Source organism: Corythoichthys intestinalis, chromosome 9 (assembly GCF_030265065.1).
Source record: "Corythoichthys intestinalis isolate RoL2023-P3 chromosome 9, ASM3026506v1, whole genome shotgun sequence".
Lineage (NCBI taxonomy): Eukaryota > Metazoa > Chordata > Actinopteri > Syngnathiformes > Syngnathidae > Corythoichthys > Corythoichthys intestinalis.
Window position 1 is genome coordinate 9,911,351 of NC_080403.1, and position 118,123 is coordinate 10,029,473.

Sequence of the window (118,123 nt, forward strand, 5' to 3'; positions counted from 1 at the left end):
GTGTTAATTATGTGAGTCGAAAACAGACACCCCTGGCAGAGTTAAATGTACTAGCAGAGTTAATCAGCCACACCCAGTTTAAGTGCATGTGTCAGAGAACAAAGCAGGTGAAAAGCCTTGTGTGTGAAGTGAAACCACGACTGTAAGTAGTGTTGTCTATAAAAAGCTGGAGTGTGTTCGGTTGAAATAACACATAATAGTGAGCCTGACTTCGTTGCTTACTTAAGGGATGCAAAGTTCCTCTGTTACCTTTCACGAGTGCAACAGTAGAGTACAATTGCCAGTTAGGCACATGTCCTACACTAGGGTCCCCCACTCATCCAGAATTTTAACAACATCACAATGAATATTTAAAATTAACATTCACATTGTAAGAAAACAAATGATGGTTACACATTTTGCATGTAAAAGGTTTGAATCAGAATTGCCTAACTTGTTTAAGTAGTTTATTAAGTCTTACTTATATCATTTCGGCATTTTTTTTTCATTTAACTGCATAACTTAATAGTTACTTAAAGCAGTTGTGTAAGACCACTTGAAATAAGGTTCTTGCATAAATAGCATCTTTCATTTTGTTGAATTTAGAGCAGCTGCACGTATGTTACGGTTAATAAACTTTTGGAGCTGCGATTACCAACCATACTGGATTTTTGTCTTTCGTATCATCAATTTTTTTATCTTAACAAGAAGCAATATTTTCTCGTTGAGGCGTGTCTTCACCCGAAGATTCTTTTTGTAGAGACGTTCGTAAATAGAGGTACCACTGCAAATCCTATTTGTAACTGTACCCATAAGCGGATTTTCGGGGGCAGGCATGTAATTGACTTTCCTATACATGATATGATTTTAAAATTAAGAATTTTCCAGGAAAATATTGTCTATAAAAGTTGTAAAGAAATAAAACAAACAACAAAAATGAATTAAATGAACAAAAAAAAAGCTATTTTTACAATGGGTCAAAATTATTTTCCGACCAGATCATGTGAGTAGCACCTTAGACCGTCATTTGCTTTGCTTAGCCAAAACCATCCGAGGACCGAAGAGGCTAGATGGAGACATAATTCTTTTCAAACCTAAGCTTTCAAAAGCGACAACAACTGGGTTGAAAATGTGGACCATGAAACGCTAGAGACCACCAAAATGGTGAGCGGCGTTCCAGTTTGCCCCACTAAAGACGCTAATTGTACAACAGAACCACTATTGGTGTCTTGCCCATGGTGTTACCCCCATCCAAAATTGCGTCCCCTGGCCGCGGGAGCGCACCCAAACACACATTAGTTATTAATGATTTTGATTTAAACAATTAATTGAAGCCAGAAAAGAACCACAGTTATACAGTGTATCACAAAAGTGAGTACACCCCTCGCATTTCTGCAGATATTGAAGTATATCTTTCATGGGACAACACTGACAAAATGACACTTCTAGTAATTTAGACATGTCCTATGGTCTGATGAAACAGGCGGGCTTTCTTGTGTACCGTCTTCAGAAGAGGCTTCCTCCTGGGGTGACAGCCATGCACACCAATTTGATGTAGAGTGTGGCGTATGGTCTTAGCACTAACAGGCTGACCCCCCACTTCTTCAATCTCTGCAGCAATGCTGACAGCACTCCTGTAACGAGTCACATGACATTTTGGAGGGAAAATGACAAGTATTACTCAATTTGGACATTTAGGGATGTACGTAGTTTCTATGGGATGTACTCGCATTTGTTGCCAGGGGTTTAGATATTAATGGCTGTATTTTGAGTTATTTTGAGGGGAAAATAAACTAACTCTATTATATAAGCTGCACACAGACTACTTTTCATTGTGTCAAAGTATCATTTTGTCAGTGTTGTCCCATGAAAAGATATAGTTAAATATCTGCAGAAATGCGAGGGGTGTTCTCAGTTTTGTGATACACTGTATATTTTGGACATCGATGTTTATTAAACTGGAGAAACTTGGAGGACTTGAATTACAGTAATAACAGTTATAGGTCATCCTACGAGTAAAACAGTGAAACGCTGCCTTTTTTACATTCCGTACGTATGTTACGTTATACGACAGATAAAAAAAGTTTTTTTTTTTTTGTTTTTTTTTATGGATGTGCCATGTTTTAAAACCTTGTAGATAACTACATCACCAAAACACAGAAATCGAGCAACTCAGTACAGCGCAGCGGCTCCGCACAGGGGATACAATTTTTGACTGGGGACACTACATATGCACGACACCGGTGGGCGTACCATATTCAGTGGGTGACGATCTTGGCGAAAAGTATAGCCTAAGCCAGGGGTCCCCATCTGCCGGGCCGCGGACCGGTACCGGTCCGTGGCGCATTTGCTACCGGGCCGCACAGAAATAATAATTTAATAACGACTGCATTCTGGCTGACTGAATTAACCCTGTGCCCCTGCTTAACACACCAATATCCCTATCTACTCTAGATATAATACTACGGGATAGATTAGAATGTCGTCATAGAAATCCATTGATTGGACTGCTAGCAGTACATCTTGTTTATGTATATAATATATCTATGTGCGCTTTTCCTCAATAATAACATATTGCTAGGCCGCGGGCGCAGCACATTTGTTCCCGGAAGTAATTAGCCCCCACACGAGCGAAGATGACTGGAAAACAGACGTCTTTGGAGATATTTTTACGGCGACAAGGGCACCTGACGAGCCTACAACCTTGAAGACCCACGAACTGCGAAGGAGTGGATTCGTGACCCATTTGTGAATAAACCGAGTGATTCGAGCATGTCTGTGCAACAGGAAGATCAACTTGTAGAGATCGCAAATGACGGTGACCCTATTAAACGTACATTTGAGACAACAACTCTACAGAGGTTCTGGATTAAAGTCATTCTGGAATATCCTGACATCGCTACAAGAGCATTGAAAACCTTGCTACAATTTCCAACATCGTGTCTTTGTGAAGCGGGCTTCTTAATTAATGTTTAACGACAAGGCGAAGTCGTAATGGTGAGAGCGGTGTGAAGTTGTTGTGAGCAGCTTACATGGCAGGATGTATCTGGGGAAAACTTTTCTACAAGTCCTTTCATGATCAAACGTAAGTTAATATTCCTTTCTTTCAAGAAAGTTTGTAGTGTTTACTTTGGAATCGCTGCATTTGCGCATTTTGCGGCTATGTTTAATGTTACGCGGCTGCGCAGAACTGCATCGTTGCAATTTTTGATGGGTTGCAAAATTTGTCACAACACCGGTCCCTGAAAAAAAGACTGAAATAACACCGGTCCGTGGTGCCAAAAAGGTTGGGGACCCCTGGCCTAAGCAGCCTGATTTGGAATTCCTCTCAAGAATGCGGGGCAACAAAAAACAATCATTTTGAACTTATTGTTATAAATATTCTTGTATGTTAATTGTTTTCGCTGACACTGTGTCTCGGGGTCCTCAACATGTTGTGCCCCCCCTGCCCCAAAAGTCAAGCCCATGATTGTACCTGCAGTATTTATGAAGGGTTTAGCATTTGTTTTTGGGCTGTGGAACGAATTAACCGAACTATATTTTATTCTTTTGGGAAAATCCTGCTCGACATAAGACCATTTTGACATTTAACCCAGGTCCTGGTACGAATTAAATTCATATGTAGAGGTGCCACTGTACCTAGCAATGAGAAATGAAGTAGGAAAAGATGTATGAGCACCACGATGAGGGCAGCAGTGAAGCAAAAGCTGAGTAATATGAGTGGGCTCCATTCCTCATATAGTTACAAGCAGGCACAGCACGCTCCTCCTTCACCAGGATTAGCAGCCTCTATGCCTTAGTAGTAAGGAGAGATGCTATTAGCCATCTTTAAACGGCATGTTGGGGCGGAGCATCGTATGCTGCACAGCATGAGAGGAAGTGCTGATTGTGTGTCAGATAACACTCAGGGCGGTTACTCAAGACTATAATCGCTCGCTTCTTAGGCAAAATTGTGACATGCCATATGTAAAAATTATCGTTTCTAATTAAGACCAACAATGAGCGTGGGTAAGCATCCCCCGCCGACACGCGCACACACACATACCTCCCTCCCCTCCCCTCCCCTCCCTCCTCCCACCGTGCATGCAGCTGCCACTTGCGGTAGTGACGGGGATGATGCTGGCGTGCAGAGGAGGACCAATGACAGCGCAGGATGCTAAGGGAGGCTGCTCGGCTGAATGGAAGCGACGGGATCTCGTCCGTGTAGCAGCACAAACGAGGAATTAACATCGAAGGAGGTGAGTGTGTTTCTACACCTTCATCCAACGGCAGTGGCTTGTCTAGAAATCGCTCGCACGGCCCGTGAAGTGTCCATTTTCTGTATTATCTAGGGAGCATTTGCGAGCAGCTGAAAGAGAAGCAGTCCTCATACGGACCCGTCCGTTCATTTATGAGTAAATAGCGAACGCTTTTCATCTTTAAGCCGCGTTCAAACAATGCGACACTGAGGGTGTTTGACAACGCTCTCATTCGGCAACCCATCCCAGTGTTGCGTTCAGGGGTTCAACGCGCGCCACGCCGGGGCCATCAAACATGGAGGCCCCATGAGCTCTCAGTAGGTCCGTGCTCCATATGCTGCATCACATATAATTTCCTTGGTGCAACATTCACATTTTTAATCAGTCGCTGTTGGAATAATCAGTGTCTCATTTCATGGACGTATATTTCTAGTTCTGTCCCTTTAACACTGATTTTTAAAAAAATGTCTTTTCTGAATGGGATACATTTGAGGCTCAGTAGTAGAATGCATGATGAGGAGGCTGCATGTTGCACCACACTCCAAGGGATTGGTGCTCCCTCTCGTGTGAAATGACTCTTATCAACCCATATTGAAGGCTATATTTAGAAAAATGTCCTTCTTTGTCTGCCTGAGACTGAGGCTCTGACCTCAAAAGGAGCTGGCCATCATCTCCTTCCGACCGGTTGTCTCCCCTCCCTTCTCGGTGCTGTTTTCTTAGAACAAAATTGATATGGCAAAATGTGAGGATGGAGACCACCTTTATCGAAAAAGTCCCAGACACTCAGCTGTGAAATCTATATAGCATGTCATCTGCGTCCTCTCCGCACCAGTGCTCATCGAATTGGCTGATTCCTCCCGAGGCCCTCACTTGACTCACTGAGAGATGTCCTGATCTATCATTGAGTTATAATGTTTTGATTATACCTGAATATATGTGAAAAGGTAAACATGCATTGGAAAAAATGCCTGATGAAGCTGCCGGGACATATTATTCGGTACTCCAACACCATCTTTTGGAGCATGAGAGGCATGAAAAATAGCCTTTACAGCTATAATTATCATCTGATTTGATTGACACAATTTTTTTTACTGAGCCTTCCATTTTTATTGATTTATTGTTTTTGCAACATGAGATGCTAAATTCTTTTATGCATATTCATACGTAATAGTATGCTATTGCAAAATACAATCCCAAAGATATGCTAGCAAATCCATACATCTGAAGCATTCTTTTTAAATGCAGGTCTTGTATTTTTTTGTGTTGTGTTTGAAATATTTCAAATGGGGAAAAAAGTTTTCATGTTGTGAATTGAGTGAAAAAAATATTTTGTCAATTAAAAGCCAATACTTTAAATTAGGGGTATTCTAAATGAACATATAAAGAATTCAGTGGTTTGAAAATGTTTCTCATATTAAAAAAAAAAAAAAAAAAGCAAAAAAAAAACATCACCTTAAAATGATAATAATATCATATTCAAAGGGATCCAGGGATAGAAAGACTTATAAATTCTTAAAAGATAATCGTTATTATGATTTAAAATCATTTGACATTGATACCCCTCTTGATGTTTTCGTTTTTATACAATATGTAAAACTTTTACGAGGAGGTCGCCATTGTAGTTGATGTCGCAGGGCGGTTTTGTCACATGGTTACACTGCCGTGTTTCCAGAGTATGACTCTAGCGACATAAACATGTCATCTGTTCGACCCTTTCAATTGAACCCGAGAGGAACATCAATGAGCATGACAGCACTGTTGATATTTCACAAAGCAAGCAAAGCAAACGCAAAATGAACAGCAACGACGGGATGAGACAAGACAAGAGTATGACAAAACTGGTGTTCTGCCAAAATGTGCTACACCGGCAAGACGTCCTACAAGTCCTACAATTTGACACCCTAAGTAGCACCGTGCGCTTTCAGCTTGTTTTGTTCAGATGCATTCATACAGACAGAACATACTAAAGATGCCTTAAGAAAATACTTAAATGTAGCAATATCAAATAAGGGCGGTTTAAATATGCTACGTAACTAATGTGGTCAACAGATCAACAATCTGCTATAAAGCTACGACAAGAAAACACAATGCTTAAAAGTATGAGAAGGAAATACATGCAAAAAGTATTTTGAGGCAACAAAAAGGTAATAAGACTCAATAAAACACAAATAGTAAGTACTCGCCGCTTTTAACCGATGTGCACATGCAGTGTTGGACTTCCCACCGCGTAGGACGGAATTGCAGAACACCGGTAGTATTCGTCAAGTAAAAGTGGCAAACTATGTTATCACCCCGAGCGTCCATTGCGCACATAAAACATGGCGCCCTCCGTAGGTCAAAACATGTACTAATAAATATTATAGATTTTTAAATCAATGACGATATTTTATGTGTTTCTAATAACATATTTTAGTAAAAGAGAGCAATTGTGGGCTTAGTAGAGCCTACAAGTCTTTAAATCCGAGATTCCCTTTAAAAACATATTTGATCTACTGTAACATTATGCAAAATTTGAACATCCAGATTCAGCTTTAGTAAAACTGTATTTGAAATACTATTAATTCCAATTCATGACAACTCCAAGAAAATAATTTAGTTAAAAAAACAGGCAAATCCAAAATTTAATCTCTCTTCGACTGTTACATGCAGTTAATGCACTGTCATCGCATTCTACACTCACTTTCAAGCGTGAGATATTTTGTTATGTCTTGGTGTAAGTTTCTAACTGAAAAGTAGACTTTACATTAGAATTGTCAAGGAAAAAAAAAAATATATATATATATATGTATATATATATATATATGTATATATATATATGTATGTATATATATATACATACATACATATATATACATATATATATATTTACATATATATACACACACACACACACACACACACACACACACACACACACACACACACATATATATATATATATATATATATATATATATATATATATACGTACATACAGTAGATTAAAAAAAAGAAAAATTAATGTATACAGTATGGGATTCTGTCGTAAATACTGTGTAACGTGCATTAAATTGAAAACATACAGTATGGACACAAGATGACTAGCACAATAGAAGAGAGTGACAATCATGAAAATGTCCTACATTTTCTTTGAAGCTTTGATAATATCCCAGTGATTGAAGAAATGATTGAAAAAGTGATTGATTCTTTATGAATTTAGTTGCTTCTGCGCAACTGATTACTGATAAATCGTTTCAGCAAGCAAATGGTGCATAATGGAGCGCACTTCAAATATATTGTTCATCTTTGGCTAATTTACGATATAAAGATTAGCATATTACCGACGGGGGATTTTAGCTACTTCACTGGGCGCTATTATTCTTGTTAATAATGCAGTGGCACTAAAACAGGAATTTAAACATTCTGAGGGAAATGCTCACAAAGTACGGTGCAACAATGCTAATTCATTGATCAAATGTTTGTTCTTTTTCCAAGGACATTTGTTGAGCAGACAAGGAATTGACATTCACCAGTCATTTTAACAATTTATTTCAATGACAGTCAAAGACAACGCACATTATGAGCTGCGCTTTTCTGGCGAGACATTTGTAGTTCATTCAAGGAGGGGACCGTTTTGTCTTGACTGCCAATTTGTCTTCAGCTGTTGAAAGCTGACCAGTGAAGATAAGAGCAGCTTGTTGTGCAGGCTCAAGTAGGTTAAATTGGAATTTAATTTACCGGTACATCTCAGCGTGACTGAATTGAAAGCACTGAGGAATGATTACAAACTTTTTCGTTGAATACATTTGAAGTTGAATTTCAACTTTTAAAAGAGTGTCCTCACTGACCTCACCCGCTTAAAAAATACATCTCAAAGAATGCCCCAAACACCGCAGGCTTGTTGTTATCAGTCTTTCGAAAATCCAACAACGCAAGGACATGCATGAAGTATGAATTTATAAATTTTCATCTCCTTTCTTGTCACCTTTGGCAAACGACGTCCGGCGACCGAGGCGCTTAATCTCTGTTAGCCAAGACGTCATCACCATGGCAACTGGGCCTGAGCAGCAAGGCACCGGAGGGAAAGCACCAAAGCTTCGTCAGATGCTTGAGTCCATTTTTGTGTCGTGTTTCTTACAGATGGCCCAGTATTAATCACCACAATGCATGAAACATAGGCATGTCAGGGTTTTCTCATCACTTCGTGGTTTTGTGGTATGCACAATTGTAAATTACCTGCCATTTACAAACATATATATACAGTGGGGCAAATAAGTATTTAGTCAACCACTAATTGTGCAAGTTCTCCCACTTGAAAATATTAGAGAGGCTTGTAATTGTCAACATGGGTAAACCTCAACCATGAGGGACAGAATGTGGGGGAAAAAAAGAAAATTACATTGTTTGATTTTTAAAGAATTTATTTGCAAATCATGGTGGAAAATAAGTATTTGACCAATACCAAAAGTTCATCTCAATACTTTGTTATGTACCCTTTGTTGGCAATAACAGAGGCCAAAAGTTTTCTGTAACTCTTCACAAGCTTTTCACACACTGTTGCTGGTATTTTAGCTTATTCCTCCAGGCACATCTCCTCTAGAGCAGTGATGTTTTGGGGCTGTCGTTGGGCAACACGGACTTTCAACTCCGTCCTCACCCCATGGCGTCAAAATGATAACAAGAACAGTGAGCAAAAATCCCAGAACCACACGGGGGGGACCCAGTGAATGACCTACAGAGAGCTGGGACCACAGTAACAAAGGCTACTATCAGTAACACAATGCGCCGCCAGGGACTCAAATCCTGCACTGCCAGACGTGTCCCCTTGCTGAAGAAAGTACACGTTCAGGCCCGTCTGCGGTTCGCTAGAGAGCATTTGGATGATCCAGAAGAGGACTGGGAGAATGTGTTATGGTCAGATGAAACCAAAATAGAACTTTTTGGTAGAAACACAGGTTCTCATGTTTGGAGGAAAAAGAATACTGAATTGCACCATACCCACTGTGAAGCATAGGGGTGGAAACATCATGCTTTGGGGCTGTTTTTCTGCAAAGGGACCAGGACGACTGATCTGTGTAAAGGAAAGAATGAATGGGGCCATGTATCGAGAGAATTTGAGTGAAAATCTCCTTCTGTCAGCAAGGGCATTGAAGATGAGACGTGGCTGGGTCTTTCAGCATGAAAATGATCCCGAAGACACTGCCAGGGCAACAAAGGAGTGGCTTCGTAAAAAGCATTTCAAGGTCCTGGAGTGGCCTAGCCAGTCTCCAGATCTCAACCCCATAGAAAATCTGTGGAGGGAGTTGAAAGTCAGTGTTGCCCAACGACAGCCCCAAAACATCACTGCTTTAGAGGAGATCTGCATGGAGGACGGGGCCAAAATACTAGCAACTAGCAACAGTGTGTGAAAAGTTTGTGAAGAGTACAGAAAACGTTTGGCCTCCGTTATTGCCAACAAAGGGTACATAACAAAAGTATTGAGATGAACTTTTGGTATTGACCAAATACTTATTTTCCACCATGATTTGCAAATAAATTCTTTAAAAATCAAACAATTAGATTATCTGTTTTTTTTTCTCCACATTTTGTCTCTCATGGTTGAGGTTTACCCATGTTGACAATTACAGGCCTCTGTAATATTTTCCATTGGGAGAACTTGCACAATTAGTGGTTGACTAAATACTTATTTGCCCCACTGTATGTAAATATATATATATATATATATATATATATATATATATATATACTGTATACAGTGATAGATAGGTTTGGTCACATGAAGATAGATTAAATGCAAATAAATATCAACTCATCAGCCTTTTGCAAGATTGAAAAGAAAAAAACAATCGTATAGACTACAATAAAGTAAATCTTTTGATATTTCACAATTTGGCAATACGTGCATACAGTAGTTCACAGCAGCATACAAATTGACAACAAATATACATTTTTGCAAATATCTATACATATTTAGAATTAATACAGCATGCATATTTATAATCTCAGGGTAAAATAAAAAATAATGCACGGAGTGAACTCTGTGACCTTTCTAATTTTATGTCTACAATAGACATGTGCCGGTTACCAGTTTTAAGGTATACCGTGGAATGAAAAAAAAATCACGGTTTCAAAACCGCAAAAAAAATCATACCGTTCCTACGGTATTAGCTATTTTTTATGTCGTAAAAAAGCAGGGAGAAATCTCTTGCTTGCAGCTACAAGGCTCAACCCTCAGCCACAGGTTGTTGCTCAGTGTGAGTGAGTCAGCTGTGCTACACGATGACAGGAGGAGGTAAAACTCCTGATTTTTTTCTCGCCAGTGAAGAAAACAAAATCACTAGTAAGGGAATACAATAATTCAGCTACAGAAAAGTTATAGACGGCCGCGGCTTAGAGGAGGAGGGCTACTGGGGAGGCAATACCTCCAATATGATTTTGCATTTATATAAAATTAAAGCTTATTTAACACTGTCATGAACGTTTCCCACCAGCTACAAGCGTTCACTCTATGGTGTTTAGTGTGTCAAGCGGTGGTAAAACATGCAGTATTTTTTCTCTCTGGCAACTGTCTTGAGAAAGTGTGTGTATAATGTAAACATGAACTGAGTCATACACACGTAGTTTTTATGGAAAATAATTCAATTACTTTTGTTCTAATGGTAAGAATGTTGCGCTGTGGCTGTGGGTTTACATTCACCCAAAGGCCTGCATTTATTTTAATTTTATTTAGAATATTCAGTTTAGTTTAGTTATGTTTTTTTTATCTCTTTTAAATTAACATCATACTTATGTTCCAATTTGCTAATATGTTTTGAAAAATAAAAATCGTGTTCAATGAAAAAAGTTTTGGTTTTTTTTGTAACCCAGATATCACGAAGTAACACATTTTAGAGCTGTAATTGCAATTCCGTGGTACCGTGAAACCTTGATACTTTTGCTTAAGGTTATCATACTGTCAGAATCTCATCTCTCTACAATAAACAAAGAATAAATTGATACAGTCAGTAGCATTCTTAATGCAATATCGATTTAAGAACTCAACCCCACATTAATTTAGCAAACTATTAAACGCTGTAAAAAGTTTACAATGCTTGCAAGAACGAGTTGTTTCTTGTACAGTAGTGACACCTGCACAGTGATGAACTGTAGTTCTGCACAACTGCAAATAAGAGCCACAATTCAGAAAGATTAGTTTGTTAAATTCCAATCAGTGGCATCATTTTCTATGCATGGCATCTCAATAACAGCTTCATATATTGTTTATTTATGAAGTGTCATCTGTGTGTTCTGAAAAAGAAGGACTGCAACTCTGAAGAGAACTACTCGCCAGCAGTCTTATTATTTTAGCTGGCATTCATTAGTGAATTTTATTGCGCTACCTTATAGATATCGAATTACATTTATGCCTGGTGTTTGTGTTCGTTTGTGTCCCTACTACTAAAACAGCACGTTGTGTCAGTTTGTGTTTTGTGTCAATGTTTCCCTTTGTTTGAGCGCTTTTTTTTCATAATGCATGGATTTAAACAACAGTGTGCATTGAGAAGCTGACTAGCACGGCGTTTAACATCACAGTCACACGATCAATATATTTTGATTTGTAATTGAACTTGCATATCTGTGCTCTCTGAACAAGCACTCACCTGTAAACAGCGGGGTAGTTCAGCTTTGCAGATGACTTATTAAAAAAGGCAAAACAAACATAGGATGCATTTATTAATTGCTCAGTGTTTGTGATCCCAGCAGTCTGATGTGCGATAAAAGATATTACTGCATCTAGGGCTTCAGTTTGTCAATTAATTATCTGGTGTACTGACGCTTGTAAAGCTCTTCTCTCTGTATCAGCAGCTTTAAGTGGATTTTGATAAATGCTGGCCGTAGGGAAATCCAGCTTGATGCCAGTGAGATGCTTTGACGACAGTTACTAGCTACCTCGTTGTTTACACCTGGATAGTCTAATGAGATCAGTACAAGATTCAGCCAACACAAATATACTTTATGTTTATAATACTGTTTATTCACAGAGGCAATATTTTAATCGCAGCTATGGTGTGCCCATGTGTAGAACTGCATACAGTCACAATGACAGGCTATGTATGTTTAAAAAAAATTTAAAGCTGGGAAACAACAGAAATTTCAACCACGAGTAATGGCATAAAATCCTATTCATCACGTTTAATCACTTTGTAATAAGATATGCAAACTAATGGCTTAACTTTTAATTGGTAAGGTTACCTCACCAATCCTTAACTTACCCATTCTATAGCCTGGCTCTGTACTGTATATATCAAAGCTCTGACTCATGCCCTAAATCCTGATTTGCTATTTGTGCTGGCAGAAGCCAATATTACAGGAATGGATTAAAAATGTATTCTTTCTGCGTTGTGTTTTTGTCTATTTTGAGCCCATCTCACCATCTTCTTTGGCCCGGAGCAGTATCATCCTTGATAGTTGATACTAAACTAACCTAATTTAACTGTAAAAGATCATCCCTCTTTCTCGAAGTTGCCAAACCTTGGTTTATTGCTATAAAGGAGTCAGACAACATAAACTGACTTATGACAGAAGTGTTAAAACACAGGTGAGATGAGCTTTATTGACTGAGTGCGTTTCTTAATGCTAATTTGCCTGTTTTTTACATTGTGGACACTTCAAGCGAAGGGTGTTTGAAAAAATGATTCTGAGATGTATCATGATATTATGTCACACAATTCTCTCATTGATTCAAAATCTGTCTGTATCGATCCTTACACCTTTTTTTGGTGGAAATAAACAATTGAGTGGCTGCATTTCTACTCCCGTCCAGTAGTTGGCAGCGCACAGCAGCCTTGCCTTGCAGTCTGCTGAAGTAACAATAACATTAGACTAATCCGAGTAGAGTTTTGTGTACGTTGCCCTGTAGCTGTTGCTCGGATGAGTCTTTTTATAAGTCTGAAATTGGGGCTCATTTTTTGCCTGGAACTCCAACTCAGCACTGTTCCAGCGATAGTCTGGCGACGGTTCCGTGGATCAAATTCCCAGGGCGGAGCAAGCCACAGCAAACAGAAAGCGGAGTGGACTAATCAGCGACGGGCAGACGTGACGTTGGTAAAGTGACAAGAAACTCTAGTGCGAGGAAATAAACATACAACGAGAACGGAGAAGTTTATTCAACATGTCTAACGCGAGACAGACTGTTGGTTTTAGCGACTCGATATGTTTTTGGTCATCTATAACTGAATTAGCAGCGGATTGGAACATATTGTCGGCTCTCCCATTCGCCATCTATGTTGTGGAGACGACTTCCGACGCGCAAGAGTGAGGTTGCTCGTTAAGAACACGTCGCGCAAATAATCGAATCTGATTGCACGGTTACTTTCGTTCGGGCTCGAGAGGCCAATGAGGAGCTGGGTCCCAGACTGTTCTCCCGGTGTTTGAAAAATACAGGGAGAACAGCCTGGTCGTGCCAGGCAAGCTCATTTTGGCTTTGACTGCAAAAAGGGAAGCATGTAGTATTTAGAATCCTGCATTTAAACAGGTTTGGACTGAAGAAGGTTTGCACTAAAAAGGAGAAAATGTTATAATACAAGCCATATGTTGTTCGAACATAAAAACATTTTTACTTGAGTGCTGGATGAGGTTTCAGGGATAAATGTATATACTGTAAATGTACTAATGTCCATTTTGATTTGTGATTTACAAATATCGCAATAATTGCCTTCAAGGGTAGTATCGGAAAAGTCAGGAATTGTGACCTGTGAATCGTGATACAAATCATATCATTACACACCCCTACTTCAAGCTGTGTTTTTCGAATAACAAAATACACGTAACACGCACTGTATAATTCATAGTCAAGCCAAGCATGAGATATTGACACAGGGCAATTTGTTGTCATTCAACAATATTCAGTTTAATCTGATTGGAGTGCAAACAATTCACTTATTCACATCCACAAGAATGCCAATTCGAGTCAGGACTGATTCATGCACACCTCTACTGTATAGCGTATATGCTGCATATTAACAATATACAGTCCTTATAAAAACATTGTGTCTTTAATGACAATGTTCCTATTAAATGGATGTTGTGCACTTCTTCTGCCAAAAAGAAGTGATTATCTCATTTTCCTTGCAAAGCCAAAATAATTTATACAACTCTTGCATTGGATGGCAACACTCATGCATGCAACTATTACTGTAGCTGATTTAGTTCCCGATTCTTTGTGAAGGGATCACTTAAAAGGGAAATATGTTTAGAAGGACTCCCCTCTTAATTCTAATGCCTACTGGTGACATTATATTCACTTTGTTTTAAAACTGCCAAAGTCTTTTTTTCTATCAAGATTTTAAAAAGAAAATTGTTATAGACCCGACATAACCATGATGTTTTTGTTCCTCTTACAGGCACCTTCCAGTTGTCCGCTCCATGTGCGACATGCTCCATCTCCCAAGACATTAAATAAAGTCACCCATGTGTGGTTTAGCGAGCCTGTGCAGTATCATCGCAGTGCGCCCCCGTTAAGGACCCCTCTGGTGGCCACGCGGCCGACTCACGGGACATGTACGGCAGTGCCAGAGCTGTAGGTCACTTAGAGAGCAGCCCCGCACGCTCCCCGCGCCTGCCTCGGTCCCCCAGACTGGGCCATCGAAGGGCCAACAGCGGGGGCGGGAGCGGCGCGGGGGGCAAAACGCTCTCCATGGAGAACATCCAGTCTCTCAACGCTGCCTACGCCACTTCAGGGCCCATGTACCTGAGCGACCACGAGGCCGTGGGCTCCACAGCCACTTACCCGAAAGGCACCACGACTCTGGGTCGGGCCACCAGCCGGGCCATGTACGGGGGCCGCGTCACAGCCATGGGCAGTAGTCCCAACATCGCTTCAGTGGGACTGCCCCATGCTGACCTTCTGTCTTACAGTGACCTGGGCTCCATCTCCATGCTGCATGCCCACCACCACCACCATCAGGCGGTGCCCTCCGCCCTGTTGAGGCAGGCGGTGCGGAGCAGTGGAGGGGAACTGCTGGAGATGCAGGCCCAGTTCAGGGATATGCAGAGGGAGAATGAGATGCTGCGCAGGGAGCTGGACCTAAAAGACAGTAAGCTTGGCTCTTCCACCAATAGCATCAAGAGCTTTTGGAGCCCAGAGCTGAAGAAGGAGCGCATCATGAGGAAGGAAGAGGCCGCACGCACATCTATACTCAAAGAGCAGATGAGAGTCACTCATGAGGAGAACCAGGTGAGAACCATCTGTTCAGCTATCATCATTTACTTCAGGAAGGGTCCATGCTTGACCTTTCAGCATTTCTTCCTTGTATAAGACCTCTGCCATGTTTTTGCGACCTTTCTGGAAAGAGCAACTCCTATGGCCACTATTTTCTTAGATAGCACAGCTGCATAAAACATAGTGAGGATGTGTGTTTGAAGATATGGCTGGCGAACTGACACTAGAACTACCAAGGGTGGATCAGTTGATACAAATCCCTTGTGTATCCAGAGAAGAGCCATTTGACCCTAATCAGCATATCTTTTGTGAGCATTGAGGTCATTAGTCATTCCCATTAACACTCACAAAACCACAGGGCTGGATTGCTCCAAGTAGCATCTTGAGTGTTTGCAAGGCAGGGCTACCTTGGCTTTGTCAGACAGTGGACTGCTCAGGCAGGTAATTGGGTGGACGACCTTTTTAAATATTCCAAAAACTGCAGTTTGCCTACGTACAAGGGACGGTGTAATTAAAAACAAAAAAAAATTATGTGGTGACATACGACACTTGGTCCTTTTCCTGGGTGTTGGAGGTTGTTGCCGAAGCAATTTTTCCTTCTGCGCCTTCTTTGTGCCCACATGAGAGTGAGCCAATTCCTTTGGAAGACCCACCAAGAAATCCACCCGTCTCTCTTACCTTCTGGTGCATGCCTGATACAACACATATGCATTCAGTGCTGCCATGTCAGTCATATTGTAGAACACGGCGACTGGCCATCTCCATGTTCCTCCGTATTTGACAAAGCCAAGGGAGCCCTGGATTTGCAAATATTCAAGATGCTAATTGCAGCTATCCTGAGTGAACCCCCCCCTTCACACCTAGGCAGCGACTCCACAGGAGTGTATGGGGGTTGGTCTGCTTGATTGCTTGTTTGAGTGATCTATTGTTTGACAAAGCCAAATAGTCAGTTTGGTATCGGGGTCATTTGACGCCTTTCTGGTCTTTCTTTATAGCCCCCAAAACCTTGGACTTCCAGTTATTCAAATATTTAACCGAGTCGAAAAAATGTAGACGAACTAAACTAAACAGCACTAATCATACTGTATGTCTTCATCCAACGGTTACTTTAACACACATAGTAGTAACACACCCAGAACAACTAACAGGCACATTCCGTACTGCTTTGTGGGGATTTTCAAAACGGTAAAATGTGAGGGGCTTTATCTTTTTCTTGCCTTTAATTACACTGCATCCTCCAGTAGACCTTGATACTGCCCACCCCATTATTCCACAGCACAATGTTGTACTCCACTAAAGGCAGCAGCTCTAAATTCACACTTGCCTGTGTACGGTAGAAACCAAGATGTTCCCTTTCTCACAATGAATGCATTTCTACACTAGCCATTTTTCTTTTTTCCATCCATAATTTTTAAGACAGCTAAAGGTCCATCTTTGACTTTCTTAAGTGCGGGGGTGTAGACATGGCCCAGTTAAATCAACTTCTTGAGTGGGCACCTCGCTCAGACACACAAGACACAAAAAACTTCCCATTTTCTAATTCCTCTGATCATCTGTCCGCCTCCATTTAAAAGTCTTTGCAAAAAGTTGATCTTTTACAAAATGCACAACATACCCTGGGGCACAGATGTCTTTATTTGGTTATAGCCTCATATATACTTGATTCTAAAATAAGTCATTGCAGACTGAACATAATGTTGGTTCCAGTTTCCAGTTTGCCTTGAGTCATGCTCATTTTGTGGATTGTCATCTCATTATGCAAATTGCTAATAAAAAATGTAGCCAGAAGAAATGTTCTAGGTTGGCATTTTGCTTATTTGTGTGCGACAGTATTTCCGATCCTTTTTATGCCAGGCTGTGGCGTGCTTAAGCCTTTATTGTTCCTGTCGATTTTATTAACAGTCAAAGAAGCAGACACCACTCTTTCCCATTCTGTTTAAGCAGATTGTATGGATCTTATATATAAGTTTAACAAAAAAAGTTCGTTTCTTCTGGTTCTTTAACTTCCCTGGAGTTTAAAGAGAAAGACTAGAGCTTTCCGTCTTGCTCACACTTTGATGGTTCACCTGCTTCCGATACCTCAACAAGAGACAGAGGGGCATTCCTCTGTTTTTTTTCATTCTCCTGATAATATATGTACATCTACTATTGTTCAGCACTATTTAACGCTTAGTGTGGATCTTTTGGGATATGCATAACATATGTGCATATTTATATTATATACAGCAGAATATTAAAAAAAAAAACATATTAAACTTCCTGCTGCATGCAGATGAATTCTTGTACTCGGTGTTCTCGAACACTGCACTCAATTATGTTCACAGGCAAGCTGCATTAATTGGTCTTTTTTATCTTGATTTCGGAGCTTTTTAAATGTATGTGCTCAGCTAGGCCTTGTCTAGAAAACCACTATGTCATTAAACGATAATGATAATTGTGCAAAAACCTTAAAATGATATAGAGCATTGATTATGTTCACTGATTGAGTGATTTCCTTCTTAATGACAATGAAAATGTGTGGAAATGGTCTTCTGTCTTCCTATGGCCCTCAACAAAAATGATGGGGAAAACAGTATTGCTTTTATTTGATATATGTACAGTAATACAGTATTATTGGTAATGAAAGCAAATGTAGTAAAACATAGCATTTCCGCCTCACAATTCTGACGTTCTTTTAATTGCTTGCAAAAACATGCTTGTTAGGTTCATTGCAGAATCTTAATTGTACAAAGATTTGAATGTAATTGTGAATGTCTAGTGCATGTACAGTGGTATGAAAAAGTATCTGAACCTTTTTGATTTTCTCACATTTCTGCAGAAAATCAGCATCAAGAGTGATCTGATCTTTGTCAAAATCACACAGATGAAAAACAATGTCTGTTTTAACTAAAACAACCCAAACATTTATAGGTTTTCATATTTTAATGAAGCTAGTATGCAAACACTGACAGAAGGGGGAAAATTAAGTAAGTAAACCATCGCATTTAATATTTTGTGTCTGGCATGAATCGCTGTCTTTAGGTCATGCCACAGCATCTCAATGGGGTTCAAGTCTGGACTTTGACTTGGCCACTCCAAAATATGTATTTTGTTCTTCTGAAACCATTCTAAAGTTGATTTACTTCTGTGTTTTGGATCATTGTCTTGTTGCAGCATCCATCCTCTTTTTAGCTTTAACTGTCTGACAGAGGGCCTCAGTTTTTCCGACAAACATCCTGATAAACTTTTGAATTCAGTCTTCCATTAATGATTTCAAGTTGTCCAGGCCCCTAGGTAGCAAAACAGCACCAAATCATGATGCTGCCTCCACCATGCTTCATGGTTGGGATGAGGTGTTGATGTTGGTGAGCTGTTCCATTTTTCCTCCATACATGACATTGTGTGTTACTCCCAAACAATTCAACTTTGGTTTCATCAATCCACAATTTTTTTTGCCAAAACGTCTGTGGAGTGTCCAAGTGCCTTTTTGCGAACATTAACCGAGCAACAATGTTTTTTTTTTTTTCTAGACAGCACTGGCTTCCTCTGTGGAATCCTCCCATGAACAACATTCTTGGCCGTAGTTTTACACATAGTTGATGTGTGCTCATAGATATTTGACTGTGCCAGTGATTTTTATAAGTCTTTACCAGACACTCTAGGGTTCTTTTTTACCTCTATTCTGTGCTGTATTCTGTGCTGAACTCTTGGCGTCATCTTTGGTAGACGGCCACTCCTTGGGAAAGAAGCAACAGTGTCAACCTCTCTCCATGTGTAGACAACTTCTCTGACTGTCGATTGATGAACATCCAGACTTTTAGAGATGGTTTTGCATCCTTTCACAGCTTTATACAAATCAACAATCCTTGATCGAAGGTCTTCAGACAGCTCTTTTGACTGAGCCATGATGCACATTAGACAATGCTTCTCATCAAAACAATTCTTACCAGGTGTGTGTTTTATAGTGGGTAGGGCAGCTTTGCACCACTCATCAGTGATTGGGCACACAACTAACTTAAATTGTTTGGTAAAAAATTAGTTTCAATTGCACTTTAATTCCCCTTAGGCAGAGGGTTCACTTAATTATTTTTTTCCCCCTTCTGTTATTGTTTGCATGCTAGCTTCATTAAAATATGAAAACCTATAAATGTGGTGTTTCTAGTTAAAGCAGACACCGTTTTTTCACCTGTGTAATTTTGACAAAGATCAGATCACCTTTGATGGTGATTTTATGCAGAAATGTGGGAAATTTCAAAAGGTTCAGATACTTTTTCATACCACTGTATGTCTGCGTTTGGACCAGTCCAAGGTGTACCCTATGGAGGATTGGCAAATATATTTTGTTAGCATCAACCTGAACAAAACTCAGATCATGACACACATCCTCCCTTCTTCTCACAAATATTGGAAAAATGAATTCTTAGTTGTATAGAATGTAGCAGAAAAAAAACATTATTTTTCCAGTTTGCAGAATTATTTATATCAAAATGACTCCTTGGTAAAAGGTGATTAAAAACAAAAAAGCTGATTGTTGAAATAATATCACACGCTATAGTCCATGCTTTATAGTACCTCTCACAGCAGGTGCCTGAGTTTGAGCAAATAGTGCACATCATTCATCTGGTTAATAAGGTGAGGGAATAAGGGTCTGTGTTTACCACGTCCAAACAGGACGGTTGTGTGCGAGTTGTTTCAACAGCATACAAATGTTTGACTTCAGCACATTTTCCTGTGCTGCTGAAGCTGGAGACAATCTGCCGGCGGCAAATATGTGAGCAGAAGCCGGTTACGTCTGACTGTGTCACAACCAGCAGTGACGCTCACTCACCCAGCCCTCATCAACACAAGCCCCAAAATGGAGGCTGAGCTACATGCATTGCAGCACTGTGCATGTTCGTTGTGCGTGTCATGCTGCATGCACCCTCCCACCAACATAAACAATTAAAAGACTACATGTGTGAGGAGCAACACTGTGGCTAAAAAGAAGGCCTGTTCATTAATTCGGCCAGTCGAGCACTGATATTGTTGATATTATTATTATTTTTTTAAATTTAGGGGGGGAATTCATTTTTACAGCGCAAATTCAAATCGACCTGTTCATCTATTTTTAGTGATTCATCTAATTAGATATAGGTTAAAAAGTATTTGTAAATGAAAAAATAAAAAAATTGAAAGAAAGTATTCAAAATCTATTTTTTATGTACGTATGAACATATAGTTTGTTTACAATATATGTTACCCGCACAGCAAATGTACATTGATCCATTCATCAAAACTGGAATAATCAAAAAGAGCACAATCTCAGCATTCCAATGATATACCAATCTTTTTTCTAAGACGGCATCGGAATGAACGGAATTGACTGATATATTATATTAGTTGACTGGTGTATCTGTATTTGGAGTTTTTGGAATTGACGCATAAGAATTTATGAATATAGCCCTCATTGCAATTGAGGGTTATATCTGCCTTTGGGAATTGCTGTATATGGATGCCATTGGAATTCACAGATATACAGTAGCTGTCATTGGAATTGAGGGACATTTCCGTATTGGAGTTACTGTATATACAGTATGTGTCTTTGGAATTGGCGGATATATGCGTCTTTGGAATTGCCAACTATGGCTGTCAATGGAATTGATGGGTATTTTCATTATTGGAATTGACCAATACTCCAACCCTAAAACTTTCCCCCTGTCCCCCTTTACCCCCAATTTACCGTCCCCCTGTGGACGGTAAATTGATTGCAAGACCCTGGTTTCCTTTACATTTTTACATGTTTATAGCATTTGTCGACAGATCATTTCATTGCGACACAGAAATGAAAAAGACACCGCTATGCAGCACAAAGAAAAAAAAAAAAAAAAAAAAATTACCGTATTTTTCGGACTATAAGTCGCAGTTTTTTTTCATAGTTTGGCTGGGGGTGCGACTTATACTCAGGACTTATGTGTGAAATTATTAACACATTACGATATCATTTCACATGTTATTTTGGAGTGACACTGATGGTTTGGTAAACTTGTTAGCATGTTCTTTATGCTATAGTTATCTGAATAACTTTTAATAGCTATGGCCATGTTCAAGTTCTGCCTTTGGCAATGTGTGTTCAATTGTCTTATTGACTTTTTCATATTGAAATGCATGCTTTTAGTTTGTGGCGCTTTCACGCCCACGTGGGGGCGCACTCACACTTGTTTACACGAAGAAGAGCGCTCACACGCCAGAAGAAGACGGACAGCTACGCAGCTCTGAGTGAGTGGGCGAGTTAGCGAGCGAGAAACATGGCTGTGAACCTACGTTCATTGTTTATGCTTGTAAAATATCTCTACAGAGGCAACACCTACTGTATGTGTATCATCTTTTCTGTTGTTGTTGTTGTGTGTTTTCCACCCGCGATCGGACACTTAGAGCCAGTTGTGTGGTTGTTTGAATGATGTGCTAATGCTAGCGAACGCATGCTAACCATTTGTGTCATTGCTGTAATAGCACCTAATTATCATTTATTTACGTTGATGCAAACCTGTTTGGTATCGAGGACGAAATTGATTCAGCAAATTATACGGACGTCCAGCATCGCCATTTGGGAGTTTAGCTCGCTGTATAGCCAGGACCGAGCCGTAGCGTCCTGGTGAAGACAGTATATTCGCATTTCGTTGTTCGTGCATCATGTAACATCATACTGTACACTTATTCAGCATGTTGTTCTCTATTGTAATTTTATATTAAATTGCCTTTTAAGATGACATCTTTTCTTTGTGTTGGATTTTATCAAGTAAATTTCCCTCAAAAATGGGACTTGTACTCCGGTGCGACTTATATATTTTTTTTTTCTCTTCGTTGGGCATTTTATGGCTGGTGTGACTTATACTCAGGTGTGACTTATAGTCCGAAAAATATGGTAAGTCAAAATGTGATTGAAATTGTTTTTCCAACATTTGGGTGCACTCTTCTCACTGCTTCAGCCATTGTAAGACCATGACTGAGAACATGGTCTGCATATGTGCTTTTCCTATTCTTTCTTGCCTTTCTGATTTTTTTAACGATTTATTTGTGTGATACGGCTGCAAATAAGTATTTGAACACCAGAAAAAAAACAAATGTTAATATTTGGTACAGTCGCCTTTGTTTGCAATTATAGAGGTCAAACGTTTCCTGTAGTTTTTCACCAGGTTTTCACACACTGCAGGAGGAGTCTTGGCCCACCCATGAGTAAGGTTTCTGGGCTGTCGCTGAGAAACACTGAGTTTTAGCCCCCCTCCAAAGCTTTTCTATTGGGTTTAGGTCTGGACACCGGCTAGGCCATGCTAGAACCTTGTTATGCTTCTAACGGAGCCACTCCTTGGTTTTCATGGCTGTGTGCTTTGGGTCATTGTCATGTTGGAAGACCCGAGCATGACTCATATTCAATGCTCTGACTGAAGGAAGGCGGTTGTTCCCCAAAATCTCACAATACAGGGCCCCAGTCATCCTCTCTTTAAGACAGTGCACTCGTCATGTCCCATGTGCAGAAAAACGCCCCCAAAGCATGATTCTACCAAACCCATGCTTCACAGTAGGGATGGTGTTCTTGAGATAGTACTCATCATTCTGATTCTCATCATGACCAAAAAAGTTCTATTTTACTCTCATCTTACCACAAAAATTGCTCCCATGACTCCTCTGCATGATCCAAATGGTCATAGGCAAACTTAAGACGGGCCTTGACATGTGCTGGTTTAAGCTGGGGAACCTTCCGTGCCATGCATGATTTCAAACTATGACGTCTGGTGTATTACTAACAGTAACCTTGGAAACGGTCCCAGCTCTTTTCAGGTCATTGACCAAGTCCTGTTGTGTAGTTCTGGGCTGACTCCTCACCTTTCTTATGATCATTGAGACCCCACGAGGTGATATCTTACATGGGGCTCCACTCCGATTGAGATTGACCATCATGTTTAGCTTGTTCTATTTTCTAATGACTGCTCCAACAGTGGACCTTTTTTCACCAAGCTACTTGGCAATTTCTCTGTTGCCCTTTCCAGCCTTGTGAAGGTGAACAATTTTGTCTCTGGTGTCTTTGGACAGCTCTTTGGTCTTGGCCATATTACAAGTTTGAGTCTTACTGATTGTATGGGGTGGAAAGGTGTCTTTATGCAGCTATCGACCTCAAACAAGTGCATCTGATTCAGGATAATACATGGAGTAGAGGTCGACTTTTAATAGGCGGAGTAACAGGTCTTTCAGAGTCTGAATTCTAGCTGATAGGTGTTCAAATACTTATTTGCAGCTGTATCACACATATAAATTGTGAAAAAAAATCATGCATTGTGATTTCTGGATTTTTCTTTTTAGATTATCTCTCTCACAGTGGACATGCACCTACGATGAACATTTCAGACTCCTCCATGATTTCTAGGTTGCAGAACTTGCAAAATAGCAGGGTGTTCAAATACTTATTTTCTTCACTGTACATACATAAATACATACACTGTATATACATTCCGATGCTATATTTGAGCTATTTCAGAGAACCGGTGTTCGGCCATTCCTTACTACGCGGCGAAACGTCCTACACAATGCTCAGCGCGCTTGCGCATGCATCCACACGCATGCGCACATCGGTTAGAAGTGGCGAGTACTTACTATTTTTGTTTTTATTTAGTTATTTAGAACCTTTTCACTGTCTCAAAGATACTTTTTGCATGTATTACCCTCTCATACTTTTAACCATTGTGTTTTTTTTGTGTTAGCTGTAAAGCAGTTGACCACATTAGGCACGTAGCGTATTTAAACCGTCCTTATTTGATATAACTACATTTAAGTATTTTCTGCAGGCATTTTTTTAGTATGTTATTCATGTATGCATCTAAAAAAAAAAAAACAAGTTTACAGCGCACGGTAGTACTTTGGGTGTCAAATTCGACTAATGTAGGACGTTTCGCCGATGTAAAGATTTTGGCAGAACACCGGTTGATCAATGGTTGATGTAATAATTCTGTTTAGTAGATGAAGTCAAGATTTTACTATTTCAGAATATATTTAGAAAATAGTAATGCAAATGTTGAAAAATATGTTTGACATATTGTGACAACATGTTCAGCCAATTTGAATGTAAAGACTTGTGCAATGAACTAATGCCTACATGTTGCAGGTTCAGACTACTCAATAGAGACCCGTGATAATACATCTTGAGCAATGTGACATAAGCAACAGATGATGGAGAAAACATTAGAGAATTTTACTGACTCTCTGGATGAAGGCCATTTGAAACTTGTTCAAAGAAACCAGAGACTGCTTTTTTTGATGTGCACAAGTGACACAATGTTATGAAGATTGAACGAGTAGTTTTGAGAAAATCAGTTCTGGTCGGAGAAATGAACCAAAGCGACTGAGAAAAACTGTAATGTGAAGACTCATGCGAGGATCGTTTGTCTACACTGATATTCAGTATTACTGTATTACACAGACAAGAATAGGACCCTAGGAGACCATCCTGACATCTTGGGTCACGATTTGCTTACTCTCCACTTGTGGCTATATTTAATGACGTTTATTATCCCTGACAGTACAGTGGTATCTCGACATACGATCACTTCGACACACGCTCTTTTCGATATCCAACGTAAATTTTGACGATGCATTTATTTCTACATCTGACAACATGCTCGAAATACGACGATTTTTGACAGCGCCGCAGTTTCTTTGTTTTGCCGGAAGACGGACACACGGCTGATTTTCTTGTGAGAGAAATCAACACTAGATCCAAAAAGGTTAGTGCAGGTGGAGAAAAAAAGAAAAGGTGACGCTTACCATTGAAATGAAGAGTGAGTGATAGCAAAATATAAGCATGGTGTGTGCATCCATGAACTGGGTCGACTATAGGGTCGAAGAATGTCGATCTCGGCCGGCGGTCCTACTTCGCTCGCCAGTCTTTATATGTTAAGGTGACAATTCCTATTGTGGTAACATCGCCGAAGAAATCGCCAAATCAAAGCAGGAAGTAAAATAGAACCGCACTCTCTTGCTCAACGTCACATCAGCACCGCGGTGCGTTCAGGTACAGCAAAAAAATTTGAACCCGATTCGTTACATTATTACAAGTATTATTATTATTATTATTATATTATTATTAATCAAATTGTTATTCATAATTTATTTGTTTTGCTCTTTATAATTGCTATTCACAATAGTAACAGGAGTATTTATTAAGGATTTAGTTTAGGTTTTAGGGCTGTGGAACAAATTAATTGAATTATAATGTATTCTTATGAGAAAATCCTGCTCGACACACAACCATTTCGACTTACAAACAAGGTCCTGGAACGAATTAACTTCGTATGTAGAGGTACCACTGTACTTCAATTATTCATATTTCTTCACTGAATTAAGATTAATGTTCATCGTCATCAGAAGACTGGTTACGTTAGGTTTATGTTGTGATCAGATTTCACTATTTCAGCCAAGCATTCGTAAGATAAAGGGGTTGTTTTAATCTAAGATGCTTAGTATGTTAGTATGAATTTGGAACTTATAAGCAACCAATGTATTTTGTTTTTCATCACTCCGAAAGATTTTTTTCTTTTCTTTTTATTTTAACTATTTCTTATGAAACAGAATACAATATAGAATGTCACTGTAGTGTGAATTTAAAAGAAAAAAAGATGATGATAATAATGATGATGATTGATCACCCACATTGAACTTAACAATTATGGTCCCTCAAATTTCTCATTACTAAATATCAACATGGAAGAAGTTTTGTGACCAATGACTCAACTGTTTGGCTCAGCATGAGAAATGCACTCGCCTACACTAACTAACACGTTCACATGCACTCCTTCAATTGAGTTCAGTTTAGTGCCACCTGGGTAAACGACACAATGTTGTCGTGTTTGTTCAACAATTTTGGCTCAGAGGCGAGTTACACCAAGCTATGTGTTGCTAATTTTGCAGACACATTTGAAAAAGGTCATTTTTGCAATGGCGCCAGCAGAACCCTGACAAATTTTCTGCCCACCCTGCGTAGTATAGATTGTCGTAAGGTCAGTTACAGTGGGGCAAATAAGTATTTAGTCAACCACTAATTGTGCAAGTTCTCCCACTTGAAAATATAAGAGAGGCCTGTAATTGTCAACATGGTTAAACTTCAACCATGAGAGACAGAATGTGGAAAACAAAACCAGAAAATCACATTGTTTGATTTTTAAATAATTTATTTGCAAATCATGGTGGAAAATAAGTATTTGTAAGTAATTCCAAAAGTTCATCTCAATACTTTGTTATATACCCTTTGTTGGCAATAACTGGGGCCAAACGTTTTCTGTAACGCTTCACAAGCTTTTCACACGCTCTTGCTGGTATTTTGGCCCATTCCTCCATCCCTCTCCTCTAGAGCAGTGATGTTTTAGGACTGTCATTGGGCAACACAGACTTTCAACTCCCTCAGCAGATTTTCTATGGGATTGAGATCTGGAGACTGGCTAGGCCACTCCAGGACCTTGAAATGCTTCTTACGAAGCCACGCCTTTGTTGCCCTGGCTGTGTGTTTGGGATCATTGTCATGCTGAAAGACTCAGCCACATCTCATCTTCAATGCCCTTGCTGATGGAAGGAGATTTTCACTCAAAATCTCTCGAGACATCGCCCCATTCATGCTTTCCTTTACACAGATCAGTCGTCCTGGTCCCTTTGCAGAAAAACAGCCCCAAAGCATGATGTTTCCACCCCCATGCTTCACAGTGGGTATGGTGCAATTCAGTATTCTTTTTCCTCCAAACAAGAGAACCTGTGTTTCTAACAAAAAGTTCTATTTTGGTTTCATCTGACCATAACACATTCTCCCAGTCCTCTTCTGGATCATCCAAATGCTCTCTAGCGAACCACAGACAGGCCTGGACGTGTACTTTCTTCAGCAGGGGGACACGTCTGGCAGTGCAGGATTTGAGTCCCTGGCGGCACATTGTGTTACTGATAGTAGCCTTCGTTACTGTGGTCCCAGCTCTCTGTAGGTCATTCACTAGGTCTCCCCGTGTGGTTCTGGGATTTTTGCTCTCCGTTCTTGTTATCATTTCGACGCCACTGGGTGAGGAGGGAGTTGAAAGTCCATGTTGCCCAATGACAGCCCCAAAATATCACTGCTCTAGAGGAGATCTGCAATGAGGAATGGGCCAAAATACCAGCAACAGTGTGTGAAAAGCTTGTGAAGAGTTACAGAAAACGTTTGGCCTCCATTATTGTCAACAAAGTGTACTTAACAAAGTATTAAGATTAACTTTTGGTATAGACCAAATACTTATTTTCCACCATGAATTGCAAATAAATTCTTTAAAAATCAGACAATGTGATTTTCAGTTTTTGTTTTTTTTTCCACATTCTGTCTCTCGTGGTTGAGGTTTACCCATGTTGACAATTACAGGCCTCTAATATTTTCAAGTGGGAGAACTTGCACAATTAGTGGTTGACGAAATACTTATTTGCCCCACTGTATGTATTGCATCACAAATACGCACCATCATTGAGAATACCATATTACAGTAATACCGAACCTTTGCGGAACTCCCAAAAATAACCTTTGTTATAAGTCTGTCCACATTACGTAACAGACATTATTTAATTTTGGTGTGTTGTCCCCATCTGGCCACCCCAGTAAAAAAAAAAAAATATCTGGAATCGCTGCTGGGTTTGTGTGAACACATCGGACTCCATTCCCCACCAATCAGAGCGACTTCTGATATACCTTTTGAATGTGTCCCACTCATGTCTTGCATTGATGTTCAGAAATGTATGCATTGACCTGTGCATGTCCGAAGCATTGTCACTTTGCTATGTCTAATTCAATTGAGTACCCTCTGACATGTCAGTGGGACTTGAAGTGGGTTTACTTGATGAATGAGCTGGTGATAAACGCTGACAACTTAAATGCATCTATCTATTTCTATTCTGACTCCATATTAGCTGTGGTGGACAGTAAAATGAAGCTGAACCTACTATTCCTACTCCTACTACCACTACTAATAATGATAAAAATAATGATAATGATAATAATAATCGGTGGTTGAGTGGTTAGCACGTTCGCCCCACAGTTCTGTCCACAGTACTGTCCATAGAAAGCTGGGATAGGCTCCAGCATCATTGCAACCCTTCTGAGGATAGGCGCCACAGAAGATGAATGAATGAATACTAATAATAATATATGTAATGACAATCTATATCCACAATGATTCTGAGGGTTCGAAGCCTGCTTTTGACTTATGTTTTTTAAAGACATGTAGTACGTCTAAAACCCAAGCACATCGATGTAGCCTACAGTCTGTCTGCCTGTCAAATTTCGCAAAATCACCTTAAACTGCCACCAAAGTTTTCATGAGGATTGATCAGGCGTATCCTTTAGACCCGTGGTCTCCAAACCGGTTCTCAAGGGCCGCTCCAACTGATCCTGCACAGACATTCAACCAAATAGGTTTCTACTTAAAATGACTTAAACAAGTAGCATTTGACTGCAATAAACAGATTACATTTATAAGACACCTAATTGGTGAAATGGTCCCCTCATGTTCACTTAGAATGAGATCCTGATTCCTGCATCCATTGCGGCCCTTTGTGGAATATTTTGAAGACCCCTGCTTTAGACTGGCTGATGAGCAGCAAAGTTTCCTTCTGTTGGGAATATCTTCAAGGAAAAACTTTTGCTTCAATGTCTACTTATGCAAAGAACATTCTGACAAATTCATTGGCTGTAGAACTAGAGAACAGAACTGGCCGAAGAACGAGACAAACCCTTGGTGACACAACGTTAGCAGGGATCAATTCGCTCCCCACTTTCTACTATTCTGGGTGCCACCATGATTCCCGTTCACGTTGGAGCATAGTCTTCATAATGTATGACGGGACAAGGGGCGCAGGGCTAATTCATAGGGGGCCTATCTCCGTCAAAGCTGACCGATTGCTTAAATCCCTAAATTCTTTATAGATATGGATGTAACACAATCTCAATTGTTGGTTAAAAGCAAAAAAAAAAAAAAAAAAGGCAGTTAGCATTTATTTTACGAAAATATGTCGAATGTGCTACTAGTCTTTAAGCCACTGCGCCTCCTCATCACAAAGAGCTTTTTACTTTGACATTCTTGTGAATACATTTTTAAATCCCTGAATTCTTTATAGATATGGTCGTAAAGCAGTCTCGATTCTTGGTTAAAAGCAAAAATCTGGGCAGTTAGCATTTATTTTACGGAAATATGTCAAATGTGCTGCTAGTCTTTAGCCACTGTGGCGCCGCCTTATCACCACAGAGCTTTTTACATTGCAATTCTCATGAACACATGCTCAAATCCCTGAGCTCTTTATAGATATGGACATAAAACATCTTGGTTAAAAGCAAGAAAACAGGCAGTTAGCATTTATTTTACGTAAGTATGTCGAATGTGCTGCTTATCTTTAAGCCACTGTGGTGCCGCCTCATCACCACAAAGAGCTTTTTATGTTCACATTGTTGTGAATAAATGCTTAAATCCCTGAATTCTTTATAGATATGGACGTAAAACAGTCTCGATTGTTGGTTAAAAGCAAAAAAACGGGTAGTAAGCATTTATTTTACGTATATATCGCAAAGTATAACGCCAATGCTGTAGCGGCTAATTTCTCCCATTGATTTTTTTCTCGTTTCAAAATGCATGCTTGGTACGAGAAAAATAATAATTACCTTGAATCCTCAAACAAATCCTGACACAATCCTTCCTGTTTGTATGCGGCACAGCTTTCGTACTTATTCAACTTAAATCCGGCGTTGGGTCGCTGCATGTGTTTGAGAAGAACTAAGACCGACTGCGAATAACTAAAGCGGAGTGTTGGACGGCCCCCTACGAAAAGGTGTGCCGCAGTGTTTTGGGAATTTGTCGCATCAATACCATTATGAAGTCTATGGTTGGAGAATCCCATATATGGAGTGTTTGGGCAGGTGCATTTGTCACCTCATCACAAGACACACTGTGCTAATCTTTAAATTGTATGTTTATGTTTTGATTTAAAAAAAAAAAAAAAAAAAAAAAAAGAGAGAGACCCCTCTTACGATCAGCTTCAAGAAATTGTGAACATGCCGGTAGTGTAAAATAAATAAATGAATAAATAAATAAATCAGTCAATCAAACAACAGTGGCAATCTGGTATTGGAGAATTTTAAAACACTTCCTTCACGAACATTTCCGAAAGTGTTCCGGAAACAGCCGAATGGGGCGGAGACGTCACGACAAGTGATTGACAGTCGAGGCAGAGCCAGGTGCCATTGTTTTTTATTGACGAGAGAGTAGCGTTGGGGTTTGTTTGACCAAAACATCACAAAAATGGTTCAAAACTGCTGTGCTATGTGGTGTACAAATAGTTATTTATTGGAATATAGTATCCATGAGTTCCTGAACGCGAAAAAAAAAGCTGGACAAAAAAGCTGGACTACACAGACAATGGGTAAAGTTCGTCCGTGCAAAGAAGGCTAATTTTCTAGACACAGCCTCCGGCACGCTTTTCTGTGGTGCGCATTTTCCACCTGAAAGCTTCTCGAACTATGGACAAGTGAAATCGGATTTTGCTAAAAGATTGCTGCTCAAAGGAGATGCAGTGCCGACCATACACGCCCAGCCACCTAAATGTCCCGAGATATCAAGAAAGAGGACGATGACTGGTAAAGGAGGCTAAAGCTAAGCAAAGGAGGGGAGCAGCCAAGCTCGAAATGGCCAGAGTGAGTACTCTTTTCTAATAAAAAAATGTCATGCATTGGATACAGGACTGGACACATGTATAAATTATCGTTCGTAAAATATATAGAACAAATCCTCTGATCCCATTCATATTTGTGTCTGTTGGCAGAGCGAAAAGCTATAATAGCGCAATAAATGATAATTATTCTATGCATTCCTTTATTTTGCAGTCACGGTGTATCAGCTACACAAAAAGAAATGCAAAACAAATCATTGGTGTTTCCCACACGATCTGCTGCCGATGTTTCATCAGTGTCATTGCTCCCCTCAATGACCGTTTCATTACGCTGTATTGGCGTTTGTTTGGGCTCAAATTGGTAACCTAAAACACCGATTAAAGCTTCATAACTCTCCTCGTCACCATTAGATGAACATTCGTTACGTCCTTCTACGTCGGATTCGTCGCTGAAACTAGAAACGAAATTGTCTGCCATCATCGCCGCCATTCAGTATTAAAGCACTGAGCCTTTTTCTTGTTGAAGAAACGCCCCTCACTGTCAATTCTGAATTCTCTTTTATTGACAACGAGGGGTGTTTCTTCATGAGGGAACCTGGAATATGTGCAGGACGAACACAATGCATCAGCATAAACAGCTCAAAACACCCCTAATTCTCCCCTCACTAGAAGGAATTATATTGATGCAGACAGGCGCTGCCCCCCTAGTGGCCGGTGGCACTCTCTTCACTTGTCGTGACGTCACGCACACAATCTGCCAGATCTCGGGCGCCGGTCGTTTTAGCTTGACACTCGAGCCAAATTTCTCTCATTTTCTTGTGTGTAATTACACGAAGTGGCATGATATGAATACAAAAGGCATGCGTTTATGGATCAATGATGGAATATTAAAATTTTCCCAGGGCACTACATACCCTTTAAGAACTACGGACTATCTAGACGAGCATGTTCAAATAACCTACAATTAGGCCTGTCAAAAATAACGCGTTAACGACCATGATTAATCTGGAAATATTAACGCATTAAAAAAAATAACGCAATTTACCGCTCACACTAAGTTTGGCCACAACTGCCTGCCGTAGTCCCACACGCTGATGTTTACATTCTCTGTGCGGCAATGCAGGACATAATGCAGCCAGCCATGATGAGTGAGCATGATGATTCCGTTTTAAAAAGCTGCCTAATGGAAACCTGGATAAAACCAAAGTTGTGTGCACATACTGCTGTGGTGAACTGTCCTTCGGATCGAAGCTCAACCAGCCTAAAGTACCACCTTCGGGCAAGGCACATCTTCGCTAGTGTTAGCAATGATGCTAACACTGCAGGAACAAGCCGCAGTCATCAAGCTTCACTGGCAGAGTGCGGACTCAGACTTGCCAACAAAAAGAAACCATGTAGGTTGACTACTGCTATCGCTACATGGGTAGCCAGAGACTGTAGACCCATTAACGTAGTCGAAGACGAGGGCCTTGAAAATCCAATGACAACAAACAGCAACAATCAATGACAAACCACTAGACAGGTACAAGGCAGTGCCAGCATGGACTAATGTCCACTACAGTGGTGGTCTGCGCACAATAAAGCCCACAGTAAGCTGGCCCACCTTGCAAAAAAAGTATCTGGTCACACCTGCCTCCTTGCGAGAGACTATTTTCTTTGACAGGGTACATTGTTCAAAAGAAAAGATCTGCTCTGTTATCTGAAAATGTCAACAAGCTAGTTTGCCTGAGAAGTTGGTTAAAAAAAAAAAATAAGAGTATGGCTAACTTAGTGTTTCTAAACACCTTCACACACAGTTTAGTGTAATGTTTTTCAGTTAAGTGTGTGAAAATTGTTGAAAAAAAAAAAAAATATCTCACACAGCTTTCAGGCCATATAGTGTAAAACTGCAAGTGCTGCATTTATTTGTTTTCAAATGTTGAATTTAACAGACAAGTTGTTTACACATTTTTTGAAATACTAGATATTGTTACTGTATTGTGCTTGTCTGCTTTTTAAATTGGGAGTCAATGTTGGGTAATATGCCAAACGGTACTTGAGCCACATTGTTAGTCTGAGGCACTTTAATCTGTTAAAACTCTTTGCTCTATAATACAGACAATTTATTTTATTTTTTATTTTATACGAGCTGAGTTGTTAAATAAAATTTTAAAACTCTATTTGGTTAATTATTAATTCATTCACACATCATACATTTCATCTTAAAACAATTTTCAAGTCAATTATAGTATTTTCCTAGATTTTTTTTCCTGAAGAGCAACTTTATTCATCCCGAGGGAAATGTGATTAATCATGATTAATCACACAATTGACATATGATTAACTAGATTAAATTTTTTAATCGTTTGACAGCACTACCTACAATGCTTACTTTTGGAACGTGTGAGGACACATACAGGCACAAGGATAACATCACCTCGGAACCGTGAGGCACCTCATGCAGCAGCACCTCATGCATAGAAAATGTAAAAGCTCCGGACAAAATTAACCCACAATATGGTTTTGTATGTGGAATGATTTCATTCAGGGGGCTCACATTGCATTAGTGCTAAATTGGTATTAATAATGGCAGGTTGGAATGATTTAAAGACATTTTTTTTTTCTTTTCTTTTTTTTAAATTTTCCCGCGGGCACAGTGAACACAACAAAATCAGATGAATCTTGACTGACTCATAGCCCAGGAAGTGGTACACATCTGCTATTGATGGGTGTGTCACAGTCTTTTTCAGACACAGTGCAATTATGCAAATGACATCATTGACTGCACCAAGCACTTTAGCTCCAAGATGGAAAGCTATTGATTAGGGCAGAACATTAGATGAAAAGGAAGTTGAGATGCAAGACAGATATGCTAAGAGAGGAGATGCATTATTATTTTGTTGTTATTGATTGAATATATATTTTATTGTTAGTAATTTGATGTGGATTGTAATTCCTCATTTTATATTCTACTGACTAAAATTGGTGACAGAAGGCTTCAATGGAAATCGGATGAAATGGAGGCTATGAGTGGGGGATGAATTTTGGTAATGGCTCACACTTTGAATGTGTCTACAACTACATGACTGAAGCTCTTCATGTCGGAGGAACCTTTGCATCCTGTGCGAAAGGAAACACTGCCTTCTAGTGGTGTTGAAAGACATACGGACAGAACATTAGGTACACTGTTTTTACTGATCAACCACACCTTTATACTACTATATTTGGCTTAAATGGATGGTAATGATAGCTAAAAGAAAAATGCTGAAATATGCATTTTTTTTGTTGGACAATTTATTAAAGGAATCAAAAAATAAATAAAATTAGATACCTACATGCACAGTTCTAATCAGTGATGTGAAGTACAGTATTTCCAATATATGTATTTAAAATACATATTCCAGTATAAAAAAATATGTTACTTCACATGTATTTTTACAAGAATTACAATGCCATCATATTTTATATCAAACTACTTCAATGTCCAATACAGTATACACTGTATTGGTATTTTCAAGATACAAACCCACTTCCTCTGAGACAGCGTGATACTGTATTCACTCTTAAAGCATTGCACACAGCCTATTTACGTTTCTACATTAAAGTTTTGCATTAAACAATGCTGACTTGCTACAGAAATTGAGACTGCTTGCATCACCGTTCTAAAGAGTTTTTAGGGAGGCCCTCACATAGGTTGTGCTTGAATCATTTAATTACTTTGCAGATCCAAGGCAGGACTTAAATTGTATGGATTTATTATACCCTCTTATAAAATGTTCGATTCAGCACAGTCATACTTTATCAGCACCAGCCGAGTAGTTTTATCCATTTGCTGGTCTAATAAATAGTTACCTAAATTCCACCGTGTGTGAAAAATGAGTTCTTCAGAAAGGTATCAAGTTCGCCTAAATTCAATGCAGATCATTTCTTAACAACAAACAACAGTGGTATAGTAGTTAACATGTCTGCCTCACAATTCTGATATCAAGAGTTCAACCTAGACTTCCTATGCAGATTTTGCATGTTCTCTCCGTGCTTTTGTGGGGATAGTCTGGTTTCCTCCCACATCCCATAAACATGCATGGTAGGCTGATTGAACACCCAAAATTGTCCCTATCTGATAGTGTGCGTGAGTTTGTCTCTTTGTAGCTGCAATTGGCTGGCAACCAATTAAGGCTGTTCCCTGCCTCTTGCCCACTGGGATACACAAAAAAATGTACATGCACTATTTTAACTTTTAAATAGGTGATTTTCATTGTATATACACATTAGTTTTGTGTTTTTACACATTACTGAATCCATTGTTGTATTTATCATGTAAGAGAGTCAATTAAAACACTTGTGATTAAGCATTGCTTGATATATACGTAATGTGATTTTAACTTTTCAATAGGTGTTTTTCATTGTATATACACATTTGCTTTGTGTTTTTATAAATTACGGAATCAATTGTTGTATTAATTATATAAGAGAGTTAATTAAAACACTTATGAAAAAGCATTGCTCAAATATATACATATCTAACGTGAGTAAATCAAATAAAATGGCATTTTAAATCAGTGTTGTATATATATATATATATATATATATATGCATATATATTAGCTTTGTGTTTTTACAAATTACTGAAACCATTGTTGTATTTATCATTTAATAGAGTCAATTAAAACACTTCTGAAAAAGCATTGCCTAATATACTGTATTTTCACATACAATAAAGCACCGTTTAAATCCACTGATTTAAACGGGCAGGCCTTGTATGTGAAAGCAATTTCCTGGGTCGACTGACACGGAGATCACGCGGACATTTAACGGGTCGTGTCTTAGTATAATGTCCGGGACTTTCCCAGGGCAAGGCGTATGTGAAAGCAAGCATTAAATTCCCGGGTCACAGAATGATTGCTAATGACGCAAACATCATGGTGGGCCGATCGTCACTTCCTCTTTCTTCGCAGTAAGACGAAAAGTGGTAAACAAACATCGCAATTATCAACATAGCAAGCTGGAAATAGCTAAATTAAACTGAAAAGATAACAAAATTAAATTGCTACTAGATCGTAGAGCCGAGGAAGAGTCCATCGTTTATCTTTGAAAATGTGTAGTTTATTTTGTTGCTGATGTTAGGTTCCACAACTGCGGAAACAAGGTCTTACCTCAAAGCAGAAAACAACGGAGGGAAGCGTTCAAGGGTTTATTAAATACAAACAAAAATACACGCGATCGAGGAAAAGGGAGAATAACACAATGGGTCCGTGACGGTAGGTCGACGGGATCAATAATACGACATTCATTCATTTAACTACATAACTTAATAGTTACTTAAAGCAGTTGTGTGAAACCACTTGAAATAAGGTTTTTGCATTAATACCATTTTAATTTTTTTCAGTGTAGGCGCCAACACCCTTGTGAGGATAAGCGGCTCAGAAGATGAAAGAAGGATGAATTTTCATTTACTTTATAACTGTTTTTTTTTTTTTTTTTTTTTTTTAAACACCAAATGGTTGTTAAAACTGCATTAGTGCTCTTTCTGAGTTTGAACTTACACTGTGGCAGTCAGGTGTGCTGACTTCTGAGCCAAGAGGATAGTCTATCTTCAGCTGCCAGTACACCTGTTGAAGCTCTCATTTATTTGTTTTCCTGAACTTCTATTGGCACAGAACTTCCTCAAACTGATCTGCAGTAGCTCAGTAGTTAGCATGTTACCCACTGAGATGACAGCGTGGGTTCAAATCCTGACTGAAGTCAGGGACAATGAGTAAAGATCTGACATGATGTCACTATCATTAAGAGTGGTTACATATCAATTAAGTTCCTGTGACAACATAAAAAATACTAAATAGCATTATTATTTGAATTGAATTAATACTTTGAGACGATTCGGCTATATACAACGATCTGGCACACCGCAGATGACGTAAAATGACTCAATCTGCCGTTTAGCTACTCCTGTCATTATAGCGCGCTGGCGCCGCCATCAGGGTGATGATGTTGGCAGAGTAACGATTTCAGCTGATTTAGAATTCAGCCTAAAGGAGGAGAAAAATATGCGATAGAGAGCAGCAAAATGTCATCATTGTTTTTATCTCTCTACTCCAATATTTTTACAGCATATTCTTTTTATCTAAGTAGTTTTCCCCAATTGCTAAATAAATTGTATGGTCATGACAAATAATAGTCTTGTGCTAAATGGAATATGAAATATTAAAAATGCATTTATTCAGTACGGCAGGGCCACCTGAGTTAGTCTGCTCTTGTCATTTCCCTGCAGGGACTCGGAGACAGGGAAAGAGCGTAAACAAAAGAGTGTGAGAGCTATGCTGCATGCTAACCTGAAGTGAACAGCTCTTCCAAGTCTCTTCCTCGCTTTTAGAAAATGAAAAAAATCACACAAAACTACATTGACTCTCGTCACACATGGCGGCGGGGGTGATAGCCTTCACTGATCGGCCAGCCCCTGCCGGTGAGCAAGTTTCGGCTCGTCGTTGAACACCAAAAATGGTGCGTTCTCGGTGGACAAACCAGCCGACGTCGGAGCACGTAGCTGCCCGAGCCCAAGTCCTCCTCCGGTCGCCAGTCTTTATAAGTTAAGGTGACAATTATTATTATTGTAACATCACCACAGAAATCACCAGCTTCGTCAGTTTTTTAATCATTTATTTCAGAACTTGTGCAACACAACATGCCTACTGTCCCCCGCTGCTGACGCCCAACAACAGAACACGAAACCTGAAATAAAAACTCTAGTTCACTCGCTCTCACGCTGTCGTCAGCCACTCGGTGCATTCAGGTACACCACGCAAAATACATCTGCCACATTACATATTATTTTTCTGATTTTTATTCATAATTTTTTTGTTTTTGTTTTTGCTCCTTGTAATTGCTATTTGCAATAGTAACTGCAGTGTTATTAAGGATTTAGTGTAGGTTTTCTGCTTTGGAACAAATTAAAGGAATTATAATGTATTCTTACGGGAAAATCCTGCTCAACATTTGACCTTTCAACTTACAAACAAGGTCCTGGAACGAATTCATTTCGTATGTAGAGGTACCAGAGTATTTGACATAATATAAAACACGTAGCTCACTCACTTCCTTGTTCGTCCATTGGTCCCACAGTTGTCAGACTTGTTTTGCCCATGCTTCGCGGTGAACAGGATCTTCTTTGAAACCCAAAAAAGCTTACACATCTCTCCCTGATGCAGCAACAAAAGCCTGCAGCACATTGGACTGGTGTGATACAAAAAAATTAAACAAATTAATCCACAAAATCAGCTGAATCTGCAGTCCTTCTGCATACGATAGTAATGGCTGTATTGTGAAGATGATTAGTCCACTGACGTCACATTCGCCTTCTTCCTCAATCCAGACTCTGGCTGGAAGTCACTCATTTTCATGGCATGGGATTTTAAAAAATTAAATAAATATATCAATCACTTCCACACACATACATGCGGTCAATTTCTATCAGGAGCATAAAATACCATGTGAAATATGAAATAATATGCTTTTTGCTGTCATAGGCACTGTACCAATATAAATTTTTACTCCAATTATTTCAGTTAAATGTACAAAAATCCCCTGTATAATTGATTGTTATGTATCGCACTTAGCTGTATTGCACTGAACCACCATGCCATTTTAAGTGTATTTTATTTCATTAAGTAAACCTGACAAACATTACTCACATGATAACATATGCAAACCTAAACAGAAGAGCTGAGACAGGCAAAGAGTGAAGATGATCATTTGACTTTACAGCAGGGTTAACCTGGACTGAGCTGACAAGCCCCGAGATGACAGGAATACGATGCATACACACAATGAAATACATTTTAGTCCAACGCGCTTGCCCAATCTCATGTCAGTACTGCTGACACCTCATCTCATTATCTGATAGCACTCTGTGACTTGCTAAATCACACGAAAATTGGAGGAATGCTGTCTTACATATTTTTTGAGGTTGGAATCTCACATGTGATTTTTATGTGCAGGAGTCTGTTAGTCTCTTTCCAGAAAGGTCAATGAAATCTTGTTTTGTCTGAAGAAATCCCTTGACTTGAATGTGGATAATCATAAAAAACTGGACAGACTGTCCAGTGGCTTCTTTTTTGAACAATTGGTCAGGTTTATGTTGCTCATCCGTCTGTTGCATCATGCTCTGACACTGACTGTTTTACCATACATTTGTGTTTTTTTCCTGTTCATTCTGCCCATGCTGAGCAGCTGCTGGATGCCAGGAGAACAAAGGTTTGTCCCTATGTTTGCACCAAATGTGGCGTGCACAACATAGAGTCACCTTCAGTGTGATGTGTACTTGTAGAAACCTGGCAATCCCTTTGCACCTCTTGTCCTTATCAGACCCTAAGAAGAAATTTAAACTTTATTTATTATTCCCTTCAAGGCTATCAATACCAATTGAGTCATGTTGCCACAAAATGTGGTCGTATAAATAATGTAAATACAGCGTAGCTTATGATTTTTTCACTCCGAATGTGTGTTCCCTATGTAGCACCACATCCCACGACACCTAAAACAATTTTTTTCAAAAAAAGTTTTTGTTTTCATACCCTATAAGAGACTTTAGTATACAACGTTCACCCCCCCCCCCCAAAAAAAAAAAAACAATCGATTTTAACTTAAATTTAACACATAACTACATCTTGTAAGCACAACAGCTGCGCTTGTGTGTAAAATGTACAAACTAACACATTTTTATATTACTGATATGTTTTGGAATTTGGCAGAAAACTCCGTGCCATAAGAGACTGAAAGTTCATTTAATGACTTGGTTCATAAAGGTGCTATAATAGGAAGTAGGAATAAATGTATTAATAAGATAATAATATTAAAATACCTTATTTGCTGAGACTTCACTTGTTTATTCGTGGCATTTCATAGTGAAGGAGGGATTAAAAAAAATATTATTTTGAGTTAAAATGTTTATTTACAATATTTACTGTTGTATTATTTGTAAAGTGACATACAGTATAAGAACTAGCATAGTACTAACTCTGGATGCCACAGGGTTAATTAGATTTAGCTGATTTTTAGCATTAAGCTAAAACAGAAAATGTATCACTAGCATTTGAAGCACCTTTGTTCTCTTCTTATGTACGCACGCCAAGCCAGAATTCTACTTATCAATAATCATGATAATGCATAGACACCACCATCTGATAGTGAAGTCAATGGATAATGGTGATAATAGGTTGAACATATTACCATTCTCTTCATTATAAAGAAACTCAGTCCAGTCAACAGGAGCTGCTCATAACACTGTTCAGAAGTGCATTATTGTACGTTTTTGTTATGGCCCTCCAAACAAACACACCATCCAAAATCCTCTCATACCAAGGGCACAGGTTTCATTTAATTTTGAGATTATTTTATATATATATTAGGGCTGTCAAACGTTAAAATTTTTAATCGAGTTAATCACAGCTTAAAAATTAATTAATTGTAATTAATCGCAATTCAAACCATCTCTAAAATATGCCATATTTTTCTGTAAATTATTGTTGGAATGGAAAGATAAGACACAAGATGGATATATACATTCAACATACTGTACATAAGTACTGTATTTGTTTATTATAACAATAAATGAACAAGATGCATTAACATTAACATTCTGTTAAAGCGATCCATGGATAGAAAGACTTGTAGTTCTTAAAAGATAAATGTTAGTAAAAGTTATAGAAATTTTATATTAAAACTAGGGCTGTCAAAATTATCGCGTTAACGCACGGTAATTAATTTTTTAAATTAATCACGTTAAAATTAGGGCTGTCAAACGATTAACATTTTTAATTGAGTTAATTACAGCTTAAAAATAATCGTAATTAATCGCAATTCAAACCATCTATAAAATATGCCATATTTTTCTGTAAATTATTGTTGGAATGGAAAGATAAGACAAGATGGATATATACATTCAACATACGGTACATAAGGACTGTATTTGTTTATTATAACAATAAATCAACAAGATGGCATTAACATTATTAACATTCTGTTAAAGTGATCCATGGATAGAAAGACTTGTAGTTCTTAAAAGATGAATATTAGTACAAGTTATAGAAATGTTATATTAAAACGCCTCTTATTGTTTTCGTTTTAATAAAATTTGTAAACTTTTCAATCAAAAAATAAACTAGTAGCCCTATTCTGTCCTCAATGTGTGTGAGTACACAAATTGACAGATAGCGAACATAAGTTCCAAAAAGAAATCAGACGGTGTGGCAAAGTTGCATGGGCTTTACTGAAGTCATCTCTTTTTGACAGGAGCACGTTTCTTGTATTTTTGTAAAACTGAAAATAACAAGGCAATGTGTCAATAACTTGCATAAATCACAAATTTACATAAAATGTACACACACGTGTCCATTTGAGCAGTAGCACTAGCCAATTAGCTCACAAGCATCTAACAATGTAACTGCATTTCACCATATATGTGAACAAATTCAAATACACATCATCAATAACTATCTAATGGTCATGAATATAAACAAAGGAGGAATATAACCCACAAGCGATGCATGTATTAGACACAAACAGTGTGATGGGGCTATGAGAACTGCCACTGATTACTGGATGCGGACGTTAGCTGGTCTGAATAGCACTGTCTATTAGTGTGAGTTCGCGTTGACATATAATCACGTCAGAAAAGCGCGCCGAAAGCCAAATAATCAGCTGCACTGAATCGCCAGCAGAGGGCGACATTACGCCACATAACATATGCAAGTCACCCCCAAGCGCCAGCAGAGGGCGGAAAAACTCCATGAAACACAATTAACAAGTTGGCCTTTCACTGTACTGACATTTAAATCTGTCTGAGCCGGCCTAGTGCGTTAATTGCGTCAAATATTTTAACGTGATTAATTGAAAAAATTAATTAACGCCCGTTAACGCGATAATTTTGACATCCCTAATATATATATATATATATATATATATATATATATATATATATATATAGTCCTAAAATATTTTGCATATTGTGATAAGGTTCAATATTTTCTGTAATGTACTGATGAACATTAGACTTTCATATATCTTTGATTCTTTACACACAACTGAAGTAGTTCAAGCCTTTTACTGTTTTAATATTGATGATTCTGGCAAACAGGTCAAGAAAAAACAAAAATCCCTACCTAAAAAAATTATTATATTTCTTCCGACCAATACAAAAAAGTGTTTTTTAATACAAAAAAAGTCAACCTTCAATTAATTATATCAGCTATGCACTCAATACTTGGTCGGGAATCTTTTTGCAGAAATGACTGCTTCAATGCAGGGCCGGCCTAGCCTACACGCAGATTATGCAGCTGCTTAGGGCCCCTGACCACTAGGGGGCCCCCAATCTGGCAATTGTCCCTCAACTTCCTCTTCACAGTATCCCACAGATTCTCTATGGGGTTCAGGTCAGGAGAGTTGGCAGGCCAATTGAGCACAGTAATGCCATTGTCTGTAAACCATTTACCAGTGGTTTTGGCACTGTGAGCAGGTGCCAGGTCGTGCTGAAAAATAAAATCTTCATCTCCATGAAGCTTATCAGAAGATGGCGGCATGAAGTGCTCCAAAATCGCCTGATAGCTAGGTGCATTGACCCTGCCCTTGATAAAACACAGTAGACCAACACCAGCAGCTGACATGGCACCCCAGACCATCACTGATTGTGGGTACTTGACACTGGACTTCAGGCATTTTGCCATTTCCTTCTCCCAGTCTTCCTTCAAACTCTGGCACTTTGATTTCCGAATTACATACAAAATTTGCTTTCATATGAAAAAAAGTACTTTGGACCACTGAGCAACAGTCCAGTGCTGCTACTCTGTAGCCCAGGTCAGCCACTTCTGCCACTGTTTCAGGTTAATAAGTGGCTTGACCTCGGGAATGCAGCACCTGTAGCCCATTTCCAGCAAGCGCCTGTGCACGGTGGCTCTGGATGTTTCTACTCCAGACTAAGTCCACTGTTTCTGCAGGTCCCCCAAGGTCTGGAATCGGCCCTTGTCCACAATCTCTCTCAGGGTGCGGTCACCTCTTCTGGTTGTGCAGCGTTTCGTGCCACACTTTTTCCTTCCCACAGACTTCCCAATTAGGTGCCTTGATACAGCACTCTGGGAACAGCCTATTCGCTCAGAAATTTCTTTCTGTGTCTTATCCTCTTGCATGAGGGTGTCAATGATGGCCTTCTGAACAGATGTCAGGTTGACAGCCTATTATTGCGGTTTTGAGTAATGAACCAAGCTGGTTCAGTTTTTAAAAGCCTCAGGAATATTTCGCAGGGGTTTTGAGTTAATTCGTTGATTCAGATGATTAGGTTAGTAGCTTCTTTAGAGTACCTTTTCATGATATGCTAATTTTTTGAGATAGGGATTTTTGGTTTTTCTTTGCTTTTTTGCCAAAATCAACAATATTAAAACAATAAAAGGCTTGCACTACTTCAGTTGTGCGTAATGAATCCAAAATATATGCAAGTGTAATTTTTATCAGTACATTACAGAAAATAATGAACTTTATCACAATATGCAATTTTTTTCGAGAAGGATATAGTATATGTGTATATATATATATATATATATTTATATATGTATATATATTAGGGCTGTCAAAATTATCGCGTTAACGCGCGGTAATTAATTTTTAAAAATTAATCACGTTAAAATATTTGACGCAATTAACGCACATGTCCCGCTCAGACAGTATTCTGCCTTTTGGTAAGTTTTACAGCAAGGTTTTTATTGCTGTCTAACAGCGAACTCTTGTGGTCGCTTTGCAACATGGTTTATTGCTTTCTTGCCAGTTCAATATGGCTGCACGACGTCTCGGGCTGACGCCTACGTTGTAATGTTGTGCTCATATGATCCTTGGACAAGATTTGTCCGTAAGTATGGTTGTTGTAAAGAATGTACATATTATGTTAGTAAGCGAAATGTTACATTTTTTGTATGAGACGCTTTTTGTTTATGTTTAGTGAACCTGTATAGCGTGCTAAGTTAACGTTGTTGCTAATGCAATGCTTGTGTACTTTTTTTTGTAGTTTCACTACGGTCTAAAGAGGACAGTGGTTTGAGGCCATTTTATTAATAAATCAGATGAAAAAGGAAGAAGTCTGATTATTAAGGCGTCGTTCACTAGCTGTCTAGCTTTGGAAAAAGTAGACGCTTCGGAGTGAGGACAGCATAGACAGCTTTAAATGACAGTAGATTGAAATGCCCACTACAGTCCTTATGTACCGTATGTTGAATGTATGTATCCATCTTGTGTCTTATCTTTCCATTACAACAAATTATTTTACAGAATATATATATATAAAATTTACAGAAAAATATGGCATATTTTATAGATGGTTTGAATTGCGATTAATTGCGATTAATTACGATTAATTAATTTTTAAGCTGTAATTAACTCGATTAAAAATTTTAATCGTTTGACAGCCCTAGTTTTAATATAAAATTTCTATAGCTTGTACTAACATTTATCTTTTAAGAACAAAGTCTTTCTATCCATGGATCGCTTTAACAGAACGTTAATGCCATCTTGTTGATTTATTGTTATAATAAACAAATACAGTACTTATGTACAGTATGTTGAATGTACGTATATATCCGTCTTGTATCTTTCCATTTCAACAATAATTTACAGAAAAATATGGCATATTTCATAGATGGTTTGAATTGCGATTAATTACGATTAATTAATTTTTAAGCTGTGATTAACTCGATTAAAAATTTTAATCGTTTGACAGCCCTAATATATATATATATATATATATATATATATATATATATATATATATATATATACACACACACACACACACACACACACACACACACACACACACACACACACACACACACACACATATATAAAATGTATTTTTTATTATACATTATTTTCATTACGTGTTATAATCTCTGCAATTTGTGGATTCAAGATAATATTTTGTTGTATTTGCATCACAAATGTATTTATTGAAATTACAGTACTGCTTTTTGAGCTTTTTAGGGCCAAATTATACCGGACGCGTTTGCGGTCCAGGTCCAGCAAGATATAGCGCTGGAGCCAATCTGTTTCCCTTTTTTCCTATTGTTCAAACTACACCGGCCGTGTCAGCGCTACAAATTGACTGTGGACCATCTCAGACGTGCCATAGCCCGCTGGATGGTTTGGTCTACTTTCTATTTTTGCGAGACGAATCCGTAAAAATGGGCAGAGCCAGGCCTGGAGTCAACAGGCTAGGTGCTTATTCACGGTTTAAACACCAGCAAACATGGACAAAGAACACTTCATCATGGAGGTGGAAAGTCACAAAGTGATTTGTGATGCAGCTGATCATTTTTATAAGGACAACATTAAAAAGGAAGTTCCATGGAACGCCATAGCAGAAGCTATGAGGATGAACGGTGAGTTTTTATGCAAACAGTAATTAAATAGTGTCACAAACCTTGCCTGGGATGGACAGACTGTTTGCCCTGTATTTTTCAAACACTGGGAGAACAGTCTGGGACCCAGCTACTCATTGGCCTCTCAAGCCCGAACCAAAGTAACCGTGCAATGAGATTAATTTATTTGCGTTACATGTTCTTAACGAGCAACCTCACTCTTGGGCGTCGGAAGTCGTCTCCACAACAACACAGATGGCGAACGGGAGAGCCGACAATATGTTCCAAACCGCGGTAAATTCAGTTTTAAATGACCAAAAACATATCGAGTCGCTAAAACCAACAGTCTGTCTGACGCTAGCCATGTTGAATGAACTTCTCCGTTCTCCGCTCTCCTCGTATGTTTATTTCCTCGCGCTACAGTTTCTTGTCGCTTTACCAACATCACGTCCGCCCATCGCTGATTTGTCCACTCCCCTGTCTGTTTGCTGTGGCTTGCTCCGCCATTGGAATTTTATCCGCGGAACGGTCGCCAGACTCTCTCGCTGGAACAGCGCTGAATCTGGAGTTCCAGGCAATCAAAAACCCATGGTAAAGCAAAAATCGGGAAAAATGTTCAGTCAAATCAAGCCCACCTCCCTCTCTGCTCCTCTGTTGAGTACAGACTCCATGTGTTTGTCTTTATTTTTAATGCCACATTTTCGGGCGCGATCACGCGAGAGCCCACGACGGCATGGAGCTGCCGGACCGCAGTTGTGACTAGCCGGTATGTTTTGTTCTATTTTTGACGCACTGCGGAGCATGCGGTAAACACAGGGATTGGCGGATTCGTACTGAAGACGCGTCTGGTATAATTTGGCCTTTACTCGAAATAACTTAGACTTTGACTCCTAAAGAAGTCTCTAATATCGAGTTGTTCATCGACATATGTGCAAAAAGTTTAAATAAAATAGCCAGATTAAGTAATTAACTAGCCAAACTGCTCGACTGAGTTAAAGACCAAATGTGAAGTAAGGTTGGCCAACCATGTTTTTGAATAATATCATTGGCTAAACAATTATAAGCATATTTTCGTTGTTTTTTTTAACGCAACCCTTCCAGATTCTTTGTTTAACCCATAGCAATGCCCTTAACAACGAAAATGCTTTTCTTCGACAATCTTTGGAAATTACGTCACACCGAGAACTGAGGCCACAGCGGTGTGGCGATGTATTGTTGTCAATCTAAAGAAAAGTTGTATGAGTGGCTGAAGGATAGCAGGGAACGTAAATGGACATCTTTTGTTCGCACAAAGCGAATGAATTTCACGCCATCATCGAGTAGTGTTCTCTGCTACAGACACTTCGAAGATGCCTGCTTCCTCAACCGGTCTGCTTATGATCAAGGATTTGCAAAAAAAGTAAGAGTGATTTTTGGATAAATGACTGATGACTTTGTTAAAGCAGAGCTGCCAACTGTTGTGGAATGAACAGTAGAAGCTAGCGACGTTAGCTGAAAGCTAACTCGTGGCAATCCCAGATCATAGTTGTTGTTGCGTTCGCTAGGTCAAGCGTGTTTAAATTGTGCGTCATCTACGATCTTGTCCGAAAGGGTTAATTCACTGTCAATCGGGAAAGGGGTGTGGATGTGCATATAAGCGGGTCAGCGTGTCGGTAATTAACGGTCACGTTGCCGTAAGAGACACACAACGCCCGTGAAATTGTGCACATTTATTTGTATTTGTATTATGTATTTCCACCTTCATGCTTCAAGCATTGCATTGCTTTTTGACTGTTCGGCGTTTCTTTCACGGTGATCGCATGATAGCCTTCTAGTTTGTGTTTTACGAGAGCCGCTGACAGGTGACAGTTGACAAATAGCGTGTTGGTTTAGCTTAGCCATTGAGTCAATCTCGCAGCGAATCAGCGAGCGGCGCAGGTCACGCAGTGAATCATGGGAAATGTAGTCTCGGGACAACACTGAAGTGGTGCTTTGTAATCTGTTCGCTTGTGTGAAAAAACTACATTTCCTCACGCCATTAGACGCCACTTCTACAGGCTCTATCTATCGCTCCGCACAGCCCGCCGAGAGCCCAAGCTGTGTTCGTACTGTTAGCTCCATGTGTTAATAAAGAAACAAAGTTGTCAGCACGTCGTGTCTTCGATATCTTTGTCAACAAAAAGCTCATAACAAGACACTATGCACGATCCGTTTAAGACACGCTGGGACTGGAGAGCTGTGAGTAGTAAGAGGCGAGGGAGAGATGACGAGAAGCAAAACTTAGCGGTCGAATGTGACGGCAGTCCGCTATTATTTTGTTTTCTTATTGTTGCCACAATAAAGTGGAGAAAGCCATCAACGACTCATCTCCTTCTTTCCCCCAAACGTTTTTAGATTATTACCTTATATGCACGACAGCTGCTGGATCTGCCAAAATGAGCATGAAGTCTGATTATGATTTTTTTTTTAAACAATGTCATCAGAGAGACAAAAACATAAAATTATGTGTAAATGCCTGCATCTTCAAATCATGAAAATAATAACAGCCTATATCTTACCAATCTTGTAATCTCGATGGGTCTTGTCTCCATTCCATGTCAGGTAGTCTAGGCACATTGTTTGCATCCTGATTAGCGTCTGGCTAATACATGTTAGGTCCAACATAAAATTCCAACCTCCTCTTCTTCCTCCAACTCTTCAAAAACTTGGATTTCCTCCCTTGCGCTCGATCTATCGCTTATACAGTATCGCTGTTTGAATCATTGTTGAAGGGCTTTGTATGGCGGCCGTATGGAGCGCTGCCATCGCTGTTCTCGGTGTGACGTATCACTTCCAGGTTCGTCCCCTTTCAGGCTCGAACTTCGGAAACGCGATTATTTTGTCAAATATACAACATATAAATTATTTTTTCATGCTTTATTTGTTGGGCAATGTTTAATTACTTTAATTGTGACCCTATTTGGCATGTTATGAAATTACTTCACATTTGGTCTTTAAGGGAAGAATGACTTCTGGGAACACAAATAAAACGTCCAGTGAGTGAACAATCTAGCTAGCAGGTTGCAACCATGGTTGTCAGATTGGAAAGACAGTCTCCAATCCAGTCACACCGTAAAATCCATCCCGTTCAGTACAAACCAAACCAAATGACAACCTTGCATTCAAGATATTTTTTTTTCCTGATACAATTCCATGTATATTTTCGTATTTTAACCAGAAAAAAAGTCAACCGTAGGGAACACAATGTGATGGAATCAATGCTATTTCACCGACAAAGGTAATTCCAGATCTAGTTCTTCTTAGAAAAGGTTAAACGAATGTATTATTTTGGTTTCAATTAATAAAATAATTAATAATCAACTACATATTTGTTCAGTATTAATCGTCAGAAATACTTTTTTGTCAATAGAAATCTCTGTCGAAGTGCAACTTGAGATATTTTCCAGGGCATATTCAAAGTGCTTTCTTGGAAAATGATTTCTACTGAAATTGGTCTCAAAAGGAGAAGCAAATCCATCTGTCACAAGAAAACAATTTGAAACACACCAGATTTCATAAACCCACCCAATTTCTCTCTTTCTTTGAAAATAGTCCAACTGGGCAGGAACCGTAGGCGGAGATTGAGGGGAGGCAGTGCCACCCCAGTGTCCGAAAAATGCAATTGCATGTAATTGACTTTCTCATAAATCAATTTAAAGGGGAAATTCAGATTTTTTGACATAAGGCTTAATCTTCGAGTTAGCAGGTTTTAATTAGTCGGTGGAGTTGATTTCAACAAATTCCATGCAGTTAGTCAGTTATTTGTTAGTTTCAGAGTTCCAGAGTGGCTGAGCTAGCCCCTAGCCCTTAGAATGTTGTCGTAAAGCTGTAAAGTAAACTGTAAAGTCGTAAAGCACTAAAACAAACAACAAAACAATAATGAACAATAATCCTACAAACTATTTCATAATGGATCAAAATTATTTTTCGAAGAAGTCATGTGACAACACCTTAAAGATGGTCCTTTGCTTTGCTTACCCAAAACTTCACCTGCGGAGGCAAGATGGATCTTTAAAATTTCTTTAAACATAAGATTCAAAGGCTTCAACAACAACAGCTTGAACCGAGGATTGAACACGAACTGTGTCAGGGTGTATATACAGTATACATGTATACATATATATTGTAAGTTAATTTTATTGCTGACACTGCGTTTCGGGGCCCACCCCCATGTTTTGCCCGCCCGCATCCCCTCCCACAAAAGTCAAACACCGCCTATGGTAAGAAAATGCCCAATTTGGAAACACTGAATGAAAAACGGAACCAGCTGATTAGCTGCTATAACAACTTTCTGCCAATAGAGGATGCCAACGGGCTATAACACAGTCCATGACTGGCTGGCGTTTTGATTATCTAGAAGTGGTCTTTTGAAGCTGAACATTTTTAGTTAAATGCTCAATTTTAAGATGAGTACATTGATTTATTGACATTGAATTTTGAGTTTAAGAAGAAATGGACAATTCATTGCAACATTTTGAAATATGGCAATTTACACATACCTTTTTAATGTGAAACAATTTCAGTGTAAGTCACTCAAAATTTGATGGCAAGCAGTATTGTATTAATATTTCTGGTAAATGACATATCCCGCTTTAAAAAATTTAAGGAGGTCAACTCTTCCTGAGCAGGGCTATAAGTATACCTGCACATATGCATCGAAAAAAGAGCCACTTTGTCATTGATCAACGTTCAGTTTCCATTGTTGGATGAATATTACTTAAACCCTTAAACACCTGAGCCTGTTTTGTCGGAATTTGCATGTCTTTAATCTTTCCTTTTTATTTAAAAAAAAAAAAAATGTTCACAATGGCCTGGTTGGGTCGCTTTTTCAGGACACCATAACCTTCATCTCCAAACTGTTATTATTTTCACTTACCAATTATAATCAACATTTTGGACCCCACCCCCCAAAAAACAAAAATATTTGGTAAAAATTTGTAATATTAATGTCCCATTGAAAACCAAACATTCTCAACAAAATGTTTTGAAGCTTGATTATATTTATTCAACTTGTTAGGATAAACATTCAACATAAAAAATGAGACTGAATTGCTTTATATTTGATACTTCAACACAAGGTATGTTCATCGGCATTTTTGTTCTTTCTACATACTATGGTCAAAACAAGTTATATATAGTATATAAATAATATTAAATAATATATAAATATATAAATAATAGGGCTGTCAAACGATTAAAAATTTTAATCGAGTTAATTACAGCTTAAAAATTAATTAATCGTTATTAATCGCAATTCAAACCATCTATAAAATAAGCCATTTTTTTCTGTAAATTATTGTTGGAATGGAAAGAAGACACAAGACGGATATATACATTCAACATACGGTACATATGTATTTGTTTATTATAACAATAAATCAACAAGATTAACATTATTAACATTCTGTTAAAGCGATCCATGGATAGAAAGACTTGTAGTTCTTAAAAGATAAATGTTAGTACAAGTTATAGAAAAAAAAACCCTCTTAATGTTTTCGTTTTAATAAAATTTGTAAAGTTTTCAATCAAAAAATAAACTAGTAGCTCGCCATTGTTGATGCCAATAATTACACAATGCTCATGTTGTGCTGAAACCCATGAAAGAAGTCGCACCCAAGCCCCAGCAGAGGGCGACACAACACCGAAAAACACAAGTAACAAGTGGACATTAAACTCTGCTGTCATTTTAATCTGTTTGAGTGGGGCATGTGCGTTAAATGCGTCAAATATTTTAACGTGATTAATTAAAAAAATTAATTACCGCCCGTTAACGCAATAATTATGACAGCCCTAATAAATAATTACAATATACAGTATATATATACAGTATATATCATCTAACACAAAAAGGATTAGGAGGATATCTCTTTGTGAGGTTAGGTATGGCACCTATCACTTTAACAAAAGTATGTACTTTCACTTTAGCTTCTCGAACACACACATCTATATACAAATTGAAAAGATTGATAGTGAACAAAAAAAATCAAATATAACATTAAAAAAAAGTATTTAAAAAAATATTGACAATAAACCTGTTCAGTTCAATTTTTTTCAGGTATGCCCCTCAGTTTTCCCTTGAACAATACACAGGGCTACGTGATAAACTACGTCACACTCTTCCGCCATTTTTGCGCTGCTGTCAGCCTGTTACTCTTCTCGCTCACCGACTCATCTGACCCATCCTCTTCCTCAAGTTGATGAAATAATGCATTAGGTTGCGCTACATTTAGTTTTAGATTCTTTCCGCAAAGTCGCTCGCTTAATCCAACCGGTCGTACCTTGCTACCTCACCTCCCTCTGAGGTGGCGCCTTGCTTGCCAATTTATGAAAAATGTTCACATTACATCTGTGGGTGGAAAAGCGCAATATAAGTATAACACCATGGTAACACTCAAGGTCTTTCATGACCTCACAATGGCTCCTGGGACATGTAGTTTTTCGTGGTGCTTTCAGTTTTGAAAAAGGACAAGAAATGGTGGAAATATGGACATAAACACATGGTCCATGTAGCGTTTTAATGCTTTTTTATGAGGGCAATAAAATTAAAAAAGTCAAATGACATTAACTCCCGTTTTACTTGGTCGATTGATTGCAAGTAAAAACGGGTGTGGACCTAAACTTCCGCACTTCCAAATGAGACCAACCAGCGGCACATGGGTGACATAATCGCAGCGTGACGAGGCTTCAAAGATGATATGCGTAAACGTGTCATGGCCGACATGTTCAGTGATAAATGATTAATATGTGTATTATTAAGGTTCTTTGCAGTGTTGTAGGACAGCAATGTACAGTGTATCACAAAAGTGAGTACACCCCTCGCATTTGGCAGATATTTAAGTCATTTCATGGGACAACACTGACAAAATGACACTGACACAATGAAAAGTAGTCTGTGTGCAGCTTATATAATAGACTTAATTTATTTTCCCCTCAAAATAACTCAAAATATAGCAATTAATATCTAAACCCCTGGCAACAAAAGTGAGTACACCCCTTAGAAACTACGTACATCCCTAAATGTCCAAATTGAGTACTGCTTGTCATTTTCCCTCCAAAATGTAATGTGACTCGTTACAGGAGTCCTGTCAGCATTGCTGCAGAGATTGAAGGGGGGGGGGGGGGGGGGGTAAGCCTGTTAGTGCTCAGACCATACGCCACACTAAATCAAATTGGTGTGCATGGTTGTCAACCCAGGAGGAAGCCTCTTCTGAAGACGGTACACAAGAAAACCCGCAAACAGTTTGCTGAAGACATGTCAACAAAGCACATGGATTACTGGAACCATGTCCTATAGTCTGATGAGACGGGCAGGCTTTCTTGTATCTGCAGAAATGCGAGGGGTGTACTTACTTTTGTGATACGCTGTATAAAAGTCACTGTCATATAGATAGCAAGATCACCAAATTATTTAAATAAAAACACTCCGCAGTACACTCTAAAAAAAAATCCACTGGCTCTACTTAAAAAATTGTTGTTACAATTTGCATTTATTTTTTTAAGTAAATTCAACTAAGCCATGATTAAGTACTTGTCTTATAAATTTTATAACTGGACTAACTCAATTAGTATAGTTGAACCATCATTATTTATTGTCCTCCACAAGCTTTATTGTGTAGAACCAACTCAATTTTTAAGTCCAAGTTTAAGCATTAATAAGAGGTAAAATTACTTCATTTAGGTTGCTAGAACTCCTTCATTTTAATTTCTCAACTCAAAAGTTGATGCAAAATGGTACTTAAATTTATTGAGTAAGAGTAACTTATTTTTCTAAAATAAATTGGACATGGCAACTCCAGTTTTATTTGAAAAAAATATATATATTTTAAAACTCAAAAGAATGGACAAAATAAAAGTGCAGAGCAAAACCAATATAAACATCCTACACATTGTCAACAGTTCACTTCAGGTGCAGGTATAAACGAAAAGTGTACTTCCAGTACTTTGATACACAGATATGGCACAACAACACACAGTGCAAAACAAGTGTTCAACAAAATGTTTGCAAATGTACAAACAATATAGGGTGATTGAAAAGTAACTCCTATTTTAAGATAATTTATTTAAATGTTGTAAACATTTTTGTAATTTTTTGAGTATGCTGCTTGATGCATGGCAATGAAATCTGTTTTCATTTTCTTTCTGACTGCAAATATTGTAAGGATGTTTCAAACCAGTTCAGCAGTTTCTGCAAAAGAAAAAAATGTTAGTCCACTTATATGATGCAAATAGATAGTTGACCAACAGTTAGAAGAAAAACAAGCTATCACAGGTGGGCAGCTATGTCTAGTGCAGCAGTCTTATAGTGATAACTTACTGTCTAAAACTTTCTGAACAGTTGATTGCAAATATTGCCAGGTTGTTTCAAGCCAGTTCAGCTGTTTCTGCAAAAGAAGGGGGAAAAAAGTTAGTCCCTTTATGTGATGCAAATAGATTGTTGACCAACAGTTAAGAGGACAAACAGGCGATCACTCCAGAATCAGCAGTTGCTCTAGTTTTATTTGCAGAATATATTAACTGTTCAACTTTTACCATAGTCTGGAGGTTGTCCGTAACCTACTACACAGTACACACTGTGGTAAAGAACTGCTACACACTGCCACCACTAAGCAGAGAGCCGGAAAACATGGATGAATAACAGACAATTATTGCAAAAGGTTGATACTCCCCCCATTTTTTTTTTTTTTTTTTTTAATTGCAAAGCATTCCTTTCTCATCTATACAAATCTTTAAACAAAGTGGCTTTATTATTTTCAAAAAACTTTGCATACCCTTTATTTACATCACTCAAACACTGTTTGACTCACTTAATAAGGTAAGATCAATAATGGAGAACCCTTTTTGGACATTGCTTTCACAAACAACTCGCACAAACAAAAACTATGAACATTGACATTCTTTGTAATACTAGATAAATTCATTTGAACACCATTTTTCTGGATAAAAAAAACAAACAAACAAACGGATTGCCGATTTTGCCTACTCCATTAATTTTATTGTCAGGGGTAACTTATTCAGTGTGGTGTTGTGATATCTGAAGTCGAGGATTATACGACTTAAACTTGCTAATTTAACAAAGAATATCTTTACGCACACACTAAACGACAATGTTCGCATATGTGCTAGTGGACTGATGGTTACTGTTGTACATAAAGTTCAGAAAATAAATAAAAAATATATTTACTCACCGAGAGAAGTTTATCCAAGGGTGAATTTGAGGTTCGTCCTAATTGCCGTTTTCTTCCACCTGTTGGCTGGCGCAAGCTCGAGGCAGAAAATGGCCAATTCTTTTCCCGTGGTAATATACACATGTGATGGGAATTTAGGAAGTTGCACCAACTTAATAATGGAATAGAAATTAAATTTCACTCACTTAATCTTTCCCTTTGTTACGTGAAAGCAGAAAAGCTTATTCAAAAACAACATCTTTCTTAATATTTAATTTTGATTAACTCCATAAAAGAAGTAAAACAATGAATAGTAAAAAAAAAGTCATTTTTATGTTGAAAAAGCTCATGTTTTCAAGTCATACCAACTAGCCTCATGAATCATTTTTTTAGAGTGTATTATGCAGTGCATTTCTACTGTATATCACTGCACAGTATGATCATATCATGAGTCATATTTTTTTAATAAACACCTTTCTATCTGTGTCAATTAAAGAAAACTGTCATCCTGATTTTAAATGTATACCGTTTTGGAGGTGTAAATTTAGCATTTTCCTCAAAATTAAATTCTCCATTCCTGAGTCTATCTTAATAATCACAGTATAGAGGAAGTCTGGAGCACGATCAATCATAGAATGTTTTTTGTTTGTAATTTCATATATTGTCTGAATGAATAGACCTCTGCCAGGCCTCTGTTCCAAAGTAAGTTTTTTTTTTTTAAATCATAGTGTACCGTATTTGCTTGTGAAAAGGTAAGTCCTGCTCCTCATGTTTGTCCACCCACAGTTGCTCTACTTTAAACTCATTCTCCTAAGTGTGTGCAACAACATTCCAGCAGTGTGTAATACCCTCCTGTTTATTTTACAACCTTTCAAAACACTGTACTGTTCCCAACACATGAGCCTGTATGTGCTTGAACCTCGTCAGCATCTCCAGATGACCATCCAGGCTCTCCAGGACGAGCTTCGCACACAACGCGACCTCAACCACCTGCTGCAGCAGGAGAGCGGCAACCGCTCCGGCGCCGAGCACTTCACCACCATCGAGCTGACCGAGGAGAACTTTCGTCGACTGCAGGCCGAGCACGACCGGCAGGCCAAGGAGCTCTTCCTGTTGAGGAAAACCCTGGAGGAGATGGAGTTGAGAATCGAAACCCAAAAGCAGACGCTAGGAGCCAGAGACGAGTCCATCAAGAAGCTGCTGGAGATGCTGCAGAGTAAAGGGCTGCCCTCAGGGCCCGGCAGGGTGTCTGAGGAAGAGGAGCAAGAGAGGAACAGGCGCATTGCTGAGGCTGAGGCCCAGCTTGGACACTTGGAGGTCATTCTAGACCAGAAAGAAAAGGAAAATATCCACTTGAGAGAGGTATGTTCTTCCCTAGTTTATTATTGTATCACAATAGGCCACACAAAATTAGTGATTGTATACATTTGTTTATCATAGCATTATGAGGTACTATACCATATTTGATGAGGAGGTGTTTGTTCCTCATCTGCCTACTGGTGACGCAGCAACGTAGCAGTTGGCGTCTCGCTCAAGGATATTAGACAAGTTCATCAGGATGTAAAATCGAACTCATGACCTCTGGGATGGGAAATGACTACTCTACCACCGAGCCACGCATGGGCTCAGATGCATTGTTCTTGATGTGACGCGGCACATCAATGGAAAACAACTTCAGAAAGAGTGTGTAGCAGCGATGAAGCAAATTTTATTTTCCTTCATTTCATAATTCATATTTTTCTTTGATACTTCAAAAAAACTTCGCAGACATGTTGCCTGTGAGCTAGTAGTTTTACCGAGACAGCGTGACTCAGCGTTTTGCTTCTTGCCGTGTTTTGATTATGTCATCAAACAAGAGGACTAAGGTTCTTCATACAATTTGGTGGTAAACTTTTGGTCTTCAAAACTAAAAACCGATAGTGCATTTGTAGCGGCCGATCATTTTCGGCGCTAAATTTTCGGTCACATCTTTAATTTTTGCATTGAAACAGATGCACCAAATGCACCAGATGTTATTTAATTATTTCATTGATTCATTTTCCATTTTCCATTATTTGACCGATTCCATTATTTTCTCAGATTTTGTACAAGATGAATTAAGATCTGATTGGTCATCAGAGCAGACACTACTCATTCTTACAATGAATGACTGACTCTTGAGAACCCAAAATGAGCAATTGCAGACTGGAAGATCAAATTGAGAAATATTTGTAACTGGCGCAATTTAGGGTTGTTCGGCGAGATCAGGAAAAGAGGCAGCTGTGAGGCAAATTTAAGAAATGAAATACTTTGCTCATCCATATCATTCACTGAGACATGACTGAGATCGTGAGTCCAAGTACGGAGATCAAATTGAGGTGCGTTTAAGATCAACACAAGATCTCATTGTTGTCTCTTGGTGAGATCTTGAAAGGAGACAGCTGTGAGACTATATTGAGAAATCGTACCAGTAGAACTATGTATTCTCAAGAACTTCGCATGTAATGTTCACTTTGAGACTTCTCACGAGACAAATTTGAGAAAACTGAGAAGACCACTCTGGTCTCGATTATTGCTGATTCACTTCTCAGAGATGTAAATGGAACATGAAAAAGATGTCATCTTCAATTTTGCTTTGCTATGGGTCACTAGGCTTCAGGTTAAACATATTTTTCTGCGTTGAATTGTCAATTAATTGTTTTGATCAATATGCGCTTTCACAGCATGCTGTGTGTTTGGCTATTTTCAGGAACTTCACCGACGAAATCAACTGCACCAGGATCCAAGCAAAACTAAGGCCCTGCAAACCATCATAGAGATGAAAGTAAGGACATTTTACAGCACTAAACTCACTCTCAAGGCCACATAAGCAGGGACAGAGAACATATTTCCATACAGAAAACTCAACAATATATTTAAGCACTCCGGGGACTTTGACTGATTATTATTTGGTATCATTTCGATTTGTATTCATAATTTACTTGATTTATTATGTGTAATTGCTATTTTAATTTTACCTGCAGTATTTATGAAGGATTTAGCATTATTTTATTATAATAATGGTCATAATTATAACGTATTCTTATTGGAAAATCCTGCTAGACATACGACCATTTCGACTTACAAACCATGCACTGGAACAAATTAATTTGTTTGTAGAGGTACCACTGTACTTGAATATTGTTCTGGTTTTTGTGACTGTCTGGTGCCTCATATCAGTTATACTGCTTGGCCTCCTAATACAGGGTCACACTCTGGACTTTATTTCAGTAGAAAGTGCAATGCTGAAGCATAAAAATGACAAACCCACCCTTCCATTTACAGTGATCCTTTGTTTTTCGCGGTTAATGGGGACCAGAACCTGACGCGATAATTGAAAAACCCCGATGTACCCTCCCACCCAAAAAACAACAACATTTAAAAAAATAATAATTATTATAAGTTTTAAATATGTTACTGTCCTTCCAAATTATTTTTAAACAACAATAAAGTAGAAAAATGCTTGTCTTTATGAAACGCTTCATTGAGTGAGTCCACTCAAATCCGCTAAAGCTGCTCACTTACACACAATGAGTTGCCACAGCAACTGTTTAACAGGTTAAATGATGATTGACCGATGCGGCGCTGCGAAGTTTCCGCTTCCACGCATCTCTGGCAAAATCAAAACACTGTTAACTTTAATAAGCAACTACACTGCACTGCCTAGCCAATAAAGAGTAGCAGGAGGGAGAGTGACACTATGTGATTGGCTCGGGAAAGCTCAAGATTAACTGAAAAAAAATCTGCGATGGACTGAGGCCGCGAAGTTTGAACCGCGAATTACCAAGGGATCAACGTATGTCTTCATGACACGTGAATACTGTACATTTAAAAGGAATGGGAAGGGCCACATGAATTGAGGGCGAAAGGAATTTCCAAGTTAAGACCCACATCAGTGCAAACCGCCTTCCCCAGACCCCAAAAAGTAGTCCAATGTGTCACTGTTGTTATTTTGATCCTATACTGATTCAACTTACTGACCAATTTCCCTATGACTGTGTGATAAACAAGTGTATGTGTGTGCCAAAAACAGCTGTGTCAACATCAAGATTCAATAATAACAGCATGCTTGCACAAATGCGCAGTCATTAAAAAAACAAAAAAAAAATCACCAGTTTAGACGAGCAACACGTACTGTATAGAAAGTACAATTTCTTTTGTGCACATGAGGCCTTACTAACAGGTGGTGAAACAAGGAAAAAGGTGACGCTTACCTTCTAAGTGAAGATGCAAATTATAGGAAAATATGAGCGTGGGGTGCACATCCGTGACTCAACAATACATTTCCAAGGTCTTCCTTCGACCACCATTCGCCAGTCCTTATATATATATTAAGCTAACAAATATAATTGTGGTAACATCACCAAAGAAATTGCCAGCTTCATCACGTTTTTATCATTTATTTCACAACTTATTCAACACAAATCGCCTCCTGACCATCAAAGTTGACGGTGTTCTCAAGAAAACATTGAAAGTGAAAGGGAAACGCTCAAGCTCACCTCTCTCGGGTGCGGTGCGTTCAGTTACAGCAAAAAACGTCCGCCACATTAGAACCCAATTCTTTACATCATTACAGGAATTATTATTATTATATTATTCTGATTTTTCTTTCATAAATTATTTGTTTTGCTATGTGTAATTACCATTTGTAATAGTACCAGCAGTATTTATGAAGGATTTAGTGTAGGTTTTTGGGCTGTGGAATGAACTAATGGAATTATAATGTATTCCTATGGGAAAATCCTGCTCGGCATACGACCATTTCAACTTACAAACAAGGTCCTGGAACGAATTAACTTCATATGTAGAGTTAGCACTGTAACTGGTTGCACTTGTAAGAGACTAGATTGATGAAAAGGTGCCCTCTTGATAAGATGAAACGAAAGCCCGCACCCACTGTGGCCCTTTCTGGAATAGTTGGCCCACCCGTGTCATAATGCATAAATGGGTAAAAAAAATAACCCAGTGTCATTGTTTTCCTTAAATATCTTCATAATGAAAACTTTAAGAAGAAAGAAAAGTTTTTGGGTTTAATTTAATTTACATTTTTTACTTATACAATATAGCTTATATATTGCATATTTGAATAAACTGTAGTTTTTGTATTATAGTGATCCCTCGCTACTTGGCACTTCAAACTTTGCACCCTCACTCCATCGCGAATTTTTTTTTTTTTTTTAAATATATCTACAGATGAACTGTCACAAGCCAATCGCGTAGTCTCCCTCTCGCTCTCTCCCTCTCCCTGCTCTTTGTTTGTCGTGCAGGCAGTGCACGTGCACTGGAGTTGTTTATTAAAGTTAACGATGATTGATAGATGAATGTGTGTGATCTTGCCAGAGTCACGACCCTTTGAAGCGCCACATGTGTCAATCATCGTTTAACTTGTTAAACAGTGACAACTCATTGTGTGGAAGTGAGCAGCTCGAAGCGGATTTGATTAGACTCACTCAGTCAAGCATTTAATAAAGCCGAACATTTTTTACTACTACTTTATTCTTGTTTAAAAATAATTCGGTGGGACAGTAACATGTTTTAAACTTAGCATAATTATTACATTCGAAGTGCTTAAAAAATATTAAAATAAATATATACATTTTTTTTTAAAAATTATACTCTGGGGAAAAAGTGAAAAAAACTGTTTTATATTTTTTTGGGGGGGCGGGGGCGTTATAGGGGTGCACTACTTCGCAGTTTTTCTCTTATCGCGACGGGTTCTGGTCCCCATTAACCGCGAAAAATGAGGGATCACTGTACTCCCCGAAACTTCCCTAAGTTGGTAAAAAAAAAAGACCCACATGCATTTTGTATACAATCCAATGGAAAACTTACTTTTATTCAATTGTGACCATCAGGTATAAATTACCTGGGGACCACATACTGGACTGTCTCAGAAAATTAGAATACACAATATTCTAATTTTCTGAGACAGTCCTGTACATTAATCCACCATTTAAAGCAGGGGTGTCCAAACTTTTTGCAAAGGGGACCAGATTTGGCGTGGTAAAAATGTGGGGGGCCGACCTTGGCTGACGTCCTTTACATAGAACAATATACAGGACTGTCTCAGAAAATTAGAATATTGTGTATTCTAATTTTCTGAGACAGTCCAGTAGACTATATCAGAAGTGTCTTTTGTTTTTGTAGGTCTTAATCCTATACATTAGGCCTTTCCAAAGTCCGGCCCATGGGCCAGAAAGCTGCCATAATTTTCAGACTTTAAACCACCACTTTTTCCCACTCATTTTAAATCCTGCTGTTTATAGTCCAGTGTGGCTTATTAGTTGATTTATTTCCTGGTGCTGCGTCACCAGTAGGTGGATGGTGAGATAGTGTAAAGCGCTTTGAGCGCCTTGAAAGGTGGAAAAGCGCTATATAAGTGTAACACCTTTTACCATTTCGGTTAATAGGTAACACTTTTTTGACAGTGGCGTCATAACACCGTCATAATTATGACATGACACTATCACGGGCATGAATGAATGCTTATGATAGATGTCATTAAGTCAAGTCATCAAATTTTGTCACCAACTCCATTTATATCCAGCTCAGATCTTTTACATGCATTCAAAAGTGAGATAATTGTTTCATGAGAGTCTGATGACGCCCCTGACAAATAAAGTGTTACCGGTTAATATCTTTTGAGGTAAATATCCCATAATGCAATGAGGACATTGCGGCTTATAGTCTGATGCGGCTTATGAACAAATGCCGTTTTCGTGTCAAATTTGGTGGGTGGTGGCTGATCATCAGTTGCGCCTTATGGACTGAAAATTACAGTAATTTAATCCTGGCAGCCCTAGTTGATAAAAATCAAAGTTTCCCTTTAAATTCTATAGAAAAAGGCATACAGGTCATTTTTTACCCAATAGTGGAAAAATGTGGGGTCCATTGAAACGTAAATTTAAGAGTTGTGTCAGATCATCAAAGAATGTTCAAGTTCACCTGAGTTTTTGGAATCATATTATTCAGACACAAAACATCCAGAGATTCCAGACACAAAATTTTCCATAGATGTGAATGTTTATTTGCCTGTATATGTGTTTGTCTGTATTCGTCTACTTTTCTTTTCAGAAGTTAGTTAATATAGGCCCCAGCACTCATGAGACTGTAGCGAGGAAAAGGGTTGTAAAACCAGCATCCGATTTTATGAAAGAGATTATTTTCCATTCCATCCCAAATAACCAATGATACTTCACCAATTAAAAATGTGACAAAAAGTGGATACACGTGTTAATTATCAGCTATTTGAGGAGCATTCAATGTAATCAATGTGTCTGTACTCAACTGTAAATTGCGCTTATATACAGATGCAGTAATACAGTGCGTAATGTATAATAAATGTAATTAATTCATAATTAGTAATAAAAGTAAAAACTGGATAATTTCCCACGGCATACTGTTTAGATATCATTCCTATAGAAAATGGATGCCTTGATATAGCGTGTAAATAGCTGGGTGCAACATTCAGGGGAGTAGAATGCAAACAGGCTTAATACTTTCATGAGGACTCAGACACCTGAAGGAATCTGACCTTCTAACCAGACCGCTGGAATCGCGCCAGCCGAACCACCGGACCCGCGCTGGCGCAGATCCAACAAGCGGGCCTACGGGACCCCGGCAATCCAGCCAGAAAGGCAAACTCCGCGCGTTCACCTTAGTCTTACCCCTTTGTACTGACTCTATTGTGAAAGGTTTAAAGATCAAGGTCACCATATCAGAAGTCAACAAAAGGTTCTCGAGAAAAATGACAATGATTAGTTAAACATTCAGTCTTTTGAAGGCTCTCGCGGGGCGAGCCGTGGGCAGGAAGAAGGGTGTGTTAGGGATTACTGTCTGTTTGTGGATTGGATCGGAGGATTCGGGAGTTACTGTTGTCTGGGCAACGAGGGTTGTGGATTTTGCCCCCTCAGCGTCAAAGGGGCTCTTGGAGTCTTGTCAGTTGTGTTATCAGTTGGATAACGGGTGTTCTTCTGTGTTCCTTGTGTTAGGACAGACCGTCCCGCCATCTGTTGTGGACTGTCCGGGAGAACTGATTGCGAGACTTGTTGGTGCAGACGTGTGCTTGTCAGCATCAATCTTGCTCAGTTAGTTGTATGACGCACACGCTGGGCTTCCGTGATAAAAAGGCACTGTTTATTTCTTATGCCCTATATTCTGCTTGTTTTCCTTAAACTATGGTATAAGTGCTATTGAGTTTTACTGGGTGTGTTAGAGTAATACAAACAGTTAGACGGTGCCTACAAGAAAAGGTACAATGTTCTTTACACCGCACCTGCAAATTGTGCACATTTTACCATCATGCACTTTTATATTATTATTGTATAGCTGTATATCACAGAATCGTGTGAGATGTTTTCAAAACTAATCTGAAAGCAAATAAATCTGCTCTGAAGACTAGATCAGACAAGCAGACAAATTCAGGCCATCCAGCGAGAGAATCACTCTAGTCGCCAGCATCCTCACTGCAGAGGGCTGACATCACTTCCTCAAAATAAATCATGACATCATCGCCGAGCAGACGCGGCCGAACCCCTGCCCTGCCCCTTTGCCTTCCGTGGAGCTTCCGTCACGTGGTAGGCAAAAGACGGTATCCTTGTTGATTAGCAAAGTGAGCCAGGCGAGGAAGACCCGCCTCCACTTGCCGTGTGCAGGAAGACCCCGCGCCGCTCCCCTCTTCCCTCTTCTGTGCTGTGATGCTGATGGAAGCGCCAATAATTCTCCCTCCCCTTCTCCCATGCACCCTCTCCTCCTTGCCTAGCCGAGAGCGTGCACAGTGTATAGCCTGCCTGCTGCTGCCATGGAAACAGGTGTGGTTGTTTATGACAGTGAGAGGCCAGCGTGCAGGCAGACAGCGCAAAACGGAGACAGGGAAAACATTTAGTGAGCAAATGGATGAACCGGTCATGACACGTGGAAGGAATAAAATCTCTCGCTCTTAAAGGTACGACGACCAGCATCTTTTGCAGCAATCCTAGATGATGGATGTCCATGTGAGGTATGCTGTAACATGCATGTGCGGCGCTTTGGAGAGCCTCCCTGAGGGTCTCACTTAGCTCCAGTGATGATTCATTACCACTGATCCCATTGGTGATCTCTGGACGACCCTTCTAACTAGTTCACGACTTCACGCGGAAGAAAGAAAGTGAACATAAAAAGAGACGAAGGTTGCGTGAGAGGAGCGGACAGACCATGGCTAATCTTAAAAACGTTGTATTATTCATTGAAAAACCGAGGTGCACTCGCATTTGCAGTCCTGAGCCTGGAATCTGCATGGATCTGCAAAATCTGCAACGGCGTACTTTTCTTCCTATTCCACCGCATGTCTCTCTCGAGTCTGCTCATTCTGAATGTTGGCGCAACATTTCCCGATGGTGGTTAGTCCTCTGAGCTGTAGCAGCTGCTCCGAGCAAGCTTTTCAGATCTTTGACAGACGCAACCGCCTGGGGGCAACACAGATAACTTGTCTCCCTCTCTGTTTTTCTTTTTGTTTTGGTGTCAGCCCCTTTTCTAAAGCTCCTTCAGCCTATCGCTCTGGACTTGAGTTCAGTTCTAATTGAATGTGTGCATGTGAGCATGTCAGTCTGGATTCTGAAGTGTGTCTATGCATGTGTGTGTGCAGGATACCAAAATTGCCTCACTGGAGCGCAACATTCGAGACCTGGAGGATGAGATCCAAATGTTGAAAGCAAATGGCTTGCTGAACACAGAGGACCGTGAGGAGGAGATCAAACAGATGGAGGTCTACAAGAACCACTCCAAGTTTATGAAAACCAAGGTAGTGAATTCATTCTTTGAAATCTTAACACCTGCCCAAAGCGTTAGCATCATTAGCCAAGTTCCCTGTTGACAGTCATCTTTGAGATACTTACCGGTTTTCTCATTTCTTTGGGTAAGTGCATGTATTAGAACACTAACCAAGCAAAAAAACAAGTGTAATCCCTGAATTTACATCACTGCTTTATATTGCTCGGTAATCAGGCTCTCTAACTTAGTTTAGCTGCCGGAAGAGCAGCGCTAGGAATTTCTCAACCGTACTGATGCCTCTGCACCTTGCACCTGCTGCCACACCAATGTTACATGTCCCTCTCAGAGGCCTCATCTGTCTCTCTGGAGCATTGACTTTCTGTTTACTCACTACTTCTCATGTTAGTGAACCAGTCCCAGCCCGATCCACAGTTTTGTTTTGCTATTTTTAGACCTCTTTTCATCCATCATGAATGGGAACAATGTATAATACATGATGAATGCCGAGGGGGAGTCAGCCCCAAATGCATTTTTAATGATAGAAATGCGTGTTGATGAAAATAGCGTCAATGCTGTTCTCAATATGTCGAGCATTGTGATTTCAGTGTTGAGTGTGTGCTTGCTTGCGTGTGCAGATTGACCAACTCAAGCAGGAGTTGTCTAAGAAGGAGTCCGAGCTGCTTGCTCTGCAGACAAAGTTGGAGACCCTCAACAACCAGAACTCAGACTGCAAACAGCACATCGAGGTGCTCAAAGAGTCTCTGACTGCCAAAGAGCAACGGGCAGCCATCCTGCAAACAGAGGTAACCTATTGCGAAACAAGATAATACAAACATGTTTTACCAAAATTCAAGTTTTTCTCTTAAATGGAAGCCTCTGCTTCTGAGATGAAGCTAACAGTACAGATTTGCAACCGTTTCTGTGATTACGCCAAGCATTTTTCATTTTAAATATATTATGTAATACAATTTTTCAGCCACATTTCTGTAAGCACAGCTAATCAGGCCATTGATACTGTATTACATATTACTGGTGGATATGTATCAGATAATCAGAAAGGTGAAGGCTTACAATTTTTAAGCCAATGTGTTCTCCAATTTTCGAATGAGTGTTTTCAGCTCAAAAGACAATATTTTGAACAGTGGTCTGCAGACTTTTAATTTCCTGGGTAAGGCATTAGATAATATGTACGTTAATCCATTTTCCTTACAGCTTGTCCTGTTCTTAGTGGCAGGAAGTTGGAAAATAGAGGGAAGATTGCCAGTCAGTCATAGTGAACATCATGTATACTGTAAACAAACAAACAAACAACAACAACAACACAAAAGATTCTGACACATTAGGACAAATGGACAGTAATCTTCAAATAACTTGCATGCTTTTGGAATGTGGTGGGAGATGTTACCCTGAGTTTACCCCCCCCCCCCCCCAAGCCCTTTTTTATTTGTTTTTCTGCTTTAGGTGGATGCTCTACGCCTACGTTTGGAGGAGAAAGAGTCATTCCTCAACAAGAAAACCAAGCAGCTGCAGGACCTGACAGAAGAGAAAGGCACTCTTGCTGGAGAAATAAGGGACATGAAAGACATGTTAGAGGTCAAAGAAAGGAAAATAAATGTCCTCCAGAAGAAGGTAATAATGGCAATTGAAAGTTTATATTGATTCACAAGTGGCACAGTAAACATGTGTGGTGTGTTGAATTTGAGTTACCGTATATATTTGTATGTATGTAGTTCCATGCGATTTAACCAAGGAAAGTTAATTGTTTAGTTAAGTGAAGTTGTATTTGTCTATGTGTACACACACATTATATTAATCACATCAACACAGTAACAAATATTGCTCAAATAGTACAGTATATGCATGCATACTCACTTGTATTTCGTAGATTGTTTACACCTAATGTACAGTGAGGAAAATAAGTATTTGAACACCCTGCGATTTTGCAATTTCTCCTACTAAGAAATGATGGGTGGGTTTGAAATTTTCATGGTAGGTGCTTGTCCACTGTGAGAGACAATCTTCAGAAAAAAAATCCAAAAATAACAGTGTTTGATTTTGTAACAATTTATTTGTATTATACTTTTGTAAATACATATTTGAACACCTGTCTATTAGCTAGAATTATGAGCCTCAAAGACTCGTTAGTCGCCTTTAAAGAGAGCCGTGAAATTAAACTTTTCGAGTTTGACTTTTTGATCTGTTTGAGGTGGTTAGCTGCATTTAAACACCTGTCCACCCTATACAATCAGGAAGACTCAACTTACTAACATGGTCAAGACCAAAGACATGTCCAAAGACAGAATTGTAGACCTCTACAAGGCTGGAAAGGGCTACAGGGCAATTGCCAAGCAGCTTGGTGATAATAGATCCACCATTGGAGCAATTATTAGAAAATGGAAGAAGCCAAACATGACTGTCAATTTCCCTCGGACTGGTTCTCCATGCAAGATCTACCTCGTAGGGTCTCAGTGATCCTAAGAATGGTGAGGAATCAGCCAAAAACTACACAGGAGGAGCTGGTCAATGACCTTCAAGGAGCTGGGACCACTATTTCCAAGGTTACTGTTGGTAATACACCAAGACGTCATGATTTGAAATCATGCATGGCATGAAAGATTCCCCTGCTTAAACCAGCATATGTCCAGGCCTATTATAAGTTTGTTAATGACCATTTGGATGATCAAGAGGAGTTATGGGAGTTATGTGGTCATTTGAGATTAAAATAGAATTTTTTTGTCTTAATTCCACTCATCGTGGTTGGAGGAAGAACAATGATGTGTACCATTCCAAGAACACCATCCCTACTGTAGCATCATGCTTTGGGGGTATTTTTCTGAACATGAGACTGGACGACTGCACTGTATTAAGGAGAGGATGACCTTAGCCAGATATTGAAAATGGGTTGTGACTTGGTCTTCCAACGTGACAATGGTCTGAAGCAGACAGCCAGCATTACCAAGGAGTAGCATCGTAAAAAGCATATCAAGGTTCTGGAAGGGCCAAGCCAGTTTCCTGACACAAACCCAATAGAAAATCTTTGGAGGAAGCTCAAACTCCGTGTTTCTCAGTGACAGCCCAGAAACCTGATTTGTTCCAGAGAAGATCTAGGTAGAGCAGTGGTGCAAAATCCCTGCTGCACTCTGTGCAAACCTGGTAAAAAGTTACAGGAAAATGTTGCCCTCTGTCATTGTAATCAACAGCTACTGTACCAAATACTAACATTGATTGTCTCAGGTGTTCAAATACTTATTTGCAGCAGTATAATACAAATAAATTGTTTAAAAAATCATACACTGTGCTTTCTTGATTGTCTTTTTTAAATTGTCTCTCACAGTGGACAACCACCTACCATGAAAATGTCAAACCCGCCATTCATTTCTAAGTGTGAGAACTTCCAAAATTGCAGGGTGTTCAAATACTTATTTTCCTCACTGTATATTTGAACATATGAATTATTGACAGCTATACAATAAATTGCATTCTTAATTGACATGCCACATTTCTCTCTTTAAGTCAGCTAAGCCTGAGCATGAGAGGTGGGGATGTTAGCCCACCACCTGAAGGCTATGAGCTATTTCTACCTCACTGCCTCTCGTTTGGATGTGCATAGTATAGAAATTGTTTGTTCTCTTGGTTTTTGTTGTGTTGGTGGGTGTTAACATCTGTCCAGTTTTTCCCTATTATTAATGCCTTGGTTTACGTTTTTTCTTGCTTCTCAGATTGAGAACCTGCAAGAGCAACTAAGAGACAAAGACAAGCAGCTGAGCAACCTGAAGGACCGAGTCAAGTCTCTGCAGACAGACTCCACCAACACGGACACTGCCTTGGCCACTTTAGAGGAAGCGCTTTCAGAAAAGGTAAAGTGCAAGCATTTGATTTAAGTAGTACTATTAGACCTGTCAAGCCTGGAGTATTGAATTTTCACATTATCGGTTTTATCAGACAAGTGTTTATTAACACAATAAATGTTAAATTATAATTATAATATTACCACCACAGACACTGACACGAAGTCTTGCTGAACTCAGCAGCCACAACATCACGGATACCAGTATGAGAAATTGCTCTATCTAACAATTTATATGTAAATGTATCTGTTCTCTTTTAGGCGAGTTGTATCTGGAATCATATCTCGTTGTTTTGATATAATGTGCAACGCAAATATGTATATGGCGGAAAACACTCAGGTGACTTAAAGTTCTGCTCTGAGACCCCCAATTTGGCCAAATTTCAAAATTGTCCGATCTGCATTTGTGATACATCATAGGAAAGCTTAAAATCTCGATTTTCTGGGGGAGGAAAATTTTTAAACAGAAGGGCATTTAAAAAAAAAAAAAAAAAAAAAAGTTTTTTTTAAACAGAAAACCCTATCTAGAGGTGAGAGCACGCGAGAGCAGAATTGCAGACGCCATGACTTTAACGAGATATTATCCCGTACTTACCTTGTTTCGATCCAAAAACATCACCGAGTGTCAAGATACAGCTGTGAATGGACACAGCTGGATTTTTGGGGGATTTTATGGGTGAAACTTGGTCATATAACAAGGGTCGCGATGCAGAAATCGCAGACATCAAGGAGTGGTCGAGATTTTCTTTTTCATATACTTACGCTTTTAAAATTTATTTTTAATTTTCCTTTGTTTGGATCAATTATTTATCATCCATTATATCGGCAAAAATGGGACAGAAACAAAAAAAAAATAATACAATTAAGCGATAGTTATGAGGTAGATATCCATGACTTTTTTAGAGACACCATTTTTTTCATTGTGACGTAATTTGTTTAAAAGTTTAAAATATGCGAGTAAATAATTTTTTAAAAGTTTTTTTTAATTTTTTTTTATGAAATATTAGACATCAATTAATGATTCGAAGCTAAAAATGACAGACATTTTGAATATTAAATATAATTAATTACCTTCGTTTTATGGCTGGGTTGAAACAAAAGCGGTTGCGTGACGTCTGTAAACGGGGGTTTCCGGGGCAAATTAACGGACAAATTAAAAATAGTCGGGGGCTTTATGCGCCATGAATCTGCTATGGCAGCATACAGACCTATTGTTCTATCAAACACAACAGTTATTTTGGCTTAAAATACAGCAGTTTCTTTTAAAGAGGGGTGCAATAGCAGAAACTGCTTTTTCAGTCTTGTTTGTGTTTTCCGCCATATACATATAATATAATATGTAATACGTATATAGTTATCCTCTCCTGTCCTATCTTTCATTCAAACAGTCATATTTGTGTGTGTTAAAAATGTTAAGAATGGCTTTAACAAAATTTGGACAATGTTAATCTAAAACATGTTTTACACCAAGAGTCTCCTCAATTTTCACTATGTCGTGGATGAGCTAAGGACTTTTCCACCAGCATGAATCATGTCGTGCAAACAATAATATCTTATTTAAAAAAAAAAAAACAGACCAAATTAACCCTTAAATTAACCCTTTTAGGTACAGTGGTCTCTAAAATGGGCAGCTATTCAAAAGTTGGTACCTTGACATTTAATAGACAGACAGAGAGAGAGAGAGAGAGAGAGAGAGAGAGAGAGAGAGAGAGAGAGAGAGAGAGAGAGAGAGAGAGAGAGACAGACAGACAGACAGACAGACAGACAGACAGACAGACAGACAGACAGACAGACAGACAGACAGACAACCACAGGGAGACTTTTACGTACTTTTGATGAATCTAAAATTTACTTTCGCAACAAACTAGATTACCTTTACTAATCTCTAAACACTAGGACAGTACTTCTCAAATGGTGGGGCGCGCCCCCCCAGGGGGGCGCAGAGCGATGCCAGGGGGGGCGCGAGTGACCTCGGGGAACATGCTTTTTTTTTTTTTTTTTTTTGCCGTACTAGAATAAAGTGTACTTGCACATCCACTCCGTGGGTGGCAGTGGCGCTCTCATTTTCAAAGTCCGTGCAGTATTTTTGAAGTAAGCAAGAGCACACGGAAGAGACTCATGCAGAGCTGGACTCACGCAGCGACCCACTGCCTTTCTCACGTGTCCGGCCGAGAAGTGCTGTTTTCGGCTTGGGATCGTCACGACCACCGCCCTCACCTACGGTTCTCCCTCGGCCGCCGAGAATGCGCTTTTTTCGGGCCGTTTGCCTTTGACTTTTAATATAGTGGGAAATGAGGAAAGACCACTGTTTACTGAGTCTAAAAATGATTATAGCGGAGAAGCCAAATCAGTTAAGATGCCACGTTTTTCAGCGAAAATGTGCCGAATATTGCCAATTGTCACAATCGTCCCGCTTTGTCAGTGTTATATCAGTAAACCAGTGAGCACTGTGGTGAATCAGCGAAAATAAAAACTTTCCTTCTGTCCAGAGACCTTTTTCCCCCCTTCTATTCAGTTTTGTTTTTTTTCGGTCAAATTTTTTGGCATGTTGTCCTGAAGAGTAAATGTTTCTAATCAATTTGAATTTGTTATTATTTACTGATTTTATTACATTTTATTTACTTATAATAGTAATATAGACGAATGATACTATTTACAGTGGCGGCAGAGAGTTGGGGGGGGCGCGAAACATTTACGTCTTCCTTGGGGGGGCGTAACAGAAAATAATTGAGAAGCACTGCACTAGGACAAAGAATCAAATTTTATTGCCTTAGATGATGAAATTCATTCCAAATTGTTTTTGTATCGGCAGGAGAGAATCATAGAACGTCTAAAGGACCAAAGGGAGCGCGAAGACAGAGAACGTCTGGAGGAAGTGGACGCTTACAAGAAGGAGAACAAAGATCTCAAGGAGAAAGTCAACAGTCTGCAGATTGAGTTGACAGAAAAAGAGGTTTGTGAAACTCAAGTCTGGATGCTGTTTACAGTATGCATTGTATCTCACTTGCTGTCTGTATGTCTCAAACTATTGTTATCCTGTGTGTGCAACTTCAGTCCAGCCTCATTGATCTCAAGGAGCACGCATCGTCTCTGGCATCTTCTGGCCTCAAGAAGGACTCAAAGCTAAAGTCCCTGGAGATCGCCATCGAGCAGAAAAAAGAAGAGTGCAGTAAGTTGGAGACGCAATTACAGAAGGTAGGTGTGTCTCTTAAGTGTGCCAATTTGAACATTTTTGGTTCATGCGAAAAGTCTTGGCTGTTGCAATGTAGACAGACTTTTTTTTTCATCGATTAGCCTGGGTGGCTCCTAATATTTTCAGATATACTGGTGCATATTGTATATTGGATATTGTATATATTGGAAGATCACATGTTTGTCTATTTTAGTAGGGATTTAAAATTTCAACTTATTTTATTTTGTTTTTTTGCATAGAAAGTACTTCAGAATGACAACCCTGATCTCATTACATTTAATTTAGTTTTTTTTTCTTTCATAATCGCGATGTGGTAAATTTACAACTTTATCAAATGTAGCTTCAACTTTGTGAAAAATCAATCCATTATTTCCACTTTCAAACTCAGTGGTCGAGACCTCTAAATGCGTTCAAACCATGCCATCTACCACATGGAAAATGGATGCCACTTTGTCTTACATTCCCAAAATTGACAGGGCACCTGATAAACCAGTGTCCCTTCCTCATGTATGAATTCAGGATGTACTTAATGACCTCGAACATATTTTGTTGGAGAATAACTGTGAATACTGCTGTAGTAAAGTGCTCAAAACATTTATGATTTATCAAACCCATAAATAGAACAATAAAACAAATAATAAATAATTTAATAAATAAAACAAGAATTACTATGTTAAAAAAGATTAAAGAAGAATGACAACTGCAGTACAGGGATGCCCAAGTGTGCTGGATAATCCAGTTCGCTGTATAGTCTGAAAAATACAGTATTTCTCATGCCCACTACATGTTCGAGCTGTGAAAATATATCTACCTAATGCCTCCGGTGACTTGTATACATCTCGCCGGGGTGGAACAGTGATTATCCACACTTTGACGATAAAACATTCATTATCCCTAGTCCACACGCTGGTTGTCAAGTTGCACTTTCCTTTGAGTAGCCTAGCCGGAAGGGCAAGCAGATATATAGAGTAGCCACAAATGACAATTAGTCATTTAGTGCTTAGTTGACCCCCGGTGGATAGGAACCTGTCTTTGCTGCAAATAGTAAAAATCTGCAAATAATTAAAATCCATTAAAATTGTTTTGATAATTTTTCCCATTCACTCAAAATTATTAAAGGAACAGGTATTAAATCAGCATTTTATACACGTTCCCCCATTCTGCATACAGTTTAAGTTACTGAATGCCATCTAAATGTCATCAGCCCAGATACATGAAAACCATATTTGAAGAGAAGACATGCCCTCTATTGACTAACTTGGAACCTACAGGCAACAATAATGCTGTGTTCAGACCGGCTGCGATTTTTTTCTCACTGCACGATGGGTTCCTATTCAAAGTCAATGTAATCGCGCCTGGAAGGGCGACAGGTGGCGACAAGCGTCAGATGAGACGTTGCCAGTTTGACCAGATAGGCCGCACCCCGCAATGTCGTGCGTTGAATTTTTGTGCTGCAGAGAAGGTGGCTGATTGGTTCTTTCTGCGACAGATTTCAGCGACAGCGTCTCATATATGTTTTCTCATTCACCTGACTTCAGTTGCCAAAAACGGGACCTTCCTCAAAAGTCCAAAAAACGAGAGAAGAAAAAAAAAAAAAACAGGACTACGAGAAGAATAACAGTATTACCAGATTTAAGTTGCAATATTATGAAAATGAAGTCATAATGTACATTGTAATATTACAAGATAAATTTGGAATATTACAAGACTAAAGTGTTGATATTACGAGAATTATGTCATACATTGTCATATCACAGGATTAAAATCGTAATATTACGAGAATAAAGTCGTTTTGTTGCTTATTTTTATGTTACAGGAACTTAAACGCAAATAAAAATTTTCAAAACAGCAACTAAGACTAACCACAAAGACCACCACTTTAACATAAGATTCAAAATTTGTAATTATTATTTTTTTGATCAATAACAATAGTGAATGATAGTATGCTTAGTTTTTTCACAAATATATTTCACGAAATCCTTTCAAAATTTAGCTGTCACAGCACAGGGCAAAAATAAAACAAATGCATAAGTGTCTCAGGTTCAGACTTACAGAATGTACCTTTATCATTAATGGCAGAACACTTTGCAGTTTTGCGACTACAGGGCTAAATGTGAGGTATTTTGAATTGGAGTTCTTTTACAGTTATTTGAAATGCAAAATTGAAAGGAGAACAACAAAGTTTCATGCCAGTTAATCTTATCAAGAATTGAATTCCAACAGGATTTCTACCTGGGAGAAATTTTGTTATAAGGACGAAGAGTAATTCGAATATGCTTGTTTGTACATTTTTATCTAGTATAACAATTCCTTCAATTGTGTGTCCATTTGAATCTTATTATTTTTTTTATATGAAAATGTTTTTTTTTTATTTTTTTATTTTTTTATTTTTTTGTAATCAGTTTAAGTAAACATTGAGGACTAGCCTTGACCACTGATTTAAGTTCTTCAACTTTTACTGGAAAAGATTTTGCTTTCATAGCAGCATAAATCTCCATTTAATTACTGTAAGTAATCTAGCTTGAGACAAAAAAAATAAAATAAAATAACAGTCAGGCTATACATCTCTAGAATATATACCTAGCAAATTTCATTATCATATAGGCACAAATAATGTTGGGACTAGCAATTCCACAATTAATTACTTTAATAAATCAGCCCTACAGCGGAATCAGCCCTACAGCGGAAAAAAATGTGATAGAGAACTTGGGACCCCCTTTTTGCATTCTTAAAAAAAAAAATTATGCAGCCTCCATAATTGAGTACAGGTAGTTCCCAGGTTACAACGTACCCGAATTAAGTGATTTCGACTTTACGACGCCTGCCTCATCGTTCTTTTTCTTTTTTTTTTTTTTTTTTTTTTTTGCGATGCATGCTTTTATTTTGGCGCGTGGAGCGTAGAGCAGTTTGTACTTCCGCACACGAGCCATTTACACACCGCACATCCGACACACGCACACATGAGGAAGACCGCAGCTGAGTGAATAGGTTGCAGCCTGCACGCACATTTGTTGGTTGTAAAGCATCCAGAGGCGTCGACTGTATATAACCCCTTTTATACTATTTATTGTGCGTTTTCAATTGTGGTCGAATCCTCGGGGCGAGTTTATGTGATTGTTTTTGATGATATGCAGACGCTAACTGATATATGGAAGTGCATTCATTCTTAGCTGGCTGTCGGGCAGTGCAGAAATGAAACGCACTGTATGCTAATCGTTTGTTATTGTTGTATCAGCAGCTACTTGTTTTTTTTTTTTTTTTGTTTTAGTTTCATTCTGCAAGTGTTCAAGTCATGAGCAGCTGAATAAAGTCAGCAAACCACACGGACGTCTGACATCGTCATTTCGGAGCTTAGCTCGCTGTCTAGCTGGAGCTTAGCTCTGACATCTTTGCGAGGATAGTACAATGATGTATAATATATGTTTTTGGATAGTTTCTTTTTTTTTATTTTATTTTTTTTATTTTATTTAAAGGGTATGACAACACCTGGGGAAATGCTAATATTGCCTTCATTTATCCATAAACGCATGCCTTTTGGATTCATGTCATGCCACTTCGTGTAATTACACACATCACAACACCAAGAAAATGAAAAAGAAAATTTGGATCGATTGTCAAGCTAAAAGGACCCGCCCACGAGATCCCGGAAATCTAGCATATTGTGTGCGTGATGTCACTACAAGGAAACAACCGGCTCAGTGCTTAGAACTGAATGGCGGCGATGATAGCGGACAATTTTGTTTCTAGTTGCAGCGACGGATCCGACGTAACGACCATTCCTCTATTGGTGACGAGGAGAGTTATGAACCTTTCTTTGGTGTTTTGGGTTATCAGTTTGAGCCCAAACGAAAGCCAATGCAGCCTAATGAAAGGAATCCTTGAGAGGAGCAATCACACTGATGGAACACCGGCAACATCGTGTGGGAAACACCGAATGGTTTGTTTTGCATTTCTTTTTGTGAAGCTGATACACCGTGACCGCAAAATAATGTAATGTATAGAATAATTATCATTTATAGTGCTATCATAGGTTTTCGCTCTGCCAACAGACACAAATATGAATGGGATTCGAGGATTTGTTCTATATGTTTTACAAGCGATAATTTATACATGTGTCCAGTCCTATATCCAATGCGTGATATGTTTTTATTATAAAACAGTACTCACTCTGGCCATTTCGAGCTTGGCTGCTCCGCTCCTTTGGTTAGACTGGTGTGGTCTCATCAGAGCCAATCGTGTATGGTGCTGCGCGTGTATGGTGGCTGCTTTCATCAGCAATTTCTTAACAAAACCTGATTTCATTTGTCCATAGTTCGAATAGCTTTCAGGTGTAAAATGCGCACCACACAAAACCGTGCCGGAGGCTGGGTCTGCAAAATTAGCCCTCTTAGCACGGACGAACTTTACTCATTGTCTGTGTAGTCCAGCTCTTTTTCTCGCGTTCGGGAACTCATGGGTACTACATTGCAACAAATCGCTATTTGTAGACCACATAGCATGACAGGTTTGAACCATTTTAGCGATTTTCTGTCTGTCGGCAGTGACTCTAAGTGATAACAGTAAGCCACGTTTAAGACGTTTTTAGGAAAATAAGATGCAAAACACACCTGAAATATATGAATTTCAGACGTTTGTCTATGGAATGTTTAGCTGTGCGTACCCCCTTCACAAAATGGCGACACGTTGCTAAGTGAGGTGACGTCATCGTGACATCACACCGACTTCCTCCATAAGGCCCGCCTCCACATTTGGTCCAGCCCCCTGAACAATACCAGAGAGCATTTTGAATTTTTTTTTTTTTTTTTTTCTCAATAGTGTTATTTCCTGGCCTTTTTCTGTGAAGAACTCAGAGAGAGTTACTTGGTTATTATCTATTTAATTGATAGTGTTATTATTGTTTATTATTATTATATTATATTATATTATATTATATTATATTATATTATATTATATTATATTATATTATATTATATTATATTATATCATTATTTTTATCTTATTTACTTTTGTTCCGTGAAGAATCCAGAAAGGGTTATTTGATCGTGGCTTTCTGAAAAACAATACATTTTTACATTTAAGCACTCCTGCAATCGTCACACTTTTTCTGTTACAAACTGACCCCGGCCCCTCATCAGAGAAGGGAAAAGTTATGTGGCCCTTACAGGAAAAAGTTTGGAGACCCCTGCTTTACGGGGTCTTTTACACATAATGTGATAATAAAACAAAAATACACTCATTATGCAGGTACAGTATATGCCAAAAACTCTTGGGGAATTTGACACAAACTAGCAACAACAAAGAGAAACAAGTCAGTTGCGGCAGACTTCCAAATAAAGATGAGAGCCAGTGCAACGATGTTTTTTCCTTAAGCATTCCCTCTGCTTCCTGCCACTGTCCTCTCGTCTGGTCTTCTGTATTGTCTGCACCGCTGTGTTGAGAAGTAACCATGTATAACAAAGTGCTGCTGTTGTCTCCTGCCTCACACTGACTCCTAACACGTACTCTCCCATCCCTGACTACCCCTCCTCCCCCTTCCTGTTCTTGCAATGTAGCAAGCTGAGCAGCTTTTCAGTCACGTGAACAATCCTGTAAGTTCCCCTCGTTGAGCCACGACACGGAACGCATGAGGAAATTGAAACACTTTAGGAAATGACACATGCCGCTCATGTCGGCCCTCTCAGCACATGTGGCTCTGCTTCAACCCCTACCTGTCCCCCCTCACTCAGATGCATGTCGATCATGGCACTGTACATTGCACTGATGGAGCTTTACATTGAGCAGCCGTCTACAAGTGTTTGTGCTTGTCTCAACCATACTGAATCTGGTTTATATTTTGATAGTATTACAATAGGAGGCTTATTCTAGAGTACAGTGGTGCCTCTACTTACGAACGTCTGTACATACGGAAATCTCAGGTAATAACACGGCTCAATGGGAAAATATTTCCTCTAGTTACAAAAGAAATTTCAGGATAGGAAAGGCAAAATTACAGTATATGTTGCTACTCGCAGCTCCCAGAGTTTACTTTGACGTAACATACTTATAGATGCTCTGCCATTGGCTATTGCCTAGCATATTCCCGGCATCCAAATGGCTAAGATGGACCTCTACTGTATGTGTATGCATAGACTTCATAATATATCGACATGACACATTCCCCATTCACTGCATCACGCCTTCCCAAAGGTGGCCGTCACACACTCGCTTCATTTATTAGCAGTCAGTCACATGCAGCGATCTAACGCCGGATTTAGGTTGAAAAAGTATGAAAGCTGTACTGCATACAAACAGGAAGGATTGTCTCAGGAGTGATTTGTTCGAGGATTCAAGGTGATGGGAGAAATTAGCCGCTATGGCATTGGCATTATACTTCGTAATACTTATGTAAAATAACTGCTAACTGGCTGGTTTCTTGCTTTTAACCAAGAATTGAGACTGTTTTACGTCCATATCTGCTAAGAATTCAGGGATTTAAGCATTTGTTCACAAGAATTTTCAACGCAAAAAGCTCTTTGTTGTACTAAGGGGGCTGCTAATTTGCTTACTGACTAGCATCATAGTTTGCAATATTTAAGTAAGATAAAAACTTACTGCACTTTTTTTTGCTTTTAACAGAAAATCGAGACTGTTTTACATTGATATCTTTTAATAATACAGGGATTTAAGCATTTATTCACAAGAATTTTCAACGGAAAAAGCTCTTTGTCGGTGCTATGGCGGCTGCTAATTTGCTTACTGACTAGCATTATACTTGGCAATATTTACAAAAATAACTGCTAACGGCCTAGTTCTATGCTTTTAATCAAGAATCGAGACTGTTTTACGTCCATATCTATAAAGAATTCAGAAATTTAAGCATTTATTCAAAAGAATTTTCAACAGAAAAAGCTCTTGTCTGTGTTTCTACTCGGTCAGCTTTGACGAAGATTGGCACCCTATGAATTGACCCCATGTCCCGTGTCCCGTCAATACATTATGGAGTCTATGGTGTATGTATTTATCCAAGTGTCCTCTTCATTTGCCACTCGGACTATGAGGTGTTCTGACATCTTTACACTTTTATTCTTTACTCTATTCTTTGTTTTGTTTTTTTTTGCATTATGCACAACTCTCATTTTATGTTTATTGTGCAATAATCCAATCGTAACATGTATTTGTTATATGTTTTGATGCATTTTTATGCTTTACAAAAGATTTATGTCTGAATTTGGGGGGACTTGGAATGGATTGCATGGAAAATGTGTCTCTACTTTTGGAATTTTCAGTTTATGAAACTACTTCCAGAACCAATTATTTTGTAAGTAGAGGTACCGCTGTATCTGAAATGTGTGTTAGGTCAATCAGAGGTACATTAAAAGATGTGTATGTGTGGCTCTGTTTGTGTGTTAACTACGTTTTAGCATGAGCTTGAATGTAGCTAGTTTTAATTTTGAACACAGCCACGTTAATTGGGTGTGCACTCTTATGCAACCACTTTTTTCTTGCCTTCTCAAAATTATTTTTAGACAATAATAATGGGTTGTAGAGGTTATAGCACCTTAATAATGGTGGAGAACATTTTTCATTTAGACAGCTCTTTATGTTGAGACACTGTAAGTTTGACATCAAACATAGTGGCACCTACTTCATTTTCATCTACTGCACTCATTAGTTGATTAATATACATAAATACCTGGCAGGTAAACAAAATAATGGAAAAGCCAACTTCAAATAGTGCTGTTTGTTTTCTGAAGAGGTCTTTTTCCCAGTTTTGAATATGTCACTTTTTCTTCATGAGTCATGCAACCTTATTGTATAATCCTGTTTAATTCCTCATGTTTAACAAAAATATGAAGTATGATGTTTTGAGCAGAAGATTGTGATGTTTTCTTGGGTTTGCATGACACACGGTTGACTTTTTTGCATGTCATTGTTTCCAGCTTCTTGACTGTCGTGTGGTTAGCCGCAAGCGTAGTTGGCCTTTACTGCAGTGGTTTGGTGGAGGCTGTTGTTGTGTATAGCCTGTGTTGATGTGGCTGTTCCTGTCCCGTGTACTGTAAGGAGTCATGTGGCTTCATTTGTATTTGTGTGCCTAAAAATACACAAACACAGGCCAGTATTCATGCTAGAGAGAGAGAAACAAATATGAGCATATTTAGAACTTCTTACATTTCTGCTTTAATTGGTTACAGTATAGTCGGATCGTTATCAAAATCATACTGTTTGGCAAAAACAATACATTAACAATATATTTTTGTTTGAAATTATAAAAGTCAAACTTCACTGACCAAAGTAAGGTTATGTTCACACTACAGATCACTTCCGATTTCATCCCCATATGCGATTCGTATCTGTATTTGTTTCCCCCCATATGCGATTCGTATCTGTATTTGTTTCCATGGAGTGTGTACAGTCAAATTCCAATTTTTCTCAAATGCAACCTGGGCTCATTCTTAGGTGGATACAAATCGGCTGTCTATGCAACACCTCAGGTTCCTCAAAGCGGGCGTAGAAATGGTTGAGTGTGTCTGGCAGAGCTGGGTCTGTTAGGTATTGTGCATCCATGATGTTGTAGCCCGTGATGCACTTAATGCCCCTCCATATGTGCCGGGGGTCGTTGTTGGTGAAGCGACCCTGGATTTTCAGGGCGTATGTGGCTTTGGCCCTCTTGATACATGCAGTCAGACTTTTCCTTGCCTCTCTGAGTGCTGATGTCTCGCCTGCCCTAAACGCAGCATCCCTAGCTTTAAGCAGAGCTCTCACCGCAGCATTCAGCCAGGGTTTCTGGTTCGGGTAGCAGGTCACTGTCCTGGTGGTGGTGACATCATCAGCACAGTTGGAGATGAAGCCGAGGACGGAGGAAGTGTATTCCTCCAGGTCCAACTCTCCCTCATTTGTAGCTGCTACTTTGAATACCTGCCAGTCTGTGCGCTGAAATCAGTCCTGGAGCACAAAGGCAGCATCACTGGGCCACACAGTGACTATTTTCTTTGATGTCCTCATCCTTCTCAGAAAAGGGCGGTACGATGGCGCCACCAGGAAGGAGATGTGGTCGGAGAAGCTAAGATGGGGGCGAGGAAGAGCTCTGTACGCACCGCGTATGTTGGTGTATACACATTCTAAAGTGTTGTCTCCCCGCATGGGAAAGGAGACACAGTACACACAGGTTCCTCCTCCCTGTGTTTTTCCCGAGCGGTGGTCACGGTCCGCTCTGAACAGCTGTAGTCCGTCCATCTGGAAAGCTAAGTCTGGCATGTTGTTGTTAAGCATCTCAGTCATCTCAGAAGAAGCACTCAGCCTCAGACGTAGCAAGTCACTTTTGTTGTCCAGAGAGCGAACGTTAGACAGAAAGAGGGAAGGAATGGGTGGTCTGCTAGCCGTTTGCTGGCCTTTTGTTTTCGGGCGCATCGTTTCCTCTTGCCCGCCGTGTTCGGTAGTCTGCTGCGCCATTTCGCCCACTCAGGAGCCCCTCTCTTCCGAGCGCGGATTTCAGCTTCGGTGAAATTGTAGTAATCGAACTGTCTCAGAAATCCAACAGTTTGGTTGCGCTGTACCTCACACGCGAGATTAGCACCGAACGAGTGCTAAGATCAGCCTCAAAAGTTACAAAATAAGGCCGTCTCCCGGGAGCTCAAAAAGCCACTCCTCTACTGTGCGCTGCCATCATTGAGAATTTTTCCTCCACATATGGTCACCTCCGGTCACCTCCGAAACAATTCAAATTGCGCTTTGTCTTTTTATGTATTTGAATATACCGCCAGAGTGGTGCGGAATTGCAAAAAAAGAAACGAGGCATTCAGTATGTTTTTTTTTTTTTCTTTTTTTTCTGAGATATCAGCGGGATATTCCATGCTTTTCTACCTGGAGGATCCATAGTTTAAAGTTTCACTTACTTTTTCCTCCTTGTCTTGTAAATGTTTACATATATAATTAAATAATAAATAAATATCATACATACTGTATAATTGTTTTTGCAATATTTTTTTCGGTTGACTGTTTAGTCTTGTGATTTGGATTAAGATTAGACCATATTTTATGACGAATTCAAGCAGAAATGTAAGAAATTCCAAAGGGTTCACTATCTTGTTCCTCTCGTTCTACGTGTGTGTGCAAAGTGACTGGGAGTCTTATGTCTTATATGAACGTTAAGTTCAGCTAATTTATTGCTCCGTTCAAGTTAATGAGCCAGCACTAATAATTGTGCCCTTGTGCTATTTACTCTTGTATTTAGGCAGAGATTTAGATTGGAAATAATCAAGATGTGTAGAAACTATCACAAATGTATGGCTGTATAGTATTTTGTTTTGAAGTCACAAAATTAATTGGGTCTTTTTTTTCTGTTTTTCTTTTGTGGGATGCAGAAGGCCCACGAAGTGGAGCATCAGTCAGTCTCTCGAGGTAACCCTGAGTACGTGGACCGAGTGAAACTGCTAGAGAAGGAGGTGGGCTACTACAAGGATGAGGCCAGCAAGGCTCAAACAGAGGTGGAGAGACTCCTAGACATCCTGCGCGAGGTGGAGACTGAGAAGAATGACAAAGACAAGAAGATCGCAGAGTTGGAGAGGTAATTTATGGCCACATTAATACTCGGCTCGTGTATTGTCTGCCAAAGACACACAATAATAATAATAGCACACACTGGTTTTAAGTTTTAGACAGTTACAAAGGAGGAAAAAGATTTTTGATATTGTTTACCCAGTTTTCCATTTGTACATACTTTGTAGCACATGGTTCTAGCTGTAGTTAGAAAGGTTTTATCAATTTTGGCTTAATTTTTTAAGGAAGAGCACAGTATACAATTTTTAAGTTGCACAGCAAAAACACACCTTAAAACCAGTTCAATTCCCTTGTTTTCAGTGTCATTCTACTAGAAATAAGTGAAATTATCTGCCATTCCTTCAAGTAAATTACTCACATTTCTCGAAATAAGACAAACATCTAGCTAAAAATAAGATACGACTTCTTTTAAGCAATAAATTAGTATGTTGAATCTAAAATCTTGATAGTCAAAATGTTTTTGATTTAAGTATAGATATTGTTCAAAACATTATTTGAAAGCAAATCCTTCTTGAATTAGGTGAAAAAATTACCAACTTTTAAATGTAAGGGCTTAATAAGAACAAATAGTTATATTTACTTAAAATAAATGGAATCATCTGACACATTAATCTATTAACTAGTCTTTAACACTCAAAACAAGATAGAGAAAATTATTTGACTAGATTTAAGAAAAATAATCTGATTAAGACATTATAAATTTGCAGTGTGCAAGATTTAAATGTAGCTCTATGCATAGCTCTACGTTCACTTGGATCATTTATGAAGTATTAATAAGCATGACATGACAACAGTGTTTTCTGGAATCCACATGCATTTAAAAATATACAGAGAGGTGAATAATAACAGTAGTAATAGTATGTAACAGTAGAAGATTTGGACTGATATATTGATTGGTTAGCAAACGATCGAATTGAATCGATGGAAACGCAAATTATCAATCAACAGTTATATGTTGTGATTGATGTTTCATTGACTTTTTATGAGAATGGTTTTCGTTCAAATGCCTGAAACGTTTCAGCAACAAAATTGTCAAAATCATCAAAAAATCTTCGTACTTTTATTTCTTTTGATGAAATAACTGATTATGTTGAACGTGTACTTACTGTAATATGAGATTACATCAATTAAGGCCCTTGAATCGCATCGTGGCTGGCGCTCAATATCGTATCCTTAACGAAAGAGGCAGTATTATCATGGAATTGGTGATTAAGCACCCTTAGTGATTAACTTACCTGATGACCCACTGGTATGGGCGACGTCTGCACTGGTGGTTCCAACCATCCATGGACTGTATATGCAATGTCCTTGTACATGACACCGACGTAAATATGTCGACCTTTATTTGAAGTGAAGATCTGTAAATAACTTCCTTTTTCTTTTTTTCTTTTTAACTTTTTTCTTTGCTAACCACAGTTTAGTATTTCTTCCAAGAAGCTATAATAGTCTTCTTTTGCATGAAGTTGAGCTTGTGTAAAAGTCTTCAAATTCAGTCATGCATCCTATCTCTACAATCTCTAATTGGCTGGTTCTCGTCTCACCAAAACAGTTTTAAAACTGAGAGAGCAGACTTGTAATGTAATCACTTCCTCCGTTATATATTACAAACAAATCTAATAATAATCTGCCTCTTTTTAAATTATCTTGAACACATACAGACAAACAAAATGACTTATAAAACTGAATACATAACCTCAATTTCTGTATAGATTTCACCTACTGGTAATAATGACTAAAATTATATGCATTAGATGAGGGTCGGAGATGAATTTTATAATATAGTAATTTGATAATATGTTACTGTCAAGTATTATGGACAGTTTAACGTGCATGGCAAAACACTTGGCAAAATAAATAAATAAACATCTAACTATCCCTTTAATTGACCTAAAACAGTGCTGTAACATCCAATAAAAGATAAGCCACATTTTTGACTCATAAAAGTCATTGTTGTGGTTGCTTTTTTTCACCATTTTACACATAGACAGTATTGTACTACAGTGTCAGGTGCTAATATTTTCAGTATTTACTGAGACTACTAATAAAATATTAAATTACTCTTACAGTGGATAGCCTAATACAGTAATGCATCAGCCTTTAGTACACGCTGTGTATTTGGGTTTATTTAGAAAGATACAAAACCCCGTTGGAGGAGATCATGAGTTTTTCCAGGTTTGAGTTTATCTGGATGTTCAGTTGTAGGAAAGGTTTGTGAAGATCTGTGGGTTGCATATTTAATGAGTATGATTCACATTTAGTTATGTGACTGTATATTTTACAGTGGATCTTAATTGTTATCTCAAGTCCTGTACAGTGCACAGTATTACACATGATTGATGGTTACTTGTGGTCCATAATAATGAGGAAGCAGCATAAAATGCTGCATTGACTATCGCTGTTTTTGTTGTGCGTGTACACTTGTTGAGAACAGACTGATTTATAGGACAGCAAGAGAATAATCACTTCCTGCTGAAACATCCACTTAATCTAGTGGTCACATTCATTTGTTAGATGCATTTGATTAATTGAGTGCTCTTCTTTGCCACCTTTACCCACTTCTCTGCACTGCTCCCTTGTCTATCTCCACACCTCCCTCTCTCTTGATCATCTACATCTTTTCTTGCCTTTTTTCCCTATTCAATAATTCTCATCTTCAATTCCATTTTCATTAAAATTCTTTCTGGCCTTATCATAAATTCTCCAACCTGTTCAAACGCAGCCCCCCTCACACTGTCCCCCGCCCCAGCCCTCGTCCTGGCGGCAGAGCCCCCCCTGACCCGCTCCCCCCGATGTCCGCCGCCCCTCAGCAGATAGGGGGTATGGTGTGGGACTTCCTGGGAAAGTGAGTGCTCTGCCCTGGCACATGAGCTCGGTGGTGCTGTCTATGGAATGAGTCACGAATATTTGCATCAAAGTGATGCTCGTGGTCACGTGACGGAAACATCCCTGTGTCATTGTTTGCTTTGATTTTTAAAAAAAATTTCTCTCTATAATGTGCTTTGCTGCCTTGTATTGATTTTTGATTGCTTCTATTAGTTTCCTATCCAAACGATAGGTTTCCTCAAAAATTGGCCTGTGTGTTTTTTTATTTTAATCTTGCATGTGGTACTTTCGAATTTGCGCAGTTTTTATTTATTTATTTATTTTTTTTTTTATCCACTCTGACCATTTCATCAACTAATATAATCATTATACATTGATATATTGTAAGTTTTGGGCCCTATTTTCAGACACCGTGCCTTTGCGTGCCAGTTTAATACATGACGAAATTGAATTTGTGTGCTAGACCAAACCACGCCTCAGGTGTTTTGGTATTTAGCACATTGGTCTGCCTTAAACTACAAGATGCATTTTTACTTCAAAGAAGTGGTCAAGTTGCAGAAAATCGAAAAAACAGCCAGTCTAAGTCGATTTTGGTGAGCCTCAGGCCCAACAGATAAGCAGCTCCCTGACATGAGATGTGTATGTGAACAGCATGCATTTAAACTTTCTGATTACTTTTAGAAATCAATGACCAAATTGAATGATTTACTGACAATTTTTGGAAGTTTTTATTTTTCTTATATTTTTAAAATCATCCCACTGGCAAGGTCACAGGGTACGAGTCACGGGAGTCACAAATCAACATGAATGATTGTGATGGAAGCATACGCGGAGTCTAAGGGGGGGCCAGGGGCATTTACCGAAAAGTGTCATTTCATGTAATTGACTTTCCTATATATGATTTTAAAATTAAGAGTTTTCCGGTAAAATATTCTCTATAAAAGTTGTAAAGCAATAAAACAAACAACAAAAATGAATGAAATGAACAAAAAAAAAAAATTCTATATTGAGTCAAAATTATTATTCGAACAGATCATGTGACTAACCCCTTACCAGCGGTCTCAAACCGACTCCACAAAGGGCCGCAGTGGGTCCTGGTTTTTGTTCCAACAGATCCAGCACAAACCGTTCAACCAATGAGGTTTCTACTAACATAAGCAGCACCTGATTGCAATCAACTGATTACACTTGTAAGAAACCAGATTGGTGAAAAGGTATTTGTCTCGTTTGGTTGGAATGAAATCCAGTACCCCCTGCGGCCCTTTGAGGACCGGTTTGAGACCTGTGCCTTAGACGGTCATTTGCCTTGGTTAGCCAAAACCACCTGAGGACCGAAGAGGCAAGATGGATATAAGTAATGTTTTTCAAAAGTATGTTTTCAAAAGCGACAACAACTACTGAGCAAGAACCAAGGATTGAAAATGTGGACCATGAAACGCCAGAGAGCACCGCCAAAATGGTGAGCGGAGTTCAATTTGCCCCACTAAATATGCAAATTGTACAACAGAGCCACCACCGGCGGGCGGAACATATTCAATGGATGATGATCTTGCCAATTATTATAGCCGTCCTAAACAGCCTGATTTAGAATTCCCCTCAAAAATGATGGGAAGCAAAAAAACTCTCATTTTAAAATAATTATTATAAATATTCTTGTAAGTTAATTTTATTGCTGACACTGCGTTTCGGGGTCATCAACATATTGTGCCTCCCCTTGTCCCAAAAATCAAACTCTGCCTATGGATGGAAGGCGGTCTCCAAGTCTCCATTGTCATTCGACAACAAACTTCTTTGAATTTGTCAATGAGGTCTGCTTGCCCATGAGGTGACCAAGCGTGCATTGCCCTCCCAATAAGCAAACCAGTATCTCTTTCTGTCAAGTAGAGAATGGAAAGCGCAAAAAAGCTTGCCACCCACATGCTGGTCTATCTAGAAGCCTTCTTGTTCAGTTCTGTGCTGGCACCTCTTTCTAAAATGCCCACAAAATGACCAAAAAATAGCCTAATAATTTACTTCATTTGGCGAAGATTTGTGCTATCCTAGATTTGCACTGGGAATGAAAATATGGCCCTTTGTGTTTGAAAGTCTTGGGACATACTATTCTTCATTCATTAACTCACATCCTCATCTATTAGTTCCCTCTGAATATGGGCACGTTGCATGTTGTTTTTTACATTGAGGAAATATGGCCCAAGTGTGCACCGCGGCCATTTCTTATCCCATCAAACACCTCTGGAATAAAGTTGACCAATGTATGGGATTGTACTGTAACAGAGGTGGGACATGGGAGTGCAAAATAAATGTCCCAATACTTTTGTCAATATATTATAGTTTATGTCAAGAACGGCATCTACATTTAAGGGTATATTTAGAATGAGTGAAGGGATTCAATGTTGTAGCAGTCAAAAAATGACACCAGGTTCAATACAATCATATTTTTGTTTCAATAATTCTGTAAAAAGTCTAAAGTGTGCTTTTATATGATGGTATTATGCACCAGAGTACACACAATTACAGAATTAGTAATAGTCTGTTGTTATATTATCTTGGTGTGATTTTGTTGACCTTTCTTGCTACGACTTTTAAGCTTCTTAGCAGACTTGCTGTTTGTTGTGTTCCTTCTGTTATGCCTCTCCCGCCCTGTGCAAGCTCCCTGTTTTAATTTCCAACCATCCATCCTTTCATCTGACAAACCACTTTCCCCACCCTCGACCCTCACTACCATTGCAGAAATATCACCAACACTCTTTTTCCAAGTGCTACCCAGCTTCCCACTTTCTCCCTAGCAGATACTAAGGTAAATGCTCGGCCCAGTGGCCTGCATGCAGTGGGGCTGCTGTGCATCAGCTCTACATGCTCATGAGTAGGTGGCTCTTGTAGGTAGGGTCTGGATTCAACTCCTCGTCCCTCAAACTTCAGGTCACCTGTGTCTGACCGATCCTGCATTCCTAACTGGTTTCTCCCTTGCTCTCTCCAGTCCGGCTCTCATGTTGCGTTCCTTTCCTCTTCACCCAAATACCAATTTCCCTCTTAATTTACCCGGCTGATTTTTGCTCTCTGACTGCATGTCTGATCCCCCAGGCTTAGCAACAGATGCACATGGAGTTTTGTAGTGAAATTGCATCATGCATTTGCCACGCCCGGTCGCAAATACGATGCTCTCACAGACGTCGTGATGGTCTCCCATGTTGTTTGATGATGAACTTAAGTGACTTTTCTACCAAGCAGTACAGCAGTACAGTTCGTGCATTTCTGCTTTCATTGTCAAATCTTGGTAAATATAACCGCTTGACCACAGCCATGGTGGCACTCAATGATGGAGCTTGATTGTCTGCTATCCATTGACTGGTCAATAGTGGGAGGGTGTGTGTGATCTAGTTGTAAATTTGTATGTAATGTAATTTTAAATTTAGCTAAGGAATTAGAATTGTGAATAAGCATAGATGGTATTAATCTATGATTTGAAATAACTGATAAAAAAATCTGTTATTTTTTTGTTGTTGTGAGCAAATGAGTATACAGTACATTAACGACATACAACATGAAAAAATTCATGCAAGTATTGTAAAATGTGTTGTGTTTCAGCACAATGCAGTGCAGTCAGTTACCAGGGTTTCCCCTAAATAAACAAGATTGTGGCGCACCACCAAAATAAAAGCCACCACGCATTGCAAATGGGATGTTTTTGATCTTTTTTATTTTTAAGGCCGTTTCAAACTAGCGGTAGCCTAGTGTGAAGGGTTCCGCAGCAACCCATTCATTGTGTATTTTCGATCTGACTTTTTGGCAAAAGTAGAGCTTTGCTCTATTTTTAGAGGGCAGGCGTACTTATATATGTGCTATCAGGCTGTTTCAGCGGACAGATATACGCAATCACGGCTGACGAAACCTTGATAAATGCGTTTTATTTATTTATTTATTTATTTATTTATTTATTTATTTATTTTTATTTTGCGAGCTCTGGGACACTCGAAAAATGTCTCTCATACCTCCCCTTGCTAAGCTAAATGGTACCTCGATGTGCGTTTGTGTGGAAATGTAGTTCACGAACAACAACAAAAAAACTATTCAACTTCTTACCGAAACTAGTAAAACTCTTTACACGGCTATTATAATTTCCCCCTACTCCTTAAAATAGGATAAGTCGCTGTTTTCTTGTGCAACGATTAAAAATAAACACATTGGTGCTTGGGACTATCACACTGGCCTGACGCTAGTGTAAAAAGGCCTTTGAGATTTAAAGATACATTATTATTTATAATTTGTATAATTCAACAATACGTATAACTGATTATATATCACTCATTATTTACAAACTTTTTGACAGAAGTCTGAAAAGACACGTCAAATACACATTGTTCCTTCACACGCTTTATTTTGAATATTACATCGGTTCTCCTATTGCAAGCTTGTGCCTGACTACATTGGCACGAAGTTGGAAAGTCAGAAAAATGCACAGAAAGGTATTTCAAGTTAATGAATGTAATTCTGGTTTAAGCCTGTTAAAACAACCTGAATATTGACACCTACATAACATTTTAGTTCTGTATGGCGTGTGTTTGACCTGAATCGTCGCGTCCTAGCATAGCATTTGTTCGTTGCTGATGTTGCTGGTTGTAATTTCAGTTGAGTATTATGAAATATTTGAAAAAAGATTTAAGTTGTCAATGGATTAGATTCCATTAACAGAAGGACTATTATTGTCCTGGTCATGTTGTACATAATAGGGCCAAATAAAAGTAAAAAAGAAAGACTATGAAATGTAAGTCATACTATAGCTACGAGAACAAAAGTCATATTATTACGTAGGGGTAATGTAGCTGTAATAAGCTACACATTTTATGTACATGTACTGTAGCTGAGAGCTACGACATTAACCTAGCTAATGAAATATTTCAAATAGATTTTTGGTATGGTTCTTTTTGGGAAAAAATGTAAAAATTAATTTAAAAAATGTCATTTGTCATGATACGAAGCAATTTCGCCGTGGCACGACATGGTGAGTCATGGTCCGACTCAGCCCACCACCACAGCTTCCAAAAAGGGGAAACCCTGTTTACTGTTTTTCATTTAACAGTCTTATGTGTATAGGAGTGTTTTGTCATTCAAGGTGACTTTACTAGTGCATTTACACAAGTTTGGTCATTCCCATGTTCCAACTTGCAAAACAAATTTGACATTTCACATTTTTACTATAAAATATTGCTGCTATTTGAAAGGAAAGAAGACAAAAGGCACCTCAAGCAAGGCCTGTCTTGTTGTTCAATGGTCAAATGCCGTCACGACAGAAGTTAAAAATGCAATGAAAATATCTGTTATACTGTTACTGCTGGGTGGAAACATGACTTGAGTGTGCTCATTAAGTTCTGAGTCTAATGTCTTGTCTTCTATTTATTTGTTTTATTTTATTTACTGCTTTCAATGTGTTTTCCACTTGTGCTGTCGTCCGTTTCTTCTACCATTCCCTCCCCTGTCTGCAGTCTAGCTCCCAGGTAGGTAAGATCCTTATCCCCCATTTGAAACCTAAACCCAGTTCTAACTCTGTTGCTCCATCTTATAAGCCTCTTCCTATTGCTAACATGAAGCCATCAAGTCATATGTGATGTAAGCTTTCATGACTGGCACCATTCAGGAACTACAATCATTTTATTCCAAATAATCCTCCACTACACTGCTTGGTTGTGTTGTATGGTTTTGCTCAATGAGTGACTAAACCAAGTTTCCCTCCCACATCTACTTACCTTTTATCTAAGTCGTCAAGAATATGTTTTGTGTAACAGTCACGTGTAAGTGATGAGAACCGAGGTAATTGGCAAGGAGCTGATTTTAATCACAAGTGCTTTCACAGACAAGGAGGAAAAGACCTGACCAAGAAAGGCACAAACATCAAACTGGGACCCCAAGGAGACAAGAAAGGCTTGGGACAGGACATCCGTAAGGATAGCTCCTTGGAGGGCGGCCACCATTCAAAGGTGTGTTTCAATCACAAGTATTACCCCACTGTATTGCAATCATTTGTGCCATTACTATATTGCGGGAAAGAAGAGCCACTGTCACCAATTTACTTTTCAGCAATTTATTCAACGGAGAACAGTAAACACAATAAGTATTACACATGACACAAACTCTGATTTAATGTCCAATCACAGGTCACACCCAGACGTGGGGTGTGTAGCCAAAAACTTTACTCAAGTAAGAGTCGCGTTCCTTCAAAACAGTATTACTCAAGTAAAAGTAGCCATCCAAAAAAAGGAAACTATTCCGTGAAAAGAATATTCAAGTAATGAGTAACTCCTTACAATGTCTAATTTTTTTTAAAGCAATGCTATATTTTGTTCCCAGCGAAACGTCATCTATATGGACTGTTATTATTAGACTGTTCTATAACCTATTACATGACCATATTAGGCAAAAGAAGTACACAAAAATAATCAAAATCAGACTACAAAATCTACAGAAATGAAACATCACCCATCAAAGAGAATGAATGCCCTCTAGTGGAGAAAATGTATTTCCTACACTGAAAAAAATAACTGATAAATTTACTTGATGAAATCATTGTAACAATTTGCACTTACTTTTATTAAGTAAATTTTACTGCTTGCAATATTTAAGTTCAGAAGCAGTAAAAAGTTTATTTTACTGCTTGCAATGTTAAGTTCAGTTCACAAGCAGTGAAATTTACCTAATAGAAGTAAGTGCAAATTGTTACAATGCTTTTATCAAGAAATTTACTAGTTATTTTTTTCAGTGTACCATGTAATTAAAAACAATCATATCTCCGGTTTTTCATCGTCTATGGATTTCAAAGGAAAACTGGAAGAGAGGTTGAAATCCATGTTTTTGAGTAAAATAGTTTATTTTTTCAAGGTTCTTTAAAGGCACCACGTGATAAACAGGCTGGCGTGAACTTCAGACTGTAAGCTTGTGTGTGGCCATGTGGCAGTATTAGTGCATGTGATGAGTATAATGGAGTCTTGTGAATTATTGCTGTGATTTGTCATTGGTGAAAATGGCAGAGGAACTGTGGGAATATGTATTGTATACATGTCCAAAGAACTGATAACGTATTATGCCGTCATGAAATATTTGCCACCCTCTGCTGTCTTCCTCTCGCCACCCCATATTTTTCTATATCCACCCCTGCTCGCTATAATACAGATTTTCACCTCCTCTGTATTTACACTGACGCTGATGTGACACAGTGTTCGTGATTAATTCATTATGTTTGTCAACAGCTAGAGGACCTGATGAACACACTTGAGAGGACGAGGCAAGAACTGGATTCCACCAAGCAGCGTCTCTCGTCAACGCAGCAGTCACTGCAGGAGCGAGACAGCCACCTCACCAATATGAGGCAAGAGCGCAGAAAACAACTGGAAGAGATTCTAGAAATGAAGTGAGTGTCATCACCTAGCACCTCACACCTTGTGTCTGATGGTGATAGGTTTGTGAATTGGAACCAGAGGTTGGTAGAGTAGCTAAAACGTTTAATCAAGAGTGGTGTTGGTTCAAAGTAATATTACTCAAGTAAGAGTAAAAGTCGTTGCTCAAAAAATGTACTCAAGTACAAGTAACAAAAGTCTTTGGTGAAAAGAATACTCAAGTAATGAGTAATATTGTAACTGCTTACGATGTTTTTTTTTTTTTTTTTAAATGTTTATTTTTTTCAGCACAAAGTTATATGAACTGCTATTAATTTACGGTACTATAACCTATGAAATAACTGCATTAAGCCAAAGAAATACAAAAAAAATAACAATCATTGAATTCCGCGGAGAGAAAAACAATCTACAGAGCTGAAGCATCATTCGTCCAAAGAGCATGACTGCCCTCTAGTGGAGAAAATAGTTACTAGTGTAAATAGTATAATAGGCTAGGTTCATACTGCAGGTCTTAATGCATGAATCCGATTTTTTCGTGTTTTTCCGATTCGAGTGAATCATTAACTTGACGGTCTGAACGGTACAAGTCGCATAGAAGTGGACCATTTCAAATCCGATCTGGGTCACTTTCATATGTGGTTTAAATCAGATCCAGGACACAATTTGCAAAATGTGGCGGCGGTCTGAACTGTCAGGTCTCCTAAATCGGCAAAATTTCATGCAGCAATTACGTCAGCAAAGAGCGACAGTGGCACGCAAGACTGCTGCGATGTAGCTGTTCATTAGTGTTAGCGCCTAGCTTTTACTACGCAGGAGGCGGGCTTGACCACAGCCATTAAAAAATAAATAAATAAATAAAATGAAGAAAAGGATAAGCCTAATAATGCTCGGTTTCTTACTGTGCGCCAAATGAGCAATATTTCAGTACTGCTTACATGGCATAGTCGGGGTAAACTGACACACACACATAAGGCTTATGTGTGTGCGTCATGCATGTGCAGTTTTATTTTGGTGTTTTGGAGTGACACTCTTGGTTTGGTAAACTTGTTAGCATGTTCTTTATGCTGTAGTTATCTGAATAACTCTTAATAGCTATGGCCACGTTCGCGTTCTGCCTTTGGCAATGTGTGTTCAATTGTATTATTGACTTTTTTATATTGAAATGCATGCTTTTAGTTTGTGGCGCTTTGACGCCGACGTGGGGGCGCACTCGCACTTGTTTACGTGAAGAAGAGCCCTCACATGCCAGAAGAAGAGGGACAGCTACGTAGCTGTGAGTGAGTGGGCGAGTTAGCGAGAGAGAAACACGGCTGCGAACCTATGTTCATTGTTTATGCTTTTAAAATATTTCTTCAGAGGCAACGCCTGTGTGTATTATCTTTTCTGATGTTGTTGTCTGTTTTCCACCCGTGATCGGACACTTAGAGCCAGTTGTGTGGCTGTTTGGACGATGTGCTAATGCTAGCGAACGCATGCTAACCGTCTATGTCATTGCTGTAAGAGCACCTAATTTTCTATCTACCTATCTATTTACGTTGATGCGAACCTGTTTGGTATCGAGGATCAAATTGATTCAGCAAATTATACGGACGTCCATTATCGTCATTTGGGAGTTCGCTGCATAGCCAGGAATTCAGCAAATTATACGGACGTCCAGCATCGTCATTTGGGAGTTCGCTGCATAGCCAGGAACGAGCCGTAGCGTCCTGGTGAGGACAGTATATTCGCATTTCGTTGTACATGCACTGTACACTGTACATTTATTCAGCATGTTGTTCTCTATTGTATTTTTATATTAAATTGCCTTTCAAGAAGACATATCTGTTCTATGTGTTGCATTTTTATCAAGTAAATTTCCCCCAAAAATGCGACTTATACTCCGGTGCGACTTATATGTTTTTTTTTCTCTTCGTTGGGCATTTTATGGCTGGTGCGACTTATACTCAGGTGCGACTTGTAGTCCGAAAAATACGGTAGTTATTTGTTTTGATGCTTCTGCACCTGCGGGTCAGTTTGGCCAGTGCGTGTCGGACTGCAAATTATTGCAAATGTGTAATACTTGAACGGGCTTAATGGACAAAGGCAGTCTGAATGGGCACACCAAAAAAACAGATATGACAAAAGAATCGGAATAGTGCATTAAGACCTGCAGTGTGAACCTAGCCATAGTGAATAATTCCTTCATAGTTATGAAACTAACTCTTATGAAACTAAACACATCAAATCTCTGGTTTTCGTGGTCAATCGTGCCAGGGAGGTCAAAATCTACACTTTCAAATCATATTGACAGCAGTGCTCTATGTCAAATGCTTATTTTTTACGGTGCTTTAAATATACCATGTGATTGAACAGGCTAGTGTGATAGTACAACGGCAAGCTTGAGTGTGATTGGTATAATGGAGTCATGTGATTATTGTTGCGACGTGTCATTGGTGAAACAGGTAGAGCTACTGTTGGTATCGCTGTCAAAAACAAAAGTAAACTCTAATATGTAGAATAAAGAGAAAAAATGTAATGACTAGTGTAGCCCAAAGTAGCGGAGTAAGAGTAGCGTTTTTGAATGAATGAATGAAATTTTATTGTCATCATCATCGGTTGACAATCATTGACAATTACAAAATGTGATATGATTTGCCCGAAGGAACCGAAGAAGAAGACAAAGGCGGACGGGAGGAAGCATATGCTTATCAGTTTCCCGTGCCCCATACACCTAAAGACGCACATTCAGACATGCTACATACATCAGATGGCCACAAAACTGTACAATAACACAATCAACAATCTGGGTTTAGTAACTCAGCATCCAGTCAAGCAGCTCGATTAATTTCAGGGCGAACCAGGTTATGGCTTTGTCATGTCCCTGACATTTTTGCATCTGTTTGCTGTGGGAACATTTTGTTATGGCTATGAATGTGGCAAAAGTGATTATGTGTTATCACAGCTGGTGTGAGTAGCGACTCAAAATGCTTTTCTTATATGTCTCTTACTAAGGTGTACATGGTGGCAACAATTGGCGCACACAAAGATCACTGTAAGTTTCATCAGACATTAATGTATGAGGAAAATCAAACAACATGTTGTACATATTTTATCACAAGATTAATGTCTCCACAACACATTTGAATCAGGAGCTCGGTAGACACAGCATATAATTATGTTTTTACAATTGGGGATAAGGAGCTCAATTGTAATACATTCCAGGAGATTGTCAATCATAATTGCAACACCCCCTCCCCCCTTAGATGCCCGATTCATTTGTGTGTGTTATATCCGTGCAAATTAAAGTCAGAGCCTTTGTTATCTTTAGTAGATAATCCTTAATGTGTTCAAGATTCGTGTAGACTCCTGCCGTTGATAAGTTTCAGCTTACCGTCCACATCCACGAGTTGTTATACTGGTCCGCTGTGTAGTATTTACTGTTATCCAGCTATTGTAGAAGTTGTGGTCCAGAAGCGTGGTTTCAGATGTCATCATTAATTTTCAAGTGAGGTCAGCTGGTCAAGACTCGTAATAGCTTTAATCTTCATATCTTGCATCTTGACAAGGGTCCTGCAATCCGAGACCCAGGTATTGGCTATTTTTCCAGTTTTCTTGAGTTGACGTGCTTTTCTTGCAATTTCGGTATTTCAACGAGTCAAGTTGTCATTCAAAAAAATCTTCGACCCTTTCAGGTGGCGGCGCTGGTTAAGCAGGGCAGTCTTGGTCTTTTGGTCTGCCAGCTTCATGAGCACCGTCGCCGGTCCTCTCCCTCCAGATGGGAGCAGAAAGCAGCGACGGATGTCCAGCGGTTCCATGTTTATTCCATACTCTTTCAGCTTAGCAATTGCCAGTTGTGCCACTGTGTCACCTGGGCTAGCCGTCAGTTGTAATCCAGAAATGATGAGCTCATTTGCGCGTCGGCACTGGTCGAGATCGTCAGCCAAAATTTCCAGCCTCTCTCTCTCTCTCTCTTCGACCGCCTGCTTGAGTTTCTCGTTTTCAGCGCGAATTAACTGGAGCTCTCTGACGATTTCGTGATTCTGGTTTTGAATCAAGCCAGTCAAGGAGACCTCCAACTTCTGTATGGAGGATTTTATTTCATCCAAGTCTCCAGGTTTCAAGTTCTTTGGAGCCATACTGGGAGTCGAGCTTGCTGGCCCTGAGCGCTGATCGGTTAAGATAAGAGAGTGCTTCAGGAGTTCAGAGAGTGCGTCTGTACACAGTGAAGGCTGGAGCAACAACCTTTTTCTTCACAAATCTGCTCAAGTGAAAGTAAAAAGTATGGCTTAGAGAACTACTCTTAGAAGTACAATTCTCTCAGAAAGTTACACAAGTAAATGTAACGGAGTAAATGTAACGCGTAACTACCCACCTCTGATTAGAACCCAAATGAAATCAGCTCATGCCACTGTTTCGAACAATCGAATGTTTTTCCTGGGTCCAGATAGTGTTTGACAGAAAAACATTGACTGATGGAGAAGAGCTGCTGTGCTGCATTTCGCTTATATCACAGTGCTGCTTTGTCAGCACCTCATTTCATAAGCCCAAAACTTTTCCAACACACTGTACCTAGTTGCTAAGCAACAAGCACAGGCACCAGAAAGTCACTGCATATGAGCAGATTGATTTAAATTCTATTATTAATCATTAATGCGAGAAATAATTTTAAATCCAATAGCACAGTCGAGTAGTTACTGTGAGGGTTTTACTCACGGTAAATTGTCCCACATTTCAAAAACATGAACACACATTTGGCAACATGGACAAACGTGAGTTGGCACCATTGTCATGGAACTAACAGTAAGCCCTGGCCGCTGTAGCTATAGTCTAATTATACAAGACAGGCAATGGGTTGGAGGGCATATGGAAATTTCAGAGGCTGTTGGCAACTTGGCATAGGTAGCCCCATTCATTTTGAATTTGTGCATTGCACCAACACAGAGACCCTGCGTTTTGATTTTACACCACAAGAACACTGTAAAACCTATTAAGAGATGTCTACTCAAGTGGTCTGAGAAACAAATTCCAATCTTTCATTCACAGCAAAAAGTCAATTGTTGTATTGACTCCCAAAGTGTGGATTTTACCATTTTTTTTCCAGAATATTTATAGCTCCACACATTCCAAAGTTAAATCAAAACTTTTAAAATAGTTGAAATATTTAACAATGAGTAAGAGTATATGCTTAACTACCTAAGCAGAGTTAATTTCATCCATTTATTTTCCACTTATCTTAGCTGACTACACCCCAAACCTTTCGCCAGTCAGTCATAGAGTACGCAAAGAGACAGAACCATTTGTACTCACAATAACACGGCCACTGAGTGGGAATGAATCCCGCACTGCCTGTCACTGAAATCAGGCAAATGAATCACTACACCTTCAGCGGTGCAGAGCTAATTAAGACTCTGAATTAATTGTGTTTGGTCTAAAACTCGTTCTTTAACTTAGTTATTTACCCAAGGCAAGCTGACAAAAGGCAGGGCACGGTGAGATAAAGTCAGAGAGTTGACATTTTTCAACCTGCAGGTTGGGAGAGCCAGGAGACAGTTCCGCGATCAATGCTGTCTCATCCAAGTCTCTCTCTGAACTCTCCCGCGCTCCTAACTTTTATTGAGGGCTTGTTGATGGGCGGAATACAGTTACAACACTGTTGTCCAAAGTGGCAGTATTCTAGTCAGTGCTTGAACAGTCACATTTCCTGATTGAATTTCCTGAGCAGGCAAGATATCTTTGTTTTGAACACACATTTGCACTCAAAGTACTGTAGCTTGGTGGAAAAGTACTGAGACGTTGTGTGATGAATCAACATATGTGTGTGTATCTATTTATCAGCAGGATGTGAACAATCACTGGTAAGCACATGATTATGGGCTAAAACTGTATTCTTCATAATAGCTTGGGAGTGCGCTTATAATAGCTGTGGGAGAGCAAACTGGCATAATACGTACATTTGGCACCCAAAAATAAGCTTATCTTATAATTGACTTTAGGAAAAAAAAGTGCTATAGTAGGTACTGGCCTTCCATTAGTACTTACTACAGCAATCAAAATGACAAAATGTTTTTCCAATAATTTTTAATGAATATTTCTGTAAATATTGAACTATTTTTTGTCCTACATTTAAATTTTACCTGTAGTTGGTTGTGGCCCTCTGTTGACATCTGCAGTACTCGGAAAAGTGAATACAAAAAAGTGTTTCCATTGTTTTATCTTTAGTTTTTTTTCCAATTTAAGAATATGTCTTCCACATCTCTGGCCTCCCATTGCCAGTTACTACAGCAATCAGAATGAGAAAAGGTGTTTCCATTGATTTTTACGGAATGGTTTTTTTATCCGGGTTATCCCATTTGGGGACTATCCCTGATGCAGACAGTCAGAAAAACACATCGAGTAGCATGTTTTTTATATATAAATTTGCCGAGACAACAAATTCAGCCGCCATCTTTTGACAGTTTCTGTAGTTGTCCTCTCTGTAGTTTTCCTCTACACACTACTGTTGTGATATGCATTAAGCCCTTGTTTTTCATGGTTAACGGGGACCAGAACCCAGTGAAAAAAAACACATGTATGAAAAATGGTTAAGATTACTGCTGAAAATCACCCTCAATAAAATATTTTAGTGATGGTCAGCAATTCAAGTAAGTATTCCTGATATTTAATGTTAAAGTTAGATTAAAATGAAGCATTGATGTATTTACAAGTTGCTACATTTGACATGAGATGGATATATCAGTGTGTGCCCCCGTTCATGAATTGTGTCTACATTAATGCATTTTGTCCACTTCCATTGATATATTGAAAATTATGCATATTGTGCACTTTTTTGGGGGGTAGATATGTTTATCCAGAAATAAACATTTCTATTTACATTAATACCCATTTTCGCCTAAATAGCTTGGAATTTGACATTTCGGGCAGATATTAGATCTAAAAAAAAAAACAAAACAAAAAAAAAACGATAGCCAACTGACACTTTCAACCTAATTTTTCTATCTTATTGACCCAAATTTAGTGAAGTCTCACAACTTTTATACAGGAAGTAATTTGCTTGTAGACCAGTGTAATTGATACTCTTGAGTAAATGGAGATGGGTGTTCACTTGTGTGGCAAATTTCTACATTTGAGTCCACTGAAAGACAGGCTGGCATGGTCACAAGGGCAGAGGATCAAATTGATGACCTTCAAGTTGCTACAGGGTGGTAAAGTCTTTGTCTCAAAAATGGCACTATGTAAGGTCACCCAATGTTATTGAGTAAATATTCAGGAATACAGTATTAGTATTGGGTTGGGGGGGTATATAAGTAGACCCCATTAAACTCCTAAATTTGATGATACTCATAACTTTAAGTGGCTGTTCCAACACTGGCTATTTCCAATAACATTCAGCCACTCATTAAATTAGCTTCAGAACCCTGCACGTGAGTGTGTATTTGTCACCATATGCACCCAAAAGTCAGCTGGGATTACTGCAAGCTCACCTTACAAGTTTGTCTTGTACCTGTGTCTTTAATGGGGATAGAGAGAAACACAATTTCGGTTTCCTTGTATGACTTCTACTGTATATATGAAGAAAATTATACAATAAAGCTGAATTTGACTTTGACTTTTGACCCTAATGAGGACATCTGATATAGAAAACAGATCATGGGAACATTGTACTTTGAATATTTGTAATAATTGTTGTATTTGGTTGGGGATTTTCCCATTTGCGGGGTGGCGTGGCTCGGTGGTAGAGTAGTTGTCCCCCATCCCAGAGGTTGTGGGTTCAAGTCTCCGCCCTGATGAACTTGTCTAAGTGTCCTTGAGCAAGACACTGAACCCCACGTCGCTCCTGGTGCTGCGTCACCAGTAGGTGGATGGTGATAGTGTAAAGCGCTTTGAGCGCCTTGAAAGGTGGAAAAGCGCTATATAAGTATAACACCATTTACCATTAACACAATTTGACCCAAAAGCCAAACCTCATTTAAGAATTAATTGATCCTGTCTTTTTTTTTTTCAGACAGCAAGCTCTGCTAGCTGCCATTAGTGAGAAAGATGCAAATATTGCACTGCTAGAACTGTCTGCCACAAACAAAAAGAAGACCCAAGAGGAGGTGATGTCACTGAAGAGGGAGCGGGACAAACTGATGCACCAACTTAAACAGCACGTTCGTATAAAAGCGCACAACTATGATGAAATGATCCTGCACTTGTGACCTTTTTTTCTTTTGACGTAGACTCAAAGCAGAATGAAGCTGATTGCTGACAACTATGAAGATGAACAATATCATCCACATGGCCCGCACCACACCCAGCCTCAGGCCCAGCACCCTCAACCACAACCTCAGACCCAGTACGCTCATCCTCCACACGCCCAGCAGGTCCCATATGCGCACGCCCCTCACATGCAGCACCCGCAACACTCCCAGCCCACACAGCAGCACCCTCACCCACAGCAGCCGCAGCTCCAATACCCGCACTCTCAACATCCGCAGCATCCGCAACAGCACTCCCAACACCCTCAACCGCCTCCCCAGCACTCACAGCACCCCCGTCCCCCGCAACCACAGCATCCGCTCCAACAACACCTCCAGCATCCCCCGCAGCATCCGCATGGGCATCCCCTGCCGCAGCACCCGCATCCTCAGCATCCCCAGCACCCGCATGCCCCTCTCCAACAAGGTCCTCACCCTCAACACCCGCATCCCCAGCACCCTCAGCACCCTCAACATCCTCAGCACCCCCAACACCCTCAACACCCCCAACACCCTCAACACCCTCAGCATCCCCAGCCCCAACACCACGGGCAACATCCACGACACCCGTCGCCTCATCATCGTGGCGGGCCAGGCCGAGGACCCCCACATGCTGGTCACCGCCCTTCCCCGGATCAGGTAATCGAAGTCTCTCGTCTTATTTAGTTATTCGATGCTCCCCTACTTGTATTTCCAGTATACTTTTGACAATCTTTACTAGGACTGGGAGTAATTATTCACCGCGCCACTGTAGTTCAAACCATAATTATCTTTTGATTTTGAATAAATGTGCGAGAACATGCAAATGAAAACTTCGGCTGAAATTATGCTCATGGATTAAAGTGTTGCTGCTTGGTTAGGACTAGTTCTTATCTGTTTCCACAAACCAACCACTGGCTCCTGGGGCTCAAAACTAGTACTTCGTAGGAGTGTGACAAAATGTCAAAATGGTGATATATTGTGATACTTTGCATCCCAAAAGATTATCAATACGCTCATGCCACGAATCGAGATATTGTTTTAGAGCACCGTAAAAAATGAAGTATTTGACGTAGAGCGCTGTTCTCAAAATGACTCGAAAGCTCGGATTTGAACCTCTGTTCCGGTCTTTATTTGGCACCGATTGACCACGGAAAACCGGAGATATGATCCTATTAATTTCATAGTCGTAACTATGAAGGAACTACTGTATTCACTATTCAAACTAGGAACCATTTTCTCCATTAGAACTCACTCGCGCTTTTTCAACAAATAATGTTGCATTCCTGTCATTTTTTTTCTCTTGCTGGAATTCAAACGTTACTCATTGTTTTTGGATGACTACTTTTTTTTTTTTTTTTTTTTTTTTACTTGAGTAACATTATTTTTAAAGTAACGCTACTCTTACTTGAGTGCAATTTTTGGCAACTCCAACCCCCTCTGCATATCGCGAGGCACCAAGAGGTTCCCACCCCTAGTATGTAGCAGGCACGCCTTGCTGGGCCAAACAAGTGGCAGTGAAGCATTGACTATATCAGGGGGTTGGCCTTACCTTAAAAAAAGAAATGCAAACTTGCTGCCTTAGAAAATGTAATTTATGTTCCTTACATTAATTAGATGCAATTTATGTAATTATTTCAAGTTTTAAGGACTCAAATTAACCTTAATAAGTGGATATTCGTAAATTGATTGATTTGATATTGCAATACTCAAATTAACTTGATTTGAGATTGCAATACTCAAATTAACTTTGAACGAATTAGATTCTTCTTTGTCTTTTCCTTTGGCTTTTCCCTTCAGGGGTCACCAAAGCGAATAAGATTACAATAATTTATTTATTGCGAGCTTCTAGTACTGAAGTGATACATTAGTTAGCTTTAGTACTGCTCGTTCATCATATGCAGGTAAACTTCTTTTTTTTTCAGACCCACATTTTTTTTTGCTGGGCAAAAAAAATCTGAACTGGTTTTTACTCGACTCAACCACTACAACAAAGTGCAATTTTTGGCCGGGGATACTTCATGCTTTTATTGGTTATTTTTAATGTTAATTTGTTTTTAATGGGAACTGAGCATGTTACGTTATCGTTTTTTTTTAGTTGCGTTTGGTCAGCCTTTTTCAAAGAGCCAAAAATAGCAAAAAGGGTGTGCCAAACCTCATGATTTGACTTCGAAGAAGTGGCAATAGCAACTAAATTCAATGTATTTATTGGTTTAGCAACGTGAACGTGTCATGTCGTTCAGCAGCGTGTTTAGGTCTGAAGGGGTTAATTAATAACACATTTTCAAACAGTAATGAATCTACTCTCAAATAAATGAAGAGAGAACACTCAATGGATTAACTCAGGGAAATTAAACTACTGAGAGACACAAGAGTTACAAGAGACATTTTCTCTTGACACGTTTCTGAATGTTTTGTTGATGTTTGGTGTGAAATGAAGAATCAGTAGTATAACCAGAGCTCTCTTCCACACCTTCATATTGATTTGGTAGGTAAATATTGTGGTGAGCAGTGTTGTTCATAACGGCGTTAGAATATAACGGTGTTACTAACGGCGTTATTTTCTTCAGTATTGAGTAATCTAATGAATTATCTTTCTCATATTGGCAACGCCGGTACCGTTACTGAGGCGGGAAAGGCTTGCGCTACTATGTTGGTTGACTGACGTGAGAAAAGTCTGTGAGAGACGGACTCACGGAGGCGAGAGAGGAGGAGTCGGGAGGAGGCAAGGGAGTTGTGACGCCATTGCAAACGCGATGCTACTATGCTAGGGGGCTCCAATAATACCTGACCGTAGCCGATAGCCTACAAACTACGCCCACATGATGCTACGGTAGATATAACACATTTACAGAACTAAATGCAAATGACAGACACGGCAGCATTAGTAACATGTAAAAAAGAACTGGATGCGTTAGTAAACAGCCGCCGTCTTAAAGCAGTAGACTTCTCAAAAAGGCTCTGTTGTAGAGAACCTTCCTTGCGAACCTAAGTAACTTTATCTAAAATGCTTCTTAATCAGCAAAACTTAACTTAAATCTATCTTTAAATGATAAAAAAAAGTTTTGAAACGTACACATGTCGAAAGTAGACATAAGGGAACTAATGCAATAACGGGAGCAATTTTAATAACTGTAACGGCTGATTCACAACATTAAATGATTTCCACACATTACAAAGGTTACTATCTAGTTATCTCGATATCCGCAATACTCCTGTGTCTAGTTAAGTCAGTACTTCTCAAATAGTGGGGCGCGCCCCCCCAGGGGGGCGCAGAGCGATGCCAGGGGTGGCGCGTGTGACCTCGGGGAACATGCTTTTTTTTTTCTCCCGTACTAGAATAAAGTGTACTTGCACATCCACTCAGTGGGTGGCAGTGGCGCTCTCATTTTCAAAGTGCGCGCAGTATTTTTGAAGTAAGCAAGAGCACACGGAAGAGACTCATAAAGAGCTGGAGAGCTGTGTGCCGTTTTCAAAAGCCGTTTTATGGCCATGCTCACGCAGCGAGGGCGGTCTTCTCCGGTTCTCACATGTCCGCCCGAAGAGTGCCATTTTCGGCTTGGGATCGTCACGACGACCGCCCTCACCTACGGTTCTCCCTCGGCCGCCGAGAATGCGCTTTTTTTTGGGCCGTTTGCCTTTTGGCTTTGATATTTAATAGAGTGGTAGACGAGGAAAGACCACTGTTTACTGTGTCTAAAAATGATTATAGCGGACAGCCGGAATCCAAATCAATTAAGACGCCACTTAAAGACAATAGACCCCAATCTCATTGATAAGCTGCTTGGTTGTTTTTCAGCGAAAACGTGCCGAATATTGCCAACAATCGTCCCGCTTTGTCAATGTTATATCAGTAAACCAGTGAGCACTTTTAGCATGCACAGTGCAATGTAACCCCACATCATTGCAAACTGGAGGTGATACTGGGAAGCAGCGAAAATAAAAACTGTCCTTCTGTCCAAAGACACTTTTTTCCCCCTCCTTCTATTCAGTTTTGTTTTTTCGGTCAAATTTTTTTGGCATATTGTCCTCATGAGTTAATATTTCTAATCAATTTGAATTTGTTAGTATTTACTTATTTTATTTTTCAGTATCAAATGGTCAAAAATGTACCTTGAGTGTATTTTTACAGTTTAGATGTGACTTTTTTTTTTTTTTTTAATTCAGGCAAATTGATGCGTTAAGTCTTAAGTGTGTTAAGTCTTTTCTGTTACAAACAAAACAATGTTAATAAAGTTATACTTTATAAGTTGTTCTCTGTTATTTTCTCTAATAGAAAAAAAAGGATACAATGTGAGGCAGAGGCGTACTTATAATAGTAATAGACAAATGATAGTATTTACAGTTGTGGCAGAGTTTGGGGGGGCGCGAAACATTTACGTCTTCCTTCGGGTGGCGTAACAGAAAATAATTGAGAAGCACTGAGTTAAGTTAAGGGCAAAGAATTGGGCTAGGGCCAATTGTCCCAAAACCCTTTGAACTGCACATTGTGTGACCTGTTTTGTTGTTGTTGTTGTTTTTTTTTAAAGAAAAAAAAAACACGAAAATTATCACCACTTTGACAAGTAACTAATTACTCTTACATTCAGGTAACTAAGTTACTAACGCAATTACTTTTTGGGAGAAGTCATTTGTAACTGTAATTAATTACCTTTTTTAAAGTAAGATTAACAACACTGGTGGCGAGTAACGTAGATAAGAATGACAGCGACTGAGTTTTGTTTTTAACACTTGCTATACTTGTACCCCATACACCGCATGATCCCAAGAAGCCACATACTTTATTGAAAAGAACACAAATGACAAAACAACAGTAAACGCTACTACTTTCAGTCGTGGTTGCCACAACTACCCGTCATCCCTTGTGGCGGAATAAATCAGTCGCTTCAATATTTTACACTATTATAAACTTAGTAAAAAGTAAGACATGTATTAACTAAATTGATGTGAAGTAAGTAATGTAAATTTAGAAGAGATTTACTGTATTGGCCTGAATATAAGACGGTGTTTTATGCATTGAAATAAGACTGAAAAGGAGGGGGTTGTCTTATATTCGCGGTCTAGACATTATACCCATTCAGGATGCTAGATGGCGCCAGATACAATTGAAGCGATGTTCTGTCAGGACAGATCTCAGCAACTCTCCCCATTCACGATGCTAGATGGCGCCAGATATCATTGGAGCGATGTTCTGTCATAACAGATCTCAGCTCTTCTCAAGTTTAACAAGTCAAATTTAATTGCAATGTTTTTCCTTATTCAGATTTGTTTCAAGACTACAGTTAGTTAGACTTCACTTTAATGGTTAATGCAGTTATTACAATTTTGTTGTTTTATCACAAAAGATCGGTTTATTTTCATTTCAAAAACTAGAAGCCATTTATTTACGAATGTGATTGCACTTTGGCTTTTTCTCTCAAATATATTGTTATAATTATTTGTTTCGGACGTACTGTAATTATTTTCTGTATAAAAATTAATTTGGTGTTCAAAAAGTCTTTTTCAAACTTGAGTCTTGAAAAAGAGGGTGTCGTCTTATATTCAGGGCCGTCTTATATTCAGGCCAATACGGTATTTCAAAGTTAAGGAGGCTTTAAGATGTGCGCTAAGCCAATTATATCAGTAAATAGGTTTTAAATATTTTGTTTGCTGAAAATGATGAAAGTATTACATTTTCTGTCACTACATGCCTTGCCAGAGATATTTTGTGCTTTTGTCTTTTTCCCTAATGCATGCCATTTCTCCTCAAACAACAGGATGACGAGGAAGGCATATGGGCATAATCGTTGATGATGACAACCAAAGTTCAATAGCTGTTTTGAGGGGTGAGATAATTTATCTATTCCTCTATTTGCCAATGTTTTGATGTTGATTAAATTAAACTTTTTGTTTGTTGTTCAGATGACTCGGCCACTTGAGGGGGGAGCAACCACACAATGTTGTTGACATATGAAGACACTGACGAAAAAATACAGTATGTTACTTTCACTCAGCAAGGAGACCTTTGGTATTTTATTTTGTTTACGGAGGGATTCACTGAAGTGTGCAAGTCAGGCACTGGGAGACTGACAGCAGAGTGGGTAAGTTCAAATCACAGATAATGCTGTTAATTTTTTTCTCTGTTACGCTAATCCCACAATTTAATGGGACAAATACTAAAGCTGTGTCAATAATTCTTCCGTTTCAGTGATTCCCAAACACTACATTTCAGCAAATTAGTTTGCCACATGAACTTATCCCACAACAATAAATGTCATTTCCAGGTTGAAGGCCTGTCAAGTCGTCAGAAGTTTTTGTTCTTCTTGTAGACACTAACTTTGACCTACTCTGTGAATTGATTGTTTTGAAACTTGGTAGCTACAGTATGTTGCATGGGTCAGTAACTATTGGTCCTCGGAGCACGATTTTTGCCTGTTTTTGTATCAGGGCTGATTATTTATCAATCAGCACTTATTGTGCCAATAAGTTCCAAGTTAGCCAATTGAGAGCAGTGTGGACAGTGGCTGTTCTAGGTTTTTTCCGAAACGAGTCAAGAAGGGGCGACATGTCACCCTCATGGGCCATGTGTCGCTCTACTAAAATAATAAAATATCACATGTCCTTGCGATGTGAGTATTGCGCATCTGCACAACGCGATGACGATGTTCAAACGATGTATCAACTGCAACTTGTTCAAAATGCTGCTGCTCGATTTTTAACAGGTACACCTAGACGTAGCATGTTACCCCCGTGGTATCATCACTCCACTGGCTTCCAGTTCCAACTTTTACTGTTTGTTTATAATTCCATTAATGACTAGGCTCCATCTTATATATCGAAAATTTTTACCTTCCATAACTCTGGCAGGACTCTTCGTTCCACAGGCCAGCTTCTTTTACATGTTCCGAGGTCGAAACAGTGGGGAGACCGATCTTTTGTGGTTGCTGACCCTAGGCTGTGGAATAGCCTTCCTCCAGAAATCCGCACCATTACGAATCTAGGTCTTTTTAAGTCTCGGATAAAAACACACCTTTTTAGACTTGCCTTTTACACAGATTGGGATAACCTGGTTTTATTTACTTTAGGGTTTTTAATGTTTTTGAATTTTATCGGTTGTATTGTTTTATTTGCTGGACTACTATAGCGGTGCACTGTTTTTGTTACATTTCTTTTTTTCTGAATGTCATTGTATAATACTTTTCTGCCTTTTATTTATCTTGAGTCATGTTTTGTTGTAAAGCACATTGAGGGCCTTTCAGGTTTTGTAAAGGGCTATATAAATAAATTTGATTGATTGATTGATTGATTGATTGATTGATTGATTGATTGATTGATTGATTGATTGATTGATTGATTGATTGATTGATTGATTGATTGATTGATTGATATATCGTTTAGGCCTATTCTCTCTCACTCAGAAAAGAAGGATTGCCATGGTTTGTGATAAAATGGGAACAGGGGCACTTCGAGGGCCATTCAAATTAGAGGTGGGGCCAGTGCCCCTGTTGCCCTGTCGTTATTATAAATATGCTTTGAATACATTTTTGAAAATTTGTGGGATTGCTTTGTTTTATAGCTAATACATATTCAGTTTTGATCAAAGTCATCTGTCGAGCCAGATATAATTTGTTGTCGGTCAGATTTGCTCAATGAATATCCAGAGGTGGGTGGAAACGAGTTTTACATTTACTCCATTATATTTAGTTGAGTAACTTTTTGATGAAAAATGTCTTCTAAGAGTAGTTTTACTAAGCCATACTTTTTACTTTTACTTGAGTGGATTTGTGAAGAAGAAACTCTCTTCTTTTACTCCGCTACTTTGGGCTAGTCTGGTCTAGTCGTTACACTTTTCCTCTTGATTCTACATATTAGATCACTTTTTTTTTTTTTGCCAGCAATGCCAACAGTAACTCTACCAGTTTCATCAGTGAGACATCGCAACAATATGACTCGATTATATCAATCAGACTCAAGCTTGCCGTTCTATGATCACACCAGTCTGTTCAATCACATGGCGTCTTTAGAGCACCGTAAAAAAATAAGTATTTGACATAGAGCGCTGCCATCAACACGACTCGAAAGCGTGGATTTTGACTTCTCAGTTTTTAATATTGACCACGGAAACAGGAGATATGATCATTTTAATTTCATAATATGAACCATGAAGGAACTATTTACGGTTCAACTATTCAAACTAGGAACTGTTTTCTTCACTAGAGGGCACTCATGCTCTTTGGAGGAATGATGCGTCAGTTCTGTATATATTTTTTCTCTCTTTGGAATTCAATGATTTTTTTAAATCATTTAATTAATTATATTATTGCTTATTTAATTATTAGTCTGATATGATTATAATCTTGCTATTTTATATTTGGCTTAATGTTCACATAGATAACTTTGTGCAAAATAAAATAAAATAAATAACATTGTAATTACTCATTTTGTTACCTATTTGTTGAGTATTCTTTTCACCATTTTTTTTTACTTGTACGTACTTGAGTACATTTTTGGATGACTAATAATACTTTTACTCGAATAATATTATTTTGAAGTAACGCTACTCAAACTTGAGTAAACTTTTTCACCAATTTGAATATCTCTTAGAGAGTGTAAATCAAAACTGACCATTATTCTTTTCTGCATTCACTCATCTTGTAACAAAACAGTTTGCAAGGGTCACTCTTCCGTTTGAATAACGCAATCCTTGGGGGTAATGTTCGGGTTGGTGATGCCTCAAACCTCCACCTCCTTGAGTCAACCTTTGTGGATTACCATGACCTGGTTGAAAGACAAGTGATCCAGATATCTAGTATTGAAGTTTAAGTGTGGTACACCAATGCCTATTTATTGACTTTTACGCTCTTCTCTAGGTGACCTTGGAGCAGACCTTTCCCCAGTACAAAACCAGAAATACAGGACACAATGGGCATGGAGTTCACACATTTCTTCACTTCCTTTGCCACCTGCTCAACACTAAGGCCTCCTCAGAAGTTCACATAACTTTTCTCCATTTGGCCAAAGCTGAATATTATCCCTCCTCATGATAGCTTCAAGGCCAGCTTTGCTGTCTACTCCCCACAGCCTGACTGTATCGGTCATGTCTTTACAACGACTGTGAGCCCTAAATATATGAGACAACACAGACGGAGGGACCTTTTTTATACCTTTTTACTTGTGTCACTTTCTTAGAGGAGCTCATGTTCAACATGTGGTGTACCAAATGTAAGCATAGAGTGTGCCACCAATGGAGTTTTTTTTAATAATACGTTTTGGTTCTTCTGGGGTCATTTTAAGACGAGGTGCCTTGAAATGAACATAATGGCCCTCCAGTTTATTTTTGCTTTGCCATTAAGTTTGCCATCATTTTAATGTTACCTCATTTCAATCCAAGTTAAAGGGTGGGGAAAAGCTATCTATGCAGGTGTCAGTGTTGCATGAATGAATTTAACTCGCTATCTGTATTTAAAGTGTAATTATGCAGCCAGTCGGGGCGGCTAAGAACAGCATAAGAACACAAGAATCTGCCAGCTTGTGAAAAGAGACTATGCATCCACGAAGCACACCTTGCCGCAGGATGTTTTTGTTGTTCAACTCATGGTGCTCCTGCTGCAGGTGCTTGTTATCAATGGCGTCAGTGGGTGTCTATAACTTCTTCTACAGTAAACAACTCTGTACATAAGTCAAAAGGGGCACTTTATGATCAATTTATGAACCCCCAAAGAGACTCCAAAATACTATAAATACAATTAGGAAGAGGTGCCCTGTAAGTAGTTGTTTTTCCTTCAAGCTCCATCCACCAATCGCTCTGAGCCCATCTCTTCTCGAAAAAGTAGTTTGCACCACATCCCCAAATGTAGTGACCTGTTTCAATCCCTCAAAACACGGTGGCCTCCTCCTTAAAAAAATGTGTACACATATGTGATAGATATGCATATATTATACATAGAGAGAAATCTATAAATTGTGTCTATATATGGTCAGAAAATTATTTAAAAATGAAAAGACTAAAGAACATTTTTTTCTTTATAGTTACTTTTTTTCTAAATGAATGGCGGGCTGAGAAGTGTGTTTGAGTGTTTTGTTGTAAAACTGGGGAAAACCCTGATAAAAGACAAACATTCCCAGTCTGAAAATACAGACACGATGAAAAAAAGAAATGGCATAAGGCATACTGGGAGTTAAAGCGCAGAGACGCTTATTTAAATCTTTGTAGAAAACAATTTCACATTCCTTTTTCCTCACTTTACATTCCTGCCTTTGTATTAGTCCAGAGGTTTTCAATAGTGTGAGACAGAGGACTTCAGGGCAAGGGCATAGGTTTGGTCTCAACCTTGGTAGGGGCGCTATAAAAGCATAACCTGCATGTACACTTTATGCTTGGGACAGGATATAAATAAGGCCAAACAGGGGTCAGGGCTACAATTCTCACAAATATGAACCTAATTAATTGATAGGCAAAATGATCAATGCAAAAATAAATGTATGGGCTGATACTAACTTTCACTTCATTGGTTCAGGTGATACAACTTTCGATTCGAGCCTTTAGTTTCAAAAACGACTAAAGAAACATTTTTGAAAACTTCCAGAATAAACGTCTGGATTTTATTAGCTAATTTAAATTCCAATATTTGAACATGATTTAAATTATATTAACATACACAATAAATAGAAACGCGTTAATAATCTCTTAACTATCAGGAATGCAAAATAAATAAATAAACATTTGTCTTAAGACCACTCAAATTGACTGTCTAAATAGAGAAATTAAGTATAAAAAAAACTTTGGGAATAGCAAAAATAAACAAAATTGGAGCCTTCCTTCACTGCTTTTGTCCACAAGCACAGCCAAACTCAACAAAAAAATGAAAGCTCCTTTGGGCTAAATAAAATAAAATCAAAATTGGGGAGCAGGGGGTAAACCTCAGTTCACTACATTTCTCACAGTTGAATTGATGTTAACAGTAGAAAACACATACAGGACAACACTTCTGTCTAAGCAGCTTCCTACTCAAGTTTTGCAGGTTAGCAAATTCACACAGTTTAATGTTGTGCTAGCTCTTGTGCAGGTCGGATATTCAGTAGCAAAATTTGTTGTGTGTTCCCCACTTCCACAACATTGACGTCTTTTTACATTACTCAAAGTTGCTGCTGCTGGCTGAAAAAAAATTCTAATATCCCTCCTCTTTGAAGGAGGTGGAGGAGGTGGCATGTTGTCGACATGTTGTATAAGTCATCAATCAATCAAACGTGCGTTTGAGGAAAAAAATTGGACTGCCACATTCAGCAAGTGAAAAGGGGTAAATGTACAGTAAGTCTGAACATAATGAAACTAATTCACTTAATAATGGTAGGGTCAATTCTACCCTTACAACATATGGGAAGACAGGGACATGGGAAGATCTAAATTACCTATGTAACTGAAATCATTATATAATACAAATCAGGTTCCTTAAAAGATGGTGGGGACAATTTGAGCAGCCTAAAAAAATGGTAGCGTTATGTCTCTATGCAAACCTACGCTTTTGCTTCAGGGGTGTATATATATATATATATATTTAAATTAGGGCTGTCAAACGATTAAAATTTTTAATCGAGTTAATTACAGCTTAAAAATTAATTAATCGTAATTAATCGCAATTAATCGCAATTCAAACCATCTATAAAATATGCCATATTTTTCTGTAAATTATATTCTGTAAAAAAAATTGTTGGAATGGAAAGATAAGACATAAGATGGATAAATACATTCAACATACGGTACATAAGGACTGTAGTGGGCATTTCACTCTACTGTCATTTAAATCTGTCTATGCTGTCCTCACTCCGAAGCGTCTACTTTTTCCAAAGCTAGAGAGCTAGTGAACGACGCCTTAACAATCAGACTTCTTCCTTTTTCATCTGATTTATTAATAAAATGGCCTCAAGCCATTGTCCTCTTTAAACCGTCGTAAAACTACAAAAAAAAAGTACACAAGCATTGCATTAGCAACAACGTTAGCTTAGCACGCTATACAGGTTCACTAAACATAAACAAAAAGCGTCTCATACAAAAAATATAACATTTCACTTACTAACATAATATGTACATTCTTTACAACAACCATACTTACGGACAAATCTTGTCCAAGGATCATATAAGCACAACATTACAACGTAGGCGTCAGCCCGAGACGTCGTGCAGCCATATTGAACTGGCAAGAAAACAATTAACCATGTCGCAAAGCAACCACAAGAGTTCGCTGTTAGACAGCACAAAAAGCCTTGCTGTAAAACTTACCAAAAGGCATAATACTGTCTGAGCGGGACATGTGCGTTAATTGCGTCAAATATTTTAACGTGATTAATTAAAAAAATTAATTACCGCGCGTTAACGTGATAATTTTGACAGCCCTAATTAATATTTATAGATGTATATACAGTGTATCACAAAAGTGAGTACACCCCTCGTATTTCTACACATTTAAGTATACATTTTCATAGGACAACACTGACAAAATGACACTTTGACACAATGAAAAGTAGTCTGTGTGCAGCTTATATAATAGAGTCAATATATTTTCTCCTCAAAACAAGTCAAAATATAGCCATCAATATCTAAACCCACCTGTCTCATCAGACCATAGGACATGGTTCCAGTAATCCATGTGCTTTGTTGACATGTCTTCAACAAACTGTTTGCGGGCTTTCTTGTGTACCATCTTCAGAAGAGGCTTCCTCCTGGGGTGACAGGCATGCACACCAATTCGATGTAGAGTGCGGCGTATGGTCTGAGCACTAAGAGGCTGACCCCCCACCTCTTCAATCTCTGCAGCAATGCTGACAGCACTCCTGTAACGAGTCACATGACATTTTGGAGGGAAAATGACAAGCAGTACTCAATTTGGACATTTAGGGATGTACGTTTTTTCAAAGGGGTGTACTCACTTTTGTTGCCAGGGGTTTCGATATTAATGGCTATATTTTGAGTTATTTTGAGGGGAAAATAAATTAACTCTATTTTATAAGCTGCACATAGACTACTTTTCATTGTGTCAAAGTGTCATTTTGTCAGTTTTGTCTCATGAAAAGATATTTTTAAATATCTGCAGAAATGTGACGGGTGTAGTCACTTTTGCGATAAACTGTGTATATATATATATATATATATATATATATATATATATATATATATATATATATATATATATATATATATATATATATATTATGTATATATATACTATATACATACAGTAAGGCCAAGTTTGGACACACCTTCTCATTCGTGTGTTTTCTTTATTTTCATGACTATTTATGTACATTGTAAATTCTCACTAAAGCTAATAAAACTATGAATAAACTCATGTGGGGAAAAAAGATAAATAACTAAAAACATTTGTAATATTGTAGAATCTACAAAGTAGCCACCCTTTGCTCTGATTACTTTTTTGCACACTCTTGCCAGTCTCTTGATAAGCTTCAAGAGGGAGTCACCTAAAATAGTTTTTGACTACACAGGTATGCCTTTTCAGGTTAAATTAGTGGAATTTATTGCTTTATCAATTGGGTTGGGACCTTCATTTTTGTTGCATTGAATGAGGTGTGTCCAAACTTTGGCCTGTACTGTATATATATATTTTTGTTGGTACTACATGGTGAAAGTGGAGAGTGTAATTTGGTTCTACAAAAAAATTGTGTTCACTTTGTTCATGATGGAAGCAGATGGCTAACACAACTTTGAGATGGCCAGAAAAAACAGGACTGTGTGCCATCACCCATTACAACCCAATTTAAAAAGACAATCTTATGCTTTTAAATCATTTATAATCAACAAAATGGATAACATTAAATATTTCATGGTCTATTCTCCACACTAAAAATCCAAAATTATTACATTGTTGACACATTTTGCTGATACATTTTGACTGTTTTTTGTGACTTTACAGTGCCAGCACATATTTACAGTAGTATGAAAAAGTTTGGGTATCCCTGATAATTTTCCAGATTTTCCTTTATGAATTAATGGTTTTACCAGGCAGCCATTTCAGTTTAATAGTATATAAAATAGCAGAAAACCAGTAATATTTCAGAGGTGAAAATAAGTGTATAACTTTGTAATGAAGTTTAACTTCATTACAATATTAATGAATTAGAAAAATGTTTGTGTGATGTTTGTCTTCCTACAGAAACCATATTAAAACAAAAAAATATATTTCCCTCCCCCATCTTTTTCCATTTTCAAACATTATTATTATTATTTTTTTTAAAGTCCAGGGAGCCACTAGGGCAGAGCTAAAGATCCACATGCTGCTCGGGTTGCCAAACTAGAAGAAACAACAAGGGTGCATACATTTTTGCACCTGGTTTATTTTATATACCCTAATTTTCGCGCTATAAGCGCACCTGACTATAAGCCGCAGCCCACCAAATTTGGCACAAAAATGTCATTTGTTCATAGATAAGCGGCACTGGACTATAAGCCGCAGCTGTCCTCACTGTAATCATGGGATATTTACACCAAAAGATATTAACCGGTACAACCTTATTTGACAGCTGCATCATACGACCGACTGTCATAAGACCAAATGAACCATCATTAAACTTTGAACCAGTCACTGCAAAGCTTTATTGCTTCAAGAAGCTTCATTTGGCCATCACTGCTCCCTTGGGGGAGACAGTCAACCTCTGCTGCCACCTGCTATTGACTGTTGTCATCCAACATGCCTCTTAGCATGCATTGCAGTGCTACAGATGTAAATAACAATCAAAAATCATGTTCTGTGCTAAATATTTCTTCAGTTACTGTTCCAATTGTTTCATCAGTTGCTAGTTATGGTATTTCCTGACACTTTATTTGACACTGGTGCCATAAAAATGTCATTACACAATCATAACTATGACCTGTCTCTGTCCTGAGCATTCATGAATGCTTATAACAGATGTCATTAAGTGTTATCCGGCAAATGATCTCACTTTTGCATGGATGCAAAAATCCAAGGTGGACAAAAATTGAGTTAGTGACATAATTTGCCAAATGACACTTAATTACATAAGCATTCAGTAATGTCCATGATAGTGTCATTTCATAATTTTGATGATCTTATGACAGTCTTATGACACCGATGTCAAATAAAGTGTTACCTAAAAAAATTCAACAAATAAGCCGCACTGGACTGTAAGCCACAGGTATCAAAATGAAGGAAAAAAGTAGCGGCTTATAGTCCGAAAATTACGGTAGGTAGTTAGCACACTTTCCGTAATGCCGAATATATTTTTTTCACCTTGCAAATATTACTGTGTTTTTCTGCAGTTTTATATATTTAACTGAAATTGCTGAACCGTACAACCAATTATTTATACAAGAAACTCTTCCAAATTTTCAGGGGTGCCCAAACTTTGTCATACCACTTAATCTTTACTGTTCCACACTTTGAAAACCTCTGTCCCGGATCATGAGTTCACACTTAGTCGGCCTGTGGCGACAAATCAGAACAAGAAAAAACAGAACTCACCACTTCCTTTAAAGCAATGATGTTTTCGCTCCTTTCCAACTTGCACTCGTGAATGGCGATATCACTATGAACACGTGTATGTGGAGTGACTCTGTCAGGATCTGCATTTTCTTCCTTCATGTGTTGTCGTCCTGTAAAACAAAGTGGTGACATACGTCATGTTACAGTTTAGTGGAAACTGAATTAGACTGTTACTTAACCTCTCCATTTCCCTTCCTTAATGGTGTCTGCTCTGCATTGCCCAAGTGTCAGAGGTTGTATATAGATATATAAATATAAATGTATTTTTCCAATGTTCTACAAAGGAATTGTCTGCTTCCAACGTGAAGCTTTCATCACGTGTATAACTGACCAAGAGTCTAGATTGTGTTTGTGTTTACAATTATGAAAAAAAAATGATCACGGTAAGGTTGTATTTTATAGGAGAAGACATGCAAACAGACAGAGGAGGGGGAAAAAAAGTTCAAGGAAAAATCAATCAATAAATGAAATCCTTTCTCTTTACCATCCGGAGGGCCGACTATATGAACCCTCCCTTTTCAGGTCCTTATCCACTGAATACTTGAAGTAGGGTGTTCTCCTACCATGAAATATATCACTTGCATTTTCAAACGTGCCCATTTGTGCAGATTTTTTTTTAGACGTTATGTGCCAATAATGTGTGGTAATGGAAGGATAATGTGCTGTTCTCAGTGCAGCACGGTCAAAAATTGACCAATGATGTGTGATTTTGTTGAAGGAAAAAAATACAGAGCCTAAAAACATATTCACTTTTTTTTAATTGTACAAAAACCTTATATTGAAAAAAAAAATCACTGTGACCAATGGCAGAAACATGTTTGGTTTTTATATTCATTTTTGTATTAAGTTAGCTTTATTTATTTTTTTCTATCGTTTCTGCTTATTGCAGATGCTAGTCGGACACTATACTATTTGTAAAAGTCAATGTTCTGAGCTGTACAGTACTGAAGTATAGGAGCAAGTTTAATGTGAGTGTCCAGCATGCTGAATGACTACTTGTGTGAACATGGAGCATCATTCCTCACTTTTGCGTCGTGGCGGTGTGATGTCAGTGTTTGAGAGCAGTAATGTGTACCTCAATCTCACTGTGCCCCCTTTAGTAGTAAGCCTGTTCAATTTTGTGAGCGTGCAGCATGTTTTTGGGGTTGCTGGTATAAAAGTTACTCAGAAAACCGTGTGTGTGTGGGAATTTATTATTTGACCGCTACGAGTGTGTCTGTAAGTGCGTGTGTGTGTGTTCTGAAATTTAAGAGGAAACGTGATGTAAAAGAATTTATTAAAGGAAGAACCTATAAAAGAAAAAACTGGGGGGAAAGTGTTGCCAGAAGCATGGATCCTCTGTGATGTTTCCTGTTTTTAAAAGCTAGGAGGCTGTCCTCTGTGCCCCAGTTTGCTATTGTATGTGCTGTAACCGAATATTACTATTGAGTGTTGGCCAGCTTGTTTATATCCATCAAATAAAAGTGACTTTCTTTCTGTCAACCAACTTTGTTATCCTCATTAACGTCGTTACTTGACTCGTTTTCCACCTTCTACGAAAATAATTAAATAAAGTGGCCATGATGATAAAATGGTACTGTTCTTGTATGGAAACATTGTTAAAAATGATGTCATTCCTGATCCTATATCGATTGTTCCATTTTCATGTAGATGGCATGCTCACCATCTTATATTTGTGGACAATTTTAGAGTCTTCTGTGATGACTGCACCTTAGTTATCTAATGGGTAGCTTGAAAGGGGCATGTCTCAGATTCAAATCCATGATCTCCCGATTGTAAGGCTGATTTTCAAATCACTAGGTCAGGGGTTGGCAACCCAAAATGTTGAAAGAGCCATATTCGACCAAAAAAACAAATATTTCTGGAGCTGCAAAAAAAATTAAAGCCTTAAACAAGCCATAAAAAGGCAACACATGCTGTATGTATCTGTAGTAGCTATATTAGCCTCATATCAAAATTACTAAGTTTGCTAAAAATACATCATGAGCCTTCATGATTTAATGTTAATTTTCCCTGCAGTGTATCCAACGCACCACGTGACTACTCTGTTGTATGATGCCGCCTCAAGTTTAACTTCATTACAATATTAATGAATTGTCTCATTGTTTTTATAAAATTAAAGAAATGCAAAGAAGAAATCTGATTATTGATGTCATTTTAATATTCAGGTTTAAAAAAAAAAAAAAAAAGTCTTTGATTTTCTTTATTATCTCGGTTTTGTTTTTGAACTCTGCAAATACTGTAGGTGTTCTGATATGTTTATGAATGTCTCCTTCAA

At 38.7% G+C, this 118,123-nt stretch overlaps 1 protein-coding gene across 4 annotated transcripts; it reads left to right on the forward strand.

Moving 5' to 3' along the window:
- Positions 1-4,085: 4,085 nt before the first annotated feature.
- erc2 (ELKS/RAB6-interacting/CAST family member 2) lies at positions 4,086-113,340 on the forward strand. 4 transcript variants are annotated; one of them, XM_057845366.1, is made up of 20 exons: positions 4,086-4,217; positions 14,579-15,411; positions 39,262-39,285; positions 55,538-55,972; positions 57,339-57,413; positions 64,251-64,406; positions 65,011-65,178; positions 65,837-66,004; positions 68,095-68,232; positions 71,035-71,175; positions 71,277-71,417; positions 81,756-81,958; positions 84,671-84,793; positions 90,623-90,746; positions 92,013-92,173; positions 100,141-100,288; positions 100,358-101,014; positions 106,111-106,179; positions 106,256-106,434; positions 109,204-113,340. In XM_057845366.1, exons 2-18 carry the CDS (start codon positions 14,734-14,736, stop codon positions 106,135-106,137), a joined length of 3,567 nt encoding a protein of 1,188 aa, XP_057701349.1. In that variant the 5' UTR covers positions 4,086-4,217; positions 14,579-14,733; the 3' UTR covers positions 106,138-106,179; positions 106,256-106,434; positions 109,204-113,340. The 4 variants fall into 4 exon arrangements, with proteins under 4 accessions (XP_057701349.1, XP_057701352.1, XP_057701353.1 ...); XM_057845369.1 differs by having other exon boundaries at positions 92,013-92,131; XM_057845370.1 differs by lacking the exon at positions 84,671-84,793.
- Positions 113,341-118,123: the final 4,783 nt, after the last annotated feature.

Bases quoted from the DNA above. Each gene is read 5' to 3' on its own strand.
- erc2 (XM_057845366.1), top strand. From the start codon at position 14,734: ATGTACGGCAGTGCCAGAGCTGTAGGTCACTTAGAGAGCAGCCCCGCA. The intron at 71,176-71,276 runs GTTTGTGAAACT...GTGCAACTTCAG, and splicing joins TTGAGTTGACAGAAAAAGAG to TCCAGCCTCATTGATCTCAA. The intron at 100,289-100,357 runs GTTCGTATAAAA...CTTTTGACGTAG, and splicing joins TGCACCAACTTAAACAGCAC to ACTCAAAGCAGAATGAAGCT.